The 144,179-nt window shown below is 38.4% G+C and overlaps 2 protein-coding genes and 5 pseudogenes across 10 annotated transcripts; 1 reads left to right on the top strand and 6 right to left on the bottom strand.

Moving 5' to 3' along the window:
* Window positions 1-7,822: 7,822 nt before the first annotated feature.
* Window positions 7,823-90,388, top strand: LOC143405143 (glycogen debranching enzyme-like). Of its 9 annotated transcripts, XM_077109911.1 has the most exons (14): window positions 7,848-8,395; window positions 38,123-38,159; window positions 52,513-52,624; window positions 58,115-58,340; window positions 59,791-59,902; window positions 69,197-69,332; window positions 70,486-70,597; window positions 71,289-71,491; window positions 72,620-72,717; window positions 74,589-74,722; window positions 75,284-75,417; window positions 84,487-84,550; window positions 85,020-85,125; window positions 88,193-90,388. In XM_077109911.1, the coding sequence occupies exons 3-7, from the start codon at window positions 52,587-52,589 to the stop codon at window positions 70,586-70,588; spliced, it is 615 nt and encodes a 204-aa protein (XP_076966026.1). In that variant the 5' UTR covers window positions 7,848-8,395; window positions 38,123-38,159; window positions 52,513-52,586; the 3' UTR covers window positions 70,589-70,597; window positions 71,289-71,491; window positions 72,620-72,717; window positions 74,589-74,722; window positions 75,284-75,417; window positions 84,487-84,550; window positions 85,020-85,125; window positions 88,193-90,388. The 9 variants fall into 9 exon arrangements, with proteins under 9 accessions (XP_076719618.1, XP_076966026.1, XP_076719612.1 ...); XM_076863497.1 differs by having other exon boundaries at window positions 85,020-90,388; XM_076863498.1 differs by lacking the exon at window positions 85,020-85,125.
* LOC143403413 (F-box/LRR-repeat protein 3 pseudogene) lies at window positions 31,026-37,409 on the bottom strand (annotated as a pseudogene).
* Window positions 64,402-64,933, bottom strand: LOC143403415 (cell division control protein 42 homolog pseudogene; annotated as a pseudogene).
* LOC143405144 (COMM domain-containing protein 2 pseudogene) lies at window positions 87,962-88,384 on the bottom strand (annotated as a pseudogene).
* A 10,290-nt stretch (window positions 90,389-100,678) lies between the features above and the next one.
* Window positions 100,679-101,772, bottom strand: LOC143404352 (endoplasmic reticulum chaperone BiP pseudogene; annotated as a pseudogene).
* An 886-nt stretch (window positions 101,773-102,658) lies between these two features.
* Window positions 102,659-124,889, bottom strand: LOC143404353 (rho GTPase-activating protein 29-like). The gene is made up of 8 exons (XM_076862545.1): window positions 124,850-124,889; window positions 113,771-113,910; window positions 112,848-113,036; window positions 112,439-112,576; window positions 109,141-109,373; window positions 106,047-106,362; window positions 105,812-105,920; window positions 102,659-103,509 (listed from the first exon to the last, which is right to left on the bottom strand). The coding sequence occupies exons 1-8, from the start codon at window positions 124,887-124,889 to the stop codon at window positions 102,659-102,661; spliced, it is 2,016 nt and encodes a 671-aa protein (XP_076718660.1).
* Window positions 124,890-138,061: 13,172 nt separating this feature from the next.
* LOC143404354 (COMM domain-containing protein 2 pseudogene) lies at window positions 138,062-138,668 on the bottom strand (annotated as a pseudogene).
* Between the last annotated feature and the right edge of the window lie 5,511 nt (window positions 138,669-144,179).

Below are 144,179 nucleotides of genomic sequence, written 5' to 3' on the forward strand. Positions count from 1 at the left end.
ATGAGCAGTTTACTAAATATTAACTTATTTAATCCTCATAACAGACCTCAAGATATGAGCAGATCAAGTGCATTTAAAGAGTAGGAGGCTGAGGCATACTGAGAAGAAGAGACAATGAGAAGTGAACAGTATCAGACCAGGAAAGACCACATAGCCTTGGCAAGGAGTTTGGACTTTAGTCTAATGGTAATGGGAAGCCACTAATGGTTTTAAGCAGAAAAACATATGATGTGATTTATGCTTTGATAAAATCATTTTTATTAATTGGTAAGATTTAAATAGCAGAGAAAATAGAGAGGGACATTTCAGGCATGGATAATAGCATAAGTAAAGATATAAATGAATATGCCCCTAAAGCAATGGTTAGCAAACTACTCCTGGTGAACCAAATCTGGCTTACCTCCATTCTTCCTGAGGTCTGTAAGCCAAAAGTCAATTTTACATTTTTCATAAAATTTTACATTTTACATAAAATGGTTTATTTAAAAAACAACCACTATCACTACAACAAATGTGAAAACAGAACTCCACAACATGTGAAAGCTCTATAGAATTCAAAATCCAGTGTACATAATAAAGTTTTATTGGAACACAGACATCTCATTCGTTTACATTATTGTCCATGGTTGCTTTCATGCTACAATGGTGAGTTGAGAAGTTATGACAAAGGCTTTCTGGCCTAGAAAGCTTAACTATTTTCCATTTAGCCCTTTGAGGAAAACATTTGAGACCTTCCCTGGAGTAATTCACTACGTTAGGGAGGCAGAAGTCAGGTAAATACACTAGTAAAATATAGAGCTATGATTGCTATTATAAAGGAGCTGAGAGGATTTTTATTTTATTTGATGATAGGAAAAAGATCAAAAAAAAAACATTGAACCAAATTTTGAAAGACAGACAATATCTGAAAGAGGTAGAAGATTAAGGTTAGAAAGTATTAGAATTGGAATGCAAAGTTTGGGCAGAGCCTTTCCTACTGAAACTGTAAGTAACCCCGTATGGATGGATGAGAAGGAGAGGCAGATAAGGTCCAGGTAAAGAAAATAATTTTTCATGTTAAGAAGTTTATATTTCATTCTTATGATAGAGATGTAGCTGAAGGATTGAAGATGAGAAACTACATGATCATATTTGAGCATCATAAAAAGAGCTGAAGGGACAATACAAGGTATGGATGCAAGGAACTTAATCCTGAGTGCAGACCTTCCTCCTATATTAAAATGCAAAAAGATTCTGATAAAGGCTGCTACCATATTTATCTTCAGTTAACTACTCCTATCCTCTTTTGAATATTTTATATTTGACTTTTCTCCCTAATGAGATTAATCCTCTGGTAGATCTTTGATACATTTTCTGACCTAGGCAATTGAGATATTACAGTATGAATTAATTTAGATCCACATTGTATTATAAGCCAATTTACATGTTTCTTATCTCAAAATTTATTATTATAATATAGTCATATTAATGAAACTATACTTACTAAAATTTTTTTAAAATTCTACAAATGGAAATAATAAAAGCTTCATTGATCCTTTTACAGCTTTTTATTTAAAAACTTTCCGACCTCATTATGGTTTTTCTGACACATCAAATTTTAGCAATTTTCTGCTCTGATGGATAGAGTGGTAGAGAATCTAAAAATCAGACAGTGGCCAGATATCCTACAAGGACTGTGAGGAGCAGGACCTTGGGCTGGGCAGGGTATTGTGCAAACTTCTTTTCCAGTAAAGTAAGCCAAATGAAGTTCAGCAAATTTTCAAATCCAGTTGGGTTAAGGGGCAGCACTTAATCCTCAAAGTGGGGATGGTGGCATTGGACTAGACAAGTAGTCAAACTGAGCTTTATCAAGGTTTCTGAGCTGTGTCTGGTTGGATCCCATATACAGATGTATGACTAGGCTTTGAGCTGTTGGGGCAAAACTGAAGCTGCAATTGCCTTGTATCTGTAGGACTTTAAAAATGAATGATAATGAACATAGGAGTATGGTGCACATTGGACCAGAGAACTGAAATTAATGTAAATGTAAGTGTATGGAGTAAGAAACTTGCCTCCTTGCAACTCCTTAGCCCAAATTAGTTTTTCTCTTAGAAATTCCTATATGCCTTTTTTTTTTTTTTTTTTTTTTTGATACTGGGGACTGAATCCAGGGGTGCTTTACCACTGAGCCACATCTCCAGACCTTTTTATATATTAGAGACAGGGTCTTGCTGAGTTGCTTAGGGCCTTGCTAAGTTGCCGAGGCTGGCTTTAAACTTGCAATCCTCCTGCCTCAGCCTCCTGAGCTGCTGGGATGAGTACCACTGTGCCCTGCGAGATACCTATATAGTTTTGACTCTACATCAGCATAATTTTTATTACTACAGTGTCTCTTTTGGTTGTTAATCTCAGGTTTATGTTGTTAATTGCAAGAGAGTAGGACTATTTTATTTACTTTCGAATTCCTTGTAGGTAGGTTCTTAATACATGAGTCATAAGACAATTGCTTGAGTTGTTTGTAATACATTTTCTTCTTTTCTATTTCCTGTTCAAAGACAAAGCTCTGTGCTTCGGTACTTTCATTGGCAGAAGTCTTCATAACTTTTGATTGTCAATGTTCAAGCAGAGACTGAGGTTTAAGAAGACTAAAAAGATCCTACCACAGATTGAAAGAGAGAAAGGGCATCTGACCTGGTGCAGTAGATCAGAATGCTAAGAGAGAAGTCCCCAGGCTCATTCAGGGTCCCCATGTCTCTTTAAAGACATAGAAGTAACCATGCAGGCTAAGAATGAGACTTCAATCTGTATAGCATTCATAGAATATTAATAAATGGAGGGGTCTCCATAATGCCTTATAGATGTATGAGACCACAGAACTTTGACACAACTTTCAATAAGGAAAGCCTGGGAAGACTGGAGTTATCTCTTTCATATTTAAATTTCATTTTAAAATGTAGTGGGTTAACAAATGGGGCTAGGCTTTTCTCAAAGCCATGTTTCTTTGCTTCTCTGCCATAATGTCCTGGATGCACAGGTTGTAAAGTGTTTGAAAGCACAACTCTGAAGGTTTTCCTATGCCTGGATGTAGTTCTCATAAACACACAGGTAGTTTCTGGATGAATCGAGATGGGCTGAAGGCTTACCTTCAGGAACTAGTGCTTCCTTTGGCTAGTAGGCTAGGAAGTTTCTGTGGCATCCCAGACTTCACATCCCTCCTTAAGAGTTCCTCTTTGGGAATGTTAGCCAGTGAGACAGAACTATTCCAGTCTCTCTGAAGGATTTTTTTTAAACAATGTTGAAACTCAAAAGGGAAAAGATGGAGGTCTCAATATCTTTCTTCTCAGGAGAGATCCCCTGTGCAAACTTTCCCAGTACCATGTTGAGCTGACTAGGGCTATTTGGAGGAACAGTTTTGTCAAGATATCCTGTTATATACTTCCTCTAATGCAATGTCTAACTCCTCTCTTCTTCCATTTGTATCGGCAAGAGGGGCTTCTCATGGGACTCTTTTCTAAGCAAAGATTATTTGTTTCCAGTGATATGATGTGTTTACCTTGTCAGAGAAATGACTTGTAGTTTCTCTTTAAAAAATGTTTAAAGATCTGCATCTCCAGATACCCTACTATATATTAATAGGATTATAGAAGAAACAGAAGTAGTAAAAAGGAGGGAGTGATTAACTTGGCAGGAGCTATGGAGAAGACTGCTTGGAGTGGGAGATCATCAAGGTTTCATTTCAAAGGATGAACTGAATTGGAATTGAGAAAATAAAGGTAGGATAGGATCAGTATTCCAGGCAGACAGAATAGCATATTAAAGGGAAGACCACAGGAGTTACTAGTAGTGGGCATTTATCTCCTGGGATAGGAGTAGAATATATCTTTTGGAGGAGAGGAGTGCCAAGATGGGAGAAGTTGGTAGAACTTGTATCATAACTGGCTTTTTGTGAGATGCTAAGGATCTTAAAGTTTATCCTGGTGATGAGAAAGCAGTAAGGAATATATTCATTTGCATCTTATTATTTTACCAGCCAAGAACTTCAGGCTGATTTAAAACTTTTCTTCTTATTAATAATCTCATATATCTCCATCAATTTGGATCCACAAAGTCCTTTTCTCTCTATTTACCTTGTGTTGCTCTCAGTTGTTTGCTATTTTTTTTTAATGGTGCTGGAGATTGAACTTAGGGCCTTGTACATGCAAGGCAAACACTCTATCAACTGAGATAGATATCCAGCCCTGCTTACTATCTTTCATCTAGTATGTTACTCAGCTTTTGGTTGCTGTGGCCAAAATATCTAACACAAGCAATTTAGAGAAGGAAAAGTTTATTTTGGCTCATGGTTTCAGATGTTTAGTTTTGGAGGCTCAGTCTATGGTTAGACCACTCCAGTGCTCTAGGCCCAAAGTGAGGTAGAACATTGTGGTGGAAGGGCATGGTGTAAACTTCACGGCAGTCAAGAAGCAGAGAGAGACAGAGAATGCGAGTGAGGTGCAGGAAAGATGAACACTTCCAGGGCAGATCCCTCAGTCTACCTCCTTCAACCATGCCTCACCTGCCAGTTTCCACTCAGTCAGTCTGTTCAAACTAAGATGGGCTGATTAGGTTATAGCTTATATATATATATTTTATATATATAAAATATATATATATAAAATAAGATCATTGCACCTCTGAATATTCCTGAATTAACACAGGAGCTTTTGGTGGGGGGCAGGGGAAACTTATATCCAGACTACTACATCTAGACCATTTCAAGAGTATACAAAGCAGTATCTCTGCTTAATGTTTCCTCCTTTAGTCTACCCTTCATGCTGTCAACAGCATGATTATCCTTAAATAAAAGCTGTGATTACTACCTTTCTCCCAAACTTGCATATACTGCATGGAATACTTCCCCTTATGTGCAGAATAATATCCCATCTGATCAACATGTTGTTTTGGATTCTTCATGAGTTGATCTCAATTAAAAATTTCAACCTTTTTTTTTTTCATCATTTCACACTCCTTCCTGAACCTCTGTCAATACCAAACTTAGTCCTTTTTCCCAATCTGTTATGTGCGTCATTGTCTCTGTATCTTTGTTCCCTTTGTATCTTCTCTGAAATCTCCTTTCTTCCATGTTTAAGGCTTGCCCAAATTACACCAGCTGCCTAAAAAATTACTCCCAAACTTAGTGATTTAACACAATAAAAATTTATTATCTCCTACAGTCTGGAATTTAGTAGTATTTGTGTGGCTTGGGATCACTCATGAGATTGTAGTTATCTGAAGGTGTGACTGGGGATGGAGATATGCTCCTCAAGTGGCTTACTCATGTGGCTGGCAAGCTGGTGCTCCTTCTGGGTAGGAGGCCCCAATCCCTCTCCAAGTTTACTTTGAGTGTTCTCTGTGGCAGCAGCTCCCCCAAGAGTAAGCAATCCAAGAGACTAAGTTGGAAACCACATGCCTTTTATGATTTGGTCTCAGAAGTCACATATTATCAATAGGGTGTGGTGGCTGATACTTGTAATCCTAGCTACTTGGACTGCTGAGACAGGAGGATGGCAATCACCAGACCAGCCAGGGCAATTTAGGGAGACCCTGTCTTTAAAAAAAAGAAATAATAATAATAATAATAATAATAATAATAATAAAAGCCAGATATCACCATCTTGCTCTTTGAACCAGTTCTGATAGGGAGATTATACAAGGGCATGGGTATAAGAAGGTAAGGATCACTGGTAATGGTCTTGGAGGCTGGCCAATACATTCCCACAAGAGGCTTTCTGGAATCCCTAAATCCATATACCCTGCTCTTCCCTATTCACAATAGCTCAATGTTTTAAAAATCAGAAGATTTTTAAATCTGGAGATTCCTTAAGAAAATCATATTTTCTCTTTTTCTTAATTATTTTATTTTATAAAGTGTGAACCTGAAAAAACTGTTCTGATTTTAATTATCAAAGGACACAGTGTTGAAGGACGTTATTCTTTAAGACCCTAGACTGTTAGAAACTTGTTCTGAGATTTTATCAGTGAGAACAGAACATCCCTTTCTCACTTGGAGGATCTCAATTATCTGAATCACTTTGATTTTGAGAAGTGCCTCAATTTATAGGACAGCAGTTCAGATAAAAAGTTGGAGACACAATATTCTACATTAATTTTAAATTTATGTTTCCAAGGGAATAGAAATTTGAGTCTGCCTCTCAACTCAGGTTTAATATTACATATAGATCTGATTTGCTTTGAGCTTACCAAACACTGCTCAATTTAAATTGTGCCTACATTCTTCTCTTCCCCTAAATATAATGACTCCTCATTCCATCTTGTTTTTTGGAGACATGCCTCATTCTCTTGGTGTGCAGTGTCCTTGTTGAAACAAATTAATAAAATTAACTTTGTTGGGTTATAAGTTTGGCCCTACACACCCAGTGGTCTTTATCATGAACTAAAATTATTGAATCTTATATAACTGTTTTAATTTTTAGAATTTGCCAGGCTTCTTGAACAAGGATATTTTAAGAATTTTTCATCAGTGGGTAATTCCTATCTTTCCTCTGAATGTTTTGGAATCTATTTCTTTAATAGATTATGTTTTTGACTTACACATATTTTCTTCATTGTTATAAACTCCAAGATGATATCATCACTTTTTCCCCAAAGTTCCCAACTCTTTTATATCACCCTGTAATTCATTAGTGAGTTTTGTAATTTTCCCTCTATCCTACTGATTCTTTTGCTGCTTTAGGATTCTACTACCAATCATCTTGTTTGTCAAACCTTAATTGAAAGCTCTGGGCAAAACTAAGCATTTTCTTGCTTGAGTTCTCATGGTGCCTTGTTTAAAACTCCAATGTGGCACTTACCATATGTATAATTTCTTTTTCATGTGTTTTCTCTCTACCAGCCTCTAGAGAATAGGGATTATCTGTTCATCTTTGTATTTCCTGTGCCAGGCATACTAATTACGCCAGGCTTACACGAGATAATGAAAATGTCCACATGGCAGCTGGAGAATTTAGTAGGAGCTTCACTTTTACATAACTTAGAATTGACTGTTGAACACCCCACACAAACCAATCATTACTGTATCAGGTCTTTATGATTCTTGGAACATGTATTAGGCAATTGCCAATTTATATTGAGAAAACACCTAAGGCACCACGGTTTTGTAGACTACTTTTAACATTTAGAATCCTTTAATACGTGTATATATTATGTGAGAATTTATGACCTTACTTTTCTGACACTTGCTTTTCTCCAGTCTCAACTGAAAACTGTGACTCCTTAAATTATTGTGTATGTGTTAGAATGCTAAGGACAACAATTCTGCATCATAGAAGTCGGACAGCACAAGAATGCTGTAATCTGTAAACCCTTCCTGATTCTGGGAGTAAGGCCAGCATTAATACAACGCACGATTGTTATTTATGAATGTCGCTTTGCAAAGACCGGAGATTATCAAACTTTTTGTTTGACAAGACCCACACAAAGAAACACATTTTATGTCTCCACCCGCGATATATATCTACAAAAAACTGGAATAAAAACTTCTCAAAGCAACTCCTTTACTAAGTGATGCACTCTGAGATTTTTGTTGTGTCGTTCTCAAAAAATAAAACAAAATAAAAACCCAAACCGCACTCCCCCCCCGCCCCCCCCCCAAAAAAGCAAAACCCAACAACCAAACAAAAAAACCAAAGTGACGGTCTTGTTTTGCAAACTGATTTCACCGTCCCCTAGAGGTTACGGTTTGGAAAACCCTCGCTGGAAAAAGGAGTTCTTCCCACAGTCCCAGCCTGCTATGTGTGAGTCCCAGTGATCATAAAGCCACCAGTTTTGTGTAAAAGGGGCCGCTCCCTTCTTCCGGAGCTCCTTTAAGGGGGTGGTAACGACCCATTACGGTGGGGGGTGGCGGAAGGCAGGGCCCACTGAGTCCTCGGCGCAGGCCGGGCCCGCTCTTCCAGTTCTTGTGAAAGCCGGGTGTAAGCGCACCGAGAGGGTAGGGCTGAAGCGGGGGTAGCAACGGGACCTTGTTGGGTGAGGAGAGGCTGAGGGAAGATCGCCTACGTCCCAGCGCCGCGTTTCCGGCAACCCCATGGGGGTCCGCGCCTGCGCAAGGCGCGTCCCGGGACCGTTCCGGACTCCCAGCTCCCGCGCGCGCTTCCGCCGAGCCGAAGTTCGCGGTGGGCTCGGCGCTCGGGCGGCGCGGCGGCGCGCTCCAGGGGGGCGGTCCTCTCCTCCCAGTCTCCCCCGCACTTTCTGCCCTAAGGAAGTTGCCGCCGGGTCCCCTTCGCCGGCTCGCTCGCCCTGGTGGTACCATGGCGGCCTTCAGCAAGTACTTGACGGCGCGGAACTCCTCGCTGGCGGGGGCCGCATTCCTGCTGCTCTGCCTGCTCCACAAGCGGCGCCGCGCCCTCGGCCTGCACGGGTAAGGCTCGTGGCCGCGCCGCCTTCCCGGGCCCGAGCTGGCGCTCCCCGCGTGCACTCCCCGCCCAGCGCCTGGCAGACGAGTCCCGGTGCCGGCAGGATCAGGCGGAGAGAGGGCGGCCGCGGCTGCAGCCAGGCTCCAATGTCAGGGTGTCCCCGCAGCGCCGGCTCCCCGGCTTTCCGCGTACCCCGCCGGCCTGTCGGGCCACCTCGCTGTACCCGCAAGAGTGAGAATTTTCTCCTGCGCCCACAAGCAAATCTGCGACCCAGCCCGGAGGACAGTCGCTCCTCCTCAGGGGTGGGAGGAGGGGAAGCAGTGTGCCCATCCCTTATCCAAACCACCTCATTTCTGTATCATCTTTCTGGCGGTGTTTTAGTTTTGTCATCTCATTTCCAGACAGACCGTGAAGGATTTGTTTTATGGACGTGGATGTGTGATTTGAGGATGGGGATTGGACTGTCGGGATAGTTGCTGTTGTCTAAGTCATTTGGATGAGGTTTGGCTGATTCCAGAGTAATTGCTATCATAGTCGCCAGGGTGATTCCTGTGAGCTATCCTCTGGCCACTTGGCATGGTTTCCTTCTAAAGTGCCCCACACCACCCCTTTGGAATTGCTCAGTGAACGCCCTGACATTTCATCTGGAAAAACTGAATTGGTTTCGTGGTATTTGTAGGACAAAGTTCCCTCTCTTGGCTTTGTAAGTGAAAGGTAAAAGTGTGTTTTAGGTGAGGATCAAGATCCTTTTTAATTACACTGCACTGCTTTCACCGCGAGAGGATTTTCATGATGAAATTTAACTTTGGGGAGGTCATAAGATTAGAGGAAGGAAGAGAATTGAGTTATAGTTGTGGAATTGCAGGCATCATTTTTATTTCCTGGGCTACGGCAAGTGAATGAGAAAAGGTTAGTTCCCAAGCATTCTTGCCAGTCATTACATATGTCATATTAAATCCTAGCATCCTGCTTTCATGAATTCTATTTCATTCATGTCTCTGGGCAGGTACTTTTTTCTCCTGTTTTTGATTTGCTTGGTGTAGATATAAACACTAAACACTGACAGGTGGCTCCTAGTCCTCTTCCCATGAAGTACTTTCTAGCCGCCCCCTAACTAAAGTCTGAAGTGATGGTCCTTTCTTTCCTAAATCAGTTTAACAAAGTTGAAAATAATTCACATCATAGGCTGGACATTTACAGTACCTATTCACTTTTCCTATTCTGTGTGTTTTTTTAAAAAAATGTTACTTATGGAAAATAGAAAACATTTTTTCTATTGGATTGTATGCTTTTTGAACTCCAGTTGCAAATGAAAGTTATCAGTTATCTGGGCATATTCTGGTAGGAAATATTAAGTGCTTTAACTTGAATTGCATTTTTTGCAGAGAAGTGTTAGCATAGAAAATTGTTTTGACATGGGGAGGAGACTTGAGGACAGCTAACAGTTCTAGCATGCTTTGATGGTTTTTTAAAAAAACTTCATTGGAGTGCTACATGCATATAGAAAAGTATACATCATAAATCTAGAGCTTGAAGAATTTTTACAAGTAGAACACACCAGTGTAACCAGCATCCAGATCAAGATTATCAGCATCCCAGAAACCCTCCTCAGGCCCCCTTCCAGTTACAGTCCAAGGAAACTACTGCATTGACTTTTTAAGATTGTCTGTTATTGAATAAGAGAAATTGAACATCATCTAATGGCCAGTAGAAATAGCAGTGAAATAGTATAATAGAATTTGTCTTGTTAAATAATTGTAGCTCTTCTTTCATCATTGTACATTTCTTTAAGCATCTCTTTTTGAGGAAGTTTTTGAGGTGGCTGAATTATGCAACAGTTAATTTACTGGACAAAAGGTTATTGTTAATCTTTTGTATCAGGAATAGGAAAATCTTTATTTTACACATCAAGTATTTTGTGGGAGGAGAAGCAGATTATGAGCAGATAAATGTGGAGTTGAAATTACTGAATAAAATGATTGAACTGTTTTGAAATCATTAGGAATTGTATTGATGGGCTGGGGTTGTAGCTCAGTGATAAAGTGCTTGCCTCTCATGTGGAAGGCACCAGGTTCGATCCTCAGCACCACATACAAATAAAATAAAGGTATTGTGTCCATTTACAACTAAGAGAGAGAGAGAGAGAGAGAGAGAGAGAGAGAGAGAGAGAGAGAGAGAGGGAGAGGGAGAGGGAGAGGGAGAGGGAGAAAGAGAGAGAGGGAGAAAGAGAATGGTATTGAGTCTGTCTTTGTAGATGTTATGTACTTCCAGAATCTTGAGAGAGAGAGAGAGAGAGAGAGAGAGAGAGAGAGAGAGAGAATGGTATTGAGTCTGTCTTTGTAGATGTTATGTACTTCCAGAATCTTATGCCTTGCTTTTACTCACTACTTTGTTATCACAGTTCAAAGACTATAAAATTCCAGCCTTATATTTTTTTGACCTTTGGGATATCTTTTGTAACAGGACTAATTTTAATGTCTATCCAGTGCTTAATTAAGGAACATGTGATTACTAAGCCTTCTTTTGTCCATGTTGTTAATAGTAGGTTTGTCCTAGAATATGTATTCTCTTGGAATTGTATAGGTAATAGAGCTAGTAAAACCACATTAAAGGTTACAAGGTAATGTTATTCCAAACATTTGAAGAATGAGTAATTTAATGTTCTGGGTTATTTTAAATTTTTGTAAGTTTATTATTTTTACTAGTTAAATCTCATACATATGCATAGCTTTTTATTGTGGAAAATTTCACACACATGCAAAGTAAATAAAATAATATAATAATCCCCCTGTTCATTTTACCAGGAAGTACCAAGAATATTCTGATATTCTTGTTTCACTATATCTACCAGTTCCTTACCCCTTGTTTTTACAGGTTTTTAGGTGAAATTTGTATACATTGAAATCTTAGTTATACATTTTTTAAGTGAATGGATGTACTTGTGTAATATATGCCTATCACAAATTAGAACTTTTCAGAGAAAAGTTTCTTTGTATTCATTTATAATCATTTCTATTACTATGCTAACTTTTTTCACTTTAGTTTTACTTAATCATACATTCTATTTTTATTATTATTTATGGGGAAAAATGGGATCTTTTTACTCATGGATAAGAGCCATTTATTTAGTTCAAAGGAGTGTCTGTTTCTGAATGTTGTATTACTGTGCTAGGCGCTATAAGGATATATATACACACACACACACACAACATACATTTAAAAAATATGAGACACCTTTTCTTAAGAAGCTGTTCTTATTAAGGAGAGCAAACTTAAATACAAGTATTTAAAATGTAAGATGATGACAGTGAAGTGTATAGGCAGACTTGCCCTCAAAGTTCTGAGAAAGACCAGATTATTGTGTTTGAAGGGGTTAGGGTAGGCTTTATGAAGAATGTGCACTAAACTTAGGAAGGTGGTAGGAATGGATAATGAAATAAATTGAATGTTATAGCAGTCTTTTATCATATTTTTGTGGCATTTATGATACGAAGAAACTTTGCCCTTTTCATCTATCTTCCACAGCTACTAGAGCTCTTTTTTAAGAAATGCAAAGTTGCTCATAGTATTCCTTCATTAAAATCTTTCAACTACTTTAAAATAAAACTTCTGTTCATTATTTGGTCTTTGACTACTTTTTGTATTTACCAGCCATGTGGAATTAATTTGTAATCTCTGAGGTGACAGGCTGTGCCTAGCCTTTGCAGACTGGTTGTAATCAGTGTCATACCCACCACTTCTTCTACCCTGTGATAGTTCTTTTTCTTAAAGATTCAGTCTACACTTAATCTCTTAGGTGTTTTCTTTCTTTTCCCTGTCTCCACACTGATAGATGTCCTCTGCTTTCCTGACACTCTTAAGCATCTCTGTACTATAGCAGTTACCATTTTGTATTGTGCTGGTTTCTTCTCTTGGTTTCTGCCTGCATCAGAGTTTCTTGAGGGCATGGACTGAGTAACCTTTAAATCCCTAGTTTGGATCTACCATAGGATAGATAAGTGTTACGAGTAGATAAATGATTTGAGGTTATTGAAAAATCTTTAAGGGTAATTGAAATGCCTTGGAGATGTGGGACTAGTACAAACAAGTAGAGGCATTATCTTCACAGAAATGATAGTGTACCTAATAGTATAGAACATAACCTGGGTAGTGGGAAACTGGTGTTCCAGTTTTAGAAGGCAGGGAAAGGGATCAGTCTACATTGCCACAGTATTTTATTATCTTAAATGAAGCATAACAAAGCAGTTTCTTTCCCTTCCCATCAGTGATTGTGAAGTTCAGATTTCTTATCCTCGATTTCAGAGCCTTCCTCAATCTGGTGTCATTTTACCTGGCTAATCTTATGTGCTGTTGCCTGCCAGGGGATGCTCTGTTCCAGATAGGCCAGTTTCTGTGCTGTTTGAACAGGCTACCCTCATTCTTGGCTTCTGAGCTTTATCCATGCTATTGGCCATACCTGAAATTTCTCTGTGTGCTTTGTTCTCCAAATCTTACTATCCTTGAAGAGCTAATAAAGCAGGATTACCTCTTCCATGAAGTATTTAGCTATTCTAGATGATCTAAATGATGATTACTCCCTGTTTAACCTTCTGAAAAACATGTTTAAATGCCTTTCTTGATTTACCTAATCATGTTGATAGCATATAATCTAGCAATATGTTTTGATAAAGGGTATACCTTTACCCTTTACCCTTTTTAACACTCTAATCTATAAATGGTGGGGCACAATTTCCTACCCCAAATATATCTGAGGAGTTTAAGAAGCTTGTGTTTTTCTTAGTCACACTTTACTTCACTTTTTGGCTTCTCTATTTTTAGATCCTGCCTACATCTTATCTTTTAACCTTGTCTCTTTGGTATCTGCCTTGATTTCTCTGAATCAAGATCCATAAAGCAAGGGTTTCTAGAAGACTTCTGTTGAAAATTTGGGAGTAGTGGTAGGGATTGTATCCCAGCAGAGTGAACATCTCAGAATTCTTTTACTTAAGAAATTCCTTGAGACTCACTGTCTTCTCTGCACTTAAAGAGTTCTTCTGTGATGGCCCCTCACCTCTGAAAATGTATGCCTCCTCAATCAGGAACCTTGGTCAGGAGTATCTCTCCGTTACTGAACTGCAGTGGTGCTGAACTGACCGACTAACAGATAACAGATAAGTGCATCCCCTCCCTGTCTCTAGCTGCAGCTTCCAAACCAGCACCACTCCGAGGGATATTGACAACAGCAAACAAGTTCCTTGAGGCTGGGGCTGGGATTTAGGTTGTGTTTGGGAGCCTTATTATTGATTATGTCAGGAACATTCCTCTGAAGTGACAGGTCTCCTGTGCCATTCTGGGTTTTGCCCTTCTGGAGGTGCTCTTTTGTTTGATGGTAGCCTTTCTTATCCTCTTCGCCATATGAAGGAGCAGTCTCTTTTTTACTCCCATGCCTCATAGGCCTTCTGTGTTCCTTTTCCTGTATCTCCTAGGCAGTCTGGGGAAAAGTGGTTGGCTCAGGGTTTGTCAGAGGAAAGACAAATGCTGTATTAATAAGAAAAAGAAGGGTGGGCAGGGGAATTGCTTGAACATTCCCACTATTGGCAATTTCTTGGCTATTTTCTTTTCCCCTAAGGTTCACTGGCTTGGTCCTGGGCCATTTTTTTTTTCTTTTTTTTTTTTAACCATTCAAATGTCCTCACATTTTTAGCTTCTACTTGCACTCCCTTTTTACCAATCCTTCTATAACTTTCCTGAAAACATCAAATTTATCTTTTTTTTGTGAGTTATGCTCCTTTAAAATCCAACTTGAAAAGGAATGGTTTCACTCTTTTCAGTTTCACAGGTCCATAGAGTGGTTTGCAGACTATAAGCATGAGTCATTAGAGGGACTGGAGCTGCTTGAGATCCTTAGGATGAACCTTGGATATATGGGTTGGCCTCATTTGGATCCCTAGAATAAAAGATGGTGCTTAAGTAACCATAGGTGAAAGAAGCATTAAAGGATTTACAGCAAAAGCAACTGTGTACTGAATTCAACTGTGGCAGATCAGACCCAGAGCAGTGTTCTGAGAACTATGTAGCTGTCTATGGTCTGCTGAGAGATCTGGGTGAAAGTTGTTTAATTAATTACACTTACTAGTTTTTTGGTTCACTAACATCCTTGGGCATATATTCTGTTTGAGGGCTTTTGCATTTGCTATTCTCCTCCTGCCTGAACCGTTCTGTCGCTGGTACCACATTGCTTATTCCTTCCCCCTTCAGTTTTATCAGATATGTTAGTGAGCACGTTGCCACTCAGTTTAAAATAGCATCCTCAGTACACACACTGTCTTCCTTCATGGCTTTATTTTTTTTCTTAGCACTTAACCATTATCAAAAGCACTTTTTATTTTACATATTTATCTTATTTATTACATGTCTGTGCTGTCAGGATGTAAACATAATGAAAGTAGGAAATTTTGTTTTGTTCATTGTTAACAGCACTAGTGGCTAGAACTATGGCTGGCATACAGTAGGCATTCAGAAAATGTTTGTTGATTAACTATCTCTGAGATGCCCATTTCTTAGGGCTGTGGTTACTGCTGTTTTAAATAACACCTTTTTCTTGCTACAGATATAAATTTTGTCTCAAGTATGAGTTTTTTAGGAGCTGGACCCCATTTGCCTCTTATTTCCATAGGTAAAGCAAATCTCAGAAACTTATAAAAATGATATTAGTACCATGTATAACCTACTTGTGAGAGTTAACAAGAGAGTGAAAATATTAAAGATAATTACAAAATCAAAGCTATTCATAATGCCATAACAATAATAAACTGTTGTATTTTTGTTATATGCATTTTTTACATAGTTATAATTTTGTTGTTGTTGTTGTTGTTTTGAAGATGGAATCTTGCTTTGTTCCCAGGCTGGACTCTGAACTCCTGGTTTCAAATGATCCTCCCATCTCAGCCTCCCAAGTAACAGGGACTATAAGCATGTACCATCACACCTGATGATTCTATAATTACGTGTTTTGCTATTTTCATTTGAGATGTACATCTTTCTTATAGTTCTTTTAAAGAATGCATAAATATTTCTGTGGTTTAATCATGATATTTTTTTACCCTTAAATATTGGGCCTTTAGATTGTTTCTGGAATTTTTATAAGTAGTACTGTGTATTTTTGTGAGTGAACATTTCCATCTCTGTTGAATATTTCCTTGGAATAAATTGCCAGAAATAGGATTAATAAATGGAAGCTTATGAACTTCTTTAGTGTTTGTGGAAAAAGTGTGAATGTTCTAGAGGTGCATAGGTTGATGACATACTACTTTTAAAGAGTTATCACTTTGCAATACTGTGACTGAGTTCTAATATAATTACTCATTGTTAGGGAATATTTAATTTTTTTCTGCTTTAGAGGTGCAAAATAATGTTGAAAGATTCTTTTAATTTGCATATATTTATATATTTGAAAGAACAATTTTTTTTAATGTAGCAGCTTAATTTTGATTATGAAGGTAGCTAGATGTAGTAGAAAACATGGTCTTTGGAGTTAGGTATGGGTTCAGAGTTTTAGGAAACCATTTGCTATATCTGTGGCCTTGGTCAATTAACTCAACATCTTTGAGCCTTAGTAAAACGGGGATAATAGTATTTACATAATTCAACAGTTGAGTGAGGATTAAACAAGAATATGTTTTAACCCCATGCTCAATAAATAAAAATAACTCTCATAGGCTGTTGCTGTGCTTGCTAAAGGAAAACGAAATATCCCATTTAGCTATTCAAAAATTATTGGGGTTGGAGTTGTGGCTCAGTGGAAGAGTGCTTGTCTCGTATGGGTGAGGCACTGGGTTCAATTCTCAGCACCACGTATAAATAAATAAAATAAAGGTCCAACACTAAAAATATTAAAAAAAATTATTGAACTTTCCTAAAAGTGTCTTCACATGTGTCTATGGAAATTTCCCTAAAGAAGCCGTTTTCAATTGATAGAATCATTTACTTTTGGAGTTGGAAAGTGTTTAAGTTAGTTTTATGTGACACAGTTTCAGGTATTCAGTAATTTTTCAGTTGCTGCTTCTGTAATATGATACTCTATTTCTCCACCTTTTAAAGAGGTGTTCCTAAATTTCATATTCACTGGCACAAAATAGAACAAAATTATGACCTGCTTTGTAGATCTTAAGCTTTTGTTAAAAAAGCATGAGATGACATTTATTTTTATACCAGCCAAATATTTTCCACATTTAGTTTATATAATGGTTCTACTTCCTTTTCCTTCCTCAACTTGTGCTTATTTATTTATTTTATTTTAAACCTGAGTGCAGGTCCTTACATTTAAACCTTTTTTGAGCATTTCACTTCTTCCCTTTAGAACTTTTTTGATCCTGGATATTTTTTTATTTTTTTGGTACTGGGGATTGAACCCAGGTGCACTTAACCACTGAGCCACATCCCCAGCCTTTTTTTTTATATTTTATTTAGAGACAGGATCTTGATGAGTTACTTAGAGCCTGTGTAGGTTGCTGAGGCTGGCTTTGATCTCGAAATCCTCAAGCCTCAGCCATCTGAGCCGCTGGGATTACAGGTGTGCACCACCACACCTGACTGATCCTGTGTATTAGCCATTCTTTCTGTATATTTTCCCAATACATTAAAGAGAAATCGGACCAGACTAAGGGTAAAGCCGTCTAATTATACCATTCTAACCTTCCTATTAATTGATACCTTCTAGGTATTTTATTGGCTCACATATTTATCTTGCCAGCACTTCTGTTAACAGACTTGGCATTCTGACAATATTCATAACCTGATCTGTATTAGGCCAAAGTCCTCTTTTGGGGTGTTTCTGAAGCTACTAATTGGGAAGGGTCTTTTCTGATCGTGGTGTCGTGAAGATGAGGTCCTAGAATTCTTTGCGCCATTGGTCTCTTATGTGGAAAAGGCAGAGAACACCTGATTTGGTTTACATCACGTTGTAGCATAGTAAACAAAGTTTACAGAGTTTCCATATTCCTTCAGAGAAGAGAATGGGCTTAGTTTGATATGACATTTTGGTGAACTCTTTTCTTGCTCCTAGAATTTACCTCTTCCTTTTAAGTACTCATGCCACTCTGTCAGTTTAGATAAACTGTATTTGCCCCAAAGGATCAAAATCATGGTCATGCATGACCTGATGAATACCATTAACGTCTAGTCTGTTGCAACAGAATATAAACTGGAATTAGGAGGAAGAAAGGGTCTTTTACATTTACTTTGAAGTGATGTATACCAGATTAAATGCAATTTAATGGTATTTCTCCATTCTTTTAGTGAGATTTTTATGGAACATTAGAGTTGTTTACATTGGCATGTGTAGTATTTCTATTAAAAAATTAGGCATTGTGGGCTGGGGCTGTAGGTCAGTGGAAGAGTGCTTGCCTAGCATGTGTGAGGTACTGGGTTTGATTCTCAGCACCACATAAAATAAATGAAATAAAGGTCCATCAACAACTAAAAATTATTTTAAAAAAATTAGGTAGCTTTACTTACGAACAATTGTGAGGGGCTGGGGTTGTGGCTGAGTGGTAGAGTGCTTGCCTAGCATGTGTGAGGCATTGGGTTCCGAACCACATATAAACGAATGGTTCATCAATAACTAATAATAATAATAAAAGAACAATTGTGATGAGTACAATGGCACATACTTAAAATCCTAGCAACTTGGGAGGCTGAGGCAGGAAAATTAAAAGTTTGAGGTTAGCCTCAGCAATTTACAGAGACCCTGTCTCAAAATAAAAAAGAATGTGGATATCGTTCAATGGTAAATCATCCTTGGGTTCAATTGATAGAAACAAAGGAAGAAAAGACCTGTAGCATTCTTGTACAGTAAAATCATTTTTGTTGTAGGCATCTCTGTTAAGAATAGAGTCTTTATTAAGCATGTAGACAGAATGTTTTGACTAACTGATGGTTGTGTTCTTTCAAGTGGGAACTGTAGTATGCATTAAATGGTTTAAAACCTTCTTAGGAACAACTTGTGAATGTGCTTAAAAGATGTTTTTTTTTTTTAAAAATGTGCATTTCTTAACCTTTCCCTAGAATAGCAGTCCCTGAGTGTATGCAATTTAATAAAGTACAAAATTGAAAATAAAGCTGATCAAAGCACAGTTAAAGGTATTTTGATATCTGTTAATAGATTAACAGTCTTACCACTATACTAGGACCATAATAATAAACATAAAAGTGAATTGAATGGTTTACTTAATGCTTAAATTATTTTGACTTCTGTGTTTGAACACTTTAATACTATTTTTCTCATTAAATTCTCAGCAACTCCCCGCCCCCATCTCTTGATGATGTGTGAAGGTATTGTTCTCTATTTGTTTATCAATAGTTATATGGCATTAGAAAATTAGATTTAAGGTATTTTTTAACTGTAGGAATTATTTCACTTTTTTCTACCTCATTAATACCCAAGATGTTTTAGTAAGGAGATGGGGGAGGGGAAGCAAAGACTCCACTTTTTATTTTAATATCAAATATTTCCAGTTTAACTATTGATAAATAGATACATTTCTGCTTGTATTTTATTCCTTCAACAAAATAGCTATTTCTCCCACCCTCAGAGGAGATATTAATGTGGAAAGAAATAGAACATTTATTCAGTACATTCTATTTAATGCTGTATGTCAGTAGGCTGGGCATTGAGATGCCAAACTGAGTGATCTTAGTAATAGAAAATGTGTACAACCAAACTATGACTAGTTGTGGGAACTCTGTTTTATGGGAGGGAGTATGTAGGTGGGAATGTTAAATTCAAATGCACATTTCACATTTGAACCCTGATCTTTTGGGGATATGGAATGTCTTGCTAAGGGGGCATTCCAGATAGGAAAAACAGCTTGAGCCAAGACATGGAATTATTGACTTGAAAAGAAAGGTCTATGGATTATGCCACAGATATAGAAAATGCATAAAATTTACACAGACATATATAACTGAATGGATTCTTTTTATCAATAAAGCACCTTTGTAACCACCATTTGGTCAAGAAATGGATCTCTGCGGCCATTCTAGAAGTCTTTCAAGTGATCCTTTTCCAATCACAGCTTCTTTCCTTTCACCTAAAAATAACTGCTATTCTGACTTCTATACTAATTTCATTTCCTTAAATTTTATAACCTAAATGTGCATTGCTGAGCAATATAATTTAGTTGTATCTGTGGTTTTTGATATATACTCTGAAAGTATATATCACTGTGCTATCCATCTTTCCCCTTTTTTCTTACAGTTTGTTTGTTGAAACAGCAGATATTTTGACCTATACAGATTCTGAATTATGCTGATTGCATAATGTTTTATCCTTTGTATTTTGTGCAAATTGATAGTTGGATCTAAAACCTTGATCAGATTGAAGTTTTGTTTGTCTTGGTTGTTATGAACAGGAATACTTCATAGGTGCAGGTGTGGTTACTTGGTCAAGAAGTGTATAGTGTATGATTGTTTCTCTTTTGTGATTTTAACAGCCATTGATGGTTTATGTGTAAATAATTGACTTATTGGTAAGGCTTATAAGATGATATATTTGAGTTCTGTTATTTATTTATAAGGTGGAATACTTCCATAATAAGAAACTTTTACTTTTCTATTTTCTGGTTACCTATTGGTACAATTCAGTTAAGAAAAGCAGGATAGGCAGTTGCTTTTTTTTTAATATATTTTTTTAGTTGTCAGTGAACCTTTATTTTATTTATTTATATGTGGTGCTGAGAACTGAACCCAGTGCTTCACATATGCTAGGCAAGTGTTCTACCACTGAGTTACAACCCAGGCCAGACAGTTGCTTTTTTATTAACCAATTTTCAGAATAATATGTTAGATTCCTGTTATTGTCTCAAGGTGATCAGTGAGTTCAAGAACCACTGATTTAATTATTTGTGCATCTGTTCATTATGGTTATTATCTTTATTCATGCTCAGTTGTCCATCTTGGTCCAGTGAGAGTCTCTTTAAAGTTGGTTCCTTAGTCCTGTTGTCATGGCCTCAGTGGTCTTTGATAGTAACTTCCTTCCTGCTTGTAATAGTATGGTTTAAGCTCCTGTTAGATATATTCTGATCAGACCTAAAATCATCTCTTTTCCAAGAAGAATTTGGTTCTTTTTAATGGGAAATGGTATTTCAAGACCACAACTGAAACTTGGGTATGTTTGTTGAGATTGTTGGCCACTGTGTCAAGGCCTTTCTTAAAAACAAATAGAATATTGTATAACTTCCAGTCTGTATATAGGATTTGAAGATTTTAAATTACTGTTTTCTGCGTCTGTGTCACAGAGTGGGGAGTTGAAGCTACAAATCTTGGTTCTTTTGTTTCAGCAAAGGAATATTAAAAGTCAAATACAAAAAGCCAAGCAAGAGAACTTTATATTATGAGTGAAAATAAAGTTAGACTCCAGCAAAAAACCCTCTGGAAATAGAGAGCTGGTATCTTCAAATAAAGTTAAGACTCCAGCTAAGAACTCTTTGGAGAGCAGGTCATCAACAGGAAACAGTGTTGTTTCCAAATTTATTACTGTTTTTGTTTTTTGTGGCAGGGCTGGGGTGGGGTACTGGGTATTGAACTCAGTGGTACTTGGCCACTGAGCCACATTTTCAGACCTATTTTTTTAAAAATATTTTTTAGTTCTTGATGGACCTTTATTTTTTTGTATATGTGCTGAGACTCGAAACCAGTGCCTCATGCATGCTAGACAAGCGCTCTACCACTGAGCCACAACCCCAGCCCCTTCCAGAACTATTTTGTATTTTATTTAGAGACAGGGTCTCACTGAGTTGCTTAGCACTTTGCTTTTGCTGAGGCTGGCTTTGAACTTGAGATCCTACTACTGCCTTAACCTCCTGAGCAGCTGGGATTATAGGCATGTGCCACCACACCAGGCTTTGTTGCTGTTTTATGGTTGCCTTGAGACCTGGGAACCACCTTCTGTACTTGACCCCAGTCAGTTATTCAACTCCTCCTTCATATTGGGCAGTAGAACTTTTGACCCTAGTTGGTTCTTTCCAGAACTGTAATGATGGCCATTCTATTCAAAGGGTTTTACCTACAAATTGATGTGGGTACTGGGATCAATGAGTGGGCAAAATTCATCTTAGTGTGCCTGTATTGTTAATGATATTTCCTTCTGAAATACATTGAGAAACTTAGGTCCATAAATTCTAACTTTAGAATGACCTCAGTAGACCCTGCAAGAAGTTACCTCCATTGATCTTTCTTTCTTGACCTATTTCTTAATTGACTCCCTTTGTTTCCATGTGTTTATTCTCAGGGTTAGTGCACCTGTTGTTGTTCTACAAGTTACTTGATTGTTCACTAAAGGCAGTTTCAAAGAAACCCTGTGACCCAGCTGTAGTGTTGGTTCATATTTCACTGCTCATCACCAACTGCTGCCAAACGTTTGTATCTCCTTTTTTCTATACCATTAATCCTGATTATTAAGAATATAGGGGATGGTCAAATTAGGATATCACAGGGATACTTAGTTGCTTTATCACATTTTCTACACATAACACTCTCCAGGTAGTATTACAGATATATCAATATGATTTTTGAAAAGTATTTTTTTAAACAAAATACATGCTCTTCAAATTCTTCATGTTTTTATGGTTGTATTATATTTACATCATCAGAGCATATTCTCTGCCTTTTAACTCTTATTTAGTCTTGGTTCTACAAGTAAATAAATATTTAATGCTCGTTACCTCTCCTTATCACAGTGGCTCTGTAGTCATTTCTTTTGTCCAAGATCATTCTTTTTTTTTTTTATGGACAACATTCATGAATGCTTTCATATTTAAAACAGTTTATGGTTCTTATATTTGACTATTTGATAATTCAGCTAGACTTAAAATTCTTTGGTTCATGTTTTTTTCTTCTTGACTATTCGAATGTGTTACTCCATTGTTTTCTGACATTAAGTTCTGTTGACAAAGTTTGGTGGTGACCTATTTGCGTTCCCCTTTGTGTGACTTATTCTTTTGGGGACGCAAACATTGTTTTCACATATTAAAACTTATAAATATTATTTTAGTTATTAGCTTATATTAATTTATTTTAGTAATAAATTCTGGGTTCTTCTGGGTTGATTTTTCTGAAGTATGTAGTTTCCTTCTCCCCTCTTCTATTGAACCACGTGAAGTAACCATTATTTTGGCGGTGGGGTAGGGGATACAGGGGATTGAACTCAGGGCGCTCAACCATTGAGCCACATCTCCAGCCCTGTTTTGTATTTTATTTAGAGACAGGGTCTCACTAAATTGCTAGGGCCTCACTGTTGCTGAGGCTGTCTTATAGGCATGCACCACTATGCCCAGCTTGAAGTAACCATTTTTATAGATCAAAAAATGATCAAATTTTGGCATTTTCATGTGGTTTAATATTATGGTTTCAAATCCTTTTTTATTGCAGGTGAGTTTTTTCAAATTGTAGTTTTATTTTTTGTTTCCTTTTTAAAAATAATTATGAGGGAACTTTAACAAATCAGATGACCTTTGTTTGTCATTTATGTTTATCACTTTTCTCAAATGGTTTGTTTTCTGTTTAAATATATAAAATTGTATATAATTTGTGTATTATTTTCAAGTTTTATCTGTTAATCTGTTCTGTATTTCTTATAGTTTAATATTCAATTTTTAAATTATCTTTTCAAATTTCTGATTATCACATTTGTAAGTTTTACAAATTGTTTTCTTTACTAGTTTATATTCTGCATTGTTAACTTAATTTTTTTTAGTTTTGAGATCATAATTTATAGTTTTTATCTCCTATAGGAAAGTCTTTCTGACATCTTTTCATTTTATGAAGGAATACACTTATGTTTTTTAATCTTTGAAATAACTATGTAAAAGATTTAACTTTGATCCTATTTTGTTGCTTATTTTCTGAATCTGAAGTTAATTCTTCACCTCTTAAAATGAGAAGTATAATTTTTCTAATTGTGCTCTAGAGCTCCCTCTTTTGTTGCTTTCCTGTAATGGTTGAAAATATGGTAGTTTACTGTCAGATCTCCAGGCTGTTTCTTTCCTTCATTTAGTTCTCAGTCAGCTTGCGCTGGATTCTGTTTCCCTCAGTTTCTCTTCAAGGTGAGGCTTTATTCTGAAAGGAAGCTGTAGGGAAGTTCAAACTTTCCTTTCAGTATTTGAGTATGATGGAACAAACTGACAATAGACTGTTTTTTTCATAACTGTTTGTTAATGTGCTAAAGCACCAAACAAAATATGAGAACTCAAAGAAAGGCTAGATGGTTGAGACTTAAATACACTCTTTATAGGAGAGAGGAAAGTAGGGGGCTGTGGGCAATTTTAAGGGGAATAAATGATTTTTAGGGGAGGAATAAATAGACAATGGCTTGGGACAAAGTTCTTGGCTTGAGGTATAGTGTCTGATTTTCAGTTTCTTCCTGTGATAATCTTCCTTGGTTAATGAAATTTCAGTAAGAAAATTTGAAGACAGTTGTGTTATTCTTTGGGATATTCAGTCTTTAGGTAGAAAAGGTATCTTTTCTTTCTCAGCATTAGATGCTTTCTAGTGCTTTCAATTTGAAATTCAAAGTGACATGTTTGGGTTATTGTTTTCTGAACCCCAAAGGAGTTATAGTTGTTTAATTTTGAGTATTAAAAGTTCCAGGCTGTTTTACCCATTCCAACCTTACCTTGAGCTCATTGAACCCCCATGCTATTTATTGGAATGTGCAGAACTCCTTCCACTTTCACTGTTCTTCTTAAATTGGCCATTTGAGTTTTCCAGTGAGTTATTTTAGTGATTTTGGATACCCTGTTAATTCTCTCTACTGTTTTGTTTACACAGATACTGCTATCATTCAGGTCTTGTAGCTGTTGGCATTTTGGTATCTCATATTTATATTTTTGGTCTTGTAGGAACACTTAATCATTTAAAAAATTTTGTTGTATATGTTGTCCATGGATTTTTGGGTTTGCTATTCTATTTGTTCAGTCTGGGTTTTTTTGGGAGGTGGGAAATGGATTCAGGGAGATTTAAAATCATCCAATTCATCTCAAATCATTGGAAAAAAGATACACTTTTTAATAAACACTGATGAGACAACTGATAAGCTACTGGAAATAAGAATAACCATATACAAGAATAAATATACCATATGTAAGAATAAATCCATTAAAGCTACGCCAGTGCCAGATGAAAAGTGGGTGAATTCCTCTGTAACCTAGATACATAGGAAATCTTTCAAAGTGTGACTCAAAAATTCAAATACAATAAAAGAAGATAGTGATTATTTGACTACATAAAATTAAAAACTTCATGTGTGGCAAAACCCCACCAAAGTGTCAAGACAAATGGCAATGTAAAATCTATCTTTAGTGTATATCACAGATAAAGGGATAATACACAAAAATGACTCTTATATGTATGATTGACTTCACTCAAAATGAGAAATGCAAATTAAATCTATACTAAGAGACTGCTTCACATTTACATTGGGAGAAATTTAAAAATGTCATAATATACTTTATTTGTGAGGCAATGGAGAAACACATTTTTTACACTTTTATACTGCTGGTGCTAAAACAAAAGCACATTCTTTTTGGAGGGGAATTTGGCTATAGGTAACAAAACTACTGTGCATTTCCCTATTGACTCAGCAGTCCCATGGAAGATACAACTGTGACGGTATGCATAAGATCATTATCAGAGCATTGCTTGTAATTGTAAACCATTTGAGAAAGTCTAAAAGCCCATAAAATCTGGTTGACAAACTGTGGTTCTTACACATAGTGGAGTTTTGAGTAGCTAAAAAAATGAAGATGCTTTCTGTGGACTGATAAGAATGCTTGTCAGGAAGTAAAGCAAATTATTAAAGACTGTGATATGTTACTTTTTATGTAAGAAAGAATAAAAATCAAATGTGTACATATTTGCTCATTTTGTGCAAAAAGAAACAGGATAGATAAATCAGAAAGTGATAAAATTTGTTATTTATGAATGGGAGCACAGTGGAATCAACCCTGTTGATTGAATAGGGTGGGAGATACTATTGGGATCATTGGAGAAATTTGAATAAAATCTATAGATTATAGTGTTGCATCGATGTTAATTTCACAGTTTTGATAATTGTACTGTGGTTATGTGAGAGAAAGTCTTTGTTTTTAGAAAATAGACACTGATGTATTTAAATGGTTATTTAATTTTAAATCTTTCAGAAAAAATTTGTATATGTGTATGGAGAGAGAATGAATAATAAAGCAAATGTGGTAAAATGTTAATTGGGAAATGTAGGTGAAAATTATATGAGAAATCTTTGTAATAGTCTAGCAATTTTTTAGTAAGTTTATAATCACAATTAAAAGCTTTAAAGAAATTGCCTTTGTTACAAATATAAGTCTGGGAAGCTCCTTTTCCCCTCACATGCATAAATATGTACAGCAGAGCAAACTGATTTTTAAAAGAACATTATTAAAAAGGTAAAAGATAATATCCATATACATTTGTCCATTTCTTAAGAGTCAGTGCAACCTTTGGATCACTGGAGTTCCAGGGCTTATAGGGTTATCTTCACCACCAGAATCTATAGCTTAATTCTTCCACTTCACACCAAGCAATAAAAATTAGTCTACCAAGGGAAAAACTTGCCCATCTGATGTTCCTAGAAGGGTCCCCAAATTTTCCACTTGAAATAATGTTGTGTTTTTATTTCCCACTGGCCCAGGGGTTGTTTTCCCAGATGGAATACTATTATTCCATACCTCTTTATGTGCAAAGATGAATGAAAAATGTTTTTGAACAAAACATGATATTGAGGTGTAACCTTTGATATTTAAAATCACTGGTTCATATGTGAGTGAACTTTCAGTGAGAATGCCCCATGGGTGTTCATATTTCCTGATGCCACCAGAGGTAAGAGTGTAAATGAATTTGAAGAAGCCAGGTAGCACTCTGCTTACAGAACAAACAAGTTCCTAGATAAAGCTCATAAGGCTGGGGTGGCATTTCATTCACCAAAGACATTCATCTAATTCTGACCAGAAGCCAGAATTCAGAAATTTACAGACAAATCAGCAAGGCCATGAATCCCACACAGCAGGAGGAGCCCTCCTGGCATGCCAGAGTCCTTCATTGCTTCAGATTGCAAACCAAGGTATCACAGAAAACAGAAGCTTTTTTAAAAAAATATGGGATCTCACTGTGTGCCCCAGCCTGCTGGCCTCAAACTCCTGGGCTCAAGTGATTGATTCTCCTGCCTTGGCCTTTTGAACAGCTGGGACTACAGATACATGCCATTGTGTCTGGTTAAAAGATTAAAAAAAAAAAAAAAAAACCTCTACAATTATTGTTAAGAATAATTGTAGGGGCTGGGGCTAGGGCTGAGGCTCAGTGGTAGAGCACCTGCCTCTAACGTGTGAGGCACTGGGTTCGATCCTCAGCACCACATAAAAATAAATAAAGATATTGTGTCCATCTACAACCAAAAGTATTAAATAAAAAAGAATAATTGTAATCCTCTTTAAAGTGACTTTGCTGCCTTTATGGGAATTGGATATTTTGATAAAGAAACAGGTGATCTAAAAGAACCCTATTTCATGAATATAGTGAATCTTATATACAAACTGTGAAGTTTGCCAGTTTTAAAATTTTTATTTTTTATTGGTGCATTATAATTTCACATAATAGAATTCATTGTTACACATTTGTACACTCACACAATATTACAATATATTTTGGTCTATTTTATTCCCTAATACCTCTTCATTCCCTCCAGTTATCAACTCTTGAATTGTTCTTAATTTGTGTATAATTTTAGAATCAGCGTTGTAGGAATTTGGTGGTGATTTTGTCTAATCTATTAATCAATTTCAAATATTTTTATTTCCCCCTTTTTGGATCTTGCTGCAAGTTTATAAAGTACTACTTTTTTTTTTAAATAAATGCAGCTTTTATTTTACCTGCCTAGTGTCTGTTTTTAAATCATATTATATTTTGCATCTATTTATATTCTTTTATTTTTCTATCTCAGTTAATTTTGTTGTTTTTATACTATTCAACTGCTTTTTCTAATATATGTACTTAAAGTAATGATCTCTCTGAATTACTGCTTCATTTAGATTCCACAGATTTCTTGATATGTAAATTTTTTCATTTTGTAAACATACTATTTGATATATCATTTATTTCAGGATATTTTCAGATTTCTTTGATGCATGAGTTCTCAGAATTATATCTGTTAGCTATCTATTGCTACATAATAAACCAGCCCAAAACTCAGATATTTAAAATAGTTTTTACCTTCAGTCTGTGACTGAACAGTTCCTCTTTGGTTTTGTCTGGGTTTACTTGTAAGGCAATTGATTTCTTATTTTTATTATTTCATCCCCCCATCCCCCTTCCAGTTAGGAAGTTATTCTCAGAGCTCTTTTTGTCTTTTACGTTTACCCAACCCATATTAACATGTATTACATACCTTTAAACAGTGTTAACAAATGTTAAACAAGTCTAAACATTAGTGATACTCCGTCATCCTCCCAGGAAACGATTTTAGAACACTACTTTCATTCTGCTTCCCCACTTATTTATATTTATTTAATACACACTATATTTTATAGGATTTGTCTGGAAATTCCAGTGTCTGGAATCTTTTTGGGTCTGTTTGCCTTCTGTAATTTTTGTTGGTCCTTGGTTTCAGATTGTGGTTTCAACCTTGGTGCTTGATTATTTTTTATTGTGGTCTGGACATTTTATTTAACAGTTCTTGTCAGGATAAATTTAGAGGCTTATAGTAGCCATACTTTCCTTTTAAGAGCAAAGTTTTCTTGTTTAGGTTCATTGTCAGTAAGGGAACAACTTTAAGACCCTTAAGATGCTTTGTAGCATAGCATCTTAATAAACAAAAGCAAAACTCAGATTTCACGTTTCATAGTTTTGTTTCTCAAAGGAGTTATATCATTGTTTTCCCACATCACTATCATATTAATGCTTTATCATTAACTTAGCTTGGAATATCATACCTTTTATCACTTTTCCCATAAATTCTGTTCATTTTTACATCTCAGTTTAGATTTCACATCATTTCTGGAATACAGTTTTTACTTTTTTTTCCCCTCTGGGGTTTACATTAGTTGCTCTTCACTTTGTCTTTAATAGCACCTTGCTTAGCTCTAAATACTAATCTGATAGGCTAGTTGTCTGTAAGTACTTTTCTCTCGCTAGATTGTAAACCCCTTGAAGGCAAGTATTATCCTATTCATCTTTGAATCCCTTATTATATATCTGAGTCTGTGATCTATAGTGTTGTGATAAGGCTTGTAGTTTTTTTTTGCTTTCAAATTTTTATTTTATAATATTCATTTCCTTAGAAATTCTAAGGAATTTGTCTTTTAAATTTTCTTTAGTAACTATTGATAAAAACATTTAACATTTTTACAATATAAACCGATTAAGTGCTGTGCATTTTGCTTATAAAGTAACAAAGTATTTCAAGCATTTTATAATTCAATTTGTACAAAAATTAAATTTTCAAGCTTTGGTTAGTAGAACTAATACATGTACTGTCATATCCATTTTCCAGAATTGTTTAAAAAAACAAAATCTACTAGGTACAAGTATTTCTTGTATAATCAGAACTATGTGGTAAGAGGGGGGAAATGTTATAATAATTGCTTTTAATTTTCTGGTTTAGATGAGCCTTTTAAATTCTCATTTATGTTACTGAAGCATAAAATATCTCTTTTGAAAAGCACAAGTTATGTAAAAAATAATTATTTTTTTGTTCTTGGGAAGTTCATGTATTTTAAAATTAACTTCTATTAATTGCCAAAATACTTTCTAAAAGTCATACTACTGAAGGGAACCATTTCAAGCATTATGATTATTTCTGGGGATAAATCACTTTTAGTTCTCTTAGGAGGATAGTATCTACTACACTATAGAACCCAGAATCAAAGTTTATATTTTATCTAAAACATTTAAATACTAAATATAACCCCAAACATAGTATTTATATAGACTCTTGAATGCATGGAATTACTTTTATTCATATTAAAGTAATATAAAATCTATCTAATATAAAGTATTAGTTTAACGAAATTAACAATCACAAAACAGCAGATATTTTTCTATTAAAATTTTTCAGTTCACTTAGCATTGTTTACTCAAATATATAATATAATGAACTTAAATATATCATCTTCTATATTTTCTGTTTATGCTCAACTGTACCCTGGTGCTCCTTTTTTTGTGTTGTTGTTGTTGTAGGTGGATAGCATGCTTTTATTTTATTTGCTTATTTTTGTATGTGGTGCTAGGGATCAAACCCAGTGCCGTACACATAGTAGGCAAGTGCTCTGCCACTGAGCTCTAGCCCCAGCCCTCCCTTTTTAACTCTACTTATATTAACATCATAATTCCAAAATGGAAAGATGAGCCATCTCTAAAATTCACTGGAGACTAATATTCTTTCTTGGAAATAATTTATAAAACATTTAAAAGTTTTCTTTAATTATTTTTATTTGGCTTTTTAAAAGTAGATAAGATTTTCATTTTAATTGTAGTAAAATACTTTAAACTAGTTTAAACAAAGATAGAAAAAAACAAGGAGACTGATAAAACAGTCCCTACTTTTGCTTACAATGCCTCAAGTGCCACATGCTTAGTAATATATTACAGAAAAGAACTTTGTCTTTTAGCAGATTACAAAGGAAATCTAGAAGTTTATACAAAGCTAAATATTGTTTCCCTTCTATTCCATTTATTTCCTTGTAGTTTGAACTTGGCTCTGTGTGTTACCCTTCTATAATAACCACTGTGCGACATTTATCAGTTTTCTAAGTGTTCCAATTTCTTACTCCCCCCCCCACACACTTTTTTTTTTTTTTAATTTTAAAACAGCTTCGTAACATGAGAACATTCAACAAATCTTTGTCATTAGATGTGGATATATCCTATACTTTTATCATAAAATGCTCACTTTCCTGAGCTATATTAAACACCTCACTCATAACAGGTGTATGTATAATTGAAGACCTTAAAATGTCATTTAAAAAAATGAATGGAGGGGCTGCGGATGTGGCTCAAGCGGTAACGCGCTCGCCTGGCATGTGCGGGGTGCTGGGTTTCATCCTCAGCACCACATAAAGATAAAATAAAGATGTTGTGTCCACTGAAAACTGAAAAATAAATATTAAAGAAATTATCTCTCTCTTCTCTCTCTGTCTTTCAGAAAACCTCTTAGTACTTGCTTCTTAGATATTATAATGTATAGCTTTTGTTTCCTTCAGACTATGAATTGTTTAATCTTCAGAAATGGTTATTACTTTCTAATCTGAAATCTTTTTTTCCTTAAGTTTTAGAGATTTGATTGTTGTCAGGCTAAAGGAGCAAATGGAGTTTTCTGCCCCAAACTGATTTACAGGATTATTATAGATGGTTTGAATGTATAGTTTTCAAATACGATGTAGCTGGCTGATTGAGTTCAAATTCAAAACATCTCCATAAGTCAGGCATGTGAAATTAAATAACCTATTAAATAATCCTTATGTATACACTGGGTACCCCAAAGTTATGTCCCACAAAATAGTAGAATTATATCAGAATGACAGCAAATAAATTTTTATTATAATATATTTGCTTGAAGTTAAGGTGCTATTCATCATGCCCTTCATCATGCAGTCCTTACCAAGTAGGCATTGTATCTGGAAATCACATCCTACCAGAATGCTTGGACACTTCCCAGTGGATCTGCTCCAAACTATATTTTTTGCCAGGAATTAATACTTCTTCATAATGGATAACTGAGACAGGTGGCCACCATACATCTTCACAAACTCAAGAAAAGCACTACATGAGATTTCACATTCCTCTAGTTCAGTGCTGACAGATTTTTACAACATTCTGGAATGTGAATTAACTCTTCATCAAGCAACTATAATCCATTAGCATACATTACTAGTTCAACTAGTCTAGGGCATGTCATTCCCACACAGTCAAGTGTGTCTTTGCTTACCGATTTCTCAAAAATGAAGATGAATGGCAGGAATTTCATAATGAAAAAATGGGTCAAATTCCTCTTTATATTAAAAAAATACATCACTAAGTTCACTGTGGTTGAATATTTGATGAACGCATCCCTGCTTTTCTGAGTAATATGGAAATGTGTCTGTCCAGGATTTTCACTGACTGCATTAATGTGCAAGTGTTTTAAATGAACATGCTTTTGAGAAAGTAGAGTAAATAGCAGATCATCACTTAGTGGTAATTCAGGGCCATGGTAAGCCATGACATTGATCAGCCACACAAAGGATACCGGCTGAAGAGACATAAGGAAAGCTGCTCATTTTTAGTGGCTTCAGTGTATCACTATTGTTGGCCACTAGTACTTTGAGGGATGGATCATTACTGGGGTACCTATGTCTTAAGTGTACTCTGCATCAGAGTTGAGTTGTTGGCTTCTTTCTTTTTTCCCCTCTTTTTACCATGACAATTCTTCTATGGTAGAGTCTGTAATTTCAGTGGACCAAAAGCATCAATGTTTGAAATAATCACCTACCTTTTATGACATAACTTGAACTGCTTTTGGGCATTTTAAAAATGAATTCAAATCCTTAGAAGATGAAAGTTGTTATTGCCAAGGGCATTTAACTGGGAGATTTGATTTGTGAAAGAATTGCATAAGGAAAAACAAGTTTTGGGTTGGACTTCTTATTTGTCATCAATGGCTCCTTAAATGAATTCTAATTGACTTAAATTTAGGTATATAATATTTGCTTTATGGAAACACATTGTTACTAAATTTGGATTTTATTATTAGGATTTGGCTTTTAAGATATGTATACTCTTGGCCTCTGTTGTCTATCTCCAGATCGTTGTGCTTTTGATGATGTAAAGAAAAATCAAATTATACTCATTGAGAAAAATCTCAATTTTTTTTTTAATTTATCTTGAATGCAGGTGGTTGTTTTTTTAATTTTTAATTTTTTAGAAATACTTCAGTGGTCAATGATAAATAATTTGTGTCCAGGTATGGGTTTTTCTAAATGGGATTCAATTATATTAAAAATTAGATAAAACACTCAAGTTATTTGGAAAAATTCTAGATATCAAGAGATACTTAAAAAAAAAAGTATATACAAATGTAGCTGAACTTTTGAGCACTTATCCTGAGTGTTTCATGAAAAAATTAGTATCCTTGTATTCCTCATGTTGCTTGTCTTAGAAAACTGCTCTCTCATTTACTCATTTCAGTTGGCTTACTGCCTCAGCTCTAGCAGGTTTTCCAAAGCTGGTCACTTAGATATCTGGTTGTTTAGATCTTTCTGTTTTATTGGTAAATTCCAAAAGTGTTGACCTAACTCAATTAACAGTTTCCTTCCTTTTTTAATTTTGAAAGTAACTTTACTAACATATTAAGTAAACAAAATTTAAAAGGCAAACAGGGCAGAAGTTTCTAAAGCACCTTCCATGTACCAGTCATAGTCTTAGGCATCAGTGATAAAGAGGTGAGCAAGACTTGGTTCCTGCTCTCAAGTAGCTGATGAAGGACAGATATGATGTACAGATTGTAAAGGGAGCACAGAGGATTCTTAATACACACTGTTTGTTCATGGAAAATGAACAGAGAAGCCTTCTAAGACAGGTTCACCTGTAATTTATTTTTCTAATGGGCACAGTTTTGAGACTGAAAGACAGTACCATTAATCATTATACAAGGTCAGTAGGTGTAAGCAAGGTTGTTCCAGGCAAACTGATAAGAGATGATCACTCCATTCTAAGAAGTCATGTGCTGAGTTCTCAAGACAGGTAGGAATTAAGTAGGTTAATTGAGGAAGAAGCTTTTTAAGGGGAAGTATAGAAAGACATACTGGAAGATTAACATAGCATTAGATGGAAGCATGTGAAATTGCCACTTCATAAGTGAGAAATGGTCAAATATTTGCAGTTTTGTATAGTTCAATGTGCTGTGTTAAGGTAACTTAAGCACAGAATATTTGTATTTATTGACAGGAGATAAGCCTGAAAAACAAGGCTAGAGCCAGGTCATGAAGTTCTTGAGTACCACATTGTGGAGTTTGGACATTGTTCTGAAAGTGATTATATGTTTATTTTAAAATATTTAATTATAAAGTATTTAATTTTTTAATATCCAATGCATTCTCACTATTGGCAGAAGTGAGAATAGATGTGTTTTTTTGCTCAAAAATTTATTTTTAGAGGCACAAAAACAAAATTAGGAAAATGAGTTCAAGGGAGAACGTGGGTTATCTTGAGAGTGAGAAACCTTTTTTTATTTTTACTTTTCAGCTTTTTGGTGTTGGTATTTTACTGGAAGCAAAAATAATGTGAATACTTTCTTTTATTAATGCCCTAGAATAGCCAAAACATTGAAATTATCTCTTCTCTGGAGATTTTGTAGAATTCCACTATAAATCTTTTGGACTTGGTGCTTTTTCTTAAGGGGTGAGGTGGATAGGAGGTAGGCAAGCTGTTTAGTTTTTTTCCTTTTTCTAAAAAATTACTCATTTCATTCAAGGTTTCAAATCTCTGTAGAAAATTGAGATAAGAAGTCTCATTTAAAAATGAGTGAATTCCATCTATTTTGTGCTTATTTATTTTTATCTTGCATTTTTGTACTCCTTTTAGAATTAGATTATCTGATGCTTTAGTTTTCAAAGAACCAACGCTTGGGGTTTTTATCCATTAGTGTTTATTATGCCTTTTCTACTTTCTGCTTTCCCTTGTTCCTTTATAGTTTTTTTTTTATTGGATGTTTTAATTATTAACCTTTTCCCCTGTTTATTGAAATTTAAAATTAGGTTCTAAGCATTGTTTTAGTTGAATTGACAGGTTACATGTTTTATATACATATATGTGGTCAATGTGTATGGGTGTATATTTATATATGTATGAGTGTGCACATATATGTACTTGTATATTTGTGTGAAATGCATGCCATATTTGGTTTGATTGCTGTAATGAATAGAAGAGAGAATAGAGAGTGTGCATATATATGTACTTGTATATTTGTGTGTAATGCATGCCATATTTGGTATGATTGCTGTAATGAATAGGAGAAGAGAGATGAATAATGAGGAAACTACTTAGAAAGCAGTTAAGAATATTATACTAGATCATGTGAGAAATTTTGGTGACCTGAGTTGAAGTGGCAATAGAGTTGGAAAGAGTGTAGAGAACAACTGGAAATGAAGGGTGTGAGAAAGGAAAGATATCTCAGAATAATTCCTAAGTTTGTTGTTTGGGTGGCTAGTATATATGAAATATCTTCACTGAATTAGGACCCATGTTCAGTATAGGAAAATGGAAGAGTAGGTTTAGGGTGGAAAGGCACATTCAGATGTGGACATCAGGTTTATAATATTTACAATATTTTCATTAAACCCTGTTTAAACAACAGATATTCAAGTCAACAACTCATGAAAAAGGAGGGAGCTGGAGATTTGGAAAGTCATTAGAGATTTTGACTGAGGTGGGCTAGAGTGGTATCTCTAGGACCTGAGGATAGTAGGTCTAAGATCTGTCCCTTAGGTCCTAAAGTTCTATGAGAATTTTCTAATTTTGTGTTTGCATTTTGGCACATTTGGCACATTCTTGATTATCTTAGTGTCTGCCATACTCACAAATCTCAGTGCTGGTATTTGTGTCTGAATGGTTAAGTGATTGTCTACAGACCACATATATGGTAATAAACAAATTTGCAGTAGTAGAATTTGTATTAGGTTGATGTATACTAATGCAAAGCTGAGAAAATCTTTCTTCAACTTTTGACTTCATATTGAATAATTTTGCCATTAAAACTTTCTTTTATGGGGATGATTATAAATGAGAGATTTTTTTAGAGAATTTCTGAAAAACTGAGATCATAAAATGGAATTTTGGTTTATAATCATGAAAATAACATAGAGCAACAGAATAATGTTTTGTTTTAATCATCACAGGCTGATCTAAGAACATAGGATTACATTAATTATGTGCTTAGGCCAAGGGAATGCCTAATAAGATGTGCCCTCTGAACAAGGTATTTCATGGAAACTTGAAGCAGAAAAAGCACCAGGAGATCATGTGACCCATTGGTGTGTGTGTGTGTGTGTGTGTGTGTGTGTGTGTGAGAGAGAGAGAGAGAGGGGGGAGAGCTTTGTGTGTATGTATATACATATGTAAATGTACCTAATTATTACATGGATTCTTATTTAGCTGTATAAATACCAATTAGTAATGTTTATTAGCAATGCTATGACATTTTTATTGACTTTTATTTTTTAGAATTTTGTTTTGATGTATACATTTTATGAAGTAATTACAGGTATCAAAGTACAGTCACCTTTTCTTACAGTTGATTTACAGAACTTATTTATTGTTCTTGACTGAAACTTTCTATCCTTTGACCAACAATTTCCCCCCATCTCCGCCCCCTTTCAGCCTGGAGTAGAGCTTCTGGCAATCACATTTTACTTTTTGCTTGTATGATCTCAACTTTTTTTAGATTACACGTTATAAATGGGATAATGAAATATTTGCTTTGTGTGTATGTGTGCCTGGTTTCTTTCATTTGGCATAATGTCCTCCAGATTCAACCATGCTGTTGTAATTGACAGGATTTCCTTCTTTTTTAAAGACTGAATAATATCCCATTATATATTACATTACATGTTCTTTTTCTACTCATCTTTTGATGGACTTTGATGAGCACTTAGGATGATTTCATATTTTGTCTATTATGAATAATAATGCAATGAACATGAGAGTAGAGATTTCTCTTCAAGATACTGATTTCATTTTCTTTGATGTATACCCAGAAATAGAATTGCTGTATCATGGAGTTCTATTTTAAAATCCTTGAGAAATTGCTGTTGTTTTCTATAATGGCCATGATAATTTATATTCCCACCAACAGTGTACAAGAATTCCTCTTTTCCCACATCCTTATCAACACTTGTTTTCTTCTGCCTTTTTTATAATAGTCATCTTAACAGTTGTGAGGTGATACTGCAGTTTTAATTTGCATTTCTCTGCCGATTAGAGATGTTGAACATTTTTTCATGTTTGTTGATCATTTATATGTCTTTTGAGAAATGATAATTCAGGTCCTTTGCTTATTTTTTAATTGGGTTATTTGTTTTCATTCTATTGTCATATGAGTTACTGTGTATTTTGGATTATCACATGTATGCAAATATTTTCATCTATAGCCTGTCTCTTCATTCTGTTGATTATTATATTTGTTGTGCTAAAAGGCATTTTCTGAAATAGTTTTATAATTTGTAACAGTTTTAAACAGATAAACAATCCTGTAATACAATTGATATTAGAAATAGTAAACCTAAGCACTTTTAAAAATAACATTTGTTGAATTGTAATTAAGTTTGGCTTTCTAGCTTTATTGGGTGAACTGGTATTTTATTACTGAAAATGCTCATTACGCAGATTTTTGTAGCTCAACAAAGTGTTGAACATAGAGGGTTGACTCCTGCAGTTGACATGGAGATGTATTGCTCAGATTCCTCTTTAAAGTAGGGATTACTACCTAGTAGAGAAATGCAAAATCCAGGCAGCCTCCTCTCCCATGCTTTAAGGTCCACCTCAGCTGCAGAGTCATGACCTCTTTGTGGCAGCACACATTTATATATTAAGCAGGCAGAGAAATCACAGAGTGCTCTGATGGACATTACTTGCTTTAGAACTTTCATTTAGTTGGTTAAAATTTTGTTGGTCCTGTATCACAGTTCTTTCTGAACTTGCTTTCTCTGTCTTAAAATTTACCGATGTTAATCTCAAACATTTTGTATCCCAAATACCCTATTATCTCAGCTTCAGAGAAACCAATCCTCAGTAGCTCCTGATCTCATGGAACTAGTTTTCTAGAAAGAAATATGCATAAAACAAGAAATTAAAAATATAATCACTATTATATATAAGCACAGGTACTCTGGGAGTATGTAATAAAAGGACCTAAGTTGGTTAACTATATTGTTTAGGGAGGTAGCATGGTTTAGTAGCCAAATCATAAACTTTGGGCTTTTACTCTTTCCGGGCCAGTTTTCTCATTTCTAATATGTGAATGACACATGTTCTCTCATTTTTAAGAGAGATACTGGCACAGGATTTCCTATGTGATTGGGGGAAGTTTCCCAGCAGCTAGAGAAACATTTCAGTGTTTCACTGTATAAATAGTGTTTCAGTATACAAACATTTCAAGCTCTTTTTAGTGTAAATTTATTGAAGTCCCAGTTGTGAAAACAGTTTATATGGCCAAACTTCGATTCACAAATGAAAAAAATATATTTCCATCTTTACATAGAAGGATTTGTAAAATAAGTGTATATGTTTATATAATATATATGTAAAAATTGCCAAACAAAATATTTGTCACATAGTTGTAGTTAACACTTACTATCACTTCCTGGAAATAATCCTTAGTACAGTTTGAGCATCTCTAATCTAAAAATCTAAAATCTGAAACTTTTTGAGCACTCCATGTTTTTAGATTAGGGATATTCAGCTGATAATAAATATGCATATATTCCAAAATCAGAAAAACTCTGAAATCCAAAACAAGTTCCAAGCATTTCAGATAAGGGTTACTGAAACTGTAAAGAAACAACTAAACTATTACTTTTAAACATGTTCTCTCAGGAGGATATGGAAAGAAACCTATTTGGAGAATATGGTATATTCTTTTTGACATCTTAGGATCATTTTAATGATGATCATATTTTACAAATAAAGTAAAGCTCTCTCTCTCTTTTTTCCTCCTGCAGTAAGAAAAGTGGAAAACCACCATTACAGAACAATGAGGTAAATTTTTATATCCTCTACATTTTGGTATTTTATATACTTAGTTTATTTTTTGTTACACAATTCTGAATTAGGATAAAATCATAGAATTTTAGAATTAGAAGGAAACTTAAAATATCACTTTGTTGTTGTTGTTGTTGTTGTTCTGAGGATTAAATCCAGGGTGCTTTGCCATTGAGCCATACCCGTAGTCCTCTCTGTTTTTTATTTTGAGACATGGTCTCTAGCTAAGTTGTTGTGAGCCTCTAAATTAACATTCTCTTGCCTCAGCCTCCTGAGTCCCTGGGATTACAGGTTATGTGCCATGCTTGGTAAAAATATCATTTCTAATCTGGTATGTATTATAGAATTTTTTTCTGAAATAGAATCTTGACTAGTGTCTCATAGTGTTTATTTGAATTTGTGCATTCTGTGGAGGGCATTATTCCAATGAGGCAGTTACAACTGTTATAGGCAGTTCTAGTCCATGCTGAGGTTAATTTACTCCTGCTTGCTTCGTAACTCTGTTATGTCATTTGTAGCTGTACAGGACAAATCTACTCTCTTTTCTGTCATAGACACATAGATTTAAAGATAGTTGTGAATGCCAAGTCTATTTTCCCTTATGCTAAGCAATCTTCATTTCTTCAAATATTTCTCATGTGACATGGCTTTTTGATCCTTTTTCAATTCTGTACACATTCCTTTGGGCTTAAGCTAGTTTTCTTGGACATTGCACTAAGAATATAATATAGTTGAAATAACTTGACTGGCACAGAATATGTCAATACTATTACATTTCTTGATATGGATACCATAGTGCTAAAATTCAGCCTTATATTGTGATTATTTATTTAGTCATAACTGTTGTTTACATTAAGTGAAGTTTATGGTAAATTATAACCTTTAGTTATCTTTCTGATGAATAGTTCTGTTGACAGATACCTTATATTCTGTATTCATCAGTTGATTTCTTTCTTTTTTTAATAACAACTTTACTGATACAATTCATATATACTATAATATTCGTTCATTTAAGTATGTAAATCAGTAGCTATTAGTATATTCAGAGTTGAAAAGCCATCTCTGCTATCTAATTTTATAAAATTTTATTAACTCCCCAATAAAATTCTATACCAAGTATTAGTTACTGTCTCAGCATTCTCTTCCCCCAGCCCCTGGCAACCACTAATCTAATCTGTTTTCTGTCTCTATTGATCTGCTTTTTCTGGACATTTTATAGAACTAGAATCATGTAATATATGTGGTCCTTTATGTCTGTCTTCTTTCACTTTGCATATTTTCAAGGTTTATTCATGCTATTTTTGAATCAGTATTCTATTTCTTTCTTTCTTTTTTTTTTTTGCTGAATAGTATTCCATTGTATAGGTATAACACATTTTATTATCCATTCATCAGTTGAGGGACATTTAGGTGGTTCCATTTCTTGGCTTTTAAGAATGGTGATGCTATGAACATTTGTGTACCGGTTTTTAGGTGGACGTTTGTTTTCATTTCTCTTGGGGATATACCTTGGAGTGAAGTTGCTGGATTATAGGGTACTTCAGTTGGTTTCTTTTAAGTAAATATTAATTTATAACTGTAAATATCAGCTTAATGAATTTCACCGTCAGTACTGTTAGTGTACAATTCTTATATCTAGTGTATTAAGTACAAGTTATTATCTATACATTAAATTTACCTTCTCTTTCTTCCTCATAATTGCTAATAGTATTGACTAGGAAAGGACCAAGGAGATTACTCTGTGACATTTCTTAATCTTTATGGGTTTTTATTTTTGGTTATAATTTATTTAGCTGTGACTATATCTAATTATAGCAAAATTTAGTTCTTATTTGTCCATTTAGGCCACCAGAATTTTAGAGAAATATCAAAATCCTTGGTTAATTTATTACATCATTTATTAAGCCAATCTTTCAACAAATATTGATTGAGTCTCTCACATATGCCTGGCATTGTTCTTGGCTCCATATATATGGCAGTTTTAAAAAATTAGTCCATACTGTCATACATTCTACATGTCAGCTAATATACTAATACAGTATATTAACAAAGGAGAAAATTAGAATAGTTTAACATGACTTCTTTTTAGTAAACTTGCTCTATACGTAATTATTAGCATTTCTTAAGTGTTCCTAAACCCTATGTATTATTGTAGTCTCTGAATATCCTGAAGATTCATGACAAAAATTTTGTTATTTAGTTTCTTTAATTCATCTTTCTCCTTATTTGAAAAATGGAATACAGTATGCATAAGTCCAGTTTTCTGGTATATCTCTATGATTATTATCTCTTGTATGTTATATCTGAGTAATCAAAACTTAGTTATCTTAGTGATACCTATTACCTGCATGTCATATCAACAATTTGTAGGATAGCAAGACTCATTTGACTTATTTTAGTATTTCTTCCTATTTTTCAGTTTTATACAATTTTGTTTTAACATATACTTACTTATAGGTAGTATAGTGTGAGCAAGACAAATTTAGATTAATCTAACTGATTAGTAATAAAAAATATACAAGATGTATACTGATTCCACCTTTGTAAAATTGATAGGATGTGTACACACAGACACAGTAAAATGAAATCTGCAAGGCTATATACCAGTATTAACAGTTGATATCTCCAGAAGGGAGGTATAGGTTTCTTATTTTTGCTTATCAGAATTTAATTTTTCTTCAGTGGATGTATTCTTATGAGAGAAAGCAATTAAAAGGAGTTTTTTTAATTGAAATATTTTATAATCATAATCTTTGAGATGGGGTAGAGTGAAAGAATTTTCACAAGGCATGAGATTTAAGGATGGGTAAAGGATTTAAAGTTAGCAAATAGTACAGAAAGATAGTTTGATTTTAAAGTGTACATTTAATTTTGATGTGTGTGTTATAAAGTTCAAAATAATGTTAGCTGCAGTGAAGCACACCTCTAATTCTGGCTACTTGGGATGCTGAGGTAGGAGGATCACAAATGAGACCCTGTCTCAAATTAAAAAACAAAAAGGCCTGAGATGTGCCTCAGAGCTGGAGTGACACCCCCCAGGTTGAATCTCTAGTACTGTAAAAACAAAATTCAAAATGTATAAAGCTATACAATGTGCTAGATGTCATATTTAGCATTCCTGGGTTTATTTTTATATTTTTGGGTTGTGTGGGTAGGTTTAAATATGTATATATCCATAAACTGTACAAGTAGTTTACGTATTTAGAAACTTCATAAATTCACCTGTAAAATAAAATATAGATATCATTCTGATTTTTCCCCCAGCCTAGAGCCATCTCTGTTGATACATCTCTAACTCTGCAGCCATAGCTGGAAATGTTAATTTAACTACTCTGTAGTATTCTGTTGAGTGAATGTGAACTGTTTCCTTCCCTATTATAGTATATAGTTTTCATTTAATAAATTTACCATAATTTATGTAATATTGATGTTTATTTAGATTGTATTTATTTAATAGTATTATAAACAATGCAGTCTTTTTTCATTTGTGTGACTAAGTGTTTATGCAGGAATATCTGTAGGATAAGTTACTATAAATAAATTTGCTAAGTTATTTTACATTTTATAGTTAGTGTGCATTTTACATTTTGATTAGATGAAACATAATAGTTGTACCAATTTACACTTTCTCCAGCAACATACAGTAGTACTTATACTCTAGCCAGCACCATATGGCCTTTTATTTCATTTGCTATTTTAAACATCTGTCTTTTTCAGTTAATTTTAGTTCATCTCACTTTTACAAGTTGATTGACATTTCAGTAGGAACTTCTCATTGCCATTTGATTTTTCTCCAGAATGTTACTTTTCTTTTCTTGAGTGTATTATTACTTTAACTTCTTATTATTTGTATCTAATGGTTTGTTTGCCTTTTCTATATAAATACATATATTTTAAGTACTGGGAAGTGGGGTAGGGGTATATCATAGTTGAAGAGATAACCAGTGAACTCCATGGTGCAAATGATGGGGCTCTGGGAACACTTGGTCCTAGTTCATGTTCTATTAGTGAGCTGCTTTGTGAAATGCACAGGGAACCTTACTGTTCTGCCTGAGGGGCCAGCACCACCCAAATACATGGAAGGCAACATGAACCAAATAAGCCAGTCGAGGGTCCCTCTTGGTGGCTGATGATGGTTCATCCAAGTGATTTCCTCAAGGGCATCCCAGCTTGGAAACTGGGGCCTGCCCGCCTGCAGAGGAGTTGCTCCCAAGGCCCCATCCCTGGGCAACTGCTCATCAGGGAGCAGGAGAATATCTTGGGGCTTTCCCCTGTGCAGTCACCTTTTGGCTGATGCAGGGAGGGGGCATTAATTAGAACCACAGATTTACAGCACAACCATATACTAAAGACATAGCTATACTATAATACTGTACACTATTGTATAGAATTGTCATAAACAAATGACAGTATAATTACTATTGTATTTTCAGAGTCTCTTCATTTCTATAGCTGCGTATTTAACCAGTTGACCCAATAAAGTAAACAAAACAAAACAAAACAAAAACCTACTTTGTTTTACTTTAAGCTTCTCTAATAGACTACATGGCCCAATGGGCAGTGTGAGAGAGGTTGTGGGGGTGCAAATATGTTTTAAAAGGACTGTGACCCCAGATTTTGTAGAAATCTTTTTTCAAGATAAGAAACAGAATTAAATTCAGAAAGAGAAAAGAAATAAGAAATCTAATAAATTTCTCTCTGGAAGACTTGAATTAAATGATGGATGTGAAGGCAAGGGTCTCTGAGTCCAGAAAAAAACACGTTACCATAGTAACAGTCAACATTAACTGTATCGTTCTTAAGATTTACAAAGTACATGCCAGAGAAAATGAGACAACTATGTAGTATGAATAATGCTATATCACATTTTACTTATGGAAATTGATGGTTTGTTCCCTGAGGCCTATCAAACCACAGATGGCAGTGTTAATAATAGTCAGTATGCATTGGTTACACTGGATTCTGGGAGGCCACATTTTCTTTCTACTTTTTCTGCATTCACCTTTCATTATACAAATCAAAACAAACAAATAACAATAGCAACACCCTCCCCAGTGGTTATATCATTCTTCCCGACTGAATTTAGCCCTGGAATCTTACAATAACATTTATCTTTTCAGCAAGAGCTGGATCCTCTCCTCTTCTTCATCAGGCTGTCTAGAGTTAGTGCTGTCTTCTGTACCTCCACCTCAGGGATGACTTAGTTCCCCAGGGACATTGTCATTGTTTTTGGACATTTTTGAAGATTCTGACTGTGTGTGTGTGTGCATGCACATATGTGTGCAAAGGGCCAGGAATATTGCTAAACATGTCATATTGCACAGGACAACAAAGAATTACCTGAATCCAAATGTCAATAGTATTTACATTGAGGTACCTGACTTAGTTCAACTGCAAATTCCTAGTGTTCCTTGCTCCTCCATTCCAATAGATGAACATACCAATTACTTCACTGATTACATGGAGGTGGCCTGAACAAACTTCTTCAGACTTTTGGTACTCTCATAGTTTACTCAGTTGTAAAATGGGGACAATAATGGTGCTTACCTCTTAGGATTATTTTGATGGTTAATGAGCAAACATATGGAAAATGCTTAAAATTGCTTGCTGAGATTTAAGCAGATAATTAGCCTATATATTAAATATGTCAAGTAGTAGTTTATCTTTATTTATGCCTATGCTTACTTTCTTTCCTTTAGTCTCAGGGAGTGAAGTGTTTCTTCTCCTTTTCAAGTTTGGTACTTCTTGGCCTCATGTCCTCCTTTAAAAGAGGAAAAGTAAAACTTTCTTTTGTTTTTCAATGCTTTTGGTGTGTTTTTGTTTTTTTAAACAGTGCTGAGTATTATACCCAGAGTCTCTCTACCTCTGAAATACATTCCCATTTCTTTTCATTTCTTTCTTTCTTTCTTTTTTTCTTTTTTTGCGAGAGGGTCTTGCTAGGTTGCCCAGGCTGGCCTCAAACTTCTGATTTTCATGCGTCAGTCTCCTGAGTTGCTGAGATTATAGGAATGTTCCATGGTCCCTAGCCAACTTTCTTTTCTTTATCCTATATTTTAAAATTCTTCCTGTCTCATAACAATGATCCTCCCTTGACCCTGGCTCTCCAATCTTTCCCTTTTCCTACTCTCTTCTCCACTTTCAGTCAAGGTCTTTGACAGAGCAAGGTCTACACTTACTGTCTTATTTCCCTTACTCCATTTGTCTGTTTCCTTGGTCCCAGGCTTGATCACCACCAGGTTCTGACTCAATCTGTGTACACTTTGCATTTCATCACAATAGAAGCACAACAGAGAAGGTACCCCGAGCGCACTGCTTACACTGGACATCTTCGTTCTCTGTCCCTTTATTGTGCACACCCCACCCACAGGACACACTGTATGGGGGTGGGGGCGCACAGGTACCATTAGACTAGAATGTGCCAGGTGGGCAAGTGCATTCTCAGTCAGTCAAGGCAGCCTTGGGCATGGCTGACTACAGTCATAGCATCTCTCTATGCCATTTTCATGCCTGGTGAAGGTCCCTGGAAGACAACTGCTGCAAACTCGCAGGCTTGTGTTGGTACAATGCTCAGAGACATAGGTTCCTACTGGACACTTGTCACAGGTTAGTACCTGGCCAGTGGTACAGTCAACATGGTGGTATGTGCCAGTGAGACTTGGGGCCTTTGGTTCTGGCTGAGCCATGATGGTGGTGCTAAGGAATCTAAGCAGGAGAAAGTCGCCAGTGATCATAGTGGCTCCAATTCCGCAGGTGATGTGGCTGCAATAGGCGAGGGTGGTGCTGCTGGGGGCTGGGGGGGGTGCTCGCAGGGATGGGGGGGGATGAGGGGGTGGGGGGGCGTTGTAGCTGGAATCCGCGGCTCCAACACCCCTTGTGCACTGCGGCAGCCAGGCAGCGAGGCAGAGGAGAAAGGTGGCAAGGGAGGTACTCAGCACCTGCCAAGTGGCGCGGCTGCCCGGGCTGGGAGAAACAGCCTCAGCTGTAGCCTGGGCCTCCAGGTGCACTCCTCAGACAGCGGCTGAGGAGAACCAGTGAGGAGGGCTGGCCCAGAGAGAGCAAAGGGACAACTTCCCATAGCAAAGCCTCCAGCCACTACCAAAAACCGTCCTCCGCTGCCCAGACCCGCAGGCGAGGGACTGTCCATTCTTCTTCTTTTTTTTTTTTATATTTTATTTTATTTTTTTTCATCTTTCATACATTTGATTCAAGTGAGTTATGCATTTCCATTTTTACCCCAAATACAAATTGCAGAATCACATCAGTTACACATTCACAATGTTTACATAATGCCATATTAGTGACTGTTGTATTCTGCTGCCTTTCCTATCCCCTACTATCCCCCCTCCCCTCCCCTCCCATCTTCCCTCTCTACCTCATCTGTTGTTGTTCAGTTCTCTCCCTCCCCCCCTTTCCCCTCACAACCTCATATATGTGATTTCGTATAACGATGAGGGTTTCCTTCCGTTTCTATGCAATTTCCCTTCTCTCTCCCTTTCCCTCCCATCACTCATCTCAGTTTAATGTTAATCTTTTCCTCATGCTCTTTCCCCCTGTTCAGTTCTTAGTTGCTCTCCTTAAATCAAAGAAGACATTTGGCATTTGTTTTTTAAGGATTGGCTAGCTTCACTTAGCATAATCTGCTCTAATGCTATCCATATCCCTGCAAATTCCATGATTTTGTCATTTTTTAGTGCTGCATAATACTCCATTGTGTATAGATGCCACATTTTTTTTATCCATTCATCTATTGAAGGGCATCTAGGTTGGTTCCACAGTCTAGCTATTGTGAATTGTGCTGCTATGATCATTGATGTGGCAGTATCCCTATAGTATGCTCTTTTAAGGTCCTCAGGGAATAGTCCGAGGAGGGCGATAGCTGGGTCAAATGGTGGTTCCATTCCCAGCTTTCCCAGGAATCTCCATACTGCTTTCCATATTGGCCGCACCAATTTGCAGTCCCACCAGCAATGTACAAGTGTACCCTTTTCCCCACATCCTCGCCAGCACTTATTGTTGTTTGACTTCATAATGGCTGCCAATCTTACTGGAGTGAGATGGTATCTTAGGGTGGTTTTGATTTGCATTTCTCTGACTGCTAGAGATGGTGAGCATTTTTTCATGTACTTATTGATTGATTGTATGTCCTCTTCTGAGAAGTGTCTGTTCAGGTCCTTGGCCCATTTGTTGATTGGGTTATTTGTTATCTTATTGTTTAATTTTTTGAGTTCTTTGTATATTCTGGAAATTAGGGCTCTGTCTGAAGTGTGAGGAGTAAAGATTTGTTCCCAGGATGTAGGCTCCCTATTTACTTCTCTTATTGTTTCTCTTGCTGAGAAAAAACTTTTTAGTTTAAGTAAGTCCCATTTGTTTATTCTTGTTATTAACTCTTGGGCTATGGGCGTCCTATTAAGGAATTTGGAGCCTGACCCCACAATATGTAGATCGGAGCCAACTTTTTCTTCTATCAGGTGCAGGGTCTCTGATTAGATATCAAGCTCCTTGATCCATTTTGAGTTGACTTTTGTGCATGGCGAGAGAAAGGGATTCAGTTTCATTTTGTTGCATATGGATTTCCAATTTTCCCAGCACCATTTGTTGAAGATGCTATCCTTCCTCCATTGAATGTTTTTAGCCCCTTTATCAAATATAAGAAAGTTGTAATTTTGTGGATTGGTTTCTGTGTCCTCTATTCTGTACCATTGATCCACCTGCCTGTTTTGGTACCAGTACCACGCTGTTTTTGTTACTATTGCTTTGTAGTACAGTTTGCACTCTGGTATCGCTATACCTCCAGATTCACACTTCCTGCTTAGAATTGCTTTTGCTATTCTGGGTCTTTCGTTATTCCATATGAATTTCATGATTGCTTTATCTATTTCTATAAGAAATGCTGTTGGGATTTTGATTGGCATTGCATTAAACCTGTAGAGAACTTTTGGTAATATCGCCATTTTGATAATGTTAGTTCTGCCTATCCATGAACAGGGTACATTTTTCCATCTTCTAAGATCTTCTTCTATCTCTCTCTTTAGGGTTCTGTAGTTTTCATTGTATAAATCTTTCACCTCTTTTGTTAGGTTGATTCCCAAGTATTTTATTTTTTTTGAGGATATTGTGAATGGAGTGGTTTTCCTCATTTCCATTTCAGAAGTTTTGTTGCTGATATACAGGAATGCCTTTGATTTATGCGTGTTGATTTTATATCCTGCCACTTTGCTGAATTCGTTTATTAACTCTAGCAGTTTCTTTGTAGATCCTTTTGGGTCTGTTAAGCATATTATCATGTCATCCGCAAATAGCGATAATTTAAGTTCTTCTTTTCCTATTTTTATGCCTTTAATTTCTTTTGTCTGTCTAATTGCTCTGGCTAGTATTTCAAGAACTAAATTGAATAGAAGTGCTGAGAGAGGGCATCCCTGTCTAGTTCCAAATTTTAGAGGAAATGCCTTCAGTTTTTCTCCATTTAGAATGATGCTAGCCTAAGGCTTAGCATATATAGCTTTTACAATGTTGAGGTAAGTTCCTGTTATCCCTAGTTTTTCTAGTGTTTTGAACATAAAGGGATGCTGTACTTTGTCGAATGCTTTTTCTGCATCTATCGAGATGATCATATGGTTCTTATCATTAAGTCTATTGATGTGGTGAATAACATTTATTGATTTCCGTATATTGAACCAGCCTTGCATCTCAGGGATGAATCCTACTTGATCATGGTGCACAATTTTTTTGATATGCTTTTGCATTCGATTCGCCAGGATTTTATTGAGAATTTTTGCATCTAAGTTCATTAGAGATATTGGTCTATAGTTTTCTTTCTTTGAAGTGTCTTTGTCTGGTTTTGGGATCAGGGTTATGTTGGCCTCATAGAATGAATTTGGAAGAGCTCCTTCTTTTTCTATTTCTTGAAATAGCTTGAAAAGTATTGGTATTAATTCTTCTTTGAAGGTTTTGTAAAACTCTGCTGTATACCCATCCGGTTCAGGGCTTTTCTTAGTTGGTAGTCTTTTGATGGCCTCTTCAATTTCTTCTTTTGTTATTGGTCTGTTTAAATTGTGTGTGTCTTCCTGACTCAATCTGGGCAGATCATATGACTTAAGAAATTTATCGATATCTTCACTATCTTCTATTTTATTGGAATATAGGGTTTCAAAATACTTTTAAATTATCTTCTGTATTTCTGTAGTGTCTGTTGTGATATTGCCTTTTCATCCCGTATGTTAGTAATTTGAGTTCTCTCTCTTCTTCTCTTCGTTAGCATGGCTAAGGGTCTGTCGATCTTATTTATTTTTTCAAAGAACCAACTTTTAGTTTTACCAATTTTTTCAATGGTTTTTTTTGTTTCAATTTCGTTGATTTCCGCTCTGATTTTAATTATTTCTTGTCTTCTGCTACATTTGCTGTTGTTTTCCTCTTCCTTTTCTAAGGTTTTAAGATGTAGTGTGAGTTCATTTATTTGTTGGTTTTTTCTTTTTTTGAGGAATGAACTCCAGGAAATGAATTTCCCTCTTAAAACTGCTTTCATTGTGTCCCATAGATTCCGGTATGTTGTGTCTGTGTTGTCGTTTATCTCTAGGAATTTTTTGATTTCCTCCTTTATATCTTTTGTAACCCATTGATTACTCAGTAACATATTGTTCATTTTCCAGGTGATGCAGGATTTTTCCTTCCTTCTTTTATCATTGATTTCCAGTTTCATTCCATTATGGTCAGATATGGTGCATGGTATTATCTCCACACCTTTATATTTACTGAGAGTCGCCCTATGGCATAATATATGGTCTATCTTTGAGTAGGATCCATGTGCTGCTGAGAAGAATGTGTATCCACTTGATGACGGTTGATATATTCTATATATGTCGGTTAAGTCTAGGTTATTGATTGCGTTATTGAGTTTTATAGTTTCTTTGTTCAGCTTTTGTCTAGAGGATCTGTCCAATGGCGAGAGCAGTGTGTTGAAGTCCCCCATAATTATTGTGTTGTGGTCTATTTGACTCTTGAACTTGAGGAGAGTTTGTTTTATGAACGTTGCAGCACCATTGTTTGGTGCATACAAATTGATAATTGTTATGTCTTGATGGTGGATGGTTCCTTTTAACAGTATATAGTGTCCTTCTCCATTCTTCTTTAAGTTAATTATTTCTGGTATTTTGTCACTTTGAAAGGAAGCTAATTAATACAATATCTTTATAATTTATTAAATGTGTAGAATTATTTACTGGTGAATTGGCAAGTTTATAATATTAATTGTATTACATTCTCTTCTGCGATCCACTGCTTCCTCTGCTCCATCTGCTCCCGCTGTTCTTCCCATTTCTTCATCAGATTTTTGGCGCGGCCTTCCTCCCTTGGGGCGCCCTTTTACTGAGCCTTGGTGGCAGCAGAGGTGGTGGCGGAGGCAACAACTGTGACAGCAGCCCTGCTACATCCTAGATTTTTTTTTTTAAACAGAAGGGATCAATGCTGAAAAATGTCCATTGGGAGATTTCTCAGTGAGAGCAGTTTCAGCAGTGTGACAAAGGGCTACATCAGACTGCAGAGGGCTGTTGAAAGAAAGGGAGGTGAGGAGGTGAGGTCTGTTATTGTGGTTTATTGATTTAGAAATATTGAGATAAAGAAAGAGAACAAATGAGCCAGTCTAAAGGTTATTTATTTTTTTTTTTAAGGATAGGTGAACTTTGAGGAAGAATATCTGTCAGAGAAGGACATGTCACACATGATGTGAAGAGAGGAGGTGGCTTATAGCTGACTGGGAGGGGTTGGAACCAACAGCTCAAGATGTGTGTGTGTGTGTGTGTGTGTGTGTGTGTGTGTGTGTGTGTGTTTTGAGGTGGAAACTACAGTTTTCCCATGGTAAATAGAGAAGACCTTGAAGGTGACATTTGAGTAGATGTGAAGGAAGTGACATGGAAGAGTTGATGAATCCTGGGGGGGAGCTTTCCAGAAAAAAATATAGGAAGAGGTAGGGGCTGAAGGGAGTTTGGAATAGAGTGAATGAGAAAGAGGATACCAGGAGGTGTGTGATTGAAGAGGTAACAGGCTAGATTACATGAGGTCTTGCAGGAAATTGTGAGGACTTGGAATTTTACTGATATATTATTGGATGGTTTTAAACAAGTGTGTGACATGATATAACTTAAGTTGTAACACCCTTACTCTTGCTGGTGTATTGAGAGTAGCTAGGGTAAGGATGAAATCAAGGAGAGCAATTAGGATAGTTTTACAGCACATAAAAAATTTGAGGGTGGCTTGTACTAGGATGGAAGAAGTAAGAACTGTTTGGATTATTGATATATTTTGAAATGGTGACAGGATTTTCTTCTGGGTCATGTGTATATGATACAAAAGAGGGTAGTCAGGAGTTTTGATATGAGCACTTAGAAGACTGGGGCTGCCATGTAGTGGGATGGACAAGATTGTGAGAGAAACTGGGTTAGGACAGAGTGCATATCAGAATCTAGTTTTGTTTTTGTTAAGTTTCAGATGCTAATCTGACATCTAAGTAAAAATGTCAAGTAGGCAACTTGAACTAGTAATCTGGAGTTCAAAGAAACACCCTAGCTAGAGAGAGGAGGTTGCTAATAGCTGACTGGGAGGGGTTGGAACCAACAGCTTTCAGAAAGTCTTTAAAGCCATGAGACTGGGAGAGATGACCAGGGAGAGAGAATACAGTATACTGAGTCCTAATATTTTCCAATGTTAAGAGACAGGGATGTTAGAGTCTGTAAACAAGTCAGGATGGCACTGGCATTAGAGTGTGTAAACAAGTCAGGATGATGCCTGGCATTTTGCCTGAGGGAGTGGTTTGTGAAGTAATGCCAGCGAGCCATTAAGTGTGGAGATTCCTTATTGGTTGACTGCTGTATCTAGTTTATGTTAATTAAGATAAGCTGTGTGTAATGTATACATACCCCTCCTGTTCTACAATAAACAGCTCCCACTCCTGCTGTATCAATGTACACAAGTCACCCCGTGGTTATTTTGCTGCAGCCAGACTGCGGCACAGGGGAGATGGGCAGAATCAGACAAAGTGATCCAGAAGGAGCAACTAGAGAGAAAAGGGGAAACCAGTAGAATACTCTGTTCTGGAAGCCAAATACAGATGACAGTTTGGGAGGAGATAGTTCTCTCTGCCAAATGACTCTAATAAGCTAAGACAAGGCCAGGGGAAAGAACACTGGATTTAGCCCTGTGGAAGCCATTGGTGGAGTAATGGTGGTAAGATCTTAGTGGGTTCAAAAATGGCAAGGAAAGATTGGAGACAAGGGAGGTAACTGTTGATTAAGTGTTGTTGCAAGGACAGAGACAGAAACAGAGTGATAGTGGGGAAGGTGGGGACAAGAGTCTTTTTGTTTTTATTTATTTATGATGAAACTGCTTGAGCACTCATGTTTTGGGAAGAATTGGGATGACTTGGGGCCTGAGAATGAGTGTTAGGAATTGAACTGATGGCTTGAGGAGATGCTTTAGGATTAGCAATAATCCCTGAAAAAAAATGAGGACAGAAGTTGGCTGAGACAAGAATTTGAAACCAAAATTAGTTTAGCAATGTATCTCGCTGTCTTTCTTCAAATTCTTAATTTCATTTAATTATTTGAGAAATTCTTTGATGCGAATTTTTTTTTCTACTGAGGTACTGATGATTGAACCTAGGGGTGCTTAACCATTGAACTATATTTCCAGCCATTTTTTATGTTTTATTTAGAGACAAGGTCTCTCTGAGTCTGGCTTTGAACTAGCGATCCCTCTGCCTCAGCCTTCCAATCCACTGGGAATATGGGCTTGTGCCATTGTGCTGGCTCTGATGGCAATTTTAAAAATTTATGAAATTGGTTTGAACAGTATCATCTCAATTATAATTATAATTCCATGGCTATTCAGATTTTTTTGACATTTTGGATATTAGATATTTTAGATCCATAAAAATGGAAATTGTCTTTTAAGATCTGCAACTACAAAGGGTATTTGTCAGCATGACTCTATTGCTAGAGAGATTAGCAATGAAAAGAAGTTATAAAATGAGGTAATAAGCAGAAAGAAGGAGAAATGTTGAAGAAGAAGCACTAGCAGATTGGGATATAATAATACCTACTTAAATTTCTGCAGTTCTTTATAATTTATGGTGACAATGTATATATCATCTCATTTAATACTCTGAATAGTTCCTTATTGTAGGAATTATTCCCACATAAATTGGAGTTCAGGGATGTTAGGTGGCCTCCACATCACAAAAGTAACAAGGGACAGAGCTCTACTATAATCCAGATTTTCTAACTTGATGTAATTTTGATGTTTTTCCAATTTATGAATCACAATTTATATTTGAGCACATTCTTTCTTAAAAAATGTACAGCACAGATCTTGATGGGTCAATGACAATGGACTGGGATGAATGGAAGAAGCATTTCCTATTGAAACCTGTCAGAAATGTTGAGGAAATTGCTCATTACTGGAATCATTTTACTGTAAGTAGTCTGTTTTTACTATTTGTTTATTTTATGTCATGGGCATAAAAATGTAACACAGTCTGTAAAATTATGTGTCAATGTGGCCTATGCCTTAGGTCCTTGTGTGGATTAAAGTAATTAATAAATGAAAAGCATTTAGAATAACAATTGACATATTAAGCACCATACTTTTTTTGGCTATTATGATTACCAGTAGAAAGTAAAGGACTTTGAACTGAAACTGGTATTTCAAAGCTGTGATGTATGTTGTTTCTTTGTGAAATCTACATTTTTTCTTCAACACTTAATTTTCTCTTAACATTCTGTGTTATTGCTGGATGCTGTCGTGTACTTGTACTTGGGAGACTGAGGCAGGGGAAGCACAAGTTCTAGTACAGCCTGGGATTACAGGTGTGCACCACTGCACCTGGCTTGTCATTTATAATCGTACAAAGAAGGTATTAGTATTGTTTCTACTTCACATTTGAGGAAACCGAGGCCCAGAGGAGTTGTTCAGTTAGGATTAGGGAGATCAGGATATGATTCCATCTGATTCCTGGGCCCAGGTTCTTTCCCCTCAAAAATTCCAAGTTATGATACATGTATAACAGAACTTATTTTCTGCTTTAGGTATTACATGGAAATGATCAGACTTTCACCACTTCCATTATAGGTCAAGATGTAAAACAAAACTCTTTTAAATATGTTTTATATATTTTATATTTTTTTTGTTAAAGTATAGTCTGACTGAAGATAACATAGCCATCCACTAGATCTTGAACTCTAATGAGACTCTGACATTATTGCCAATTAAAAAGCTATTAGCTCGCTAGTAGTTTGTTTGATTTGAGTTTTGCCATAGCCAAAAAATTTATTGAAATTTGAAAGATTATTCTTTTTGTGTTCAATCTTAGATAAATACTTTTCAATTGAAAATATGATAGATTTAAAAATTGGTAATGTATAGATTGTCATAACCATGATAATCTAGTTATTTTTAATTTATAATTGACAATATTGTGAGATATTTAAAATTGTATTGTTTGGTAGAGCACAATATTTGAGGAAAGTCTGATGCTGATTTACTATGGAGCTGAGATATGTACAACATTCCTTAGATCTTATGAGGAGTTAGAACTTTCATTTGAGATCATCTAGTTGCTATTTAATTTGTTTTAAAAGGGAATTGATTTAGAAAAAAAGATGGACTTTTCAGGATATCATTGACGAAGAAAGAAGACCTGGCCAGTTGTGGAAATACCTGCTGGGCTGGGGCATAGCTGGTACCTGTGCTTGAACATGCACAGCACCATTGGAACGTCTAAAAATCCTAATGCAAGTGTGTTGCATGGCTCATGTGTATGTTTTTGAGTAACATGAATAATATGTGATACTTTTAAAAGAGAAGATTTTAGACAGGTGAATACTATTTTTTATACTCTCATGTGCAAACTACTTTATTGCCAGTGATCTGGATTCATTTATTCAGTAGCTTCCAGGTGTTAAACTCATGTTGAGGTTACAAAAACTTAATGATATACTGTTTTTTTAAAATCCATACACAATTTTTATGGATGGAGATTGATATGTTGACAAATTATTAAACACAGTCTAATAATCTACCACTAGTGTTCTAGGGTGGGGCAAAATTAGAGAAGTCTCTCCTTCCTTTTGGAGATGGGTGATAAACATACAGTATATTTTGATTCATGGAGAGAATCAAAATTGTGTCATGAAGAGTCAGAGACTGGTCTAGGAGTTACACTCACTCTATATTCCCTACCATATGAAAGAACCTGTAATTGGTTGTGGTCCCTTTGAAGTAGGCCATACCTTAAATTGTTTGCTTGTGCCTTGGGACCAAGTTTCTATGGGACTGGTGATGTAACTGTGACAAGGGGAGAGAAAGGGTTTCCACTCTTTCCATGTTGTACTTAAGGCAGAAATTATGGGTCTCCTGCAACAATCACTATCTACTTTTACCTTTTTGAGCCATGGAAGAACACATTTATTTCTAATTTTTACAGAAATAGAGATGAAGCAAGTGTGCTTGGTTGTAGATATTCTGAATTCAAAGAAGGGGAAAGGGGCACAAGTCTTATTTTTTTCAGTGTGCATATTTTTTCACCTGTGTTCAGTCCTGTACCTCATTGAATGAAAGAAGGGGGTGATTGATTTATAATGGGAATTGGCTCATGTGATTATAGAGGGTAAGAAGTTCTGAGATGTACTTTCTGCAAACTGGAGAACCAGGAGACCTGCTAGTATTCAAATCCACAGGCCTGAGGACTATGGTTCAACTCTCAGTCCAAGATCAAAGACTTGAGAACTGGGTGAAGGGTGAATCTACTGGTATAAGACTTTGAGTCCTGAGAGTCTGAGAACATGGAGACAAAGATGTCCCAGCTCAAGAAATTAGAATGAATTTGCTTTCCTCTACCTTAATGTTCTATAATGACAGTCAAATGGTTGGATGATGCCCACTGATTTGGTGGCGAGAGTAGATCTATGCATTCAAAGCTAATCTCTTCTAGAAATACCCTCATAGAGACACATGTGAAACCAACTACAGGGCATTACTTAGCCCAGTCAAGTTGGCACATAAAATTAAACATCACACTCTCTATGCATTTTATTTTTTCGTAAGTATTTTTTATTAAAATGTCATCTTACTCAACATTTTTTGGAACTTTCCTCAATCATATTTTTAACTCTTCTGTCAAACTTATTATTTTAGCAATCAATACTTTGATGGTTCCTATTTTGTTCTTGTTTTTTTGGTACTTGCCATTCAACTCAAGTGTTCTTAACCACTGAACCACATCCTTAGCCTTTTTTATTCAATTTTTAAATTTTTGAGACAGGGTCTCAATAAGTGAGTCAGGTCTCACTAAGTTTCTTAGGATCTCACTAAGTTGCTGAGGGTGTTGAATTTTTGAACTTGCATTCCTCCTGCTTTAGCCTCATGACCTTCTGGGATTATAGGTATGTGCCACCACACCTGGCTTTTATGGTTATACTATCTTTTCTTCTTCTTTTTCTTTTTCTTTTTCTTTTTTTTTTAATTGAGAGGGGTTTTTGCTATGTTGTTCAGGCTGGTCTTGAACTCAAATGTTCTTCCTACTAAAGCAATCACATATGTTCTAGTAAATTTTTCCAAGACCTGTTGTATTTATTGGCAAAACAAAGTATTTTGTTCTATGGGTAGTAAGTAAATGTATCTGTTAGTTTTTTTAAGCAGTTACCCTACTCCATTTTCACTCTGAGCTGTTGTTCCTTCCTCCACACTTAATTCCATCCCTTTGGACACTGTCAGATTTGTTTCCTGAAATACTGTTCCCATCATATTTCATTATTCAACAGTGGTACCAATATTTACTGAGCAACATTCACCTTTCACAAAAGTTTTAGGACATATATAGAATGTTATTTTATACTGTTTTGCTTTCTAGATTTTTTTGTATTTAAGGTTTATTTCCCAAATTTTCCTTCCCTTGAAGGAAAAACTTTATCTTAAGTTTATTTATTTCTCAGAATATACCATATACACAGTTCATGGATTCATTAAATTCTAACTAAATTTAGTTGATATCATTGAAACCAAAGTAACATTTTTAATAAGGGGGGAATGATTAATTTTTAATTTTTATTGGTTCTTTTTAGTTATACATGACAGCAGAGTATATTTGATATAATTATATAAGCAGGGAATGTATTTTATTCTAATTAGGACATCATTCTTATGGATGTACACCTTGGTATGATTCACAGTGGGGTATTCATACATGTACATAGAAAAATTATGTAAGATTAATTCCACTACCTTTTCTTTTTCTATTCCCCCTCCCTTCCCTCCATTCCCCTTTGTCTAATCTGAACTTCTGTTTTCTCACCACCCCGCCTTATTGTGGGTTAGCTTCCACATATCAGTGAAAACTTTTGGTTTTTGAGGATTGGCTTATTTCCCTTAGCATGATAGTCTCCAGGTCCATCATTTACTGGCAGATGTCATAAAGGCTGAGTAATACTCCATTGTGTATACATTCCACATTTTTTTATCCATTCATCTTTTGAAGTGCACTGAGATTTCATTTCACTCCAGTGAGAATGGCAATTATCAAGAATCCAAGTAGCAATAATAAATGTTGGGAAGGTTATAGGGAAAAAGGTACACTTTTACATTGTTGGTGAGACTACAAATTGGTGCAACCACTCTGAAATACAGTATGGAGGGAGATTCCTAGGAAACTAGGAATGGAACCACCATTTGACCCAGCTGTCCCATTCCTTAGTATATATCCAAACAATTTAAAATCACATACTACAGTCATGCAGGCACATTATAGCAGCATAATTCACAGTAGCTAAGCTATGATTATCTTGTTGAATGATAAAAGAATTGCAATTGTTCTTTCATTGAAATAACAGACTCTGCTATGTACACATAGACATTCTAATGCAAGTAGGTATTTACTTTAGACCTATTTATTTTCTCACAATTTGGTAAAAGTTGCACAGTATTTTTATGTGCTTCATACATTTTATAACTATATCAAGAATTTTTATATGATAGATTCAGATTTATTCACAGGTTTTTTAAAAAATAAAGTATAATCAAATATATAAGGACTCTAAATTTCATTTTTAGTTTACATGCTTCACCTTCTTTTTAAAAAATACAATTATTGAGAATTTTGCCTAATAACAAATAATTTTGCCTAATTGAGAATTTGCCTAATATCTAACTTTGATAATTTGCTTAATTTGAAGTGCCTCCTCAGAGTCCCTCTAAAGCCAGCTGTATTCTTCTTATCACCATAGGTATTCTTACTTTCTCTGAGACCAGTTTTGTGATTTTCTTAAATCTTGCCTGAATAATAACAAATCTACCACTTTTTTTACATGGAAAGATACAGGATTATCAATTTTTTTCTCCTTTATGCCTTAATGCAAAGATAAAAATGCCAATTGACTTTGAATATTATAACAAGGAGAAGTAATGTTTGAGCGGCGAGTCATTAAGATGATGATATTTAGTTAAGCTGTCTATAATTGCTGTGACTGGATGATGCTGGATTGAAACAGGCTGTGTATTCAATTGTATATTAGACCTTTACTGTCCACCTTGGGCGCCCTCTACTTTGGAGTTCCCTTTGAGTTCTAGCTGGGTTCCAAGAATGAGTGCCTGTGCAGCCAGGTGGTGTTCCAGGAGAGTTCCCAAGGGGAGTTCCCGTTGGTGTGTGGTGTGTTCCTTGAGGAGCCTTGTGGGTGGCATTCAGGAGAGTTCCTGGGGAGCATGTGTGAAATGTGCTGGTGGAGTTCGGAAATAAAGTTTGTTCCTGTTGAGTGGCTCGTGATTTGTGTCCAGCCAGACTGCAGCATACAAAAATAAATAAGGACAGGTGAGAAAATACTTCCATGACACAGTCACCAAAAGTGACCATGTTTGTCTTCAGTTTTTAAGAGTATGTTTTCATTTTAAATGATCCACTCAATTCTGTTGTTTAGGAATATTATTTTAGCATTTGTTGTTACCCTGAGGCATGGTCTCATTCCTAATCTCCTCGGTGAAGGAACTTATGACAGATACAATTGCCGGGATGCTGTGTGGTGGTGGCTGCAGTGTATTCAAGATTACTGTAAAATGGTTCCAAATGGTGTAGACATTCTCAAGTGCCCAGTTTCCAGAATATATCCAACAGATGATTCTGCTCCTTTGCCTGCTGGCACACAGGTAAAGAGAATTTATTAAAACTTATTTCCTAATACACAGTCAACATAAAACTGCTCCTTGTTTAAAGAACTTGTAACATGGTAGAAGAGATGGTGTGTCCACATAAACATGGTCATTGCAAAGATGGACAAGTAGTACTATGCAGTCTCATACAAGGGAGAGAGGAGTAGTAGATGGGACTCAGGGAGAAAGACTTATAAAGTAACTAAAATTTCACCTAAATGCACTCTGAAAATGTGAGGAGGATATTAGGAGAGTTTGTGGGGGAATATGGGAAGACTTGAAAGATGAAAGGTACAGTGAAGCATATTGAGTTGAAGCACAGTTTAGGACATACTGCTCAGCCTAGTTTTAATATCTGTGTAGAACACCTGAGGGTAGTGAGAGAATATCAGAAGGGTGAACCAGGTGTAGAGGGCCTTGGCAAGCAATCCAGGTAGTTCAGAGTCTATCTTATGAACAATGTTGAACTGATAAACATTTTTGAGTGTTTTTCCTCAATAGGGAATGTAAAATAATATTACGTTTTTGTCACTTCTGATCTGCTTTTGTTTTCATGTGTTCGGTATAAGACTTCAGGGGTGGTGAATACTGCTTCAGGGCTTGCATGTTTTTGTCCCCATGATGTTTATATTAAACACGAAAAACTCAAAAAACATATGTCAAAAATAATTCTTTATGTATGTTCCATTGTCCTACATGGGTTTATGTTATCAAATAGGTATTTACTTTAGACCTATTTATTTTCTCACAATTTGGTAAAAGTTGCACAGTATTTTTATGTGCTTCATACATTTTATAACTATATCAAGAATTTTTTATATGATAGATTCAGATTTATTCACAGGTTTTTTAAAAAATAAAGTATAATCAAATATATAAGGACTCTAAATTTCATTTTTAGTTTACATGCTTCACCTTCTTTTTAAAAAATACAATTATATATCTCCCTATATATCATCCTAAGTATTACTTTATTATTAATATGGACAAAGAAAATTATCTGTGGACTCTTTACATTCACTGGGGATATTTCCTGAAGTCATCATAGATTCCCATGTTTGAGAGTACCACTTTTGCACAAAATTTAATCACTATTACTTATGTGTGCAGAGGAGTAAGAATATATAGGTGCTAAATGACAAGCTGAACTCATTTATTGTTTATTGTTCTGCTAGAAACTATTCAAGCTAAGCATTTCACCTACCTGCAAAATTACAAATTATTTTGTCACAGGCCTGAATAGTTAAAACTACTAATGTTAAATATTCATATGACAGATTGTATTATTTTGTGCAGTAGGAGCTGCTGCTTTTCCCTGGGCCTACTCCAATCCTTAGTTCTCCCTCCAAAGAAAAGTATGTGTTTTCACATTAGTTAAGCTGTGGGATTTAGGAGAAGATCAGTATGTAGTTTCTAATAGAGGTCACATCCATTCTGTCTCAAACAGGATCAACCATTGTGTGAAGTAATACAGGAAGCCATGCAAAGACACATGCAGGGCATACAGTTCCAAGAAAGGAATGCTGGACCACAGATAGATCGAAATATGAAGGATGAAGGTATGGAACTTTAACTCCATAGTGAATATTCACTAATGCAGAGAAATTAAACCTTGTAATCATTCTTTCACTTTGCAGTAATGGATGCAAAACCTTAAGATATATTAATGAGAAAGATAACAGTGTTTCTGATCTCATCAAGTTTTTAGTTTCTAGAGGAAATATGAAATTTCATATTATTCTAGTCAGCCAATATTAACGATAATATTGATGGGTACAATTTATAATGATAACATTAATATTAATTGCAATGAATTGAGTCATTACCTGGTAGGCATTGTGCTAACTACTTGACCTATGTTGTTCCAATTTAATACTCCAAAGAACATTTGGAACAAGTTATTTTGTTTTCATTTTTACTAAATGAGAAAATTCTTAAGAGTAGCCTTCCCAGAGCTAAAGAGCTACTAAGTGGCAAACTAGGATTTTTTCCCTGGTCTCTCTCTTTGGCTTAGACTCCTGTAGAACAGTTTTTACAAAAAGGATATATGTATATCAAGTTAAAATTGATAAACTTTTAACTTCTTCTTACTTATTTTATGGCACACAATCATTACCAGCCAATGCAAGGCTAATTGTTTCATTTTTCCCATATTTCTTTTAGAGAATCATTCTAATACATTTATTGTATATTTATTTTTCATTAAACATGTATTATTTTATTTATATGTCATTTTAATGTTTTATTAGTGCATTATAGTTATATATAATTTGGGGTTCATTTTGAGATAATCACACCAGCATTTGCCCCACTTCTGTCCCTAGTACTTCTTCTTTTCTTCCCCTCTTTCTCCCACCCATGTTCACCTCACCATATTCCCTTTCCTCTACTCTACTGGTCTTTTATTTACTTATACATTTTTAATTTTATACACCATTTTTAATTGGTGTTTAATAGATGCACATAAAGGTGAAAATCACTGTGGTATATTTATCTGTATACATAGCATAATTTGGTCAATTGCATTCAATCGTTCCTCTCTTTTCCCATCCTGTCTCTTTCCCCCTCTGCTCCACTGATTTTCATGGGATCTGTACCCCTTTCTTTTTCCCTTGTTTCTGGCTTCTGGATATGAAAGAAAACAGTATACCCTTGACTTTCTGGATCTGTCTTATTTCACTTAGATGCTGTTCTCCAGTTCTATTCATCTAATAGCAAATGCCATGCATATCAATTTTTTAACTTTATAGTTTAGAAAGAATTTGAGATTCATAAAAGTTTGCAAAGAAGTTTTACATGGAGAACCATAAAACGTTCACCCCATTTCCCTCAGCTTCTCCCAATGGGGGTGTCTTATATAACTGAAGTATGGTATCATTAGGAAATTGACATTAGTGTGATACTGTTAACTAGCCTATAGACCTGATTTGGTTTCTAGTTTTTACATTATCTCATCTGTGTGTCTGTGTGTTTGTGCATACATGCTCACACTTGCATGTATGTGTGCATGTAGCTTTGTGAAATGTGACTCCATGTATAACTTCATGTAACCATTACCACAATCAAGGTACTGAACTAATCCATCACCACAAAGGTCTTTCTGTCTGCCTTTATAGTTAACACCTACCCACTCTACTGCCACACTTGAACTCTAAAAACTGCTAATCAGTTCTCTCTATATATGATTTTATTATGTTGAAAATGTTATGTAAATTGAATCATACTGCATATAACCTTTTGAGTGGTTTTATTCACTAATCATAATGCCCTCGAGATCCATCCAAGCAGATGCATGCATTGGTAGTTTATTCCTATTTTTGCTGAATAGTATTCCCTCTTAGTGATGTCAGAATTTATTTAAACTTTCATCCACTGAAGGACATTTAGGTAGTTCCATTTTTTTTTTTACTAATACAACTAATATGAATATTTCACATGTAGATTTTTACATGACACATATATTTCATTTCTCAGGGAATGCCCAAGGATATGAGTCAGTCATATAATGAGTGCCTGTTTTATTTTATAAGAAATTGCCAAACAATGTTCCAAAATGGTTGTACCATTTTACATTCCTCTCCAGCAATCTGGAGAAGACCAGTTTCGATTTTCATCCACTTATTGTTATGGAGTTTTGTTTTGTTTTGTTTTCAAAGAAGTGCTAATGGTTGTGTAGACTGCTACACAATATTTGCATTTCTCTAATGTTAAAAATCTTTTCATATACTTATTTGCCATTCATCTTCCCTAATTGTGTTGTTTGCTTATTTTCTAATTGGATTGCTGATTTTTGACTATTAAGCATTTTGAAAATATTGTTTTAAAAATTTTATTATAAAATGTCCCAGTTTAGCCATTTGAAAGTGTGCAGTTCAGTGGCTTTAACTACATTCACATTGTTGTGTAGTCATCATCACTATCCATCTCCAGAACTTTTTTGTCATCCCAAACAGAAACTACCCAGTACATAATAAGTACTCATTAGCCTTTTCCCCAGCTCCTAAAAATTGCTATTCTACTTTCTGTGTCTATGAATTTAACTATTTGAATGTTTTTGTCCAGTGTTTGTTGCTATAACAAAATACCTGAGGCAGGCAACTTTATAAAGAAAAAGATTTGTTTAGCTCAAAGTTTCGGAGGCTGAAAGTATAAGCTGAAGCATCTTTGTTGAGTTTGGCCTCTGGTGAGGACCCTCTTGGTTATATCACATCATGCCAGATAACCTTATAGTGGGAGAGTTTATGTTTGGGGGAGATATCATGACAAGAAAGAAAGCCAGAGATTTAGAGGTCAGGACATTCTTATTCTTTGGAACCTAGCCCCCTCTGAAAGGCATCATTGATCTTTTCCAATGGTAATGTCTCCAGTGACTCAATCACCTTCATCAGGCCACACCTCTTAAAGCTTCCAGCACATCTAAATCATAGCATCTGTGTACCTCATATAATTGAAATAATAATATATTTGCCCTTTGTTTCTGGCTTATTTCATTGAGCATAATTTTTTTTTTTTATGTTTCAACCATGTTCTATGTGTATCAGAATTCCATTCCTCTTTTTTGGTTAGTTTTTTGAGAGTTTCTTTTTTGATAAAAATTTCTAAAATTAAATTCTCCATCCAACATTTTTAAAAACTAGAAATTACAACCAAAATAAGCTGGAAGAAAAGAAAAACCTTCTTAACACTTACAGAGATTCTCTTCCAGACTGTTTCCATGATTTTCATTAGAGAATCATTAGAGAATCTCAATGGGATAGAGGGTCTTTATGTGCCAAACAGAAATAAAGGACTTCCCCTGGCTGTTCCCCTTGTTGGTAAGTATTCTCTCCACATCTCTGGCTTCTTAATGAAGCAGGCCAACATTCTCAAACCTGAAAGGATGCCAGTCATTTTGTAGGCATCTGTATTCTGCCACCACACCGCTATGTGCCAAGTCTACAGCTGAGTTCCAAGAAGGCCATACAATTTTGAGTTGCAAATCTGTTTTAAGTATATAAGACACTGACTGACAGGAAACTTTTTTTTAAATTACAGACTCAATACATGTGGTTTATTTTTTCAGTGGAAGAAGTTAGAAATTAACTACCCCCCCAAAAAAACCCCAGCAAATAGCAAACAAATTTCCTTGGAAATCAGTCACATGTAGAGTGCACCCTAGAAAAGAGAAGAGGCAAAACAGTTGCCACTCACTTTCATGAGTTTCATCAAATACTGGATCTATTCAAGGTGAAGAGAAAAGGCAACTTTGAATAAGGAGCATTATATTAAATGGGTCATTTACTGTAATCCTTCCTAAGAACACCAGGTTGGAAAAACATTTTCTAAACTAGATTGAGGAAATTGAATGTGGAATCAATCTATCCTTCTCACCTAAAGCTACCCACTGATTAATGAATTAAGAAAAAACTATAAAAAATTCCATACACATTCCCCTCACTTCAACAAAAGAAGAGGAAGAAACAAACAAAAAATTAAGATGTCCCAGATTTCTCTCCTGGTTGGAACCAGGGAATGGCTTCAACAAACTGGTCTGTTACAAAGTCATCACAAGCATGTTTGCTTTTTTGTGTGTGGTGGGGGGTACTTACCCAGGACTGAACTCGGGGAACTTGATTACTAACTCACATCTCCAGCCCTATTTTGTATTTTATTTAGAGACAGGGTCTAACTGAGTTCCTTAGTACCTTGTTTTTGCTGAGGCTGGCATTGAATTGGCAATCTTCCTGCCTCAGCCTCCTGAGCCACTGGGATTACAGGCATGCAAAACTGCGCCTGGCATGTTTTGCTTTTGAACAACAACAAAAATAGAGTTTTTTTTAAAAAACAATAAAACAAAAACCAGTACTGATCACTTTTCTGACAATACACAATTACTCAAAATTAACTAGTATCGGGGAAGGCAGGCATACCTGTGGGCCTTGTCTCACACAAGTGCATGTGGGTAGGTGTATGACATTTGTATTAAAGTAGAAACAAATTTTAACTTTTAATCTTTACTTTGATTTAAACATTGCTATTAGTATGATGGTGACATTAGCTGTGCAGAAGGGGCTCTCTGTCATAGCAGTACATGTGGCTGTGGCTCTTCTTCAGTTCTGGAGGCTCCAGGGCAGTCAGTATTCATACTCTGTAGGCCTTCCTGTGTGAGTGCAGAACACTCCACATACTTGACAGCCTTCAGATCACTGGCCAGTTTTCAGCAGTCTCTGGAGAGAGAGGCTTATTTGTTCTTGGCAAGTTTCTCAAAAATAGAAGGTTCATCTTTTGTAAGCAAAAAATGGATGTTTGGACAATGGTGAGTATCTCAGGCAACCACTTTAATTTTACATTTTCAGTAGTGGAGAGACCACTGAAAAACAGACAAGAAATATATCTGTTCATGGATAATTCAGCAGTTGTAATCTATCATAATTCTCTTGCCCTGCACTGTCAAATGTCAAAGAATATGTATTTCTCTGCCAATCCTAACTGACTGCATAGTTGTGAAAAATAGTTGGTACATATTCAGGTGGAAATTTGTTTTTTGTGTGAGATATCAGGAGACATGTTTTACCAATGGCACCATAGCCCACAACATCACACTTAATCATCTGTGTTGCAGAAATAGTTTTGTGTTTACTTTAAATATTTCAAATTTGATGTTGCCCTCAGCTCCTCCACTGGGCCATTGACAGCACTGTAAAGGGTCTTCTAGCCTGCCAGATAGGGACATACACTGGCTGTTTCTATGATTTTTGACCACTTTATATATTTTATATAAATGAAATCAAATAATATTTGTCCTTTTATGACTTATTTTACTTAGGAAGTCAAGGTAAGTTTATCCATATTATAAGTTATGACAGGATTTCTTTTCAAAGGCCACATATTTTGTTGTGTATTTGTGTACACTTGTGTATGTGAACATACCTTACATTTTCTTTATTCATTCTTATTTTAGTAGGCCTTTGTATGAAACAAAGGCTTTTGTGAATAATGATGCAGTATACATGGGTATGCATATAACTCTTCAAGATTTTTTTTTTTTTAATTCTTTGGATATATACTTCAAAGTGGAGTTGGTAGATCATACACTAATTCTACTTCTAATTTTTAAAGGAGCTTAATGTTTTCCACAATGACCATACTATTTACATTCCCACCAACAGTGCACAGTGTTCTAATTTCTCTGCATCCTCAGCAACACTAATGTTCTTTTTTTTTTTTTTTTTTTTTTTTTTTTAATAGTGGTCTTCTGAATGGGATGATTTCCATCTCCCAAAGGATTAGTGATGTTGAGAATTGTTTCATGTGCTTCTTAGTCATAGTATATCTTCTTTGGAGAAGTATCTAGTCACATCCTTTGTCCATGTTTGAATTTGGTTGTTTGGGGTTATTTTGTTTGGTTGTAGGGGTCATTGTATATTCTGGATATTATACTCTTATCAGATATGGTTGTAAATAGTTTCTCTCATATTGTAAGTTGTCTTTTCAACTTGAAAGGTCCTGGGTTCATTTTCCAGTAAAACATACACACACACACACACACACACACACACACGTTATAATGTGCTAAATCCATTTTTTATCTTTTTTAACATTGTTTCTTGTATCTGTTCATTCCATTGTTTATAGCAAGTCTTTTAATCTGACTCATAGAATTCTACATAATGTGCATCTATACATTTTATATATTCATGGATGGATACCTAGATTGCCTCCAGCTCTCAGCTACCACAAACAAGATTTTGATGAACCTAGAGGTATCTTTATAGATATATATGATCATTTTCCTGGCAGAGATTGCATATCTGCTACATATGCCATATTCTTATGTTCTTTAACTAAATATTAACAAATTTATTTCCATAATTACTGGAAGGAATTCCAATCTATGTTCCTACTGACCATCAAAGTGGCTTATGATGTGCCTCAGGCCTACTAACACATTATCCACTAAGATCATGGGTGAAAAGCAGTATCTAATTCTAATTGTAGTTCTATTACTGATGAATTTGAATACTTATTGATGTTTATTTGTCCTTTTTGGAAAGTTTCTTTTCTGTAAAGTAGTGATTTGCCTTTATTTCTTTTTCTATTGACAGTTCTTCATTTCCCTTGTTGATTTATAAGGTTCTTTGTATATTCTAGATATTGTCTATTGTCAGTTTTAGATATTTCACATCTTTCCTCAGCTTGACACCCACCTGACTTTATCTATATTGTTATCACTATATTTTGTTTCAAGATCTTACCCCACTGCATGTCACGAAAAAAAGCTCTCACATTATCTTTTACTAACTTTATGAATAACAGGTGCTATAAGTCTTCTAGTAGCAACAACAAAAAAGTGGATATTAGTTTGCTGGGATGGCTGTACACAGTACCACAAACTGGGTGGTGTAAGTGACAAAAACGTATTGTCTCACAATTTGGAAACAAGTAGTTCAAAATCAGGGTGTTAGCAAGGTTGGCTTCTCCTAAGGGCTGTGAGGGAAAATCTGATCCAAGCCTCTCTCTTTATTTAGAATGGGATCTTCATGTTCACATGGCATTCTTCCTGTAGTTCACATCATCTTCTCTTTGGGTATGTGTGTGCCCAAATTTCCTCTTATAAAAATACCATTCAGATTAGATTAGGGTCCAACCTAATGACCATTTTAACTTAATGACCTTTGTGAAGTTCAATTTCCAAATAAAGTCACATTCAGATACACTGGAGGCCAGGATTACAATTTTTAAATTTGTGGGGAGGGATCCATTCAAACAAAATGAAAATGTTTAGTTTTGAGAAGTATTTATATACTACAGATGGCATTCCTTTTTTATTTTTATTTATATGTGACAGTGGAATGCATTACAATTCTTATTACACATACAGAGCACAATTTTTCATATCTCTGGTTTATACAAAGTATATTCACACCAGTTTGTGATGACATTCTTTTTTAAAACAATTTACAGTCAGGCATGGTGATGCATGCCTGTAATCCCATGGCTGGAGAGGCTGAGGCAAGAGGATTGCCAGTTGAAAGTCAGCCTCAGCAAATTAGTGAGGCTCTAAGCAAATTGGTGAGACCTTTCTCAAAAAAAAAAGAAAGAAAGAAAATTTACAAATGTATTTATTGAGATATAAAATATTCCTCCCATACTCCCATTCCCTATCCCACTCTAGATAGGGCAGAGGGGTTGGAAGGGAAGGGAGAGGGCATGGGTTATTAATGATGGTGGAATGTGATGATCATTTTAATACAAAGTACATGTATGCAGACATGAATAGGTGTGAATATACTGTGTATACAACCAGAGATATGAAAAATTGTGCTGTATATATGTAATAAGAATTGTAATGCATTCCGCTGTCATATATAAATAAAAAAGAGAGAAAACATTTATGTTTTTATGAATTTAATCTGCTCCTAGGTATCTAGTCTATGAAATAATCTAAAACACACAGAAAAGTCATATGATGACATTGATCATACCATTATTTATAATTATATAAAAGGAAGAAACAGCCTTTACAATTAACAGAAAATATTTACATTGACCAGAATGAAAAAATTACAAAATTACACCTATGACAATATAGTATACAAATGTGAAATCTAGTAAATAAAAAATAGTTGGATATATGCGATTTATAAAAATATTACTGTATAAAAATTATTAGAAGGAAATATATGTAATTTGATTTTAAAATATGATTATGGTTTTATAATTTATGATTTCAAAATATAGTACTACATTTAAAATATAATATTAATATGTTAATATTAATATAATGGAACCATTTTTAACATAACGTAATGAACCTTTGATTATTCTAGGTAATGCACTAAACTCATTGGCAAAATGTTCAAAATTACATTTTATATATTAATTTAAAATCATTAATTTATTATTTCTAGCAGTAACACCAAATATTAACCCTGCTAACCCAAGTAGTCTGCTAACAATCACTTATAGTTCTTTAATCCTTCTTTTATCCTTCAGTAAATCAATAGAAATAGATTTTATATTTAAAGAACATATTTTGTGATATCTTTGAATTAATTTAGTTTTTCATAAATATGAAACATTTCAACTTACAGATAGGGCTATAAATTTTACCTCAAATTTCGTACTCAAATTAAGCAGATATTAACATTTGATTATATTTTCTTCAGATCTTTCTGTTTTTGTTTGAAAAGAAATAAACCATATCAGGTATATCCAAAGATTCATCTCTCTTTTTCTTTCTTTCCTCTCTAGAATTAATGACTATCCTATAATCAGGGTTCTCTATTTCCATGTATACTTTTAATGCTTTAGACTTTTATGTGTATTCAAGTATATGCAAAGTATATGTGATCTAATGTGTTGTATATATTTAGTGTACTATAACATATACACTGTATAAATATTTGATGTATTTTAAAATTATACACAAATATATTAGACATAGCCATATAGACCATATAGACACGCATAGCTGTATACATTAGTATTATCTATGTTTTAAGCTTTTATAGAAAAGGTTTTTATTATACATGTCCTTTTATGACTTGTTTACTCAATCATTTTGTCTTGGGTATTTATTTTTGTTCACATAAATCTACTTCTTTAATTTTATATGATATAGGGTGTTTCCCCATGTATAAATAACATTTAAGGATTTCCCTAGAGTATATTTAGAAAGAAATGTAATTACTGTGCAATTTCACATCCCTAATTTTTAAGGTATTACCAAGTTGATCTTCAGAATAGTTGTTCTGGTTTACTATCTTCCTATAAATTGTATAAATATTTTAAATAAAATGTTAATTTTCATTTGCTATATATAATATGTACCAGTTATAGAACATTTATTTTATACGTTTTGGGTTTTTTAGGTTTTAATACAACTGCAGGGGTTGATAACAAAACAGGATTTATATATGGAGGAAATCACTTAAATTTTGGCACATGGATGGATAAAATGGGAAAAAGTGAGAGAGCTAGAAACAGAGGAATCCCAGCCACTCCAAGGTAGTGTTTAATTTAAAGTGCTTTTGTAATTATGCCATTTTCTAAAAATTTATTTTTTAAATATATGTCTTTTAGTTGTAGGTGGACACAATACCTTTATTTATTTATTTTTTTATGTGGTGCTGAGGATCGAACCCAGTGCCTCAGGCATGCTAGGTGAGCATTCTACAACTTGAGCCACAATCCCAGCCCCTAATTATGCCCTTTTTTTAAAAGAGAGAGCGAGAGAGAGAGAGAGAGAGAGAATTTTTTAAATATTTATTTTCTAGTTTTCGGCGGATACAACATCCCTGTTGGCATGTGGTCCTGAGGATCAAACCCAGGTTGCAAGCATGCCAGGAGAGCGCACTACTGCTTGAGCCTCATCCCCAGCCCAAATTATGCCCTGTTAATTTACCATTTTCGTTTTTAAAAACAAATACTTGTGGAATATTTAACTCTATTATTGATGTATTCTTCATATTAAATCAATAAAAATCTGCCTCTCTTCCTCTCTTCTAATTTCTGACTCATCCTTTCTTTCTCCTCGTTATGCAGATATGTTCCTTTTGATATATGTTATATAGCAAAGCTGTCCTTTTTTTTTTTTTTAGAAATTATCAAGGTTTTAGCCTCTGCAAGTACTTCAAAATCACATCTTATGATCTTTTATCCCAATGGTTAATAGTTCATTGGGCATATTTTTTTTTAAATATGAGCAACCATCAGTTATTCTTTTATTTTCACTTCATAAAAAGGGAATCTTTTTTCTTCCTAATTCTTTAAACTTTTGCCCCAGAATTTGTCTTTTAAGAGTTTTTCTTTTTTTATTTCAGAAGCTATCAACAAATAGCTTCTTGTACTGTGTTAAGCTAAGAAGCTCTTTTCTTCAAATTCTATCTTCAGTCAGAATTATCCAAAAAGTAATTTTTAAATAGTTGCTACTGGACTGAGGGGTGTAGGTCCCTGGTAGAATACTTTCCTAACTTGGGTAAGGCCTGGTTTCAATCCCCAGCAAAAATATATATTCCTTATAAAGTCAGGATTTCTTAGTAGATAGTTGCTTTTATAATGAAATGGTTATACTATTCATCAGAATTGTTTATTGAATACCTTCTTAAAATAGTGCCTAAATGAATCCTACTTAGAGAATAAAATTTATTTTTAATTTTAGAGATGGGTCTGCTGTGGAAATTGTGGGCTTGTGTAAATCTGCCATTCGTTGGTTGCTGGAATTATCCAAAAAAATATTTTTCCTTATCATGAAGTTAGAGTAAAAAGACATGGTAAGCTGTTCCTTTTATTTACAAAGAAACTTGTAATACTGTCTGTATTTTTAACTATGTACTCATCATTTGATGCAGTTAGCTAATATTAGAAAACCATAAATTTCAAGAAGAAAGGAAAATCATTAATCTACTCTATGGAAATTGTAGCAAATCTAGTTACTAACCATATTTTTGATAGCAGTTTAAACTGAGGTAAGAAAAACAACATAGTTACTGCCTTTTTGTGCTTTTCTTTTATCTTAATGTGACTGTGAACAGGTTCTATTTTCATGAACAATTTTGAAATCTTTACATCTTTTTTGAGAAAATTCTATCCAATTGAAATATTATTTGAGCCGCATAAATAATTTAAAATTTTCTAATTCATTTGTTAAAAGTAAAAAGAAACAGATGAAGTTAATTATGTTTCATTTAAGATAATGTGTGTGAAATGTGATTCAATATGTAGTCAATATAAAATTATTCCTGACCTATTTTATATTTTGGGAAGTACTGAGTTTTTGAAATACAGTGAATGTTTTATATCTCATCTCAATTTAGGCTAGCTACATTTTCAAAAAGTGGCCAATTTATTTTTCCCTAGTAGATAAAAAGTAATAAGTGTACTAAATACGACTTTTTGGCTCTTATTAGAGGTTTGAATTGCTTTAAATGTCTGAAACTGCCATGTCTTTTCATCATTTTCCAGGGAAAGTCTCATATGAAGAGATGGAACAGAAAAATACAAGACAACTTTGAGAAACTGTTTCATGTTTCAGAAGATCCTTCTGATTCTAATGAGAAGCATCCAAATCTAGTTCACAAACGTGGCATATACAAAGAAGTTATGGAGCTTCAAGTCCTTGGTGTGACTACCAGCTCAGGCCTAATTTTACTATAGCAATGGTCGTGGTAAGTGAAGTGTTTGTTACTGTCCAAATTGTAACAGAATTTACTTAATTTTTTATTTTTTACTGTTTTCATTGAACTGCAGAAAAGGATATTGCTTACTAGCTAGTTTTATATAGTCTTTTATAATTAAAAAGGTCTGCTTATCACCTTTAACATTTACCAATCAGTATCAAAAAATAGAAAACAATGAAAGATGATCAATGAAGTATTTTCCTGATGTATTTTTCACATCCTGAATACACTTAGAAAATGATATTTTTGCAAGACACTGTGCTTGGATTTTGCTGTATATGCCAAATCCAGCTGCTTCAGTGAGCCCCTGACCCACCCAGTTGTCCTGAAAGCTAAAGATGTCTGTATTTCCAATCATCTGTGCCACAACCAGTGCCTCAGCATGCTAGATGGGAAGTTCTGGAGTAGTGAATTACCAGGAATAGCTTAAATTCACACACTCTTTTATTGATAATTAATAAAGTATGTATAGCCAAGGATTCTAGAGTCTCTCCTTTTTAAATTCTGCCTAAACTATGAGGGCAATAAAATAGAGGTTTATGTTTGTCCATGCCTGCCTAGCTGTTTCCATTTTGTCAAAAACATAACTAAACATGGTATTATAAATTACACTAGAATGAAAAACACACAGGCACACAGGACAGCTTTGGTTCAATGTGCATTTGATTTTATTAATCATTAACTGTAGGCCAACCACCAAAATTAATGCAGATCCTCTTCTCCTTCTCTGTATTACAAGTAACTTTACACTGTTCTACATTTTATTATGATCCTAAAAGCAGAAAGTGGGTTCAGATATACCTTAAAGGAAACTCTTGTAAATATTATAAAGAATAAATTACATGAGTTGAAGTGAGTTCTATATTCCTAATAACTATGACAACTTCCTGTTTTTGAAGAATATCCATACATTTTCCTAACTTCTAAGGCCTAGAACAGTGCTTCCAAGTTAGCCTCATGGAATTAAATCTGGTTAGGCATCTACTCTTAAATTCTGCCCACACTGTATTTTTAAATATATTCATTCTTTTTCAAGATGATGATTTGTATATGTAGGTGGAAAGTAATTCTTCTGTGATGTGAAAAAGTTGTATATTTGTTTTTGACATTCATTAGGCCCCTGAGCTGTTTACTACAGAAAAAGCATGGAGAGGATTGGAGATCGCAGAAAAAAAATTACTTGGTCCCCTTGGCATGAAAACTTTAGATCCAGAGTAAGTTGGAATCTAAGTATTAAGAATGTTGTTAGGATTATATTTAATCCAAATATATTAACACCAGCTATTAATTTTTCTTATCGATAACATTTCCAAAATTTCATTCAGATTGAGTTTTTAAAAGTGTCATCTGTACTTTCATTAAGCATCAGTACTCAGAATGCCTCTGTCTTATTCTGTATTCAATAATCAATTAGAGTTTTAGTTTATAAAACTGATGTCATGAATATTTTCGGATGTGCATTTTTCTGATCATAAAGGTGGTAAATGATTATTATAAACATTAGAAGTTACAGATATATATATATATATATGAAAAACACAAAATTAATTTAAACCCCTTTATCTAGAAGGAAGCATCACTATCATCTATCTGGGCCTTTTTGTAGAATTTGGACCATATGGGCATAGACCTAAGAGAATTTATGGAAAACATTACATGGGGTCAATCCCCAGCACCACAAAAAGAAAAAAAATTCATTCCCTTGCTTCCTTTCTTTACCTCAATTCTACTCCTCAAAGGTGGTCATTATTTTCTATATTGTTTCTACTAATAGCTGTTTCTACATTTCTAAAAGAAAGTATATGCTGCTGTTTTATGATATTTTAAGTATTAGGTATTATTCACATATAGTGATGACAGGTGAGGATTTAATTCTGTTCTCAATATTAGTCTTATCCATCCTTTCTTTGTAATTATACTACTCTTTTTACTTATATCCATAAATGATTTCATTTTTATTTTACACTTGTGGGTTTATGCCATCATGTATTTCTTGTCCTTTCCAACTTTGTTTTTTTCCTTGAGTTTCAAATAACTCTTCTGTTTTTCCTTTATGATTTTTCTTTAAAACTTGATATTTGTTATCAACTTGCTTTCTGTATGAATTGATGACAGAATCTCACCTTTGTAGAATTTTCCTACTTTACTATGTACTCATTTCCATCATGAGATGCAAAATTTTGTATGTTTTAACTACATTCTGAGATACTCATATTTTCAGAGTCATTAAGAAGCACTGATCAAAACTAAAACACAAAGTTTATTTTTGTGGCCATATCTATCTTACTTAAAAAAAAAAACCTTTGTATTTAAATTAAATCAAGTATACATAGCCCTTGTATTATCTGTTACAATAATTTTTGTAATATTGTTTGCTGCATAAATATGTTATAAATTCTACATACTATCAGAATGTATGTTGAATTGCTATTTGTAGTCTGATGATATGCCACATATAATTTTAAATTAACTTCATGGAGAAGTTTCAAAAACAACCTTTATAATCTATAACCTGTAAAAACTTATCTATAATATTTAGTAATTCAATTTATTATATGACCATTTAAATTATTATTCATATATTAGAGACCTTTTGAAATACTTGACTTTAAACCAATGGTTAGTGTCAAGCTAACTCCTGGAAGGCAAGATATCTGAATATTTAATAATTTTTATATTAGTCAGTATTTGTTAATTATTCCTGAACACATTGCTAAAGTCCTCTGGACTCATTATATTCTTATTTAAGGTTAAATTATGTTTTAATGCTGAGCTTATTCTATGAATTGGAAGATAACATGATTATTTCTCTTAACATTGCTATTGAAATGTTTTTAATGTTTTCTATGATAGCTGAGCTTCTTTTATTTAACTTAACTTCCAATCATTTTGCAGTGATATGGTTTACTGTGGAATATATGACAATGCCTTAGACAATGACAACTACAATCTTGCTAGAGGTTTCAATTATCACCAAGAACCTGAAAGTTTTTCATTTTTCTTTGAGTTTTCAGTTATTTTTCAAATAGTATTAGATATTCACTGTTCTTTTTCTTTCCTTTACTTTTAAATTATCTTTTTTCAGGAATGGCTATGGCCTGTTGGATATTTTCTTCGTGCAAAGTTATATTTTTCCAAATTGATGGGTCTGGAGTGTAGTGCAAAGACAATGTTTTTGGTTAAAAACGTTCTTTCTCAACATTATGTTCATCTTGAGAGGTAAGTTGTCATGGGCATGTAATGTCTATAACTGGTGTGTCCTGAGTTCTTAGATATTAGGTAAGTTGGGTTTCCTTAGGATTCATTTCTCTGTGCTCTAGGTATCCCAATGAAGCTTGAAACCTTTCTTTTTTAACATGGCAGAGTCCATCGTGGAAATTTTACCTTCCCTTCATTAATTTAGGTAGTAAGTTACTTAAAGCTAAGGATTGATATTGTATGATTTGAACATATGGAATAGTCTTTGATTTTCAAAATTTAGCTCGTATTTTTAGAATGTGGTTAGCAAAGAATAAATACAAAAAACAAAAATATTTGGATCAGGCCTTTTGAACTAGTTGATATATATAAAATTGGCATAAATTGTATCACTTCTCTTTCAAGAACATAAGGGACTTCAAACTATCACGGCAAATATTGCATGAAAATTGGTTTTCATTAGCTTAAATTATCACCAAGGACCTGTAAGAATTTCATTTTTCTCTGAGTTTTCAGTTATTTTTCAAATAGTTTTAGATATTCACAGTTCTTTTTTTTTACTTTAAATTATCTTTTTTTCAGGAATGGCTATGGCCTGTTGGATATTTTCTTCGTGCAAAGTTATATTTTTCCAAATTGATGGGTCCGGAGTGTAGTGCAAAGACAATGTTTTTGGTTAAAAACGTTCTTTCTTGACATTACGTTCATCTTGAGAGGTAAGTTGTCATGGGCATGTAGTGTCTATAACTGGTGTGTCCTCAGTTCATTAGATATTAGGTAAGTTGGGTTAGGATTCATTTCCTAGGATTCATTTCTCTGTGCTCTTGGTAGCCCAATGAAGCTTGAAACCTTTCTTCTTTAACATGGAAATTTTACCTTCCCTTCATTGATTTAGGTAGTAAGTTACTTAAAGCTAAGGATTTGATATTGTATGATTTGAACATATGGAATAGTCTTTGGTTTTCAGAATTTAGCTCGTATTTTTAGAATGTGGTTAGCAAAGAATAAATACAAAAACCAAAAATATTTGGATCAGGCCTTTTGAACTAGTTGAGATACACACACACACACACACACACACACACACACACACACATATATAACAATTTTCAAAAATGTTCCATTATAGTTAAAATATTTGAATTGGCCTTTTGACTGTTATTTCAAAAACAGTTTCTCACCTCCTGTCTCCTAATTATTAGCAGATTATCAGGGTCAGAATTACATATTTTTCTAAAATGGTACAAATTTCATCAAGTCTATCTTAATTTCTCAAATTCTAGATTATGCCTTCATCTTACTGCTCAGACTAATTATGCATAATTGGCATAAATTGTATCACCTCTCTTTGAAGAACATAAGGGACTTCAAACTATCATGGCAAATATTGCATGAAAATTGTTTTTTATTAGCTTAAATATACTCACAGAACACCCAACTCTGTCGTTGCCCTGTACTGTTTCGGGGGGTTTTGCATTTATTTTCTCTTTGTTACCTTTTATCTGTTAAAAGTAAGACTATCTGGCATGCCTGGGGTCATTCTACTTTTACCTGTCATCTCATCACTTCAGACCTGTTATGAGACCTTGTTCCAGTAATTAATTATCTTCTCTTGGTATTCCACTTTATGTTTCCTACTTAAGCTACAGAGATATCTGTCAGCCCATTCTAAAACAAAATCCCTTCATATAGTTATTAACTCAAACCTGGTCCTGTCTCTCTTACCAGCCCATGTCCCCTTTAGGAGTAACCTCTTTTTTCTCTCTCCGTTTTGACCCACTTAGTCATTACCACCTTCATCTGACTTTCGCCCTCACCACTCTGGCAAAGCCACTCAACAAGATCTCTCCTAGTTTCCAGACCCCATGACTTCCCTTAAGTTCTCTACTTTGAGCTGGCAATTGCTTTCCTTTTTTCATGAAAAACCTTCTGGTACCATTAGTATTAGGTTTCCCTTGTTTACATGGTAGAACTAATGGTAATAACAACAAATGATATTCATTGATCAATTAAGCCTGTTCTAGGCATTATTCTAAATGTATGTATGTAAAATGACTCATTTAATCCAAACAACTATATAAAATTGTTCGTATTACCATCATCATCATCTCCACCACCACCACATATTATTGTTGTTATCCACTTGTCCACTTACTCACTTTGTGACCATGAGGAAGTTATTTAACTTCTCTAAAGCTTGGTTTTCTCATCTGCATAGAGTGAGTTGGGATCTTTGAAGGTTGGATTGTTTCAAGGAGTGTTATATTTTTTTTCCCTTTTTTTTATTGGTTGTTCAAAACATTACATAGCTCTTGGCATATCATATTTCATCCTTTAGATTCAAGTGGGTTATGAACTCCCATTTTTACCCCATATACAGATTGCAGAATCACATCGGTTACACATCCACTTTTTTACATAATGCCATATTAGTAACTGTTGTATTCTGCTACCTTTCCTATCCTCTACTATCCCCCTCCCCTCCCCTCCCATCTTCTCTCTCTATTCCATCTGCTGTAATTTAATTCTCTCCCTTGTTTTTTTTTCCCTTTTCCCTCACAACCTCTTATATGTAATTTTGTATAACAGTGAGGGTTTATTTCCATTTCCATGCAATTTCCCTTTTCTCTCCCTTTCCCTCCCACCTCATGTCTCTGTTCAATGTTAATCTTTTCCTCCTGCTCTTCCTCCCTGCTCTGTTCTCAGTTGCCTTCATTATATCAAAGAAGACATTTGGCATTTGTTCTTTAGGGATTGGCTAGCTTCACTTAGCATAATCTGCTCTAATGCCATCCATTTCCCTGCAAATTCCATGATTTTGTCATTTTTGAGTGCTAGGTAATCTCCATTGTGTATAAATGCCACATTTTTTTATCCATTCATCTATTGAAGGGCATCTGGGTTGGTTCCACAGTCTAGCTATTGTGAATTGTGCTGCTATAAACATGGATGTGGCAGTATCCCTGTAGTACGCTCTTTTAAGGTCTTCAGGGAATAGTCCAAGAAGGGCAATAGCTGGGTCAAATGGTGGTTCCATTCCCAGCTTTTCCAGGAATCTCCATACTGCTTTCCAAATTGGCCTCACCAATTTGCAGTCCCACCAGCAATGTACAAGAGTACACTTTTCCCCACATCCTTGCCAGCACTTGTTGTTGTTTGACTTCTTAATGGCTGCTAATCTTACTGGAGTGAGATGGTATCTTAGGGTGACTTTGATTTGCATTTCTCTGACTGCTAGAGATGGTGAGCATTTTTTCATGTACTTGTTGATTGATTGTATGTCCTCCTCTGAGAAGTGTCTGTTCAGGTCTTTGGTCCATTTGTTGATTGGGTTATTTGTTATCTTATTGTTTAGTTTTTTGAGTTCTTTGTATACTCTGGATATTAGGGCTCTATCTGAAGTGTGAGGAGTAAAAATTTGTTCCTAGGATGTAGGCTCCCTATTTACCTCTCTTATTGTTTCTCTTGCTGAGAAAAAACTTTTTAGTTTGAGTAAGTCCCATTTGTTGATCCTAGTTATTAACTCTTGTGCTATGGGCAAAGGACTGATATATTAACATATGTTACATAGACAAGATAATAAGACAGATATGAGCTATCATTAATTATCTTTATTTTATAAACAAAGTTAAGAAGGTGAAGTAACTTAGATAAAGTCAAACAGCAAGTCATCTACTTTAGCTTTTACTAAGATCCAGGCAGTCAGGTCCTCCAGGCTGTGCTCTTAACTGCACTATTAACTCTGTTTACTCTTTCTCTGGCTTTTATTTCCAGCACCTAAATATGCTCATTCTCTAAAAATCCAAGGGATTTTGTTTGTTTGCTTATTTCTTATTAATGTTTTTGCTTTGCAATACTGATTTCTGAACTCAGGGCCACACACATGTCTAGCAAACACTCTACCAGTGAACTACATCCCCTGCTCAGGCAGGCTTTGAACTTGTGATTTTCCTACCATAGCATCCTAAGTAGCTTGGGAAACAGATGTGTACCCTGGTTGCCTCTTGACCTTTCTAATACAGGTGTTTAGTGCTATACATTTCCCCTTACGTATCAGTTTATCATATTCCACAAATTCTGATAAGTTGTATACTTATTTAGTTGAAGTACTTCCTTTTCTTAAATTTTTTAACTGGTGTTTTTAGTTTTACTTAGCAGTAGAATGTATTTTGACATATTATACGTACATGGATTATAACTTCCCATTCTTGTAGTTGTGGATGATGTGGAGTTACACTGGTTGTGTATTCATATATGAACATAGAAAAGGAATGTCTTCTGTCTTTCCTATTTCCACCCTCCTTGCCTTGCCTTGATTCCCCTTTGTCTAATCCAATGACTTTCTATTCCCCCACCCCTTATTGTGTGTTAGCTTATCAGAGAGAACATTTGGCCTTTGATTTTGGGGGATTCATTTATTTCACTTAGCATGATAAGTCTCTAGCTCAATTTATTTACCTGGCAAATGCCATGATTTTATTCTTCTTTATGGTGAGTAATATTCCATGTGTATATATACCACATTTTCTTTATATGTTCATCTGTTGAAGGGCATCTGGGTTAGTTCCATAGCTTCACTATTGTGAATTGAGCTGCTGTAAACATTGGGGTGGCTATATAACTGTAGTATGCTGTTTTTCAGATCCTTTGCGTATATACAGAGGAGTGGAATAACTGGGTCCAATGGTGGTTCTATTCCAAGTTTGGTTGAAGTACTTTGTTTTCTCCTTTGATTTTATCTTTCACTCATAGGTTATTCAGAAATTCATTATTTAGTTTTCAAATGTTCATGAATTTTCCAGAGCTATTTCTATTATTGTTTTTAAAATTGTGACCATTGTAGTCAAGGAATATACTCTGTGTGACTCAAATCCTTATAAACTTATTAGTAGTTATGATTCAGAATTTTCTGTCTAGGTAATTCATCTGTTTTCAGTTGCAAAGAATATATATTCTGGGGCTGGGGATGTGGCTCAAGCGGTAGCATGCTTGCCTGGCATTCGTGCGGCCCGGGTTCGATCCTCAGCACCACATACAAACAAAGATGTTATGTCCGCTGAAAACTAAAAAATAAATATTAAAAAAATTCCCTCTCTTTCTCTCTCTTAAAAAAAAAAGAATATATATTATGCGATCCTTAGGTGGCATGTTCTATAAATGTCAGTTGGTTCAAGTTGGTTGATGTTCAAATTCCTTAAGGGATTTCCATCTCCTTGTTACTGATTTACTGACAAAGGAATATTGCAATCTCCTGCTGTTCTTGTTTCTGTGTGCTGTTGTATATGTTTTTGCTCCAGGTGTTTTGAAACACTATTATTAAGTATATAAACATTTATGAAATCCCTTCCTTATCACTGATACTTCTCTGCTCCAAGGTCTACTTTCTTTAATATTAATATAGCACTCCAGATTTCTTTTATTTGTTACCAACATATATTTTTCCATATTTATATTTTCAAACCATCTGTGCCTTCTCTGGCTCTGACATCCCCTGAACAGATGTTCTGAGACATAAATGCCCTTCCCATATAGTCTTGCACTCCATACTAGGCAACCTCTACATGCAAGTGCCTTCCTTACATCACTTGAATTCAGATTACTCTCAACCACCCCCACACCTGTTGTGACCTCCACCTCCTTCCTTATACCTCTTGAGTGCTGACATCTTGCTTTGAAGTACTTGTAATCTGTCTTAGTCAGCTTTCTCACTGCTGTGACCAAAAAGACCTGACAAGAACAGCAGAGAGGAGGAAAAGTTTATTTGCAGGCTCACTGTTTCAGAGGTCTTAGTCCATAGACAGCTGGCTCTATTCCTTGGGGCTCAGCTCCATTCCTTAGGGCTTGAGGTGAGGCTGAATATCAGGGCAATAGGGTGTGGTGGAGAAAAACAGTTCAAGACATCACAGCAGGAAGCAGAGAAAGAGATCTTCTCCTCAAGGACAAAATATATATCCCAAAGTCATATTCCCAGTGAACCACCTCCCCCAGGTGCACCCTCCCTGCCTACAGTTAACAGTTAGCCCTGTCAGGAGATTAATTCACTGATTGGGTTAAGACTGTCATAACCCAACCATTTCACCTGTAAATCTTACATTTTCTCACATGAGCTTTTGGAGAACACCTAATCTAAACCATAACACTATCCTTTCCTTCTTTTCTCCTCCTCTCTCTTATTGTACATACCCCCTTTGTTCTGCCTGCCTAATGAATTTAGGGATGAATTTTTCAGGAAAGGAGACTCCTTTATACTAGTGTGTGTATGTTTCATGTACTAGTGTCCACATTTAATTGTGAGCAGCATAGATTTATAATCTTATAATTTTAGTAATTTTATAACCTCATTTTGTTCCATAATATCAGTAGGACTTTGTTATGGCCAGTGCTGCCATAACAAAGCACCACAAACTGAGTGACTTCACAGAAGCTGTTAAACAACAGGATATTGTCTCAATTTCTCCAGTGAATAATCTGAAATCAAGGCATGGGCAGGGCCATTCTCTCTCTGAAGGTATTAGGGCTGTGACAGCAAACCTTCAGTCATCACTGAACATTCCTTTTGTGTGCATGTTGGTGTCCAAATTTCTCCTGTATAAGGATGCCAGTAATATTGGATTAGGGTCCACCTTACCCGAGTATAACCTCATCTTAATTAATCATATCTGCTAATAACTAATCATGAACGTGGATAATATAGTTCAACACTTACAGATTACCCAAGTATCCAACTTCAGAGATTTGGCATTTTGCTCTGAAATAACCTTAATATTTGGAGACATTTAAATAATTTTTCTATATTTTACATTTCTATTTGATAGATTTTTTTTAAGGAATATAATACCAGGCTAGGGTCATAGCTCAGTGGTAGAGTGCTTGTCTAGCACTTGTGAGGCACTGGGTTCATTCCTAACCACTACATAAAAATAAAAATAAATAAAGGTATATGTTCATGTACATATACCTTTGTTAAAAAATAAATATAATACCTAGCTTCTTTGATAATACCTATCAAAAATATCTCATATTCATCTAATGAAATTATTTTCCTATTTGGAATATTTCATATGTACAGAAGAATATGTGTAACACAGCTGAGTTCCAATGAAAAATAATGGCCACCAAATATGGCCAGTGAATGTCTTAGGAGAGGCAGTGATTCATTCTTTTTAGTTGCAGGGAAGTAATTTTTCTCTCCTCTGCACCGCCACACATTTGTTGGATTTGTCCACTCAGGAAATAATTAATCAACATTCATGTGTGTTTTGTGGAGCTTGCATTTGGACTGCACTTTTTAGTTTCCAGGATGATCTTTTTTTTTTCAGGGAAATTATTATAATTATTTATTTTATTTTATTTTATTTTATTATTATTAATCTCCTTTTTAGCTTCTCATTTTTTAAAATTTATTTTTATTGACTTTTTAAAAAATAAATGACAGTGGAATGCATTACAATTCTTATTATACATATACAGCATAATTTTTCATATCTCTGGTTGTATATAAAGCATGTTGACACCAATTCATGTCTTCGTACATGTACTTTGGGTAATGATGTCCATCACATTCCCCATCCTTGTTAATCCCTTGCCCCTTCCCTTTCCCTCCCACCCCTCTGCCCTATCTAGAATTCATCTCTTCCCAGTAAAAACTGATCTTACTGCATTCTTCCAACAGATCCTAAGGTAGGTAGGGCAGGAATTGTGAGTTTTTCTGTCATTTCCATTCTAGGAGGTGTCAGAACCAGCTTGGTATTCCTTAACCCTATCAGGAGCTGCAGGTATCTAAGGAGAGGCCTGGGCACTCTGCTTCCCTAGGAAGGCCTCACACTTCTCCGCTTCTCATTGTGGTCCACCCCTCTGTACTATAAACCCTCACCAAAGACCCTCAGATCACCTCTTGTTTTGCATTCTCCATGCCAGCCCCAGGACAACCAGAACTTTGGAAGGTCCCATTCCAGCTCATGGGCAGATCTCTTCCTGAGAAGTTGTCTCCATCAACCTCTCTCACTCTGATATGTGTCCTCTCTGCCTCAAAGAAACAGAATATAACAGCAAATGATGCACACACTCACCACTGACAGGCAGAGTTGGGGCTAGAGGCTGGGTCGATTGAGAGTCCTTGGGGGCGTTTCCAGGAAGGTCTCCTGGAGCAAGGTCCCTGAGCTGTGCCAATGGCAGATGTTACTTTACCATGCAAGACATGGCTTGCAGCCTTCTTGCTTAGGTAGCTGGATTATTCTTCCATTTTTATTTTTAGAGCCAGAGTAGAGATGATCAATGTAATTTCAATGCTCTGATCATAAACCTCCATGTTAATATTTCCCCTTTAAATTGAGTATTTATGAGTCCTTTAAGAACCACCTGGATATTCTATCTTGAGGTCCCAAAGTCATTTAGCTATAAATTATTGAACATTCTCTTAGACATTTTTCCTTGGTCTGGACTTGATTATTTCTAATGATCATAAATGCCGCTCTAACATTCCAGACATGCACTGTTAAAGTCACGCCATCAGCCAGAATTGAAGCAGGGTACCCAGTCACCCATGTGTCCCCAGCCCAGTGCTGAGAGGTGTAATGACCTTCACACCTTTTATTGTACAGGAGAGAGGGTGAGGAGGATGCTGTGTGAGGGGTCGGATCTCATTGGGTATCTCTGTCTTACCTTCTGGAAACATGTGCTGGCCTCTCACCGAACTCCGTGAGCAGTGCCTGGTGATAACTCTGAAGCCAGTTCCTTATAAACATATTTAAAAGTGGTATGTAGCATGGTCCCAAAAGCAATGTGGGCTCCTCCTTACCTTCAGAGGTCAGGACAGTTGAGTTTTGCCAGGCTGCCATGCAGCCGTCTCTACAACCTGGTGCGGCTCAGACTCACTCCTGTGCTGGAGCCAGGCCCAGGCTCTCATCCCTACTACTCCTGACACCTCCTGACAGGCCTGTCTTCACACAGCTCTTCTGGCAGACTGAGCAGCTGCAGATACTGGCGCTGAGTCCATCAGAAGGTGCAGGCTGCCAAAGCACAGTTACAGGGAGGCGAGAGGCAGGGCAACCTCTGACTGGGCTCTGACCTTTTCTGTTCTGAGCTCTATTCCAGAGCCAGTGACCTGACAGAGTAGCGGCCCAGGCAACCATCTTCTCCTCATGTGATCTCACAAACCAGAGATGCTTTTACTCCCTTAAAAACTCCTGGTGTATTTCTGAGCTTAATTTGCAAACATTTGTGTCTGGGGCTATGGGGGGCCTCCTGACCCAGCACTTGCAGCTCTTCACCTGGGTACCCGTCCAGTGCTGTCTAGTCAAGCTGCAGCTCTTGAAGGTTGTTTCCCACTCCCTGGATTATGCCTCCTCCATCCTAAGAAACTCAAATAAATCATCAGCCAGGAGGAGATGGGAAGTCCATAACAAGAAAGCAGAAAAGAGTGAAAGGAAGTCTTTAACCTCACCCTGCCTCCAGAAAAGGAGGAGGAATTGGAAGATTTGAACTGCAAGTTAGATTTAGAAACTTTTGCCCTTCTGTTTCTTTCCAAATAAAGTGTGATAATCTCCAAAAGAACTTTTATTGAAGTCATAATAACTAGGCTTTCTATAACTATGTCATGAATTAATGAAAGATTAAATTTTCAATTTGCTTTTAAATCATCATTAGGTTTATTAATATTAACATTACTCTGCTCATGAATACCTTTTAGATGGTTTGCTGTGACACTGTGAACTAAGGGGAAAAATGTTATTTGCTAATTACTTTAGGTGAAATTCAATAGATCCTCACTTTTTGTTTAAAAACAGATAAAATAAAACCAAGAAGATGTTCATGGGACTATACCAGCATTTTGGAAACCTGAAGACAGAGGTGAGTGCAACTGGCCCCATGGAACAACTCATGAGAAGTCTGTGGGTTCCATAGTAACCATCAATCCTGCTCTCTAGAAAAGCTGTGCCACCAACAGACATGGCACAAGGAACCAGAGAATGAGAAGCAAAGTTTCCTGAACAGTCCTCTGGGAGGAAAGGCACAGATCACCCATTGCTTTTATTGTAAAAAAAAAAAAAAAATTGGAGTAAGGGTACCAGGGATTGAAATCAGGGTCACTCAACCACTGAGCCACATTCCTGTCCTTTTTTGTATTTTATTTAGAGACAGGGTCTCACTGAGTTGCTTAGCATCTCACTTTTGCTGAGGTTGGCTTTAAACTCAGGATCCTTCTGCCTCAACCTCCTGAGCTGATGGGATTACAGGAATATGTCACCATGCCCATAATCACTCATTGATTTTAACCTTCTCTCAAGCCATCCAATGATTAACAAAGATTTTTCTGCAGCAAAGGGTTCCCAGGCTCTGCAAAGCTGGCATATCAAAGGACCAGGGGTTCCAGTCTGCTCACCATCACTACTTATCACAACCTACCTAATCACCAGCTTGAAATCGTGGGTCCCACCATACACCCCTGAGCATCTTCCCCTCTTGGTCTCCACACATCACAGTCAGCACATTTGCTTCCAAATGCCTCACCTTTCTCCAAAGCCACCAAGAAGGGCATCAAACTGCCTTGCGACTGCCAGTCTGTCCTCTTGCTCATCTGTCCTCTACCCTCTGCCCTGTACTCTTTGTACAAAGCAGATCTGGTTGTGCTCTTCACCTGCTTGAAACTAACTTTAAATCAGAGCTCAGACACCTGCAGCCTGAGAGCATCCTGTCCCGCACAGAGTCCCAGACCTGTACTGAGAACCCCTTGGTGAACCTTCAGATATGTCCTTTCCTAAACTCATTCTAAGGCCAATAAATGTGGATGTCTGGGGGTGAGATCCAGGCACTAAGAACTTCCCAGGTGACTCCAGGGACAGCCAAGATTCCACAGTTCTGTTTGCTGGTCAGATGACTGAAAAATGAGCACAGGTGTGGGAATGTGCCTCTCCTCAGCATGTGGCCTTTGTTTTCCTCTTCCACCCCCATCCACTGCCACCAGAAATCCATGCACATCATTGAAACATTGATTACTAATTTTCTCATGTTTCAAAAGATCTCAGATGGCAAAGATTCAATTGCCCATAACTCACATTGATAACACACTTACATTGTCCATACTGGCCTGCTTTTATTAAGTTTTTAGTTATTTCTCATAAACCTACCTTGAAAATTCAAGTGTAACAACTTTCATGAAAGTATACGCTTTCCCCTGCCTCCTTCCACCTTTAGGAGTCCTTATTCTCTCACATTCTTTGAAGTTTTATGGAAGCTGCTAGTATTCCTAACATTATATGTGTATGTGTATGTGTTTGTTTGTGTGTACAAATGCATATAAATGTATAGCATATAAGTGATCCTTTAATTTAACAAAAATATTCTGTTGAATGTATCTACATTCTGTGTAGTCTGGGAAGAGATAAGGAGAGAGAGAATGGGAGAGAGATTAGTTTTGATGTGTTGTTTCATATTATGGGAGCAGACAATCAGACATCCATGGCACTTGTCAGCAGGCCAGAAATTTAGGAAAAAGTAGATGTTGCAATCTCGAGTCAATTCCATAAGTTAGCAGGTTGAAAACTCAGATGAGTCTTCTATTTTGCTACCTTGAGAAGAATCCTTTCTGCTTCAGGAACCTCAGTTCTTGCACTTAAGGCCGTCAACTGATTAGATGAGGCCCACCTACACTATAAAGGGTGGCCTATGTTACTCAAAGTCAATGTCAATCACAGCTAAGAAGTATTTTTCCACATCTAGACTGATGCTTAACCAAACAACTGGGGACCATAACCTTGCCAGCTGGACACATAAAAATAGGCATCAAAGAGTGGTGGTCCTTAAACTCACCCACTGTGCTCACTGGTTTTGACTGGAGTCAGCCTGTGGATGTACCTGGTTGCATTGATCACTCTCCTGCTTATGCACTTTTGAGAGATCTCCAGGTTTTTGCTGCTCTGAACCTCATTGCTACGAGCCTTAGGCACAGGCCTCCCTTGTGTGGGACTGTACCTGGTATATGTGCAGGGAATGTGGCTGCTGGTCACAGGGCATATGAGAGGTGAGCCCAGGGATCACTACCAGCTCTCTTCCTAGAAGCAGCATCAGTTGCCACAAGTGTTGGTCACATGTGAGATGCCCTTGGTCTAGTCTCCTTGGAGGTGTCCAGGCACTTTCTCATGGTCTCTTAGCTGTTGGCAATAAAACCTTCAGAAGCTATTTCATTATGAGGTCTATATTTATTGTCATTGATAATGTTATATTCCTTTTCTGTGTTTGATAGTCATTTGTCTTCCTTTGTAAAATTTCTGGTCATATATTTTGGTCATTTTTAACTAGATTAATTATATTTTTCTTACCAATTTGTAGGTTATCTTTACATATTTTCAATTTTCAAGTGTGTTAGTTATATTGAAACCTCTATCAGTTATATTGAAAATATATTCTTAAATTTCAAAACATTTTTAGTTTAAGACATCTTTCTAGCCCAGATAATCAAGCATTGATTACATTATTCTTGTATCCATTATTTATAAATGTAAATGACAGTGTGTCTCTTAGTTGCTTTTGGTATATAGGAAAAATTAATCCTTGTGAAAATATTATTAACAATCACACAAAATTGAGTACTACTTAAGTCAATGAATCATAAGTCAAACTTCAGCAATATGGTAAAAAACTACTGACCTTTACATTCAAAGAAAAATTCATGAACTTCCTATAACAATATGGGCATATAATTTAAAAAAAACTCATACTCACTTTACATTATTCTGTAGCTAGTAACATCATGAGATGCTTTTAAAAGTCAGAAATATTGTACTATTTAGAAATACTCTGAATAGGAAAGAAATTAGCTGTAAATTTTATTCTCAAAATTGATCAATAAAGAGGAAAATACTAGTTAAGCAGACAAAAATGTACCAAAAACAGGGTATTGCTCATATATACAGAAGATATGAACAGTATAGATTTATTTCTAGTTGATTCAATCCTATTTACACATTTAAAATACAAAATTACATTTCAATCTGTCAAGAAGCTGACCACATTTAGCATCAGAAAAGGAACTTGACTTTAGCTTCTGATCATGACCTCAATATCGTGGAATAGGAAAAGGAATTTCATGGAATCTAGATGCATTTATCAACACCAATTAATAAAAGTTAATTCTGAAAAGTAATTCCTGAATGTCATCCATTCACAAATGAGTCAAAGGCATTAGGACCTTAACACTTGGTACCACTTGAAGTTGTGAACTACTCTCCTACAGTGGTTGGTTTTCATCTCGTCCAAGGATTGTTACAGTTGCTGAACTAAATGAAGTAGGGTGGCTGAGGCTTTCTGCTGAACTTTGTTGTTGTGGTCTCCATTCTGATTTAGGTGTAGTTTTATAGTCACTGCTGGCTTTATCTGTTGCCTGAGACTTCTGCTTGCAGGCTGTACATCTAGTCGCCACTCAAGGCTGTGATAACTGGGAAGGCTGGGTGCCAATTCACCCAGAATAGTCCTGATCTCTTTTCTGTTGTCCAGGTAAAGCTGAAGCAATAATTTGTTCAGTTCTTCAGAGAATCCCAGAACAAAAACAGAGTCTTGGAAACCCACTTCAGAAATCATGAGCTTGGAGCTCTCAGTGAGCAGGTAGGTCAACCCTTCCACACCATGCTGGACAGTGTTACTGCTCATGTTGAGCTTCCTGGCGGCACCCTCATAGACCTTGGGCATGGTCCCTTGCCTCAGGAACTCCACCCTGATCCACCCAAACTCCACCACCACTTTGGCAGGAAGGCCAGGTGCTCCTTATGCTCTTCCGACAAGTCCAGCAGCATCTTTGCTGGGCACCCTTTTCCACCCAGCAGCACCCTGGTCTTCCTGTTTAAGACATCTTTGGACATACAGATGTCTTTAATTTTTTAAAAAAATATTTTTAGTTATAGTTTGACACAATACTTTTATTTTATTTATTTATTTTTATATGGTACTGAGAATCAAACCCAGCACCTTGCACATGGTAGGCAAGCACTCCACCGCTGAGCTCCAGCCCCAGCCCCAGATGTTTTTAATTTTATGTGCTCAAATTATTAATCTTTTCTCATGTGATCATATGTTTTTATGTGTGCATTCTTAGGAAATATTTTATAAGATCAAGTTTTAAAAGCTACCCACAATATTTTCTACTAATCATTTTAAAATTTCCTTTTAAAATATTAACATGGTTAATATATCTAGAGTTAACAATACATATGGAATGATGTAGGAATGCAAGTGTGTATTTTATTTGTGGAATGTCAGTTCTCCAGTCCCTTTTGTTAAGTAATTCTCTTTTTTCCTACTTCTCTATGATGCCATCTCCATCATGAATCCAAGTTGTCCATGTGGACAGTTCTGTTTCTGGGATTCTTAAGAATGTGTTGATAAACTTGTGTTTTTATTGTATTGATACATGATTCTTGCTACATCGGTTGAGAATGTTTCCTTCCACTACAGAGTAAAAAGAAAAAATATAATCATAAGACATCCACTTGTATAGAAGGGTAATAATAGTAATCTGTCTGATATAGCTTTCCTTGGGAAGAATATATTTTGGACATAATTTCTTTTAATGAAAGAGTATCAGAACACTGCTTATAGAACCCACTCAACACTAAGTAATCACGAAGCAGAGACCTGTCCCCTACCAATGGACAGCTCTCTTTCTTTCATGACATCTATTCTTACCATATGAAAAGTCTTCCATGTAAAATAATTGCCACTTACTCAGTATTGTAGAGAGAGTTGTGAGAGACTCTGTGTCTAATAGAAGAAAAAATAGGCCTTAATCTTATTATGTGGGATTAGGCCCCAATTTCCTTAATAAGACTCTTAGTGTACAAGAATTAAAACCAAGAATCAATAAAAGGTATGGAATCAAACTAAAAAGTTTCTTTTCAGTAAAAGAAACAATCTGTGAGGTGAACAGAGAGCCTACATCCTGGGAGCAAATCTTTACCCCTCACATATCAGATAGTGCACAAATCTCTAGGGTACATAAAGAACACAAAAAGCTAAACACCAAAAAAACAAATAACCCAATCAACAAATGGGCTAAGGACCTGAACAGACACTTCTCAGAAGAGGATATACAATCAATCAATAAATATAAGAAAAATGCTCATCATCTCTAGCAATCAGAGAATTGCAAATCAAAACCACTCTAAGTTATCATCTCACTCCAGTCAGAATGGCAGCTATTATGAAGGCAAACAACAATAAGTGTTTGTGAGGATGTGGGGGAGAAGGTACACTCATACCTTGCTGGTGGGACTGGAAATTGGTGCAGCCAATATAGAAAACAGTGTGGAGGTATGGAACCACCATTTGACCCAGCTATTCCTGTCCTCGGACTATATCCAAAGGACTTAAAAACAGCATACTACAGGGACACAACTACATCAATGTTTATAGCAGCACAATTCACAATAGCTAAAGGAGGGAAATGCAGGGATGTGGGGATAAGAAATATAGTAGAATGAAATAGATGTGAGCCAACCTAGATGTCCTTCAGTGGATGAATGGATAAAAAAACGTGGCATATATACACAATGGAATTTTACTCAGTATTAAAAAAGAACAAACCATGGCATTTGCATGTAAATGGATGGCACTGGAGAAGATAATACTAAGTGAAGTTAGTCAATCCCCAAAAAACAAATACTGAATGTTTCCTCTGATAAAATAAGGTTGACTCGTGGTGGGGTTGGGAGGGAGAGCATGGGGGAAACAGGGTAAAGGGGTGAGAGAGAAAGGGAGGGGGCAGGGGATTAGCAAGGATGGTGAAATGTGATGTATGAAGACTTGAATTGGGTGTCAACATACTTTATATACAAAAAGAAATACAAAAATTGTGGTATATATGTGTATTAAGAATTGTAATTCTACAAAAAAAATATAGCATTACCTTAGGTAGAGGGAAGTGAAAGGAGGGGAAGGCAGGGGATATGGGGATAAGAAAGATAGTAGAATGAAACAGACATTATTACTTTATATATATGTGACTGTATGACCAATGTGAATCTACAATATGTACACTCAAAAAAGAGAAATTGTATCCCATCTACGTATGATTTATCAAAGTATAAAAGTGCATTCTACTGTCATGTATAACTAATTAAAACAAATTAAAAATTAAAAAAGAGAGAATTGTGGCTCTGACCAATAGCGTTGGCCCTGCATCTCCCAAAAGAGCAAGAGTGCATGGCTCTCAGAAAACTCCCTCTGCTGAGAAGCCTTGCTTCCCTTCAGTCTGGTCCTCACAACTAACCTCTTACACTGTTACCAAGAAAGCCTAATGTGTGCATGGGAGTGGGTATGTCATGAGGAATAGAACATTCCAACATTTAGATTGTATGTTGCTTCCACTCTGCATTCTTCTTGCTCACTACCCTAGTGTGTAATTTTGCAATGAATTTCCTTTCATTTTACTGAACATTTTTAAATTCTTCAAAGACTCTGTGATTCTAGAATGCTGTATTGTTTTGTGAGCCTCTGTGTTTTCATGCAAAATGGAATGTCTAATTGATAGGAGGTTGCTGTTACATCAAAGTAAAGTTTTGCACTTAATGTAATTTCTACATCTGCACCAGCATTTTACTATTTTAATCAGAACAACTTTATAATGACAATAGCTTAATTTATAATATAATAGCTTAATAGTTAATTGATAGGCCAGAACCACTCCAGGTTCCTCTTTAGATTTCATGGTGTTTTAGCCTCCAAAATACTTTTTTTTTTTGGCAGGGAGGATGTACTGGGGATTGAATTTAGGGGCACTCTACCATGGAGCCACACATCCCCAGCCCTATTTTGTATTTTATTTCAGAGACACGGTCTCACTGAATTGCTTAGTGCCTGTTTTTGCTGAGGCTAGCTTTGAACTCATGATCCTCCTGTCTCTGCCTTCTGAGCTGCTGTCGTTACATGTGTGTGCCACTGCACCTGGATACCTTAAAAATACTTTAAACAATGACCTAGACAAAGTCTTATGTTGACAAATGTAGTATATGCCTTTATGTATTTATGTTCTTTTGCACATCCCCTAATAAAATTTTATAATTTGTGTACAGAAGTCTTAAGTCTATTATTTGATTATTTAGGCAATTTCAGTCTCTGATACTATTGTAAATAGTATATCCTGTTCAATCACGATTTCTAATCATTTGCCACTGGAATATAAAACTTTAATTTTGCTTTTATATCTCAAGCTTTTATTCAGGAACCTTGACAATTTCTATTTAAAAAATAAACAATATATTAAAAAAATCGTCATCATTTGAAAATAATGCAAGTTTAAGCTTTCTATATTTTAGTATTCCATTCTTCTACTTTCTTTTATTCTCATTATATTTTACTCATGAGGATCTCCAATACAAATTTGATTAAACATGGTGATACCGGGTATGATTATTCTGATTTTAAATAAACATTTCTAGGGAGGAGAGATGCTAGCAAGAAGTCTGACTAGAAGTCCTACCATCCTTCCTCCCATAAAGACAACTCCCAAAATAAGCAATGCATTTTGGTGAGGGTAAGTGAAGAGAGCCCCAGAGCACATCTAAGGATCACCAGAAGCCAGATAGAGCATGGGATCCTGGGATGTTCACACAGAGTATAGGACACACTTAGTTTCTGACACTCCATCAACAGCCAGGAGCAGCTCAGAACAAGGGAGCTTCCTCCCTGTGTGGACTAATCAAGCAAGAGGACCCCAGCAGCTCCCACCCAAACCTTGGACACCTTCCATACTCACTACTAGGACTCTTGTATTCTCATGCCACTCAGCTCTCCTGAGGGGACTGCCTGGAGTCCACACATCTGAGCTCCCAGAAGAGAAGGAGGTGACGGTGTACCCCACTCCTGTGGCCAGCACAGCTATTAGACCATGACACCTGGGGACTGGAAATACTGCTGGATTGTGTCTTGCTCAGGTGACAAACAGCCATGGCACCCCACCTTCCCTGAGACTTAGCACTGCTAAACCACCCACACTTGGTGGCCTGCCACTCCTGAGCTCAGCCCCTGTCATAGCCTACCCCATGGGGCCAGCCTGCAGTGAAGCCACACATCAGTGCTCCCAGACTCTGGTGCATCCTGCCCCTCAGGGCCTGGACTGGGACTGTAGGCTGCCTCCTGGAAGAGGCATCTGAGTGCCCACAGCAGTCATAACCTACATCTGACTGAAGTTTCACATCACTTCTTGGGACCTAGCAGAGCAGCCAGACTTGCAAGGACTGAGATGAATGTAGTGTCGTGGGTTCAGAAAACAGCATTGGCTGAGCTGCATCCTCACCTACAGGTCAGAAAACCCTACAACCCTGGGTAAGACCGAGGACCCTGCAATGCTGGAACTGTGTGATCTTCCTAGACCTTCCACTCCTAGAACTGGATAGGCCTCTGTGGGGGGCTGTTGCATTTTCCTTCCCTGATTGGTTGCAGCTCTGTCAGTCACTTGCAGTGATCTGGCCACATTCAAAGTGGCCCTACATGGCTGCCCTGATCCTGGAAGTAGCAGAATGTGTCTTCATGCTTAGGCATGCCTTCCTATAACCCAGGGGTCAAATTACCTTACTTGTCCTTGTAACCCTGCCCCTCTTGACCTTATTTGGATGAAATTTTCTAAAGAATGAGGGTCTCCCTGGTAAAAGTCGACTCTTGGACATGCTCACTCTCACCAGCCCCTCGTGACATTCCTTGCTCTCCCATTTGGAGAGCTTGAGGCAGAGGAGCTGTCCTGGGTGTTTTATTTGGTATCCTAGGAAATTCACTGGAGTAACCTTTAGTTTGGATGCCTGTGCTGCTGGGGGCGGCAGGCCTCCCAAGATTCTGCAGTCCTGGAACTGGATAGGAATCCTAGACCCTACAATGGAGTGATCTCCCAGAACCCTGCAGTTCTGGAACTGGGTGAGTTTTCTGGACCCACCCCCATTCCTGGAACTGGGTGACCCCCAAGCTGCTGAGCTGCTGAGCCACTCTGCTCCCTAGAGAGGAGTCATTATATATTTTTGTTTCCCTTCCCTTCAAAGTGCAGCACTGTGGGAGTCCATCCTTGAACTGACTGAGTTTACTCCCTGGCTAGGTGTGAGGTGCTCAGACACTTTTAATGTGGCAGAGCTCTCCCCACCCTTCTTTGGTTTGAGAGCTTTTCCGTGTGATGTGGAGGCATGTCTCACCACTGCCTCAAAGACCCAATCATCGCACCTGACCTTGCCACATTGCCCCCCCACCCCGCTTGACATTCATTGGATGAAATTTTCCCCAGAATTTTTTGTTCCCCAATAAAAGCCCTATCCCTAGTGTTTCTCTCTCTCTCTCTCTCTCTCTCTCTCTCTCTCTCTCTCTCTCTCTCTCTCTCTCTCTCTCCTCTGTCTCTCCTCTTCAGTTAAACCTCACTGCCTCCCTGGGGGGCTTGAGGCTGAGGGTTCAAGAAGCCATCCCAGAGCTGGTTTAAAGGTAAAATGGTGTCTGTGTCTTTAATTTAAACTCCCTGAGGATTTTCCCACGTGACCAAACTGTTCACACCATCTGCACTGGCCCTGGACTAAATAGCACCACAAACTCTTCTTGCAATCATAGAATGAGTAAGGGCCGACTCTTAGGTAGATCAACTAGGAGTTCCTTTGAGTTTGTTGAGATGAAAAGTGCTTAGAACAGTAACTCACCTAATAAATTCTCAGTACACTTCACCCTCACCTGGTTAAGATCAACATTTCTTATTGTGTACTATATATCCTTAGATAGTGGAACTGTGTGCCTTGCCAGTGGTCTGATGGCTTTCCAATGGCCCTGTTCATAGCCCATGGTCCTCATCCCTGCCACCTGCTCCTTCTCCCACATCCTTGGGCAGTGGTTTGCAGACAGGTGCACACCAGGATCATTTGCAGGTCATCATCTCATCTGACCTCCTTCTTCACCTGAGGCTGCTGGCCTCTCTTTCCTGGTTCCCAGGCACTGCTCATGTGATTTGCTGTCCTGGGCCCTTCTCCACATTGATAGAAGGGAGCTGAGCCATTGTGGTTGGATGGTAAACACCAGAACATATTTACAGTCCTGCAGAACTTCTAGCACCATGAAGAGTGCAGGCTCTGCAGCCAGGTGCCTGGGTGCTGGCTCAGCTCCTGCTTAGTTCTTCCCTGGACAAGTCCATTGCACTAGCCCTACCTGCCTTCCTCTGTGAAGACTGACTCCTATGTGGAGATATGTTGGCATGTGGTCTTAATCATCTACTAAGGAAGAGGCTTAGAATTACTTGGTATGTAATAAGCAGTCAAAATTAAAAATTTTAACTTATCTTTTCTTAATATTCCTCATTAGAAGCTCTAGATCTTGGGATAGTAAAATTAATGGAAGCTAGCTGGGTTCAAATTCTGACTGAAGGACTCATTGGGAGCACAATTTGGAGCACATTATTAAACTAAGATCAGCCTGTTAGGCTATAGGATTAATACTACCTACTTCTTAACACACAGTTATTTCAGAAGTAAATAAAATAAATGGAATTAAGCACTTTGTATAATGCCTAGCATGTAATAAATAGGAATTACTAAACTTCAGTGCAGTGGTTTTTAGACTTTATGATTACTGATACCAGATTTAAGATCAAAGATATCATATAGGACCCTCTTTTTATATGTCAATTGGAATTTAGCTCTACTAGTATCTAGAATTGCAGTAGCAAGAAGTAGTTTTTGAAATCAGTGTGTATGAACTCTTACAACAAAAATATACTAGAAAAAAATTGAGTGAAATATAGTTTTAAAAAAGTATATTCACATATGTATATTCACTAAAGGCAGACCACAGTCAAAAGAGTTAGAAAATTCCTTATGAATTTCAAAAGTCTAGTTTGACCCCTGTTGAGCAGTTAGTCAAGAAAGAACTTTCACTATGTTAACACACCCCTCAGTGGCTTTGTTTCATGGAAGAATTTCCAGTCTGTTATTTTAGTGCTGTGCTATTATGCATTAGATGAACTAGTTTTCCTGGTTGGTTTTCTATTTGGAACATTCAATTGATAATCAACCCAGATTTGTATACAAGATTTGGGACTTTTAAACTCATTATGATGCTTTTTTGTATATACACAGCAAAGAGGCTATTTTCCAAATGATGTTATTTTGCCAACATCATGAATGAGATGCTGCCAATATGACTGGTTTGTTAAGAAGGTCCTCTTTTTTTTAGTTTCAGGATTTCCTCTTCTAGGTCACAATTTGCTAAGTGTTTTTTTTTTTTTTTTAAACATGTATGGTGTTTAATTTTATTGAATATTCTTTAACACATCCACAATACCAGTATCTTGATGTGATGCTTCCTCTTTATCAGTGTTGTCCAATAGACCTTTCTGCCATGACAGAAATGTACAGTATCTGCACTGCACTGTCAGGTATAATAGCCACCAGCCAATGAGCCCATGTGGTTACTGAGTTCTTGAAATAAGTGGTGGGACTGAGATAGTGAAATTTGATTTTGTAGAATTTTAATTAATTTAAATAGTCATACAAGGGCTTTGGTTCCTGTATTGAATGACTAATATGTAGGTTAGCAGAAGACCTTTTAATTGGTGTTCATTATAATTTTCTTTTCCTGATCTTTTTCGTTGCCTGCCTTCCTTTCTTTGTTCCTTCCTTCCTTCCATTCCTTTTTCCTCCCTCTCTCCCTCACTTTTCCCTTTTCTCCTTTCTCTCCTTCCCCCATTCCTTCCTTCCCCCATTCCTTCCTTCCTTCTTTCCTTCCTTCCTTCCTTCCTTCCTTCTTTCCTTCCTTCTTTCTAGCACTGGAGCTCAATCCCAGGGCCTCAGCATGCAAGGAAAGTGCTTTACCACTGAAACACATCCCAGCCTTCAGGAGAGTTTTCAATTAAAGTCTCCTGAAAGAAAACTGGGTGTACAAATATAATAATTACAATTTTAGAACTGGGAGGTCCATCCATGCGTTTAATTCCAGTGGCTTGGGAGTGTGAGGCAGGAGGATCATTAGCTCAAAGCCAGTCTCAATAAATTAGTGAGATCCTGTCTCAAAAAATAAGATCTCTGAATGTGACTCAGCGGTTAAGCTCCCCAGGGTTCACTCTGCAGTTCCAAGGGGAAGATAAGAATTTTACAAATGGGAAATAATGTTTTTGAAATAGACAAGTTACATATTTTAGCTTCAATTTAAAAGTTTAGTCCTGTTCTCAGACTTTATTTACAGGACATTCTGCTATTTTTTTTTACTTGAAAACATGGTACTTAAACAAATCTGACTTTTTCAAATGTGAAAATAGAATCCACTGAGAGTTAGCTGCCAATTCCTGATAGTATTTAGTTGTAAGTTCCACAAATACAGAAAGGTTTTTTGTTTGTTTTTAGTACTGGAAATTGAACGCAGAGCCTTGCACATGTTAGGCAAGCACTTAACTGAGCTTTGTTCCAGCCCAGAAAGTATTTTTAAAGATTGTCTTGTCTCTGTTATCTAGCATGGTGATGGTGTATAGTAAATTGTCATTAAATGTTTAATTATTGTCATTAAATATCAACAACCTAAAGCTTTAAACTACACAACAGTCCTTAAATCCTACAATCCAATAGTGACATCAGTTCATGTTAGTAGCAAGATGGAGATGGGAACCAGGGCCACAGTGCAGTGATCCCTGGCTGGTAGCTGAAACCTCAGGATGCAAGCTGCATCAGCACAGGGCACTGCCATGTATGGACACATATTTGGAAACAGCCCACTAGAATCAAGGTCTATTTACCCTACAGTCTTAGGTTCAGAGTTAGAAAGGACTTTCCACATGATTTAAACCAACATTCTTTCCCCAGAAGGATTTGTCTTTACAGTGTATTAAACATGGTTGCTATGGTCTGAATACGTTCTTCCCAAATGTATATGTTGTGACAATCACTATTGTGACAGCAGCAAAAGGGAAAATGAGACTTACTATGCTCTCAAAATCAACTTAAATAAATTATGTCTCAATTCTAATGACATATACGTTTTCACTGGTTGGTAGTACAGGTAGAAAAAGTATGTAATGTGATTTATAAGTCAAAACGTGTGATTAGGTCATGGAGCTCTATATTTTTTAACAGAATGAATACCCTTATATAAGAGGCTTCACACATCATTCACATCCCTTTCCCCCCTTCTGCTTTCTGTCAACTGATGATGCAGCAATACACGCCACCTTGGACAATGTGAATATACTTAGTGTTACTTAACTGTACACTTCAAAATGGTCTAAATGGCAAATTGTAAGTGTATTTTACAATAAAAACATCAAAAGATGCATTTTCTATTGTTCAGTGTTTCCTGCTATTATTTAGTAATCACATTCATTAAGAGTACTAAGCAGCCAGGCACAGTGGCTCATGCCTGTAATCCCACTGGGAGGCTGAGGCAGGAGAATTGCAAGTTCAAAGCCAGCCTCAGCAAAAGCAAAAGCAAGGTGCTAAGAAATTCAGTGAGACCCTACTCTAAATAAAAAACAAAATAGGGTTGTGGATGTGGCTCTCTGGTACCCCCCCCCCAAAAAGCACTAATCAAAATTTCACAACCCTCTATCTGAGATTCAATTCTGCTTGCTGCATCTCTGAAAACTAAAAGCATGTCACTTAGCTAAGCCTCAGTTTCCTCATCTGTAACACAGGAATTATAAAATGCTTACTTACCCATTAGAAGTTGCTGTGAAATTTCAACTTGGTAAACTCTAAATACACAAAGCTCAATAAATGTTAACTCTGATTTTATTTTTAAGTTTTCAAACCAATATGATTCTTGTACTTTGTATAAAGAAGGCTAAAAACTGGCTTTAGCATTAAAAAGTCCATTTGTTCATTTTTCCTTAGTCCTTAATGTTATGGAGAACTATAATAAGATTACATGCCCTAAAACACATTTTATATTATAGTCAAGTGGTGAGCCCATGTGTTGACCACTGAGTCAATAGTTAATAATCTTTTTTTTTTTTTCAGAGTATTGCAACACTTTATTAGAGTATTGGCTTTCAATTAGTAGCTGAAATAACAATCGCATGAAGCCAGATTAGGTGGACTGCAGAATACTCATACTCGATTTATTGACATTACTTAGCAATTTATTGGACAGAGGTCAAACTCTTTGTTTTTTATTAAGCACATTCCACAGTACAAAGCTGTCATGAATAATATCTGTACAATTTGTTTCAATAGCTGTTCAGACACAAATTTATTTCCAACAGATAATTGGCAAACAAGTTAATAATCTTAAAGTATCATACTCCAAGAGGCAAAAATTTCAGAGAAGCCACAATAACTTATTGTACTTGAAATAATTTACATATAATAATGTGTGTATAAACCTATACATATAATTTTTATCAAGTATAATATGATCATACAAAAACATTGACTCACAATATAGTTCACACATACCAAGAATGCTATTTTATTTTTGTCCCCTTTACATCATATTTTAGGCATATGATGAAACCCAGAAAATAACAGGAATGGACTAGTTTATAAAAACTGGGTATTTTATAAGTGAAACACATTCAGTCATCTACATCTCTGAAATTACAAACAATGTGACTTACTATACTCTCAAAATAAACTTAAATAAATTATTGCTCAATTCTAATGACATATACATTTTCACTAGTTGATAGTCCAGGTAGAAAAAGTATGTAAAGTGATTTATAAGTCAAAACATTTCATACAAAAGGATTTTGGGGGGTGGGTACTGGAAATTGAACTAAGGGACACTCAATCATTGAGCCGCATCCCCACTCTTTTTATGAACTTTATTTAAAGACAGGATTGCTAAGAGTTTTGCCATTGTTAAGGCTGACTTTCTACTTGAGATCCCACCTGTCTCAGCCTCCCAAGCTACTGGGATTGCAGGCATACATCCAAGGGAATGGTTTTAACCAAACCCTCATAATGTCAGAAGAAAATGCATTGAAATTAAAAATATCTGAAGCACGCATTTTTTAAGACCATTATAAAAAATACAAAAAAGGTTAAAAATGTCATAAAATAAAAATTTATACAGATAAAGTTAAGGGGTTAAAAACTATCAAATGTATTAAAATCATCTAAAGTCAAATAAGACATAATTTATCTATATAATTTAAATTATAATATTATATAAATATATTGCATGTTATATAATACATATATAATATAAATTAAATACAATATATTTATATAACCTTCTAATTTATATTATATATAATACATTTATTTTATCATATATACATATAATAAAAATATATAAAATATATATATATAAATTTTATGTATATTAATATATAAATATATATTCATAATATATTATATATAATTTATTTAATAGACATACTTATATATTTATATATAAATTATATATATTAATATATAAATATATAAGTATGTCTATTATATAAATTATATATTACATATCAAAATGTTTATGATTCATATGTATTTAATATGAATTATACATAATATATGAAATATGTGTATATTATATACACATAATAAAATAAAATATAAATTAAATATATAAATATTATTTTATTATCTATAACATATTTATTATATATCATATAATATATTTAGATTTATATTAATTTATATTATATTGCATATTATTGTAATGTAATTATATAATAATATAATTTCTATTATTAATAAGATAATAATACAATTATTATATTAGTATAATTAATATTAATATGATATATAAAACATGGATTATGTTATAATTATATATAAACAACTTATATCATATAGATATATATAAATCTATTATATGTAGTATATAATAAATAATACATAATATATAATATATAAATATATTATAATTTAAATTATATAGTTTAGTTATTTGGCTTTAGATGGTTTTAATGCTTCTGATAGTGATTTATCCCTTAGCTTTATCTGTACAAATTTTTATTTTATGACAGTTCCAAACTTTTAGTATTTTTTTTTAATAACAAACATTTATTGGTATCACTTATGGTAGAAAAAAGTTCCTATAGCAGATGTGCATGACCCAATCGTTAAATAGAACATTTCTGAGGTGAACACACATCCTACCCACATTTTTATATCCAGTTTTTTAAGATAGCCAATTCCTCCTCTCTCTCTTCCCCAAAACATGTGAGCAACTGCTAATGGAAAGCAGTAAACAGCCACTTGGGCTATAGCATTTTCAACTCCACTCTGAGGTGAAGATTCCAATTACATTTGAGACTTAAGTTCTCTTGGTTTTCTCCTAAGGAAAGTTCTGAGACCAGTATTTACAATATTACAGCACTAGCAGATCAGTGTCTTCAACTCGTCTCTTTCTGCTGTAGCCTCTTCACCAGTTGGGGGAGGGCCTACACTTCCATAGAATTTGCTGATAATTGGCTGAACAATTTCTTCTAGTTCCTTTTTAGTTTTGAAGTCTTCAATGTCATCTTCTTGGTGGCTTTCCAGCCATTCAATCTTTTCCTCTACAGCTTTTTCCATGGTCTCCTTATTTTCAGAGGAAAGTTTGCCTCCCAACTTTTCTTTATCTCCAATCTGATACTTTAGAGAGTAGGCATAGCTTTCCAAGTCATTTCCAAGTCATCAAGGCACTCCTTGCATCTTTTGTCTTCCTCAGCAAACTTCTCAACATCATTAACCATCTTTTCAATTTCTTCAGGTGTCAGGCAATTTTGGTCATTGGTAATTGTAATCTTATTTTTGTTCTCTTTACCTTTGTCTTCAGCTGTCGCCACCCAAAATAACATTCACATCTATCTCAAAAGTGACTTCAATCTGGGGGACCCCACAGGAGGAATTCCAGTGAGATCAAATGTACCCAGAAGGTGGTTGTCTTTTTTCAGGGGTCCTTTACCTTCATAGACCTTGATTGCAACAGTAGGTTGATTATCAGAAGCTGTAGAAAAGATCTGAGACTTCTTGGTGGGTACCACAGTGTTCTGAGCTGATTCTTGACTGTATCGAGGATCAGATGTTCTTCTTCAGGGGTGAAGGCCACATAATAAGGCCTGATGCACTTTCCCAGATCATTGGAGATGATCTCCACTGGCCATTCTTGGACGCCCTGAAGCAGGAGTAAGTGGTCCCCAGGTCGATGACGACCATGGTACCCATGTCCTTTTCTTGTCATCCTGCTCAGCCATGCTGCGCAGAGCAGCAGCAGAACCACAGCCACCAGAGAGAGCTTTATCTTGCCCTAGCTGTTGGCCACTTGCTCTCGTCAGCAGACAGCCAGAAGTCGCAGGCAATCCAGCAATAGGCTGAAGCTGACAGCAGTGAGGTTACAGGTCTCTTAAACTCAAGATGCCTCAACTCTGTTCGTCTGTGTTGTCTCTGCCAATGTCTCAAACTTTTTAGTATTGAAGTGCATTTTCTTTCTACGATTGTATTAATTACCATATGTAAAAATTGACAAGTAGAATTCTAGTAAACACAGATTCACAAGCTTTTAGGCCACTATGTAAATATTTAAAAAGTTAAGTGAATTGCCAATGATTCCACACATGCTATAACAACACAAGTGGTCAAAGATGCACTAGAACATTATGTGGGAAAAAAATATATTCATACCCAATCAAGATTTTTCAGGCACTTGCATTCAGAAGCATTTTATGAGTCAGCACCAGGTTTGCTCCAAAATAAAGCTCATTTTTCCCTACTGCCCCTCTTTGTTGAGAACAATATTATACATTAAAGATGCATTTACATGAATCATTTTATAGAGAAAATTATTTTAAATTTTAAATTATAATACTTATTTTATGCAAAACTTCAAAAACACAGAATTTAAAGACAATACCAGTGAGGCACTATCATTCTATATGACTAAAACACTATCATTCTATATGACTAGCAAACACAATACAAGGCCAAAAGGCAAAATATAAACTTTGAAAATCCTATACAAAAGTGGTTCTGTTACAACATTCTTTCATAAATTAAACACAATAATAAAACGAAACAAGAAAAAGAAAAACTGAATTTTGACAACCTACACAAACTGTGGCATTTCAAATTCAAGGTCTTGTACCTCTTCCATTTGTTTTAGCCTGAGTCCCTGGCACATTGGATTCATGTCAGGCAGGCCAACCTCCTCACAGTTCTCTTTAGGCTCAGCAGCTGGTTTCAAAGCATAAGCTGATGTGCTGTCTGCCTCTGGAACAGATTTCTCCACATGACTCAGGGGAGTAAGAGCTGTGCTAGGAGGCACTGTTGCTGAAGGTGAAGCTGGTCTCTCCTCAGTCCCCCTGACTTTGCTGGTCAGGATAGGTGGTTTGTAAAATGTTGTCCCGAGATGGGGCTGCAGTATTCTGGGTGCTCTTGCAGGAGCAAGGCGGTGAGAATGAGAAGACAGTCTCACTGGTGCCTCTCTTGCTGAACTGGCTGGTGTGTTGGGCTGTGTGGCACCGTTGGAATGATCACCACTATCATTGATGCTCATTGTCACTTTTTCCTGGAGTACACTTGGCACAATCACTGCACTCATGCCAGTTAAGTTCTTTAGTTCACATTGTTGTTCCTGAGTTTTTTCTGAAATCTGCTGATCAAAACCATTAATTTGGGAGCCAACAGTAGTAGAGGTATCTTTTATATTAAGTCCTTCAAAGGTAAGATTCTGGCAAAACTTGTCTGAATTGACATTTCCCACATTTCTGCTGTTTTTCTCATTAGGAGAGCTTGCAAGATGGAACCTATCTACAGGCAAACAGCAACATCTGATCTTGGTGCTTGGCATAGGCCTCTGTATATCATTTGTTGTCACATCAGATTTCAGACTAAGTGGTTTCGTGGTTTTACACATATTGTCCATCTTTTGTGATGATGATTCAAGTTCTTTGTGATCTGAAAAAGAAGAGATTTTTTTTTAACTTCATGAAGCTTGGTTAATAAGGAAGTGTGGTTATTATGAATGGGCATTCTCTCAAACAACAGAGACTTACATATTTTTTCAACAGTATTTTCTCAGTCATCTATGCAGAGGAATTAAAAATCCATACAATATTAAAGGCACATTTTTAATTAAAGCATTACTTTTTAAAATTTATCTTAATAGTATAAATAGTCACAAAGCACATAAAATTAAAAAAAAACCCTTCCTGTAGTAACTTGTTTTAATATACTACCCATGAATGAATATTTTCTGTGTTAAGACTTTCCTGATTTCAACAGGCAGACAATGGTGACTCTAGAACAGTAACACTATTCTGTACACCAACAAACTCCATGACCTGAATCCCAAGGACTTTGCCTGTCACTTAATCTGCTTTCCAGCTACATTCTGTCCATACTGAGGGCAACACACCAGAGAGGACTTGGATGCTTTCCCAGCTGATCCACTAATACATGGCAACATCCTCTACACAAAGGAAGGTTGAAGAGCTGTTAGAATTGCCATTGTGCTACTGGTTCTGGAGACTCCAGACTTACCTCCTTCTCTTTCTCCTCTAGTCTGGTCCCAAGGTCCCTGTTTTCTCACCTACAACCCTAGCATCTCCCACTCTGTCTTTGCTGCATGTGCCTTAGAAGCTCCTGTTACTAGAAAGGTGCAGCCCTCTGGCCATGATCCTCTTCTCCCTGCTGAGAAACATCAGACAATTGTGTGCCTTGCCACTGGTCTGATGGCTTTCCAACAGCCCTGTTCATAGCCCACAGTCCTCATCCCTGCCACCTGGTCCTTCTCCCACATCCTTGGGCAGTGGTTTGAAGACAGGTGCACAGCAGCATCACTTGATGATGATCGCAGGTCATCATCTCATCTGACCTCCTTCCTCACCTGAGGCTGCTGGCCTCTCTTCCCTGGTTCTCAGGCAGTGCTCATGTGATTTGCTGTCCTGGGCCCTTCTCCACATTGATAGAAGGGAGCTGAGCCATTGTGGTTGGATGGCAACCACCAAAACATATTTACAGTCCTGCAGAACTTCTAGCACCACTTCTAGCTGCCTGGGTGCTGTCTCAGCTCCTGCTCCAGTTCTGCCCTGGGCAAGCCTAATGCACTAGCCCTACCTGCCTTCTTCTGTCAAGACAAACTCCTATGTGGAGATATGTTGGCATGCGTTGTTAATGATCTTCTAAATAAAAGGTTCAGAATTACCTGGTATGTAATGAAAATTTCAAATATTTTAAAATTATTTATTGTTATTACTATACCTAGCTGGGAATCCAATTTCATTGGACAGCAAAACAAGGTTACATTTAGGAATGAGACAGGATGAGGTTCAAATCCTGAATCGACAATAATTTAAGGACATGACCCTTGGCATTATTTACCTTCCTGAGACTGTTAACTATGGCTTAAATGAGGCCAAGGTTCATAGCACAGAAGTGCTGATAAGATCAAATCAGATAAATGGAATCAGTGAGTCCAGTGTTTTTCTTTGCAGAGAGGAAATGGACTCTTTGTTTTCAGACTTTTTCAGGCTACACTTATTGATATTTCATTAATTTTATATATCAAATTTAACATTTATGACTATATATTGAAAAATTCAGATTAAGCTCTACTAGAGCAGTAAGGAATGGAAGGTTTTCAACCCCCTTACCAGAAATGATACACTGAAATAAAACGATTAAAAACAGTGAACAAAAAGACTGGAGCCAAGAAAATGGAAGACATGTGTGCTTAATGTGCTAAAGTTAGGCCACAGGTAAAGGGACATCAAAAAACTTTAGGAGTCTTCTTTTTTTTTTTTTTGAGTTTCAGGAGTCCAGCTTTTTTCTGTTTTGACTTTAATTGATGACAAAGAAGTGAAGGTGAAAACAAATCTCAGAAAGAGAACAAAAATAATTTATGAATTTCAAGATATCTTTTTACAAGAGAGAAACAAAGCATGATATTCATTTAAATGACATTCACTAAACTTTCTCAATGGCTAGAAAAGTTAACTAATAAAACCTTGAAGTTTGAACTTACCTCAACTTAATACCCCTTGTTTTTTTTTAAAGGATGAGTATTGTAGATGGACACAATATTTTTGTCTTTATTTATTTGTTTTATATGGTACTGAGGATCCAACTCATGGCCGCACACATGCTGAGGCAAGCGTTTTACCACTGAGCTACAAGTCCAGCCCTCACCTTGGTTTTTAATCACGACTTCTTGGCAAGGTTTGAAATATGCAAGGATATATGTTACATGACCACTCACCAATGAGACATGCATCCCATTTTTCCAATGCATTTTGCTTGCGTTCTGATTCCTCAAATGATGTAGCCAATTCATAATTTTTAATTTCAATATCTGCAGTGTGAATATCCTATTGAAACAAGAAAAGTTTTAAACTAAAAGCAAAACACATCTCAAAACAAACAGTTCAAAGACTATTAACTTGTTAACATAAACATCACAAATTTAATGCAATTCTGTAATGGTCAAAACTCACTTGCTTCATAGAAAAATATTGTGACTTTGTGGAATGTTCTGTTGATATTACGGGTTTGCAAGGAGGGCTTTTATCCACCCGAGGTGCAACAACGTCAGTACTAGATGAAACATTTTGTGGCTCTAGGGACCCATCAAAGATCATCTCTGCATTGGTAATGAGGAATTCGACCAACAGGGCCTGATTGGCATATGCAACAAGAGAGGAGGAGATGGTACCAGGAGTGGTTGTAGGCCTGGGCCTCATGACACAGGGTCCAAATACCACCCCCAAGTTTTTTGAGTTCATCAGGTTTTCTTCAGAATGGTCTGCAACCCTGAAAAGAAGAACACATAAAGTGTATGAGATTTGCCTAATAGATGTCTTTAATGTTAGTTTACTATGACTTGAGAAGGTTGGAGAAAACTCGGGCTATAGATGACTACAAAACGTTTGTCAAGGGTCAAGTTTGGTGGGTCCAGGGAAAGAATCCTTTGTTTCATTATGATACTTACCACACACCAAACTGAGTTTCAGAGTACTATATTAGGATAAAATGCATGTAAGTAGAAGGAACTACTGAACTCAGTAGCAGAAGGAAGAAAAACACCTCTAAAAATTGCTCCATCATTGTATGTGGGATATACTCCCCGTTCCAGTATAAGAACTGGAAACTGAAACAGCACTGTCAATTTCTCTCTCACTGCCCAGTTAGTTTTCTTTTTTTAAAAATAATTTTTACCTAGAGATGGACACAATACCTTTATTTTATTTATTTATTTTTATGCAGTGCTGAGTATCAAACCCAGTGTCTCACATGTGCTAGGCAAGTGTTCTATCACTAGCCACACTCCCAGCTGCCCACAGCTAGTTTTCTAGCCTGGATGGTTCTCTCTCCTGAACACCTCTCTGTTCTATTGCCACTATCAATGTTCTGGTTTTACTTCAAACACTCTCAGCTTGATATTTCTATGACTATCCAAAGAAATCTGTCTCTGCCTGGTTTAGCTATCAGGATGATACTAGATTCATCTATGGATAAAGAAGCTGTGATTCATATATATATATATATATATATATATATATATATATATATATATATATATATATATATATAGTGAATGGGGTAGCTTTGCTATTTGTCTTTCAGAGGATTCACCACTGATGTATAGAAATGCATTTGATTTATGGGTATTAATTTTATATCCTGCTACTTTGCCAAATTCATTTATTATTTTAGAAGTTTTCTGGTGGAGTTTTTTGGATCCTCCAAGTATAAAATATGTCGTTGGCAAAAATGGTAATTTAAGTTCTTCTTTTCCTATTTGTATTCCCTTGAATTTCTTTCACCTAATTGCTCTGGCTAGAGTGGCAAGGATTATGTTGAACAATTTTTAGATGGAATGCTTCCAATTTTTCTTCATTTAGAATGATGTTAGCCTTAGGTTTAAAATAGAGAGCTTTTACTATGTTGAGGTATATTCCTACTACCCCTAGTTTTTCTAATAGTTTGAACATGAAAAGGTACTGTATTTTGTCAAATGCTTTCTCTGCATCAATTGATATAATCATAGGTTTCTTCTCTTTAGGTTTATTGATGTGATGAATTACATTTATTGATTTCTGTATGTTGAACCAACCTTGCATCCCTGGAATACACAAATTGATCATGGTGCATTGTTTTTTTTTTCATATGTTTTTGTATGTGATTTGCCAGAATTTTGTTGAGAATTTTTGCATCTATGTTCATCGTGTAGTTATGGGTCTGAAATTTTCTTTCCTTGATGTGTCTCTGGCTGGTTTGGGTATCAGGATGATACTAGCTTCACAGAATGAGTTTGGAAGGGTTTCCTCCTTTTCTATTTCATGGAATAATTTGAAGCCCTTCAAGATATGAATAGTTAAAAAAACTGTGGTATATATACACAATGGACTATTACTCAGCATTACAAGGGAATAAAATAATGGCATTTATAGGTAAATGGATGGAGTTGGTGAATATCATGAAGTAAGCCAATCCCCCAAAATCAAAGGCCAAAATTCTCTCTGATAAATAAATGTTGATACATAATTGGGTTCCTGGGGATGGAGGAACATTGATTGGGCTCAGGAGAGGGAAGGAAGAGGAGGGGTATGGGGTAGGAAAGATGGTGGAATGAGACAAACATCATTACCCTAAGTACATGTATGACGGCACATGTGGTATGACTCTACATCATGTACAGAGAAATGAAAATTTGTGCTCCATTTGTGTACAATGGATTGAAAAGCATTCTGCTGTCATGTATAACTGATTTGAACTAATAAATTTTTTTAAATTTTTATTTTATTTATTTATTTGTATGTGGGACTGAGGTTCGAACCCAGGGCCTTGCACAATCTCTACTGCTGAGCCACAATTCCAGCCAAAAAAAATAAATTTAAAAAAAATTAAAAAAGGAGATCTTAATTACTGTCAGAAAGGTCTAGCAGGCAAATCTGAATATGTGAAATTCCTGATTCCAAGTTCTTTAGTGGGCATAGAAACACCTTGGTCAACTAATCTGCCAGGTAGGTAAGATTTTTTATCAAGTCTCTAGGAAGGGTAGCACAGTTCCTGCTACTGCTTGCTATATTGTAGCCTAATGAAATCAAATTTTCTAAATGCAAAATGCTTTCTTGTGTCTCCATGTCATTTCTCTCTGCCTCATATGCTCTTCTGCACATTCAATACCAAATCACCACTCGGTTCTTAAAATCAGACACAAGGCCTTTTGCCTCTTCTGCTCTATTCCTGCCCCCAAAACTTCCTCTGCATGCCTACAAGCTGTGCACAGCTACTAGAAAAAGGATGATGGTGAACTGTGGTTATATACAGACCTGTACCCCAAGAGGATAAGCCCACAAATAGCAGAAACCCTATATTTCCACCCTAGTTTCCCCAGCCAGAGCCTGGCACACAGGAAGCATCTGAGGGAACCATGTTTGCTGCATGAACATGTATTCAATGTCTCCCTTTCCCAACACATAATAAAAACATCCTAAAAATCATTTTGAAAATCATAACAATATAAATGTACTGAATACTATTGCCCTGTTGAATTAAAAATGGCTAAGATGGTATAAAAATTCTTACCTCTTAAGATGGATGATAAGGTAATGTAGAGTGTTAAAATTGAACGGTGGCAATTTTCTTACAAGGTCCTTGGTTTTGAGAAAAATTTGGTTGATATCTGTACACATATTTGGAGATGTGTTGTCTTCAGAGTTGTCCCTTTTGGTGTCCTGTTCTTGGTTAATTTGTTGGATGACATTTGCAAGCTGCATAAATTCCTGGTACCATTGGAATAAAACCAATGGTTCTGGTAGCTAAAGAAACAAAATTATATTAAAAATACCTTTGGGCTGAGGTTGTGGCTCAGAGGTAGAGTGTTTGCCTAGCACATGCAGGGGCCTGGGTTTGATCCTCAGCACTACATAAAAAATAATAAATAAAATAAAGGTATTGCATCCCGCTACAACCAAAAAATAAATATTTTGAAAAAATCTTCTGCCTGTTTTCTTTGTTAAAGTCAACTATAAGTGAGACTCAAATAATTTAGCATGTCCCCTTTAGATTAACAAAATTTTCTAAAGTCAATCTGTATTTATTGATATCATTTTCAGTATTGGGGATTGAACCTAGGACCTCAAGCATGCTATGCAAGCACTCTAGTCCTGAGCTTCATCCCTGCCCATAAAATATAATATATATGTTTGGTAGAGAAGTGACTTAGAAAGCAAATCAAAATCTTGACTATAAATTATATTTATGTTAATAACAAATTAATGGATAATGAGTGAAATTCTAAACTTTAAATGAAGTTTAAGCTTTAAGCTTCATTATGGGATTTTAAAACTCTTCTATTCACATCTGCCCCCCAAATATATAATCTTCAGCTGTTTTACTGGAACAAACATAGAATAGTGAACAGAATCTATAAAATGAATCAGAAACCCATGGATTTTATGAGTAAGGGGTAAAAATATCAAAGTGCTAAAGGGCACAGATTTTACTTAGGCAAGAATGAAGATCAGCACAAGATAATAGACCTACAAAAACATACTGTCAACATCTCATGAAACTTTCAAACAGGCTGATTTGCCATGAATAGGTCAAAAGAAGTTCTTACAACAAATATCCACTGCCAAAATGAATTTTAATGTTTCTACTGACCTACAATAAAAAATTCAGTGAATCGTTGGCTACCTGATGTCCTATAATATCTGTGGGAAGTTAAGGTGTTGCCCTGTGATCAGTTTCTATCTTCAACCACTCTGGGATCTGAAGCAAGTCACATCACCTCTTGGAGCTTTAGGTCAATGAGTCAGATAAAGGCTACTCTCTAACACTATTGCAAGAATTGAGCACACTTTGCCAAATGAAAGTCTTAGACATATAAAATTCCTCAACAGAATGCAAGTTTATTGTATTGGACCCAATTCATCTCCTTTCCCTGACTGACTAAACAAGGTTAAGGATGACACATTATGAGACTTCCAGTCATTCAAAGGTATCAACCTCCATTTCTCAGTTGAGGAATCTGTAGAATGTGATTAAAGGGTTATCAATGCTTTCCTGGGCTAACATTGTAGACCCAGCAATTTATACTTAATTTCTTTCCCTCCTGCAATTCCACTAAAATACAGTAGGCTCATAAGGACTAGGAAAATAGAGAAAACAAAAAGCAACAATTCACAAGTAGAAGAGCAGATGAATAAGTCCTGATGCAGCATTTCCAAGAGAACTGACTCTTTGTCACTCAACATGATTTTCAGAATCCTAAAGGGATGTGGACAATCACTACCAGGTCCTCTGATCTTGGCTTAGGTTGCAGGTGGGCCAGCTGAGAAAGCTTAGCTCTCTATAGAATCCTGTCTCCACTCCATGTACTAGGGCAATCTCCTTTCTAAAACTCTGGAAAATTTTTCTCTGGGCAATGGGATACAGAGGCTCTCTGAATCGAGGCAATGCCAAACATAAGGAACAGAGAGGTAACTGTTTTCAAACGGGGATATGTTGGCTATATGCACACTGAAAGCCCAGATCCTACAGTCTTAGTAACCCTGGCTTCCACAGTATTGGTACTGCATCTCTAGGCAAGGAAAAAACCCTTTCCTGGGGGACTGGGGTTGTGCCTCATGGTAGGGCACTCATCTGGCATGTGTGAGGCACTAGGTTGGATCCTCAGCACCACATAAAAATAAATAAATTAATTAAAAGTATTGTGTTCATCTACAATTAGAAAAAATGCCTTCCCAGGAGGATCACACCAGTGCCAGAACAGGGAACTAGAGACATGTAGTTAGGCATATACCAAACAGTCCACCTAGACCACTTTATAGTAAAGTTCAAAGTTTTTAAAAAGCCTTGATGTGTTCAAGTGCTTCCAAAGTGATTTCAAGTCCAAACTCATGTAACTAGACACCATGAAAGACAAAAATCAAAATGGGTGGAAAAAGAACAAAATGAAGTGCCAGCATCTAAAATGATGCTGTCAATATGCTGGCAACTAGTCAGATATGGTGAAAGAGTACTGGAAATGCAACTGATCTAAATTGAGATGTGTTCTAAATGAAAAATAGATACCAGATTTCAAAGAAAAAGAGCTGCAATACAAATACATAAATAAACAAAATACCTCATAATTTGAAAAACTAGATATTCAAAATGTTAAATGATATGTTAAAATTCACTTCACTTTATTTTTAATTTTTATGTTGCTATAGAAAATTTAATGTTATATATGAGGGTCACATTGTATTTCTACAGAGGTTAGAGGCCAAATAGAGAAAAGAACCCTTAATGAGAAAAATCTATGAACATCCACAATAAAAGAGCATCATATAATCATTTAAAAAATGTGATCAAAAGAATAGAAAATCAGACTTCTTGAATATTAAAACATGATCTCACAAATGGAGTAATTTACTTATTCAAGAAGAAAAAGACAAGGAAATGTCTTAGAAAGTTTTTGAAGAAAAAAAGAACAATAAAGAAAAGGTAAGGGAACTGGAGAACAAGTATACTTGCCAAGCAAGTGCAAGACCCTGAATTTTTAATCCCCAAGAGTACAAATAACAAATTTATAAATATTTATATGTGTGTTTGTGTATGGTACACACACACATCTCCAAAGAAGAGCTTCAAGTACAAGGGTGGGAGAATGGCAATAAAAATCAAGAAAAGTTCCAAGAACTAAAGTGCTCACAACTGACGGAGCTCATGGAGTGGCCAGAATACTGGATGGAAATATATCCACATCAAAGTACATCATTATAAAATCTTAGAATAATGAGGGGGGTGATGACATAGTCTATACCAATGAAAAATATTCAATATAAAATATTTTTGCTCTTTGCATTTGATGGTAGGTTTAGAATAAAACTTTAACCTTTTGTAAGTAAAATTTCAACACTTCACAGATATCGTGTGAAGAAAATTCGGACAGATCTACTAAATGCCTTCCACTTTCCAGAGCTCGACACAGGATTGCGATTTTTGCCTTGTTGCCACTGACTCTATAGATTCCCTTGAAGAGAAAAGAAAAACAGAATGCAATATTTCACTTTAGTACAAAGGGCTAAATGCAGACATCTAGACAGAGTTGATGTATCTACTTCAATTTTTATTAGTATTTAAAAAATACAAGTTGAAGTCAAATAAATTAACATTTTCCAAATAAATGTGAATAAATTTAGTTATTACAAATGGAGAGTGCTGATTTTCTTAAAATCTCTTTTTCATTAAATCAAATCACAAAGGCATTTATGTTTTTAGAGTTTTAAGAGTAAACAACATACTTGTAAACTCAAGGCAGTCCTTTCGATTTCTGAAGTACACATTTTGATTATGAAAGGAATGCCATCTGGCTCCTTTTTGGCAACACAGGACAATTCTGCTCCAAATAGGTGTATTTTCCCCCGAAGTTTACGATGTCCGCAAACGATGGTTAAGTTTGCCATGCATTTTTTATGGCAGATAAGAAGACACTATAAGAAAATGATATTTGAAAACTGATTGACTCACCTTAAAATTATTCACAACTAAGCAAAATACAGGCCGACTAATAACGACAAAAATAAGTGAAAAAGTACTATTTGTGGTTTGTGAATTACATTTAACAGGAAAACAAATAAGAAAACTACAAAAATAAACTGTGGGACTTTATTAAACATGTACTGGCAAGCTAGGTGTGATGGCATATGCCCATGATTCCAGCTACTTGAGGGGTTGAAACAGGAATTTCACAAGTTAAAGGCCAGACCAATCTAGCAAGAGCCCATTTCAAAGCACAATTTCAAGAAAAAGTGTATGGGCTGGGGATGTGGCTCAAGTGGTAATGCACTCCCCTGGTGTGCGCAGGGTGCTGGGTTGGATCCTCAGCACTACATAAAAATAAAATTTAAAAAAAGATATTGTGTCCACCGAAAACTGAAAAATAAATATTAAAAATCTCTCTCTCTCTCTCTCTCTCTCTCTCTCTCTCTCTCTCTCTCTCTCTGTGTGTGTGTGTCTCTCTCTCTCTCTCCCTCTCTTTCTCTTTTCGCTCTCTAAAAATATGGCATGTGCAAGACCCTAAATTTAGTTCCCAGGAGTACAAACAACAAATTTATATATATTTAAATGTGTGTTTGTGTGTGGACACACACATCTCTAAATAAGTAAAATCATAACAAAAAAGTATATAGCAAAAGAAAAAATTGTGATTCCAAAAAGATCTTACCTCTTGGCATTTAAGACCTTGAAATATGACAATGTGTTCACAGTATCTACATCTTGCTGGATATCTCCATTTTCTGAATTTATGGGTGGCAGCTGCTTTTGCCATTAATGATTGCTGAAATGTTCCAAGGGAGCTGGGTCCTTACAACAGAAATGTTAGTATGTAAGAAGGGTAAAATGACAAAAACATATACAACATGATATTGTACATGGAATAATTTTTAGACTTTGAGATTACTTATATATTACAAAAAGCTATTATTTTGAATTTCTAACATAAAAAGCATCTCATTTTTTGATCTCTTATAAAACACACTTTTTTTTCTTTTTTTATTTACTTATGACAGTGGAATGTATTACAATTCATATTACACATGTAGAGCACAATAGTTCACATCTCTGGTCATATGCAAAGTATATTCATACCAATTCGTGTCTTCATACATGTATTTGGCATAATGATGACCTTCTCATTCCACCATCATTTCTAACCCCATGTTCTCTCCCTTCCCCTCGCATCCCTCTGTTTCAGAGTCCTCCCTTGTTCCCCCTCCCTACCCCACTATGAGTCAGCCTCCTTATATCAGAGAGAACATTTGGCATTTGTTTCTTTGGGCTTGCCTAGATTCACAGAGCATTATCTTCTCCCATACCATGCGTTTATCTGAAAATGCCATGATTTTATTCTCTTTTATTGCTGAGTACATAGGATTTTGGAAGAACCCTGCATGTTTTTATACAGAAATTAACAAGTTGATTCTAAAGTTTATATGAAAATGTTAAAGATATTGGAGAGCCAAAGAAATTTTAGAGAATCTAGACTGCTTGACTTTACAACTCATTGTAGAGCCACAGGATTCAAGCCAGTGTGCTTTTGGCCTAGGAAGAGACATGCAAATCAACAGAATAAAATAGAATCCAAAGTAGACTCTCTTGTATTTAGTGAAGCTATTTCTTTTTTCAAAATTCATTTAATTTTTTTAAATACATGACAACACTGGAATGCATTTCAATTCTTATTACACATACAGAGCACAATTTCTTTTATCTCTGGATATAAAGTATGTTCACTTCAGTTTATGCCAGTATATATGTTCTATTTTCTGCATTACAATTCTTAATACACATATATACCACAATTTTTCATATCTCTGTTTGTATATAGGGTATGTTGACACCCATTTCAAATCTTCATATATGTACTTTGTACAATGATGTCCAACACAATCCACCATCCTCGCTAATCCCCTTCCTCCTCTCTTTCCCTCCCACCCCTCCCTAAATTAATCTCATCCTCCCATGCTGTTCCTCCCAACTCAACTATAAGTCACCCCACTTATAGCAGAGAAAATATTTGGCATTGTTTTTTAGGAATTGGCTGACTTCATTTAGCATTATCTTCTCCAACACCATCCATTTACCTGCAAATGCCATGATTTTGTTCTTTTATCATGCTGAGTAGTATTACATTGTGTATAAATGCCACATTTTTTTTTGTCCATTCATCCACTGAAGGACATCTAGGTTGGCTCCACAGTTTAGCTCCCATCTTCTCTTTCTACCCCATCTACTGTAATTCATTTCTCTCCCTGATACAAGATTCTTGGTTGGAACCCATTATCTTTCCAGTTTGAAATATGTTGTTCCAGGATCTTCTAGTTCTCAGGGAATATGTTGAAAAATCTGCTGTTAACCTAATCGGTTTACCCCTATGTGTAATCTGATTCACTTCTCTTGTGGCTCTTAAAATTCTCTCCTATTTCTGTATATTGAGAATTTTCATTATAATGTGTCTTGGTATGGGTCTGTTGTGATTTTGCACATTCAGTGTCCTGCAGGCTTCTTGGATTTGGATTTCCATTTCATCCTTCATGTCTGGAAGTATTTCTGATATTATTTCATTGAATAGCTTGCACATTCCTTTGGTTTTGAACTCTGTGCCTTCCTCTATCCCAATGACTCTTAAATTTGGACTTTTTATGCTATGCCATATTTCTTGGGTTTTCTGCACATGGTTTCTTATCATTTTTGCTGTGCTGTCTACATTCTTTTCAAGATAATATACTTTGTCTTCGTGATGTCCTATCTTCTAAGTTGTATTCTCTGCTGGTGATGCTCTCATTTGTGGTTTTTTTTTTTTTTTTACAAATTTGTTACCAAATTTTAATATATGTATTACCAATGCATTACTATGTGTTTTCATTGGTTAACCTAATGTTTAGTAATTATTGTACATAAAATTTATATAAGGAAATTTATATTAATGAAAAAAAGAAAATATGAAATATAGTGGGCTAGAATGTGTGCATGCATATGTATATAAGGGTTCTAAGATTTTTTACTTGAAAAAAAAGGATTTCATTGCTGAAGTAGTAGTATGAAAACCACAGATAAAAACCTGTTTCTAAGATAGGAAACTACCAACAAGAGTAAGAGACTTTCTCAAGGTTACACAATCATCCAAGTGCATCTCCATGTTGATGTGATACAGCTTCCAGTATTCTACTTGCAAAAACAAGAGAGCATTATCTTAGCTATTTGGTAATTAGCTGATCCTATCAGGAGTCAAGTTATTAGCCAGATATTTTTCCTTGAAATGGATTTTATTTTATTTGCATGTCCATTAATTTTTTTTTTTTTTTTGGGTACTGGGGATTAAACTGAGGAGTGTTTTACCATTGAGCTACCTCCCCAATTCCTCTTTCAGAGACAGGGTCTCACTAAATTGCTGAGGCTGATCTTGAACTTGCAATCCTTCTACCTCAGCCTTCAGAGTCACTGAGATTACAATTGTGGACCACCATGCTCAGCCCTATTAAACTCTTAACGTTCAAAAATTTCTGTCATCAATAGGTAGCAACTTAAATTTTTGGTACTTACAGTTTAGTTAAAGACTATAAAGTTGGGGCTTTGCCTTATAAATTAATTTCATTTGTGTTTTTAATTTGGTTCATATTTCTTTCATTTCAAGTAATTCTGTATATATATATCCTCAATCCTCAATCTCCCTGTAGAGGTCATCTTTTGTTTCTTGGATTTGTTTATTTAGCTCATTGTCAAAGTGATCTTTCACTATCTGTATTTGTTGTCTAATGTCTTTTCTGAGATTCCAAAACATCTGAATAATGTAAATCCTGAAATCTTTCTCTGTCACTATTTCTGCTGTTTCTAATTATTCTTCTAATGATGCATTGTCTTCAATTGTTTGTGGTATTTTCTTCCCTTGTCTTTTCATGTTGCTGCTATTTCATTCCTGCTCTGTGGGACTGGTGTGTTATTCTTTTTACCCTATAGATTTGTAGTGCTCTTGTATATTCCAAGATCCCTTCTTTGTGGGGAGAGACAATGTTGACATTCCCAAAATAAACAATACATCACCTATGTGTAAATTACTGCTATTAAGACATTCATAGTTAGTTTCAATGTCTAGTAATTCTAGATTCAATTACAATTTAAAATATAATCAGTAGTTTCATAGAAGATGTACACTTTCTTCTGGTGGTGGACAGAGAACTAGAGGTCAGGTATCTGACTTTATGTTAAGGGCAAAAGATGTGAGGGCAATGGATTAATAAAACTTAGGAAATTTGGAGGAGAACTCTAATCAAGAGAGTTAGTAGCAGGGGAATAGACAGGAGGTAATTTAGGGGAGACAAGTATGTGGGAGGACAGTAGAATGCATAAAAACAAACACGTATATGTGTTTAGAAAATTACAAGAAGTAAAAATAGTAAAAATTAGGAGGTTGAAAGAGAAAGAGAGGGAGGAAGAAAAATAAAAAGAAGTAAAAAAGAGAAAAGAGAGAGAGAGAAGTAAAAAAAAAGAGGGGTGGCTTATGCAATTCCTTTATATTATATTATTCTGGTGACTCAGTTCTATTTCATGCAAAGTTCTTGGTTATATGTTGGGGTTGTGAGGACCAGAGGAGGAGGGGTAGAGGAGAAAGAAAGAGGATAATATGGAAGAGAAGAAAACAAAAAACAAAACAAACAAACAAACAACAAAATACTCTCAGAGTTCCCTTTTCTTCTCTTTTAGTAGGTAGAGTTGTCTATTCCAAGCTTGGTTCTCTGCCCTCAGTGTGGTGTAGGTAACCAGTGTGAGAAGACTAAAGCTCTCCCTCTCTTGTCTGGGCTTCCCTAATCTTGGTCTCTCTGAGTTGCTCCTAGGTTTTAGCCCCCTCCCCTCTCTTGCTTATCAGGTCTCATCTGGGGGACCTCACACCCTCCAACTTAGGATTGCACCAAGTGGGCAGTGTCCCGGTGGCACTGCACTCCTGTTCAACTGAGAGCTGATTTTGTGCTGATAGTTTCTATACCGAGTTATTACAGCTGGGGGAGTGGATTTGGAACCCAGGTACCTGTTCAGTCACAGATCCAGCTGGTAACCACACCCACCAAAGATGGTGAGAAAGGTCAAGTCAGTCCTTTTCCCAGTCGGGGTGTCTGGTGAGGTGGGGGGAGCTGGGATGTCCTTGTGCTGTGCCTAGAACGTGGTCTGGGGACCTGCGTGGGAGCAGAGCATCCCCTGGAGTTCTGCCACTCCACCGAGGTGCTTAGTTGGTGTCTCTGCTCCCCCACTTGAGAGTCGCGCCTGTGCTCAAACTGTGGGCTTTGGGACTGAAGCCTGGAGTCTCACCTGAACACAGAGGCTCTGAGTTCTGCTTGGTGTTCGCAGCTCTGGTGGATTCTGTGAAAATCCGCTGGATGGGGTCCTGTCACATGAACTGAGATGTTGTGTTCCCTCAAGGCAAGACCCCGAGCAGGAGAAGCCACCTGATAGCTTTCTCTGATTCAGGCACAGAGCAGCTTGAAGCAGGATCTCCTCTACTCTGCCACCTTGGATCCCAGTCAACCGATTTCTGTCAGAGATGCCAAAGTAATTCCGTGGTCTTTCAATAAATGGTGCTGAAATAACAGATATCCATAATGCGAGGGATGAACATCAAACCTTATTTCAGTCAACTCTAAAATGAACAGAAACCACACACCTAAACATACAACCTAACACTATCCGTCTTTGAATTCAGGGTTATGAAGGGCAGCTGTCTATTTTTATAAATAAAGGATGTTTTGGGAACACAGCCATGTTGATGTATTGTGTATAATTGCTTTTAAGGATTATTAAATATAATGGTAGTAGAGATAAATAACTGTTCAGGTGTTGATAATTTTTGAAACTGAGGTTGTATTCACAGAGTATACTGTTTGGCCTACTTTGATGCCTGCTTGAAATTTCCCATTATGAAAACTTGTTTTTGCTTTTTTAGTCTACCTTCAGATCTACTCTGGGCTATCTCAAGATCATCCCCATAAGCTCCATCACTCTCCTTCCCATTTCTCTCCAGCAAGGCTCAACCAATCCTAAAGTCCCCTGAATGTCCTGTGGAAGCCAGCCATTCATTCTAACATGCTAAGCACAAATGTGACATCATGGTGGTACTCAATGAATATTAGAAAATATATATTATAAGTAAAATTATGGAAGGTTCTGTCTGCATACACCCTGAAGTTGAAACTGAACTTGCCCTTCCCTAATACTTCTATAAACATGTTAATTAGCTCCGACCTCTTCCTTTCAAAGGAAGACTGTGGGGCTAGAGTGTAGTTCAGTGGTAGAGTGCTTGCCTAGTGTGCCTGAAGCCCTGGTTCAATATGTAACACCACAACAAATAAAATAAAAAGGAAGACTGTGACATTTGAAAACTTTCTCAGCAATACACCCTGAAACTTTCTTCAAGAAAAATAAAACTCTTATCAAGGGAGGCATTATTGCCGAAAATCTGCTCTATGAACAAGGTGGCTCAATTCCTTATCATGTAATCATAAAGACAATTAATAAAATATGCTCCCAACCTTTATCAATCCCCTGTATTCTTTACACATATGAATTATTTTTGTGTGTGCGTCTCATCACCATGATGAAAATGAATGGGAAATTTAAAAGAAACAGCAAACCAACTACTCTTCAAATCTTCAAAGCAGAGCTATTGTCTGTGACTTGTTGTCTCAGATCAAGTGGTTCTGGCTTGATTTGAGAACCTGCACATACTGGCAACCTACAGAGCTCTCTTTCAGATTTCTCAGTGTCTCTGAGCAAATGGCTGCACTGTCAAAGCAGTGAGATCCTGGTAGACATTAGAGATGACCAGCAATTCTGTGCAGGAAGACCCCCCCCCCCCACTTTGTGCTTATTAAAATTACCCTTTACTTTCAAGCTCACACAAAAATACCACTTCATTCCCTCCATTGAAAATAATCATTCCTTTGGCTCTAGTTTTTGGTTATTGTATTCTGCCACTCATTAAATGGAAAGGTTCTACAGGGAGTCTGTCTAGCATAAAGTGAGATTCTGATTAATTTTCAGAATCTGAATAAATTAAAATACATAGGAATCCAAATCCTTCCAGAATCCCTTCTGGGAATCATCTTTGTTCAATGGTAGTACTAACTCCCTGGGACAAAGAGCAGTTGTAAATGCCCACATTCCTAGGTCAAGGGCTTTTACAGGTGGGAGGTGAAGGGGATGATAATTGAGAGGTTGTTCTATTTTGGGGAGGTGGAGTGGTCTGGTGTTACCCTACATTCACTGAATATAGTGATTCTTCAACTCAGCCAAACTTCAATATCCTGCCAACTTGGGGGCTGAAACTTTTCTACCGGGGCCCATTGGGCTTTCTTCAAATTCAGTCTGCATGAGACCAGATCTATAGGTATTGTCAACCTAATGAGGCTTAAGTGTCACTATTCCTCACTTTCACAAGTCTTACAATAGGTTAGCATTTCTATGTAGGCATTTCTGGCAAACTGATTAAAGAACTCACTGCAGGGAAAAGGATCTAAATTTCAAAGACACACATGTATATATGTATAATGTGCTGTGATTTATTTACTCATCCTAAATACTCACCTCCACATCTAATTTTGAATTCTTTTCCATGAAGAGGGAGACCCCTACACCCAAACTCAATAAGGAGGTGAAGTGAACCCAAAGAGGAAAAGAACAAAACTGATTTAGAACAAAAAGCTGCCTGCTGTTTAGAAATAGCCTTGGAATATTCACAAAACACCTAACACTCCTCCCTTCCCCCAAAAGATCCAAAGAACTCAGTGGATGTCAAAGATCCAAAGGACTCAGTGTGGAACCCTCTCCTTGGTCTGTAAGACAGGGACAGTAGTGAAAAAGTCAAATAAACCAGCACCTGTCTGACTCAAAGAAAAGGACAGTCCTGGTCCACTGGTTTCCTCAGAAGGGGGGCCACCTCTGGAACACCAGATTTTTATCACCGACAGGGTCTTGGGGAATCCTGGACACATACTCACAGGGACATACCCTCCTTGTAGCAGTTGGGATCTCCCAGCTTATCAATTCCAATTTAGACCCTAACTTTCTGTGCTGAGGTCATGGTTGAAAAAAGGTGAATGGAAACAGAAGGGACAGTAATAAGGGAAGGACAGAAAAGAGATAGGATAGAGATACAGTCAGAAAGAAAGGCAAAGAGGGAGTCCCTGCACCTTTAGGCCCCCTTCCCTGCTCAAAGTAGTCATCAACAAAGGCCTAGATGAGGTGAAGTGTGTAAAGAAAAAGAAAAAAGGGAACAGCACTTGTTAGTTTCTTTACCTAGGTACTCATCAGAATGAAATTTCAGGAAATGTACCCACACTTACAAAAAGATCCCAGTGGGAAAGACGATTGTGAAGACCCGAAAAGCAAGAAGGAAAAGTCAAGTTAACCCGTGAGTATCGCTGTGGTCCTCAGCTGCCTCAGCGTCGTTATCCTGCTCCAACTGCTAACTGATCACAAAGGACCACAGTGTTCCGGTTCCCATAGTGCCCACTCCTGACGTCTACCTCTCATGGGCGCCCATCTCAATGTTCCATCCTCGCGGAAGACCCCGCCCCGCCTGCAGCTGCCTCCCCTCCAGGACCACCGCGAGCCACTGTGGCCGCTCTGACCCTGAAAGGCAATTGGTCAGCAGCCATCTCTGCAGTCCCCAGCCCAGTGCAGCGCCAGAGCGACCAACTCCATCCCACACTCATCCCCGTGCTTCCTCCAGAGTCCAGGACTCAGACTCCCATGAAATGCATGGCAAGAGAGGGCCAGAGCTCGCTGCCTCCATCCCCCACGCATTGCCCTTGGTTGCCCTATCAAGCCACCTCCAGGACCACCCTGGCCACAGAAGCCCCTCCCCGCCATGCACTGCCAAGTCCCCCAGAGACCAGGCACTGTGCAGCACTCATGGGGGTGAAACCAGGGCCAGCAGCAGATGAGGGCGGTTGTGGATCACAGGCTGTCAGCTGTGAAGCACTCTGATTCAGGCCCCGCCCCGCCCGCAGCTGCCACACCTCCCGGACAGGGCACTAAGCTGTGGCTGCTCTGACCTTGGATGGCAATTGGTCAGCAGCCATCTCTGCAGTCCCCAGCCCACTGCAGCGCCAGAGCAACCACCTCCATCCCACACAGCGGTTGTGGATCACAGGCTGTCAGCTGTGAAGCACTCTGATTCAGGCCCCGCCCCACCCGCAGCTGCCACACCTCCCGGACCACTGCAGGACACTGTGGCTGCTCTGACCCTGGATGGCAATTGGTCAGGAGCCATCTCTGCAGTCCCCAGCCCAGTGCAGCGCCAGAGCGACCACCTCCATCCCACACAGCGGTTGTGGATCACAGGCTGTCAGCTGTGAAGCACTCTGATTCAGGCCCCGCCCCGCCCACAGCTGCCACACCTCCCGGACCACCTCACGACGCCAGAGCGACCACCTCCATCCCACACTCATCCCCATGCTTCCTCCAGTGTCCAGGACTCAGACTCGCGCCATATGCTTGGCAAGAGAGGGCCAGAGCTCGCTGCCTCCATCCCCCACGCATTGCCCTTGGTTGCCCTATCAAGCCACCTCCAAGACCACCCTGGCCACAGAAGCCCTTCCCCGCCATGCACTGCCAAGTCCCCCAGAGACCAGGCACTGTGCAGCACTCATGGGGGTGGAACCAGGGCCAGCAGCAGATGAGGGCGGTTGTGGAGCACAGGCTGTCAGCTGTGAAGCACTCTGATTGAGGCCCCGCCCCGCCCGCAGCTGCCACACCTCCCGGACCACCTCGCCATGCCAGAGCGACCACCTCCATCCCACACTCATCCCCATGCTTCCTCCAGTGTCCAGGACTCAGACCCCGCCATATGCTTGGCAAGAGAGGGCCAGAGCTCGCTGCCTCCATCCCCCACGCATTGCAGTTGGTTGCCCTATCAAGCCACCTCCAAGACCACCCTGGCCACAGAAGCCCCTCCCCGCCATGCACTGCCAAGTCCCCCAGAGACCAGGCACTGTGCAGCGCTCATGGGGGTGGAACCAGGGCCAGCAGCAGATGAGGGCGGTTGTGGAGCACAGGCTGTCAGCTGTGAAGCACTCTGATTCAGGCCCCGCCCCGCCCGCAGCAGCCACACCTCCGGGACCACCATGTGATGCCAGAGCGACCACCTCCATCCCACACTCATCCCCATGCTTCCTCCAGTGTCCAGGACTCAGACCCCGCCAAATGCTTGGCAAGAGAGGGCCAGAGCTCGCTGCCTCCATCCCCCACGCGTTGCAGTTGGTTGCCCTATCAAGCCACCTCCAAGACCACCCTGGCCACAGAAGCCCCTCCCCGCCATGCACTGCCAAGTCCCCCAGAGACCAGGCACTGTGCAGCGCTCATGGGGGTGGAACCAGGGCCAGCAGCAGATGAGGGGGGTTTTGGAGCACAGGCTGTCAGCTGTGAAGCACTCTGATTCAGGCCCCGCCCCGCCCGCAGCTGCCACACCTCCTGGACCAGGGCGCTAAGCTGTGGCTGCTCTGACCCTGGATGGCAATTGGTCAGCAGCCATCTCTGCAGTCCCCAGCCCAGTGCAGCGCCAGAGCGACCACCTCCATCCCACACAGCAGTTGTGGATCACAGGCTGTCAGCTGTGAAGCACTCTGATTCAGGCCCCGCCACAGCTGCAGCTGCCACACCTCCTGGACCAGGGCGCTAAGCTGTGGCTGCTCTGACCCTGGATGGCAATTGGTCAGGAGCCATCTCTGCAGTCCCCAGCCCAGTGCAGCGCCAGAGCGACCACCTCCATCCCACACAGCGGTTGTGGATCACAGGCTGTCAGCTGTGAAGCACTCTGATTCAGGCCCCGCCCCGCCCACAGCTGCCACACCTCCCGGACCACCACAGGACGTCAGAGCGACCACCTCCATCCCACACTCATCCCCATGCTTCCTCCAGTGTCCAGGACTCAGACTCGCGCCATATGCTTGGCAAGAGAGGGCCAGAGCTCGCTGCCTCCATCCCCCACGCATTGCCCTTGGTTGCCCTATCAAGCCACCTCCAAGACCACCCTGGACACAGAAGCCCCTCCCCGCCATGCACTGCCAAGTCCCCCAGAGACCAGGCACTGTGCAGCGCTCATGGGAGTGGAACCAGGGCCAGCAGCAGATGAGGGCGGTTGTGGATCACAGGCTGTCAGCTGTGAAGCACTCTGATTCAGGCCCCGCCCCGCCCGCAGCTGTCACACCTCCCGGACCACCACGCGATGCTGTGGCTGCTCTGACCCTGGATGGCAATTGATCAGCAGCCATCTAGGCAGTCCCTTGCCCAGTGCAGCGCCAGAGCGACCACCTCCATCCCACATGGCGGTTGTGGATCACAGGCTGTCAGCTGTGAAGCACTCTGATTCAGGCCCTGCCCCGCCCACAGCTGCTGCACCTCCCTGACCACCCCGCACGCCAGAGAGACCACCTCCATCCCACACTCATCCCAGTGCTTCCTCCAGTGTCAGGACTCAGACTCCCGCCAAATGCTTGGCAAAAGAGGGCCAGAGCTCGCTGCCTCCATCCCCCACGCATTGCCCTTGGTTGCCCTATCAAGCCACCTCCAAGACCACCCTGGCCACAGAAGCCCCTCCCTGCCAAGCACTGCCAAGTCCCCCAGAGACCAGGCACTGTGCAGTGATCATAGGGGTGGAACCAGGGCCAGCAGCAGATGAGGGCGGTTGTGGAGCACAGGCTGTCAGCTGTGAAGCACTATGATTCAGGCCCCGCCCCGCCCGCAGCTGCCACACCTCCCGGACCACAGCGCAATGCCAGAGCGACCACCTCCATCCCACACTCATCCCCATGCTTCCTCCAGTGTCCAGGACTCAGACTCCCGCCAAATGCTTGGCAAGAGAGGGCCTGAGCTCGCTGCCTCCATCCCCAAAGCATTGCAATTGGTTGCGCTATCAAGCCCCCTCCAAGACCACCTTGGCCACAGAAGCCCCTCCCCGCCATGCACTGCCAAGTCCCCCAGAGACCAGGCACTGTGCAGCGCTCATGGGGGTGGAACCAGGGCCAGCAGCAGATGAGAGCAGTTGTGGAGCACAGGCTGTCAGCTGTGAAGCACTCTGATTCAGGCCCCGCCCCGCCCGCAGCTGCCACACCTCCGGGACCACCACTTGATGCCAGAGCGACCACCTCCATTCCACACTCATCCCCATGCTTCCTCCAGTGTCCAGGACTCAGACTCCCGCCAAAGGCTTTGCAAGAGTGGGCCAGAGCTCGCTGCCTCCATCCCCCACGCATTGCCCTTGGTTGCCCTATCAAGCCACCTCCAAGACCACCCTGGCCACAGAAGCCCTTCCCCGCCATGCACTGCCAAGTCCCCCAGAGACCAGGCACTGTGCAGCCCTTATGGGGGTGGAACCAGGGCCAGCAGCAGATGAGGGCGGTTGTGGAGCACAGGCTGTCAGCTGTGAAGCACTCTGCTTCAGGCCCCGCCCCGCCCGCAGCTGCCACACCTCCCGGACCACCGCCGGATGCCAGAGCGACCACCTCCATCCCACACTCATCCCCATGCTTCCTCCAGTGTCCAGGACTCAGACTCCCGCCAAATGCTTGGCAAGAGAGGGCCAGAGCTCGCTGCCTCCATCCCCCACGCATTGCCCTTGGTTGCCCTATCAAGCCACCTCCAAGACCACCCTGGCCACAGAAGCCCCTCCCCGCCATGCACTGCCAAGTCCCCCAGAGACCAGGCACTGTGCAGGGCTCATGGGGGTGGAACCAGGGCCAGCAGCAGATGAGGGCGGTTGTGGAGCACAGGCTGTCAGCTGTGAAGCACTCTGATTCAGGCCCCGCCCCGCCCGCAGCTGCCACACCTCCGGGACCACCACGCGATGCCAGAGCGACCACCTCCATTCCACACTCATCCCCATGCTTCCTCCAGTGTCCAGGACTCAGACTCCCGCCAAATGCTTGGCAAGAGAGGGCCAGAGCTCGCTGCCTCCATCCCCCACGCATTGCAGTTGGTTGCCCTATCAAGCCACCTCCAAGACCACCCTGGCCACAGAAGCCCCTCCCCGCCATGCACTGCCAAGTCCCCCAGAGACCAGGCACTGTGCAGCGCTCATGGGGGTGGAACCAGGGCCAGCAGCAGATGAGGGCGGTTGTGGAGCACAGGCTGTCAGCTGTGAAGCACTCTGATTCAGGCCCCGCCCCGCCCGCAGCTGCCACACCTCCCGGACCAGGGCGCTAAGCTGTGGCTGCTCTGACCCTGGATGGCAATTGGTCGCAGCCAGCTCTGCAGTCCCCAGCCCAGTGCAGCGCCAGAGCGACCACCTCCATCCCACACAGCGGTTGTGGATCACAGGCTGTCAGCTGTGAAGCACTCTGATTCAGGCCCCGCCCCGCCCACAGCTGCCACACCTCCCGGACCACCACAGGACGTCAGAGCGACCACCTCCATCCCACACTCATCCCCATGCTTCCTCCAGTGTCCAGGACTCAGACTCGCGCCATATGCTTGGCAAGAGAGGGCCAGAGCTCGCTGCCTCCATCCCCCACGCATTGCCCTTGGTTGCCCTATCAAGCCACCTCCAAGACCACCCTGGACACAGAAGCCCCTCCCCGCCATGCACTGCCAAGTCCCCCAGAGACCAGGCACTGTGCAGAGCTCATGGGAGTGGAACCAGGGCCAGCAGCAGATGAGGGCGGTTGTGGATCACAGGCTGTCAGCTGTGAAGCACTCTGATTCAGGCCCCGCCCCGCCCGCAGCTGTCACACCTCCCGGACCACCACGCGATGCTGTGGCTGCTCTGACCCTGGATGGCAATTGATCAGCAGCCATCTAGGCAGTCCCTTGCCCAGTGCAGCGCCAGAGCGACCACCTCCATCCCACCTGGCGGTTGTGGATCACAGGCTGTCAGCTGTGAAGCACTCTGATTCAGGCCCCGCCCCGCCCGCAGCTGTCACACCTCCCGGACCACCACGCGATGCTGTGGCTGCTCTGACCCTGGATGGCAATTGATCAGCAGCCATCTAGGCAGTCCCTTGCCCAGTGCAGCGCCAGAGCGACCACCTCCATCCCACATGGCGGTTGTGGATCACAGGCTGTCAGCTGTGAAGCACTCTGATTCATGCCCCGCCCCGCCCACAGCTGCTGCACCTCCCTGACCACCCCACACGCCAGAGAGACCACCTCCATCCCACACTCATCCCAGTGCTTCCTCCAGTGTCAGCACTCAGACTCCCGCCAAATGCTTGGCAAGAGAGGGCCAGAGCTCGCTGCCTCCATCCCCCACGCATTGCCCTTGGTTGCCCTATCAAGCCACCTCCAAGACCACCCTGGCCACAGAAGCCCCTCCCCGCCAAGCACTGCCAAGTCCCCCAGAGACCAGGCACTGTGCAGCGCTCATGGGGGTGGAACCAGGGCCAGCAGCAGATGAGGGCGGTTGTGGAGCACAGGCTGTCAGCTGTGAAGCACTATGATTCAGGCCCCGCCCCGCCCGCAGCTGCCACACCTCCCGGACCACAGCGCAATGCCAGAGCGACCACCTCCATCCCACACTCATCCCCATGCTTCCTCCAGTGTCCAGGACTCAGACTCCCGCCAAATGCTTGGCAAGAGAGGGCCTGAGCTCGCTGCCTCCATCCCCAAAGCATTGCAATTGGTTGCGCTATCAAGCCACCTCCAAGACCACCCTGGCCACAGAAGCCCCTCCCCGCCATGCACTGCCAAGTCCCCCAGAGACCAGGCACTGTGCAGCGCTCATGGGGGTCGAACCAGGGCCAGCAGCAGATGAGAGCAGTTGTGGAGCACAGGCTGTCAGCTGTGAAGCACTCTGATTCAGGCCCCGCCCCGCCCGCAGCTGCCACACCTCCGGGACCACCACGTGATGCCAGAGCGACCACCTCCATTCCACACTCATCCCCATGCTTCCTCCAGTGTCCAGGACTCAGACTCCCGCCAAAGGCTTTGCAAGAGTGGGCCAGAGCTCGCTGCCTCCATCCCCCACGCATTGCCCTTGGTTGCCCTATCAAGCCACCTCCAAGACCACCCTGGCCACAGAAGCCCTTCCCCGCCATGCACTGCCAAGTCCCCCAGAGACCAGGCACTGTGCAGCCCTCATGGGGGTGGAACCAGGGCCAGCAGCAGATGAGGGCGGTTGTGGAGCACAGGCTGTCAGCTGTGAAGCACTCTGCTTCAGGCCCCGCCCCGCCCGCAGCTGCCACACCTCCCGGACCACCGCCGGATGCCAGAGCGACCACCTCCATCCCACACTCATCCCCATGCTTCCTCCAGTGTCCAGGACTCAGACCCCGCCAAATGCTTGGCAAGAGAGGGCCAGAGCTCGCTGCCTCCATCCCCCACGCATTGCAGTTGGTTGCCCTATCAAGCCCCCTCCAAGACCACCCTGGCCACAGAAGCCCCTCCCCGCCATGCACTGCCAAGTCCCCCAGAGACCAGGCACTGTGCAGGGCTCATGGCGGTGGAACCAGGGCCAGCAGCTGATGAGGGCGGTTGTGGAACACAGGCTGTCAGCTGTGAAGCACTCTGATTCAGGCCCCGCCCCGCCCGCAGCTGCCACACCTCCCGGACCAGGGCGCTAAGCTGTGGCTGCTCTGACCCTGGATGGCAATTGGTCAGCAGCCATCTCTGCAGTCCCCAGCCCAGTGCAGCGCCAGAGCGACCACCTCCATCCCACACAGCAGTTGTGGATCACAGGCTGTCAGCTGTGAAGCACTCTGATTCAGGCCCCGCCCCACCCGCAGCTGCCACACCTCCTGGACCAGGGCGCTAAGCTGTGGCTGCTCTGACCCTGGATGGCAATTGGTCAGGAGCCATCTCTGCAGTCCCCAGCCCAGTGCAGCGCCAGAGCGACCACCTCCATCCCACACAGCGGTTGTGGATCACAGGCTGTCAGCTGTGAAGCACTCTGATTCAGGCCCCGCCCCGCCCACAGCTGCCACATCTCCGGGACCACACAGGACGCCAGAGGACCACCTCCATCCCACACTCATCCCCATGCTTCCTCCAGTGTCCAGGACTCAGACTCGCGCCATATGCTTGGCAAGAGAGGGCCAGAGCTCCCTGCCTCCATCCCCCACGCATTGCCCTCTTTTGCCTTATCAAGCCACCTCCAAGACCACCCTGGCCACAGAAGCCCCTCCCCGCCATGCACTGCCAAGTCCCCCAGAGACCAGGCACTGTGCAGCGCTCATGGGAGTGGAACCAGGGCCAGCAGCAGATGAGGGCGGTTGTGGAGCACAGGCTGTCAGCTGTGAAGCACTCTGATTCAGGCCCCGCCCCGGCCGCAGCTGTCACACCTCCCGGACCACCATGCGAAGCTGTGGCTGCTCTGACCCTGGATGGCAATTGATCAGCAGCCATCTCTGCAGTCCCCTGCCCAGTGCAGCGCCAGAGCGACCACCTCCATCCCACATGGCGGTTGTGGATCACAGGCTGTCAGCTGTGAAGCACTCTGATTCAGGCCCCGCCCCGCCCACAGCTGCCGCACCTCCTGGACCACCTGCAATGCCAGAGAGACCACCTCCATCCCACACTCATCCCCGTGCTTCCTCCAGTGTCAGGACTCAGACTCCCGCCAATGCTTGGCAAGAGAGGGCCAGAGCTCGCTGCCTCCATCCCCCACGCATTGCAGTTGGTTGCCCTATCAAGCCACCTCCAAGACCACCCTGGCCACAGAAGCCCCTCCCCGCCATGCACTGCCAAGTCCCCCAGAGACCAGGCACTGTGCAGCGCTCATGGGGGTCGAACCAGTGCCAGCAGCAGATGAGGGCGGTTGTGGAGCACAGGCTGTCAGCTGTGAAGCACTCTGATTCAGGCCCCGCCCCGCCCGCAGCTGCCACACCTCCGGGACCACCACGTGATGCCAGAGCGACCACCTCCATTCCACACTCATCCCCATGCTTCCTCCAGTGTCCAGGACTCAGACTCCCGCCAAATGCTTGGCAAGAGAGGGCCAAGCTCGCTGCCTCCATCCCCCACGCATTGCAGTTGGTTGCCCTATCAAGCCACCTCCAAGACCACCCTGGCCACAGAAGCCCCTCCCCGCCATGCACTGCCAAGTCCCCCAGAGACCAGGCACTGTGCAGCGCTCATGGGGGTGGAACCAGGGCCAGCAGCAGATGAGAGCAGTTGTGGAGCACAGGCTTTCAGCTGTGAAGCACTCTGATTCAGGCCCCGCCCCGCCCGTAGCTGCCATACCTCCCGGACCAGGGCGCTAAGCTGTGGCTGCTCTGACCCTGGATGGCAATTGGTCGCAGCCATCTCTGCAGTCCCCAGCCCAGTGCAGCGCCAGAGCGACCACCTCCATCCCACACAGCGGTTGTGGATCACAGGCTGTCAGCTGTGAAGCACTCTAATTCAGGCCCCGCCCCGCCCACAGCTGCCACACCTCCCGGACCACCGCAGGAAGCCAGAGCGACCACCTCCATCCCACACTCATCCCCATGCTTCCTCCAGTGTCCAGGACTCAGACTCGCGCCATATGCTTGGGAAGAGAGGGCCAGAGCTCGCTGCCTCCATCCCCCACGCATTGCCCTTGGTTGCCCTATCAAGCCACCTCCAAGACAACCCTGCCCACAGAAGCCCCTCCTCGCCATGCACTGCCAAGTCCCACAGAGACCAGGCACTGTGCAGCGCTCATGGGAGTGGAACCAGGGCCAGCAGCAGATGAGGGCGGTTGTGGATCACAGGCTGTCAGCTGTGAAGCACTCTGATTCAGGCCCCGCCCCGCCCGCAGCTGTCACACCTCCTGGACCACCACGCGATGCTGTGGATGCTCTGACCCTGGATGGCAATTGATCAGCAGCCATCTCTGCAGTCCCCAGCCCAGTGCAGCGCCAGAGCGACCACCTCCATCCCACACTCATCCCCGTGCTTCCTCCAGGGTCCAGGACTCAGACTCCCGCCAAATGCATGGCAAGAGAGGGCCAGAGCTCGCTTCCTTCATCCCCCACGCATTGCCCTTGGTTGCCCTATCAAGCCACCTCCAAGACCACCCTGGCCACAGAAGCCCCTCCCCGCCATGCACTGCCAAGTCCCCCAGAGACCAGCCACTGCGCAGTGCTCATGGGGGTGGAACCAGGGCCAGTGGCAGATGAGGGTTGTTGTGGATCATGGGCTGTCAGCTCTGAATTTCCTCTCAGTTTTGCTGAGAGGAAGCTCCAGAGGCTCAACAGCTGTGAAAGCAAGTCCAGTACCAGCAGCTCCCAGAAGACCACAGCAGATGCATCGGAAATCTGCCCAGCCCCTCTGACACTGTGGAAGAAGAAAGAGCAGAGCCCAGGTAGGCACAGCTGGTATCCTGCCAGCCTCCTGGCATCTGAGCTGGTGCAGCTGCACATGACGCTGGAGGAGAAGCACAGGGCAATAGAGACCCAGAAGAAGAGGATGGAGGCACTGTCTGCATGGCAGCGCCTGAAGCTGGGCAAGGCCGCCTTCCTGCATGTGAAGAGGGGGAAGGCTGATGGCGCCCCACACCCACTGAGGCTCAAGCATTTTGCAAAGGAGTATGCTCAGCACAATGGCAAGGACTCTTGTCCTGCTTCTTTCCAACCCAATTGGCTGTGCAATCTTAGGTAAAAGGCAACTTCTTTGCTATTTTCCTAACCTCCTAAGTCAGTTTGCCTTGGGGCTCAATTCTTGAGCTCCCTGTGTAGATCTTTCCCTGAGGCATTGTTCAGTCTCCTGACCTTGGAAGCCATGTCTAAAACAATAACTCCACCTCTAGGTTCTTTTTCTAGCCCTGTTTTTCCTTTCAGTGTTTCTTTTATGGAGCATTTTACATCCTCGGATCATGACAGAAAATCTTCAATAGGAAATATCACAATCGCCTTATTTTGTAGATGAGGAAACTGAGGCACAGAGAGTAAGAAAGCTGAGTGTGAAGTCAAGTGAGAGCCCCAGGCTGTATTCTTAACTAATGTACCAATCCACCCAATATGGCCAGTGAATGTCTTAGGAGAGGCAGTGATTCATTCTTTTTAGTTGCTGGGAAGTGATTTTTCTCTCCTCTGCACCACCACCCATTTGTTGGCTTTGTCCATTCAGGAAGTAATTAATCAACGTTCATGTGTGTTTTGTGGAGCTTGCATTTGGACTGCACGTTTTAGTTTCCAGGATGATCTTTTTTTTTTTTTTCAGGGAAATTATTATAATTATTTATTTTATTTTATTATTATTAATCTCCTTTTTAGCTTCTCATTTTTTAAAATTTATTTTTATTGACTTTTTAAAAAATAAATGACAGTGGAATGCATTACAATTCTTATTACACATATACAGCATAATTTTTCATATCTCTGGTTGTATATAAAGCATGTTGACACCAATTCATGTCTTCATACATGTACTTTGGGTAATGATGTCCATCACATTCCCCATCCTTGTTAATCCCTTGCCCCTTCCCTTTCCCTCCCACCCCTCTGCCCTATCTAGAATTCATCTCTTCCCAGTAAAAACTGATCTTACTGCATTTTTCCAACAGATCCTAAGCTAGATAGGGCAGGAATTGTGAGTTTTTCTGTCATTTCCATTCTAGGAGGTGTCAGAACCAGCTTGGTATTCCTTAACCCTATCAGGAGCTGCAGGTATCTAAGGAGAGGCCTGGGCACTCTGCTTCCCTAGGAAGGCCTCACACTTCTCCGTTTCTCATTGTGGTCCACCCCTCTGTACTATAAACCCTCACCAAAGACCCTCAGATCACCTCTTGTTTTGCATTCTCCATGCCAGCCCCAGGACAACCAGAACTTTGGAAGGTCCCATTCCAGCTCATGGGCAGATCTCTTCCTGAGAAGTTGTCTCCATCAACCTCTCTCACTCTGATATGTGTCCTCTCTGCCTCAAAGAAACAGAATATAACAGCAAATGATGCACACACTCACCACTGACAGGCAGAGTTGGGGCTAGAGGCTGGGTCGATTGAGAGTCCTTGGGGGCGTTTCCAGGAAGGTCTCCTGGAGCAAGGTCCCTGAGCTGTGCCAATGGCAGATGTTACTTTACATTGCAAGACATGGCTTGCAGCCTTCTTGCTTAGGTAGCTGGAATATTCTTCCGTTTTTATTTTTAGAGCCAGAGTAGAGATGATCAATGTAATTTCAATGCTCTGATCATAAACCTCCATGTTAATATTTCCCCTTTAAATTGAGTATTTATGAGTCCTTTAAGAACCACCTGGATATTCTACCTTGAGGTCCCAAAGTCATTTAGCTATAAATTATTGAACATTCTCTTAGACCTTTTTCCTTGGTCTGGACTTGATTATTTCTAATGATCATAAATGCCGCTCTAACATTCCAGACATGCACTGTTAAAGTCACGCCATCAGCCAGAATTGAAGCAGGGTACCCAGTCACCCATGTGTCCCCAGCCCAGTGCTGAGAGGTGTAATGACCTTCACACCTTTTATTATACAGGAGAGAGGGTGAGGAGGATGCTGTGTGAGGGGTCGGACCTCATTGGGTATCTCTGTCTTACCTTCTGGAAACATGTGCTGGCCTCTCACCGAACTCCGTGAGCAGTGCCTGGTGATAACTCTGAAGCCAGTTCCTTATAAACATATTTAAAAGTGGTATGTAGCATGGTCCCAAAAGCAATGTGGGCTCCTCCTTACCTTCAGAGGTCAGGACAGTTGAGTTTTGCCAGGCTGCCATGCAGCCGTCTCTACAACCTGGTGTGGCTCAGACTCACTCCTGTGCTGGAGCCAGGCCCAGGCTCTCATCCCTACTACTCCTGACACCTCCTGACAGGCCTGTCTTCACACAGCTCTTCTGGCAGACTGAGCAGCTGCAGATACTGGCGCTGAGTCCATCAGAAGGTGCAGGCTGCCAAAGCACAGTTACAGGGAGGCGAGAGGCAGGACAACCTCTGACTGGGCTCTGACCTTTTCTGTTCTGAGCTCTATTCCAGAGCCAGTGACCTGACAGAGCAGTGGCCCAGGCAACCATCTTCTCCTCATGTGATCTCACAAACCAGAGATGCTTTTACTCCCTTAAAAACTCCTGATGTATTTCTGAGCTTAATTTGCAAACATTTGTGTCTGGGGCTACGGGGGGGCCCCCTGACCCAGCACTTGCAGCTCTTCACCTGGGTACCTGTCCAGTGCTGTCTAGTCAAGCTGCAGCTCTTGAAGGTTGTTTCCCACCCCCTGGATTATGCCTCCTCCATCCTAAGAAACTCAAATAAATCATCAGCCAGGAGGAGATGGGAAGTCCATAACAAGAAAGCAGAAAAGAGTGAAAGGAAGTCTTTAACCTCACCCTGCCTCCAGAAAAGGAGGAGGAATTGGAAGATTTGAACTGCAAGTTAGATTTAGAAACTTTTGCCCTTCTGTTTCTTTCCAAATAAAGTGTGATAATCTCCAAAAGAACTTTTATTGAAGTCATAATAACTAGGCTTTCTATAACTATGTCATGAATTAATGAAAGATTAAATTTTCAATTTGCTTTTAAATCATCATTAGGTTTATTAATATTAACATTACTCTGCTCATGAATACCTTTTAGATGGTTTGCTGTGACACTGTGAACTAAGGGGAAAAATGTTATTTGCTAATTACTTTAGGTGAAATTCAATAGATCCTCACTTTTTGTTTAAAAACAGATAAAATAAAACCAAGAAGATGTTCATGGGACTATACCAGCATTTTGGAAACTTGAAGACAGAGGTGAGTGCAACTGGCCCCATGGAACAACTCATGAGAAGTCTGTGGGTTCCATAGTAACCATCAATCCTGCTCTCTAGAAAAGCTGTGCCACCAACAGACATGGCACAAGGAACCAGAGAATGAGAAGCAAAGTTTCCTGAACAGTCCTCTGGGAGGAAAGGCACAGATCACCCATTGCTTTTATTGTAAAAAAAAAAAAAAATTGGAGTAAGGGTACCAGGGATTGAAATCAGGGTCACTCAACCACTGAGCCACATTCCTGTCCTTTTTTGTATTTTATTTAGAGACAGGGTCTCACTGAGTTGCTTAGCATCTCACTTTTGCTGAGGTTGGCTTTGAACTCAGGATCCTTCTGCCTCAACCTCCTGAGCTGATGGGATTACAGGAATATGTCACCATGCCCATAATCACTCATTGATTTTAACCTTCTCTCAAGCCATCCAATGATTAACAAAGATTTTTCTGCAGCAAAGGGTTCCCAGGCTCTGCAAAGCTGGCACATCAAAGGGCCAGGGGTTCCAGTCTGCTCACCATCACTACTTATCACAACCTACCTAATCACCAGCTTGAAATCCTGGGTCCCACCAGACACCACTGAGCAGCTTCCCCTCTTGGTCTCCACACATCACAGTCAGCACATTTGCTTCCAAATGCCTCACCTTTCTCCAAAGCCACCAAGAAGGGCATCAAACTGCCTTGCGACTGCCAGTCTGTCCTCTTGCTCATCTGTCCTCTACCCTCTGCCCTGTACTCTTTGTACAAAGCAGATCTGGTTGTGCTCTTCACCTGCTTGAAACTAACTTTAAATCAGAGCTCAGACACCTGCAGCCTGAGAGCATCCTGTCCCGCAGGGAGTCCCAGACCTGCACTGAGAACCCCTTGGTGAGCCTTCAGATATGTCCTTTCCTAAACTCATTCTAAGGCCAATAAATGTGGATGTCTGGGGGTGAGATCCAGGCACTAAGAACTTCCCAGGTGACTCCAGGGACAGCCAAGATTCCACAGTTCTGTTTGCTGGTCAGATGACTGAAAAATGAGCACAGGTGTGGGAATGTGCCTCTCCTCAGCATGTGGCCTTTGTTTTCCTCTTCCACCCCCATCCACTGCCACCAGAAATCCATGCACATCATTGAAACATTGATTACTAATTTTCTCATGTTTCAAAAGATCTCAGATGGCAAAGATTCAATTGCCCATAACTCACATTGATAACACACTTACATTGTCCATACTGGCCTGCTTTTATTAAGTTTTTAGTTATTTCCCATAAACCTACCTTGAAAATTCAAGTGTAACAACTTTCATGAAAGTATACACTTTCCCCTGCCTCCTTCCACCTTTAGGAGTCCTTATTCTCTCACATTCTTTGAAGTTTTATGGAAGCTGCTAGTATTCCTAACATTATATGTGTATGTGTATGTGTTTGTTTGTGTGTACAAATGCATATAAATGTATAGCATATAAGTGATCCTTTAATTTAACAAAAATATTCTGTTGAATGTATCTACATTCTGTGTAGTCTGGGAAGAGATAAGGAGAGAGAGAATGGGAGAGAGATTAGTTTTGATGTGTTGTTTCATATTATGGGAACAGACAATCAGAAATCCATGGCACTTGTCAGCAGGCCGGAAATTTAGGAAAAAGTAGATGTTGCAATCTCGAGTCAATTCCATAAGTTAGCAGGTTGACAACTCAGATGAGTCTTCTATTTTGCTACCTTGAGAAGAATCCTTTCTGCTTCAGGAACCTCAGTTCTTGCACTTAAGGCCGTCAACTGATTAGATGAGGCCCACCTACACTATAAAGGGTGGCCTATGTTACTCAAAGTCAATGTCAATCACAGCTAAGAAGTATTTTTCCACATCTAGACTGATGCTTAACCAAACAACTGGGGACCATAACCTTGCCAGCTGGACACATAAAAATAGGCATCAAAGAGTGGTGGTCCTTAAACTCACCCACTGTGCTCACTGGTTTTGACTGGAGTCAGCCTGTGGATGTACCTGGTTGCATTGATCACTCTCCTGCTTATGCACTTTTGAGAGATCTCCAGGTTTTTGCTGCTCTGAACCTCATTGCTACGAGCTTTAGGCACAGGCCTCCCTTGTGTGGGACTGTACCTGGTATATGTGCAGGGAATGTGGCTGCTGGTCACAGGGCATATGAGAGGTGAGCCCAGGGATCACACCCAGCTCTCTTCCTAGAAGCAGCATCAGTTGCCACAAGTGTCGGTCACATGTGAGATGCCCTTGGTCTAGTCTCCTTGGAGGTGTCCAGGCACTTTCTCATGGTCTCTTAGCTGTTGGCAACAAAACCTTCAGAAGCTATTTCATTATGAGGTCTATATTTATTGTCATTGATAATGTTATATTCCTTTTCTGTGTTTGATAGTCATTTGTCTTCCTTTGTAAAATTTCTGGTCATATATTTTGGTCATTTTTAACTAGATTAATTATATTTTTCTTACCAATTTGTAGGTTATCTTTACATATTTTCAATTTTCAAGTGTGTTAGTTATATTGAAACCTCTATCAGTTATATTGAAAATATATTCTTAAATTTCAAAACATTTTTAGTTTAAGACATCTTTCTACCCCAGATAATCAAGCATTGATTACATTATTCTTGTATCCATTATTTATAAATGTAAATGACAGTGTGTCTCTTAGTTGCTTTTGGTATATAGGAAAAATTAATCCTTGTGAAAATATTATTAACAATCACACAAAATTGAGTACTACTTAAGTCAATGAATCATAAGTCAAACTTCAGCAATATGGTAAAAAACTACTGACCTTTACATTCACAGAAAAATTCATGAACTTCCTATAACAATATGGGCATATAATTTTAAAAAAAACTCATACTCACTTTACATTATTCTGTAGCTAGTAACATCATGAGATGCTTTTAAAAGTCAGAAATATTGTACTATTTAGAAATACTCTGAATAGGAAAGAAATTAGCTGTAAATTTTATTCTCAAAATTGATCAATAAAGAGGAAAATACTAGTTAAGCAGACAAAAATGTACCAAAAACAGGGTATTGCTCATATATACAGAAGATATGAACAGTATAGATTTATTTCTAGTTGATTCAATCCTATTTACACATTTAAAATACAAAATTACATTTCAATCTGTCAAGAAGCTGACCACATTTAGCATCAGAAAAGGAACTTGACTTTAGCTTCTGATCATGACCTCAATATCCTGGAATAGGAAAAGGAATTTCATGGAATCTAGATGCATTTATCAACACCAATTAATAAAAGTTAATTCTGAAAAGTAATTCCTGAATGTCATCCATTCACAAATGAGTCAAAGGCATTAGGACCTTAACACTTGGTACCACTTGAAGTTGTGAACTACTCTCCTACAGTGGTTGGTTTTCATCTCGTCCAAGGATTGTTACAGTTGCTGAACTAGATGAAGTAGGGTGGCTGAGGCTGTCTGCAGAACTTTGTTGTTGTGGTCTCCATTCTGATTTAGGTGTAGTTTTATAGTCACTGCTGGCTTTATCTGTTGCCTGAGACTTCTGCTTGCAGGCTGTACATCTAGTCGCCACTCAAGGCTGTGATAACTGGGAAGGCTGGGTGCCAATTCACCCAGAATAGTCCTGATCTCTTTTCTGTTGTCCAGGTAAAGCTGAAGCAATAATTTGTTCAGTTCTTCAGAGAATCCCAGAACAAAAACAGAGTCTTGGAAACCCACTTCAGAAATCATGAGCTTGGAGCTCTCAGTGAGCAGGTAGGTCAACCCTTCCACACCATGCTGGACAGTGTTACTGCTCATGTTGAGCTTCCTGGCGGCACCCTCATAGACCCTGGGGATGGTCCTTGCCTCAGGAACTCCACCCTGATCCACCCAAACTCCACCACCACTTTGGCAGGAAGGCCAGGTGCTCCTTATGCTCTTCCGACAAGTCCAGCAGCATCTTCGCTGGGCACCCTTTTCCACCCAGCAGCACCCTGGTCTTCCTGTTTAAGACATCTTTGGACATACAGATGTCTTTAATTTTTTAAAAAAATATTTTTAGTTATAGTTGGACACGATACTTTTATTTTATTTATTTATTTTTATATGGTACTGAGAATCAAACCCAGCACCTTGCACATGGTAGGCAAGCACTCCACCGCTGAGCTCCAGCCCCAGCCCCAGCCCCAGATGTTTTTAATTTTATGTGCTCAAATTATTAATCTTTTCTCATGTGATCATATGTTTTTATGTGTGCAATCTTAGGAAATATTTTATAAGATCAAGTTTTAAAAGCTACCCACAATATTTTCCACTAATCATTTTAAAATTTCCTTTTAAAATATTAACATGGTTAATATATCTAGAGTTGACAATACATATGGAATGATGTAGGAATGCAAGTGTGTATTTTATTTGTGGAATGTCAGTTCTCCAGTCCCTTTAGTTAAGTAATTCTCTTTTTTCCTACTTCTCTATGATGCCATCTCCATCATGAATCCAAGTTGTCCATGTGGACAGTTCTGTTTCTGGGATTCTTAAGAATGTGTTGATAAACTTGTGTTTTTATTGTATTGATACATGATTCTTGCTACATCGGTTGAGAATGTTTCCTTCCACTACAGAGTAAAAAGAAAAAATATAATCATAAGACATCCACTTGTATAGAAGGGTAATAATAGTAATCTGTGTGATATAGCTTTCCTTGGGAAGAATATATTTTGGACATAATTTTTTTTAATGTAGGAGTATCAGAACACTGCTTATAGAACCCACTCAACACTAAGTAGCCACGAAGCAGAGACCTGTCCCCTACCAATGGACAGCTCTCTTTCTTTCATGACATCTATTCTTACCATATGAAAAGTCTTCCATGTAAAATAATTGCCACTTACTCAGTATTGTAGAGAGAGTTGTGAGATACTCTGTGTCTAATAGAAGAAAAAATAGGCCTTAATCTTATTATGTGGGATTAGGCCCCAATTTCCTTAATAAGACTCTTACTGTACAGGAATTAAAACCAAGAATCAGTAAAAGGGATGGAATCAAACTAAAAAGTTTCTTTTCAGTAAAAGAAACAATCTGTGAGGTGAACAGAGAGCCTACATCCTGGGAGCAAATCTTTACACCTCACATATCAGATAGTGCACAAATCTCTAGGGTACATAAAGAACTCAAAAAGCTAAACACCAAAAAAACAAATAACCCAATCAACAAATGGGCTAAGGACCTGAACAGACACTTCTCAGAAGAGGATTTACAATCATTCAATAAATATAAGAAAAATGCTCATCATCTCTAGCAATCAGAGAAATGCAAATCAAAACCACTCTAAGTTATCATCTCACTCCAGTCAGAATGGCAGCTATTATGAAGACAAACAACAATAAGTGTTTGTGAGGATGTGGGGGGAAAGGTACACTCATACCTTGCTGGTGGGACTGGAAATTGGTGCAGCCAATATAGAAAACAGTATGGAGGTATGGAACCACCATTTCACCCAGCTATTCCTGTCCTCAGACTATATCCAAAGGACTTAAAAACAGCATACTACAGGGACACAACTACATCAATGTTTATAGCAGCACAATTCACAATAGCTAAAGGAGGGAAATGCAGGGAAGTGGGTTTAAGAAATATAGTAGAATGAAATAGATGTGAGCCAACCTAGATGTCCTTCAGTGGATGAATGGATAAAAAAACGTGGCATATATACACAATGGAATTTTACTCAGTATTAAAAAAGAACAAACCATGGCATTTGCATGTAAATGGATGGCACTGGAGAAGATAATACTAAGTGAAGTTAGTCAATCCCCCAGAAACAAATACTGAATGTTTCCTCTGATAAAATAAGGTTGACTCATGGTGGGGTTGGGAGGGAGAGCATGGGGGAAACAGGGTAAAGGGGTGGGAGAGAAAGGGAGGGGGCAGGGGATTAGCAAGGATGGTGAAATGTGATGTATGAAGACTTGAATTGGGTGTCAACATACTTTATATACAAAAAGAAATACAAAAATTGTGGTATATATGTGTATTAAGAAAGGTAATTCTACAAAAAAAAATATAGCATTACCTTAGGTAGAGGGAAGTGAAAGGAGGGGAAGGCAGGGGATATGGGGATAAGAAAGATAGTAGAATGAAACAGACATTATTACTTTATATATATGTGACTGTTTGACCAATGTGAATCTACAATATGTACACTCAGAAAAAGAGAAATTGTATCCCATCTACGTATGATATATCAAAGTATAAAAGTGCATTCTACTGTCATGTATAACTAATTAAAACAAATTAAAAATTAAAAAAGAGAGAATTGTGGCTTTGACCAATAGCGTTGCCCCTGCATCTCCCAAAAGAGCAAGAGTGCATGGCTCTCAGAAAACTCCCTCTGCTGAGAAGCCTTGCTTCCCTTCAGTCTGGTCCTCACAACTAACCTCTTACACTGTTACCAAGAAAGCCTAATGTGTGCATGGGAGTGGGTATGTCATGAGGAATAGAACATTCCAACATTTAGATTGTATATTGCTTCCACTCTGCATTCTTCTTGCTCACTACCCTAGTGTGTAATTTTGCAATGAATTTCCTTTCATTTTACTGAACATTTTTAAATTCTTCAAAGACTCTGTGATTCTAGAATGCTGTGTTGTTTTGTGAGCCTCTGTGTTTTCATGCAAAATGGAATGTCTAATTGATAGGAGGTTGCTGTTACATCAAAGTAAAGTTTTGCACTTAATGTAATTTCTACATCTGCACCAGCATTTTACTATTTTAATCAGAACAACTTTATAATGACAATAGCTTAATTTATAATAATAATAGCTTAATAGTTAATTGATAGGCCAGAACCACTCCAGGTTCCTCTTTAGATTTCATGGTGTTTTAGCCTTCAAAATACTTTTTTTTTTTGGCAGGGAGGATGTACTGGGGATTGAATTTAGGGGCACTCTACCATGGAGCCACACATCCCCAGCCCTATTTTGTATTTTATTTCAGAGACACGGTCTCACTGAATTGCTTAGTGCCTGTTTTTGCTGAGGCTAGCTTTGAACTCATGATCCTCCTGTCTCTGCCTCCTGAGCTGCTGTCATTACATGTGTGTGCCACTGCACCTGGATACCTTAAAAATACTTTTAAAAATGACCTAGACAAAGTCTTATGTTGACAAATGTAGTATATGCCTTTATGTATTTATGTTCTTTTGCATATCCCCTAATAAAATTTTATAATTTGTCTACAGAAGTCTTAAGTCTATTATTTGATTATTTAGGCATTTTCAGTCTCTGATACTATTGTAAATAGTATATCCTGTTCAATCACGATTTCTAATCATTTGCCACTGGAATATAAAACTTTAATTTTGCTTTTATATCTCAAGCTTTTATTCAGGAACCTTGACAATTTCTATTTAAAAAATAAACAATATATTAAAAAAATCGTCATCATTTGAAAATAATGCAAGTTTAAGCTTTCTATATTTTAGTATTCCATTCTTCTACTTTCTTTTATTCTCATTATATTTTACTCATGAGGATCTCCAATACAAATTTGATTAAACATGATGATACCGGGTATGATTATTCTGATTTTAAATAAACATTTCTAGGGAGGAGAGATGCTAGCAAGAAGTCTGACTAGAAGTCCTACCATCCTTCCTCCCATAAAGACAACTCCCAAAATAAGCAATGCATTTTGGTGAGGGTAAGTGAAGAGAGCCCCAGAGCACATCTAAGGATCACCAGAAGCCAGATAGAGCATGGGATCCTGGGAGGTTCACACAGAGTATAGGACACACTTAGTTTCTGACACACCATCAACAGCCAGGAGCAGCTCAGAACAAGGGAGCTTCCTCCCTGTGTGGACTAATCAAGCAAGAGGACCCCAGCAGCTCCCACCCAAACCTTGGACACCTTCCATACTCACTACTAGGACTCTTGTATTCTCATGCCACTCAGCTCTTTTGAGAGGACTGCCTGGAGTCCACACATCTGAGCTCCCAGAAGAGAAGGAGGTGACGGTGTACCCCACTCCTGTGGCCAGCACAGCTATTAGACCATGACACCTGGGGACTGGAAATACTGCTGGATTGTGTCTTGCTCAGGTGACAAACAGCCATGGCACCCCACCTTCCCTGAGACTTAGCACTGCTAAACCACCCACACTTGGTGGCCTGCCACTCCTGAGCTCAGCCCCTGTCATAGCCTACCCCATGGGGCCAGCCTGCAGTGAAGCCACACATCAGTGCTCCCAGACCCTGGTGCATCCTGCCCCTCAGGGCCTGGACTGGGACTGTAGGCTGCCTCCTGGAAGAGGCATCTGAGTGCCCACAGCAGTCATAACCTACGTCTGACTGAAGTTTCACATCACTTCTTGGGACCTAGCAGAGCAGCCAGACTTGCAAGGACTGAGATGAATGTAGTGTCGTGGGTTCAGAAAACAGCATTGGCTGAGCTGCATCCTCACCTACAGGTCAGAAAACCCTACAACCCTGGGTAAGACCGAGGACCCTGCAATGCTGGAACTGTGTGATCTTCCTAGACCTTCCACTCCTAGAACTGGATAGGCCTCTGTGGGGGCTGTTGCATTTTCCTTCCCTGATTGGTTGCAGCTCTGTCAGTCACTTGCAGTGATCTGGCCACATTCAAAGTGGCCCTACATGGCTGCCCTGATCCTGGAAGTAGCAGAATGTGTCTTCATGCTTAGGCATGCCTTCCTATAACCCAGGGGTCAAATTACCTTACTTGTCCTTGTAACCCTGACCCTCTTGACCTTATTTGGATGAAATTTTCTAAAGAATGAGGGTCTCCCTGGTAAAAGTCCACCCTTGGACATGCTCACTCTCACCAGCCCCTCGTGAGATTCCTTGCTCTCCCATTTGGAGAGCTTGAGGCAGAGGAGCTGTCCTGGGTGTTTTATTTGGTATCCTAGGAAATTCACTGGAGTAACCTTTAGTTTGGATGTCTGTGCTGCTGGGGGCGGCAGGCCTCCCAAGATTCTGCAGTCCTGGAACTGGATAAAAATCCTAGACCCTACAATGGAGTGATCTCCCAGAACCCTGCAGTTCTGGAACTGGGTGAGTTTTCTGGACCCACCCCCATTCCTGGAACTGGGTGACCCCCAAGCTGCTGAGCTGCTGAGCCACTCTGCTCCCTAGAGAGGAGTCATTATATATTTTTGTTTCCCTTCCCTTCAAAGTGCAGCACTGTGGGAGTCCATCCTTGAACTGACTGAGTTTACTCCCTGGCTAGGTGTGAGGTGCTCAGACACTTTTAATGTGGCAGAGCTCTCCCCACCCTTTTTGGGTTTGAGAGCTTTTCCGTGTGATGTGGAGGCATGTCTCACCACTGCCTCAAAGACCCAATCATCGCACCTGACCTTGCCACATTGCCCCCCGCTTGACCTTCATTGGATAAAATTTTCCCCAGAATTTTTTGTTCCCCAATAAAAGCCCTATCCCTAGTGTTCTCTC

This window comes from Callospermophilus lateralis, chromosome 7 (assembly GCF_048772815.1).
Source record: "Callospermophilus lateralis isolate mCalLat2 chromosome 7, mCalLat2.hap1, whole genome shotgun sequence".
NCBI lineage: Eukaryota > Metazoa > Chordata > Mammalia > Rodentia > Sciuridae > Callospermophilus > Callospermophilus lateralis.

What these genes read in the sequence shown, in the direction of transcription:
- LOC143405143 (XM_076863497.1), top strand. Translation starts at nt 52,587, where the DNA reads ATGTTGAGGAAATTGCTCATTACTGGAATCATTTTACT. An exon ending in ATTACTGGAATCATTTTACT is followed by an intron (nt 52,625 to 58,114) that starts GTAAGTAGTCTG and finishes TCTGTTGTTTAG; the next exon opens with GAATATTATTTTAGCATTTG. An exon ending in CTTTGCCTGCTGGCACACAG is followed by an intron (nt 58,341 to 59,790) that starts GTAAAGAGAATT and finishes TGTCTCAAACAG; the next exon opens with GATCAACCATTGTGTGAAGT.
- LOC143404353 (XM_076862545.1), bottom strand. Translation starts at nt 124,889, where the DNA reads ATGGAGGTGGTCGCTCTGGCATTGCGCTGTGGTCCGGGAG. An exon ending in ATTGCGCTGTGGTCCGGGAG is followed by an intron (nt 113,911 to 124,849) that starts GTGTGGCAGCTG and finishes TTCTGTTGTAAG; the next exon opens with GACCCAGCTCCCTTGGAACA. An exon ending in GGACTGCCTTGAGTTTACAA is followed by an intron (nt 112,577 to 112,847) that starts GTATGTTGTTTA and finishes TTTCTCTTCAAG; the next exon opens with GGAATCTATAGAGTCAGTGG.